Source organism: Pipra filicauda, unplaced genomic scaffold (genome assembly GCF_003945595.2).
Source record: "Pipra filicauda isolate LSUMZ 115617 unplaced genomic scaffold, ASM394559v2 scaffold21_size4447388_pilon, whole genome shotgun sequence".
Lineage (NCBI taxonomy): Eukaryota > Metazoa > Chordata > Aves > Passeriformes > Pipridae > Pipra > Pipra filicauda.
In genome coordinates, this window is record NW_024104332.1 from 2838559 (window position 1) to 2942771 (window position 104213).

The following is a 104213-nucleotide window of genomic DNA, read 5'->3' on the forward strand; positions in this document are numbered from 1 at the left end:
TGAGTCCGGCCATCAGGAACTACGGCCCTGCAATTCTCCCGAAGGGAGGAGCATCCGGAGAGGGGGAGCCAAGTGGAGGTGGCGCCCCTCGAGAATCGGATCCCGGAGCTGGTGCCCCATCTCCCGGGAGATGACGCATCTTCAGAGAGCATCGTCCAAGGGCATCTTCTCTCCTCGCCTTTCCTCCCCCTCTCCCAGCACTCACCCTGCCAAAAGCAAATGCAACCTGACAGGGCTCGGCTATACCGCTGAAATATTTATATGTTCCTGCCTGGAAGTGCGGCAGCAGGATCCCAGATGTCCGGAGACCGTAACGCGCGCGCACACACCCACCCACCCACACCCACACACCCCTCCCCGCCCCCGCCCAGGCTGGGAGGGGTCCAGGCAGCCGCACCCCAGCCTGCGATATTCCCACCCAGAGGCTTCCAGTCCCATTGAGCCCCCCAGCTGGTCCCAGGGAGGGTGGCCAGACCACGTGTCCGACAGCTCTCTGTCCCCACCCTGTACCTCTCCGGGGCAAGTGGGATCTGTGTCTCCATCCCTGATCGCCAGGATGGTGGCAGGGTAAGGTCTTATATGCAGGAGGATCTGGGCGCAAGAACACCTCAGGGTGGGGGTCCAGAGTGATGCTGTGCATCTGGGCAATGCCACTGTCACCGCCCTGGGGCAGTCACCCTAAGCAGTGTCACCTGGGACCCCCACACAGCCATTCCCCAGGGCAGGGGCTGGGTAGGGACAGAGCAGAGCAGGTTTAGGGGCAAGAGCAGGGGCTGTAGCAGGGGGAGGGCAGTGAAGGGGCTAGGGCAGGAGCAGGGGCTGGGGAGGAGCAGGTTTAGGGGCACAAACGGCTGGGGCAGGGGCTAGGACAGGGCGCTGGTGTTGGTGCTGGGGAAGGGGCTGGGGCTTGAGCAGGGTCTGTGACAAGGGCAGGGGCTGGAGCAGGGGCAGAGCCGGGCCAGAGAAGGGCAGGGACTGGGTGGGTAAGGGACGGGAGCAGGGGTTTGGATAGGGACAGGGGTGTGGGATGCGGCACGAGCAGGAGCTGGGACCTGGCAGGGGCAACAGCCGAGGTAGGAGAGTAGCTGGGGTAGAGCCAGGGAAGGAAAAGGCTGGGCTAGGGCAGAGTCAGAGAAGGGCTGCGGCCGGAGCTGGGGCGGGAAGGGAAGGAAGTAGAGACTGGGGCAGGGGCTGGCGAAGGGAAGGGTTGATGCAGGGAAGGGAATGTCTGGGGTGAGGGATGGAAAGGAAAGTCATGGGATAGGGCACGGGTTGGACCAGGAGCAGGCGAAGGGAAGGACTGGGGCAGGGACTAGGACTGGGAAGGGAAGGGACGGGGCAGGGGCAGGAAGTCGGGGGGCCGGGCAGAGCCGGAGGGGCTGGGCACGGCTGGGGGCCGGGCTGGGCGCACCCGCCGGGCTCCGGCTGCCGCCGCCCCTGCTGCTCCCCCAGCCCTGCCCCAGCCCTCCCTCCGTCTGTCCGCCCGTCCGTGGGTCCGTCCGGACACAGGTAGGGCTTCTCCTTCCCCGGGACGGAGCTGCCGGTGCCAGAGGGGCTGCCCCGACACCCCGGTACCTGGAGCGGGGGTGGAGGGTCCCCCACGCGGAGAAGCGGATGAGTGTGGTAGTGGGAGCAGCGGGACGAGGCGGCTCCCGGTGCGGCATCACTCTGGGAAGCGGGAGGGCGTGCACCCACCGACCCAGTCCCCCGTGTCCCCCCGTCCCCAGGTGTTCCCCCCGTGCGCTGCCACCGCCCCGGCTGGGCGGCTCTTGGAGGCTGCTTGGAGTTTTCGGTCCCTGGCTCCCAGCTTTGGGATGCTCCCTGGCTCTGCCGAAACAAACCCAAAGTGCTGTCTCCACCCGGGGACAAGTGGGGGTCTCCAAGGGGAGCATCTTTCCAAACACCCCCACTCGCCACTGCAGGGAGAAGTGTGCATGGGGATGGGAGACGACGGGGATGCTGCATGGCTTTTGGGAGGGAACATCTCGTGGGGTCCCATCAGTGTCAGTCTAGTGGGTGTTTCTGACCCCTGGCTACTGGTTTTTGGGTGTGAGCATCCACAGGGTCCCACTAGTGTCAGGCTGTGGTCATTTATGAGCCCAGGCTCCAGGCGTGCTGGTCACCGAGCACCACCAGTGCCGGGGGGAGGAAGGGGTCCCGGGCCTCCCAGCTTCCCCTGTGGCTGGGTAAATCATCTCCTGGGAGCCCAGTTCCCCAGCCAGGACTTTGTGTCCTTCCTCCAAAATTAGAATCATCATAGAATCATGGAATCACAAAATGGTTTGGGTTGGAAGGGACCTTAGAGACCATCTGATTCTAACCCCCCTGCTATGGGCATGGATGCCACCCACTAGATCACTGGGCTGGTTCATCAGTATGTACCTCAAGGGAGCACATGATGCCCTGCACTGGGGTTGCTGCCCCTCCCTACTGGACCCATCATCTCTCATCACCCCTATTCCACACGGAGCAGGCTCAAGGGGTCAGTTTATTCAGATCTTGATCCTGGGGCAGCATTTATTGCCCATCTCCTCCCAGCGAGCCCTCCCAGGGTCTGGGTGAGACCTTGCTGCCCCATCCTTGCAGCAGCCCAGCTCTGTGCAGCATCCTCCAGCATCGGCTGTGCTGCAGAGTGTCCCCACCCTGTGCGGATGCTGCATGGCCCCCTGGGAATGCTGCAGAGCCTTGTGCTGCAGGGCATCCCCCCAGCCTTGTGCCCAGAGAACCCAGGACAGGTGGGGCAGCTCGGGACCGTGATGCCCCAGGGGCTCCCATGGTACTCAGGGTGTGGGGTGAAGGTGGCACGGGGCAGGTGTCCCAGGATTTCCAGGCCTCTAGCTGCAGACGGTTCATGCTCTTCATCCTTGTGAGAGAGCATCTGTGCATCCTGAGGGATGCAGTAGCAAGGGAGTGAGTTGTCCTGGTAGGAGATACACCAGGCACTGCACCCAGGGTCTTGGGTGGGCTGGGAGGTGGACAGGGATCCCTGCGGATGGAGGGGATGGATGGCAGCCCCCAGTGCAGACTGTAAGGAAGCAGAGTGGGGATGGAGAACCCCGTGGGAGGTGAAGAAAGCACCTAAAATCTCTGTGACCTAATCCGTGCTTTCTAGGAGCATTTCCGCAGTGGCCCGTGGGAAGATGCGAGAGGGAAATCCCTGTCTGAGCTTGATTTAAACATTCAGGGCAGGTCCATGCAGGTGCCGAAACTGCTGCCAGGCTGCTGGGGTGGGTCAAATGATGCTTGGCTCCCCGTGGAGAGCCCTGGATCCATGGGGCTGTGGCAGGAGGCTCCAGCCCAGGTTAGTGGGTACCAGTGTAACTCCCAGCACCTTTCCCTTTTCCTTACAATGGCCCCAGGAGAGCCTGGGCTTGTTTGGGGCCCTGCACAGGGAGGTTGGGCTGCTGCAGCCAGCCCTGCATGCATGGTGTCCCTGGATGGACCTTCACTCCCAGCTCAGGGCAAGGAGCATCCTTCATCCTCCTACCCTGTCCCAGCTCAGTGATACTTGTGCCCATGGGCACAGCCATGGGTTGAGGCTCCCACCTTTCCACATTGTGGAAATAGGTCCATTTTCATCAGGCTGGCAGGAAAGGTGGGTGCTGTCACCTCCCTGTCTGACTGCAAGGGAGAAATGCTCCTTGTAACACAGAAATTCCCACCTGTCCTCCACAGGCACCTGTTTTCTGTCAAGGGGGGAATATGAGATTTTCCAGCAGGCTGGTTCCCCCTATTTTGGGGAAAGCCTATCAAGACTTGGCACACTGATCAATGGGGATCCCATCAGAACTATGGATAGTTGGCAGGTTCCTAAATGAAGCAAGGACTCAGGAGTGCAGGAATCAAGAGCTTTCCCCCCAAAGCAGAGAAACAAAGTGCTTTAAATTTTTCACCTTATTTTTTTTTTTAGTTGCTTTTTCCCTTTGGTGAACCCCAAACATTGTCCCGTTTGCTGGGCAGGCTTTGTGATGGGACATGTGGAAGAGAAATGCCATTCCCCAGGTGAGGGGCATGTGTTTCCAACCCCATTTAGTCCAGCAGTAGCACTGGGGTCTCATGGCATGCCCCTCTCCCCGACCTTGCCAGGGGAGTGTTGGCATCACATCCACCAACCTGATGGGTGCACACAGTGGGGAAACTCATCACTGACCAGAGGAGGAGAAAGGATCTGCAAGGGAGGGCAGCCAGCCAGCTTCTCCCAGGAAAGGGTTAATCCTGGAGCTCCAGCTCTGGTATCCTATTGCTGGCTGCTTTGGGTAAAAGCTTTTCTGGCTCTGTTTCAAGGGCATCGGCTGGAGGATGACTCATGAATCCCTGCCACCAAGGAGCAAACTCTCTTGTCCCCACTTTCCCAGCACAAGGTGATGATTTCCTGAAAATCCAAGTGCCTCAGCAGGCTCTGGTCAGCTGGGTGGGGAAAAGCTTCATCTAGGACCTGCATGTCCTTAGGGAATCCTTAGGGAACTGGGGTGATGACATCTCCAACATGGAGATGTGTGGGTGTCCCCGGGATAAGGACCTGCTGTTGGGACATCAGGACATGTTGTTTGGAGGCTGCTTTTGCCCCATAACAGCCTGACTCTCATCCCTTTATTCCCCAGGGAAAGAGCCACCTGCCCAGCTGCACCTCCACCTTCCCAGCACCGCCAGATGTGCCTCCACATTGTGCTGCGCAAGGAACCGACTCTGGGGGTAAGAAGGCAGGAATGGCCCCACCACGGGGCCACGGCTGTCCAGAGGACTCCTGTGTGATGGTGGCATGTTCCTCCCTGGCACAGGTCACACAGGCTGGTGGCAAGGCCATTCCAGACCGGCTCCGTGCTGCCAAGGGGTGGTGTGTGACCTCAGCAGGCACGGGGACACCACCACCATGGTGCAGGAACATCAATGTAGGCATGGGGACATCACCACTGTGTAAGGGGGGGCATGGGGACACTGCTGTGGGCATGGGGATACCACCATGACTGCGGGGACATCATCACTGTGGGCACGGGGATATCTCTGTGGGCATGGGAACATGGGGACATTGTCACTGTGGGCATTTCCATGGACATGGGGACATGAAGACACCATCACTGTGGGCATGGGGACACTGCTGTGGGCGTGGCTACGTCGCTACCATGGCCTGTGGGCCACAGGGATACTGCTGTGGGCATGAAGATACAGCCATGGCGTGGAGCTATTACCACCCTGGGCAGGGGTACATCACCACCATGGGTACAGGGGGCACAGGGCATGAGGATACCATCAATGTGGGCATGGGGAAACCACCACCATGGGCACAGGGGGCATGGGAACACTGCTATGGGCACAGGGACACAATCATGGGCATGGGGACATCGACGCCGTGGGCACAGGGGACATGGAGACACCACCATGGGCATGGGGACATAATCACTGTGGGCACCACCATGGGGTAGTCTCCTTTTATCCAGGTGATGTTGGGAAGCTGGATGATCTATGATGAGGTCCCTGCTACCTGTTGTGCTCCTAAAAGGATGAAAATGAGGACTTTTGGTGATGACAGTGGGTGAGGGCATCCAGGGAATGTCTCCTCCCTTTTGTGCGGGCAGAAAACTGAGGGCTTGGAAGAAGTTTTGAGGTTTCAGGGTAGAATTATTTCATGCTAGGCAGCCTAATCCATCTCTGGAGTGACCCTTCTCGGGGCAGGAGCTGGACCAGAGACCTTCAGAGATACTCACTCACTGTGCCTCCGTATTTCCTTAAAATAAGGAAATTATTCCCTATTTAAAGGCTTTTACTGGATTGATAACATGAAGGCAATGGTTTTGGGACCCCAGAATATCTGGGAAACAAAGCCCTTCCCTGTGATGGTGTGTCTCCGTGGGGCAGGCAAGCCTCTCCATGGGGGTTTCCTCTTTGACTCAGTTTCCCCACCTGGAAAATGTGTTTTTCTGGGGATCCCCAAAGAAAATTTTGGGATTTTCCCAAAATTCCCCCTCGAGGTCATGGGGATGGATGAGTGAGGGACTTGAAGTTACCTGTTTTTGACCGCACAGCTTGAGTGGCCGTGGTCCCCAGGGACACACCAATGGCTCACCCTCTCTCTCCCAGGAAATTCCCTTGCATGTGCCAGGGAGGTGTGGTTCCCCAGGGAAGGGGCAGAGTGATGCTGTGCCATGCTGATGGGTGTTACACCTCATCCAGGGTTTCACCAGGCTCTGCTGACCATCTGTGCTCCTCCATCCAAGAATCAGGGTGCAGTCCATACCCAGATGCCACACATCCCAGCCTGTACGTTCTCCATCCTTTCCCTGGGTTGCAGCATTCTCCTTCCAAGCATTTCTGAGAGCTATCGTGCCCGTCCTCATCCGCACTCCCACCTCAGAGTTTTCTGAGTAGAGCTGATGATATCCGGTGAGACATTTATCCCTTGAGAGCATGCAGGAGGAGTTTTCCAGCCCTTAAGCAAGGGAAGAAAAAAAGGATGAAAGGATAAAACAACACAACCCAGAAGAACAGGGGGTGGCACCAAATTTGCTGATCTCCTCGCTCTCCGTGGCCTCTGGTGCAGAAGGAAAATGAGGTGGAGAGAGTTGGCTGCTTATGGATGGCCCCAGGAGCAGGAGCAGGCCCAGGCTGTGTGTCCTTGGGCTGACCTCTGTTTTGGGGTCTTCTGGGCAGAAACACTCTTCTGAAGGATGCAGGGTCAGCGTGGCTGTGGGTGATGTCCCTGGTGGGATCTGTTGTGGGGCTCGGTGCTGACACAAGTGCTGTGATATCAGCACGTTACATCACTCCTAATCCTTTTAGAGGGAGCATGTTTGGTTCTCCAGGTCCCATCCTGAGGATCTGAACTAGCCCACTCCAATGGACCTAATCCTTCTCCAACAGTGAGGAAGGACCAGGGATTCCTCTGTGCATGGTCTGTCTCCTGCCCCTGGCTGCTCCTCCAGTTTCCTGTGCCCACCAAGGACCTGCCCACCAAGGACCTCTCAGTCTTGAAGAAGTTTCAGCCTTTTGTGTCTGGGGAGCACTTTGGAAGTTTTAAGAGCTCACCAGATGTGGTTTTCCTCAAGGATACACCAGTTGCTGTGTCTCCCTGCATAGGGCACCTAAGGCTTAGCTTGCTGGGACCTGTGTCCCCAAACCAGGCCTCCAGCAAGTACCCAAAGCCCCAGCGCTGCCTCCTCTGCTCTCAGGGATGCTGGGAGCCCTCTGGGACCCCTGCTGGGTTTGCCTTTGCCTGAGGAGGGAGGAAAAGGTGGAATGTCAAGCTTCCCCCACTCACCAACCGATTTGTCCTCTAGGAGATTAGTCCCTTCCCTGGCTTATGGGGGGATTTGCAGCTGCTCCATCTGCTCGAACCCAGTGGATCAGCGTGTGCCAGGGAGGAGCAGCCAGAGCCCAGCTGCTGTTTCCTCTCCCAGGCATCCCAGGGAAAGGGTTGCACCCTGTTTTGGGCATTTCTGGCTATATCTGTTGGAAAGGAGCAAAAATCCCTGGAGCAGGTGAAAGTCCTGCTTGGAATGGGGTTTAAACCCAAGAGTGTTGATGGAGCTGATGAAAACCATGCGGAGCAATGGCAGGTTTTTTAAGCTGCTTTTTAGGCTGGTGGAAAGCCTTGAGGATGCTTCAGGATCTCCCCTTTCATCCAGGAGAGTCCCAAAGAGATGATTTCCCTCTAAATCCATTTGGCCTTTGGGAAAGCAGGCAGGCGGGTGGGGAGGAGAGCGTCTCAGTGTGGATTTTCGCACACTGCTGGGGATCTGGGGGAAATGGAGGTGTTTGCTGGCTCACAGGTACTTTCAGAGCCAGGTTTTCCCAGGAGGGAAAACTGGGAGGCAATAGGGCCAATACAGGGCTCTCCCTTCTCCTGCTCCGTCGCTCCTGTCTTGTCACCAGGCACCAGTTGAAGGTGATGGGTAGCAAAGAGGCTGGAGGTGAGTTAGGAAAGAGCTGGTGACAAGTGGGCTTAGGGAGGCTGGATTTATAGGGACTGACTGAACTAGGTTTGTGGAAGTGGCGGGAGGGAGCTGCTGGGTGATGTTGGGGGCTGGGGCATTGCTCAGTGCCATCCGATTCCCAGGATGTAGGGACCCTGGGGACACAGCAGCCCATGCCCAGATCCCAGCCGAGAGCAACTCTGATATGCTGCTGGACCCAGGAATGTGCTCTCTACCATGCTGCTGCCTTTTCATCAGGCATGGGGCCACATGGGACCCTGTCAGACCCCTCCCACCTCCCAGAAAGCACCAGTTTCTCTTCTAACCTGGCAGAAAATCACATATAGGGGAGATTTGGGCAGCGTAGATGAAATGCTGAGATGCCAACACCGTCCCTATCCAGCTCACCCACCCCTGTGGAGCCCGGGGGTGACCGGTTTCAGCCCTCCATCTCCGTTTTCCTTCCCTTGCTGTTTCGCCCGGAATACCGATGGAGGCTGCCAGGTGTCAGCTCGGAAATCTTTTAACTTTACCTCGTCTCCCCAAATGGACAATGTCTCCGCTCATTAGGTACCCGCCCAGGGGGCAGATGTCAGCTCCACTCATGGCTTTTCTCAGCTCATCTCTGCCCAGGCTCTTGACGGCTTCGGAGCGCTCAGGTCCCATCACGTCACTCCGGCTCTGCCTGCGGGGCCGCCCCCTCTGCCTGCCCGGCGGCACCTCATCTCCGACACCCCGCCCCGGCCTCGTTGCCTCCCCCTCTTCAGCAGTGGGGTTTTCAAGGATTTTTAGTTAAAAGGCCAGAAAATCACAGGCACCAGTGACACATGTGTGTGTGTGTGTGTGCGTGTGCGTGTGCGCAGAGCTGGAATTGGTTTTCCTTGCCCAGGCAGTGCCTGGGAGGAGAAGCCAGCTCTGAATCAGGTCTGCCCTTTGAGGCTGATGCATCCCGACAGCTTGTTCACTGGGACATTAAAATCATTGCCCCTGTCTGCGTAAAACACCCGGGAAGGTGGATGATGGGAACACAGGTCAGGGGAGGATCGTTCTCTCCCCTGCACCACGAGCAGCGGTGCTGAAAACCCCAAACGGCAGAACAAAGCAGATCCTGGCGATGCGAGGGCTGCTGCATCCCAAATGGATGGAAGCAGGGTCCTCTCCAACATGAAGGGGGCTGGCAGCCTGGGGGGGACAATGCAGATGGAACCATCTCACTAATGTTCCCATCTATAGGGTGTGCTATAGCTCAGGCTTTGGTGATATGGTGGGAGAACATCCCCATCCCATCCTATTTTGTCCCAACCCCATCCCCATCCCGTCCCCATTCCATCCCATTCTGTCTCATTCCATCCTATTCCGTCCTATCCCCACGCCATCTCATCCCATCCCATCCTATCCTGTCCCAGCCCTGCCCCCATCCCATCCCTATTCCATCACATCTCATCCCATCCCAGCATTGCCATCCCATTCTCATTCCCATCTCACCTCATCCCATCCCTATCCCATCCCATCTCATCTCATCTCATCTCATCCCAGCCATTCCCATCCCCATCCCCATCCCATTCCAGCCATCCCTCACCACTGCACAGCATTTCTTCCCAAAGACCTGGAATTTTCCCTGGAGGGTCACAGCAAAGCCAGTGGACAGCTCCTAGCTCTCTGTGCTTTCTGTGGAGCTTGGACCTCACACAGGTGCCCAATGGTCCCAGATATCCCAAGGAAGGTTCCCAATGGGCATAGACAGCCAAGAACTCACCGGTGAGGGTAAGCTGAAGTCTTGAGTTTGAAGGAGAGGAAGGGTGGGTGTTGGAACAGGCTTTGGTATTTTTGGGAAGTGGGAGTGGTATGGAGAAGGGGATATGGGAAAACCTGCTGGTATTTGGGATGGTAGAATAGGGCATCCTACTGTGCCTGAGCAAAAGCAGGGATTTTTCACAGTCCCGTAGGATCAGGTGTGGGACCTGCTCCCACATGGAAGTACCTGTCAGCTCACCTTGGAGGCTGGGCATGAGCAGGAAGCACACACACTTCCTTCAACTTGGCATCCTGTTGATGCCATGTGGTCAAACCCTCTTTGTAGAAGGTTTGTCCGTGTCTCTGTGTTTCCTCCTTTCCCATCCAAGACTAAATTCCTTATATCCTCAGGTGCTTTTACCTGGGAGCAATAGGTGGGATTTGCTGGGATCTGGATGTTCTGCTGTTCAGAAATTACTCTTTCAGCATCCCAAGTGACTCTTGTGAACATTGCTGACCAAATTTCCTGATGGGACATAGTCCATGAAAGCTAGCAGGCAAACTGGCCGTGCAGGGATGGAGCCATGCTCTCCACCACCATGGATCAGGAGATGAAAAGCTTTTGGTGGGATAAGCTTGCTGGTGCCTCTCCCAGCACCAATGCGTGCTTCACTGAAGTGAACAACCAGGAAAAAAAATATAATTTACCCCTTTGCTTGTACTCTCAGGGCAGATACGAACTGCAGGGGCTTTGGCCATGCTGGAGAGAGGATTTGGGAGTTGGTGGTGAGGATGTTGGTCCGCCAGCAGCCCAGATGTTTCTTGTCCATGTCATGATGCCTTTTAAGACAATTCCTGAGTGTTTTGCGCTGGTCACTGATGAGCAAGGAGCCACTGTTGTGTGATGTGGGGACACAGGCAGTTGACACAGATCCATATCCACGTCTGCTGGGTGGCTGTGCCCAGCAGAAGCTTCTGGAAACAGCCCCACTGGAGATGTCAGAGGATGCTTGAAGCAGCCATGGCCAAGATGTGCTTTGCAGTGCTGAGGTTTCTGCTTGGAGGCTGCTTGTGGGTTACCTGAGGATCACTCTTACCCGTGCTGGAAGTGAGGTTGTCCCAGCATGGCACCAGTCCTCTGGGAGACACAGGTATAGGTGTACTTGCAGGTGACCTGCACCTTAATTACAGGGAACACCACGTGGGTTCAGGACTGTGGGTTCAAGACCATGGGCTCATGGCTGGGATCTCACCCTGCAGCCTGTGGTGGAAGAGAGGAAGGAGTGTAACATAAGAAGGAGCAGAGCTGCTGGGAGATGGACCAAGATTTGATTAAGAAAACTGCTGACAAATTCCTTAATGCTGCATTCCCTGGTTGCTTAAGCCTTGGCTTGGGATAAACTCAAACCTATGACCTGGAAGACAAATACAATCTCTTCCCTCGTGAATTTGTGGGCTGTGGGTTGTTGCTCTATGCCCACACTGGCAGTGGGGAGAAGGCTTGGGGTTTCCTTGCAACGCCTTGTCCTTCCAGCATCCTGGATCCTTGTCTGAGCCCCCTTGTGCATGGGTAATATTGATGAAGCTAGTACAATGGTCAGGATTCTTCCTTCTTTTTCTCAATCCTGAAATCAGTGACCAGCAATTTGTACTGATTGGAATAAAGCAATTACCGAGGTTTCCTCTGTTCCGGGCTGATTTGCCTTTGTGCTTCCCTGTTCCTCATGTTGCCCTCGGCCACGGCAGCAGTGCTGGCAGGATGCTCTTGTTCATTCTGGAGAGTGGGACTGGCTGGGCACCTCAGGCTGTTGAGATGTGCTGTCTTCCAGATCCTTCCCTGCCACCTCCACTGCTGACCCACAGCCCCACGGGATCCCTGGCCTGTCCCTGCGGCTCCTCCAACGGTGAGTCACACTTTGGGTTTTCCATCCCTTCCAATTTTTTTTTTTTTTTGGCCAGAGTCCATGGGGAAGGATGTTACAATTGTGACAGTTAGGGGGATTCAAAATTTATTTGGCTTGTGTAGGTTCAGTGGATAGGAGTGAACCCTGAGGAATCTCAAGGTCCATCTTGGGATGTGTCCTGATTGCAGGTGACACCAGCTGGGGATGCAACCGCTACCTTGGAGGACATGGAGAGACCTATAGGATGTTTTAGGGAAAAAACATGGAATTCTGAGGACAGCTGGTCGCTGAAAGAGGCTGCGTAGTCTCCATCCTTGGAGATTTTCAACCCCCAAAGGGATAAAGCCCTGGGCAACCTGCTCTGATCTTAGTGCTGACACTGCTATGAGCATCAGCAGGACTGAAGACTGACCTCAGGAGGTCCCATGGGCTCCCCTCCCACTGCCAGGCTCCTTCCCATAGCAGGGAAGTGCCCAGGTCACTGGGGACGAGCACAGAGGTTGCTGAGTCACCAGGAAGAGGAAGATTTTCCCTGTTAACACACAAGCTGCCTCGGCACATTAAGAGCAGCACCAAGTCCAAGCAAGGAGTGGGGTCTGCTGCTCACCCACCCTACTGCCCAGGGAATATTTTAGGCAATGGAGAGACTTTCCTGCCCTCTGGCACTCGATTTATTAGCGGCTCAGGCTGCTCCATTGATTGTATTGACGGGTAGTGCATGCCCCAGTTAACTTATTGGAAGCAGCAGCACAGATACAGCAATAAAAATAACCCGGCACCCCATGTCACTGAAACATGCTGGATGATTTCCATCACGGTTGGATTTCTGGGTGGACCACTGGGCTGTGTTCACCTGGGGGATCCCAGGCATCCCCTCCTCCACAGAGCAGCGCTTTGGATGATTTCACTTGATGGACTCTGAGGATCTGCCCAAACCTGTTTGGAATGTAGAGAAAAATATTAGGTGGGGCTTACCTACCTCAAACACAACCTGGAGGTGATGCTCCTGATCATTTTACCCCCACTCCTAAACCCAATCTATGTTTTACTTCTCTCTGAAATTCACATTAAGCAGCTGTTGGGTGTCCTTCCTCTGTGCTGTGCTAACCTCTGCCATGTCCTGGTCTGCAGGCCCAGGCCGTGGACTGCTGGGTTCCCCACCCCAGCACTCAGCATGCCCTTTTCTGGTGCAGCCAGACCCTCCCAGGAATCACTCTGGAGCTCAAGGCCATCCTGCAGGGTAAGGTAAGGTCAGTTCAGTCTCTTTCAAAATCAGAGCATCCCAAAATGGTTGAGATTGGAAGGGACCTTAAAGACCGTCTTGTTCTACTCCCCTGCCATGGGCAGGGACACCTTCCACAAGCCCCGTCCAACCCAGCCTTGAACACTTCCAGGGATGGGAGAGCCGCAGCCTCTCTGGGAAAATCCTGGAAAGGGTCTTTGCAGCTCCCTTAGGCTATAAAACAGGGAGGATGCTGGGCCTCTCTCGTTTGTCTCTGCAGGTCTCCCATCCTACTGTCTCTGCCCTTGCTGCCTGCTTTCCACCATGTTGGTCATTCCATTAAAACCAGCTAAAGAGCTAAGCTGGGAAGTGCATAGGCAGAGTGATTTTCATCAGCCACTCTGCTTTTGTGACTAAAATAGATCCGTGTTGGCCCGGGGCCATCATGTTGTCCCAGGCATTGACTGGCACGAATGGATGGCGGGGCAACATTTTCCATTAGCGAAGAGGAGGACATGCGTCTCCGGGGGAAAAGACAGCTCCATAAAGCAGAAATGTTGTAGCAGCAGAGAAATCCACCTCTCTTTTCTCCCTTTTTCCTTTTAAAAGTGTCACTTACTCCTGTTTTCTGCACGTAAAACCCCGGGAGAGACTGGCCAGAGCAACACCCTGCACCCGCGACAGGATGGTGTGTTTTAGAAAAGGGGATGGAGGTTTCTCAGAGGAGCTGCAGGTGACCCAGTAAGGTGCAGCAAGAGTAGAACTTGCCAGAAAAACTGTGAGGAGGTTTATCCATGGTCTGGTGATGTGGGGGATACTGGTTATGTCCAGTCATGAGGTCTCTGTCTGCAGTTCTGGCTTGCTATGAGCATCCTCTTACAAACGCATCCATCCGTAGAGGGATTTTTGGGCTGGAGGGTGGCCTGAAAGCCATGAGCTGAAGGAAGGATGCACTTGGGAGTGCATCCCTGGAGGTCCCTGTCTCTTCCCTGCTTGCTGGCATAGCAAGTCTTGGGGAAGGGATCCCCCACTACCAACCCCAGGAAAACCGGGACATGTCTTTTCCGGGGCAGCTCAGCGTCCAGTCTGGGACCAAGTCTCCAAACTGTCCAACAAATGCATTTTATTCTCTGGCTTTAGTGAAGACACTTTTTTGCAATAAGTAGTTGTTAAAGTTATTGTTCATTTGGGTGAACATCACAACATCCTGCAGCTCTCACCTCCCTCCAGGAAGTTCTCTGACTTAATTTTTCTACCTTCTCATGATCCCTGTCCAACATCCCATCTCTTCTCCCAAACCTGTGTCCGGGCCCCTCTCCCATATCCACAGGTGGGAGAGAAGCCTGGTACCTGGCTCTGTCCAAGCCCCCCTCAATGCTGTGTCTTGGACTTCTTGCCCCTTGGGATTTCATCCTCGGAACTCAAGACTGAGACTGCATGTGTGTGGTACCATGACTATTTTATAGAAAAACTCCAGGTGGGAGGGACACCTGGAAAAACACATGATGGGATTCTTGGAGTTGTCCTGTGCCAGGCCAGGAGCTGGACTCGATCCCTGTGGATCTCTTCCAATTCAAGTATATTCTATGAGTCTGTTTTTGGAGACCACTTTACACTGGGAAAACTGCTGCTGCTCCATCTCCCCTCCATGTGATGGAGTGAGAAGACACTGCTGATGCTGGAAGCTGGAGATGCTGTGGGGTGCTGGGGTGGGAATTGCCTATTCTGGCAAGGGAAAAGGGTGTGACACGAGGCTGCAGCGTGGTGATGGGGCTGTGCTCTCCAGTGGCAAACCATTTCCCAGTTTGACCCTTCTGCTTAATCTGAACTTGAAGGTGAACGAGCAGAGCTCACTCATCGATCCGGGACGTGGCTGATGAGTGCCATGCCCTGCGGAGAGCTCAGCCCCAGCGCCAGCTCCCGCTCTCACCCTGTTTTTCCTGCCTCCCCTTCACGCCTTTCCAAAGCCATCAGTCAGAGTGTGGCACCCCAGGCCACCGACCTTGCTGGAGGCCAGGAGGACAACATATAGGTCCCTGCAGAGAGCTGCCCCGCTGTCTGAAGGGCTTCTCCCAGCTGCCACCGCCACCTCTCTGCTGCCGGTAAGCCTGGCATCTGCCTGCCATCAGCTCGGGGGTGCGGGGAGGCACAGAACAAGGCAAATGTGTTGCTGCCCATAATGCCAGGAGTCATGTTTTTAGCAGGTAGTGATGTTATCTGCCAAGCTGTGCACTGACTCTCCTGGTTTAAGGGGTCTGACGTCTTAATGTGGGCAAAATATAACTTGAATCATCTCTGCGCTGCTCTTAATCTTTAGCTAAAATGCCACATAAACTGCCAAATTGTATTTTTTTGACCCATTAGGAAGCAAAACCTCATTTTAGGTTGGAAACTTAGAATTCGTCTTGCTTAATACGTGAAAAGCTTGGGTTTTGGGGAAGGGAAGATGATGCACCTTCTCTTCACATCTTCCGTGCTTTAGCCACAGATTTTTTTTCCCGCAGCTGAAAATAACAAACCATTTTAATCTAAGTATTGCTTGTTCTGATCTTTTAATCCAGCTTGCTTTCTATCAGCACAGCAGCCTGAAATGATTTATCCACCTGCCTCTCTATTATATAATTATTGGGAAGATTACTGGGGAGTCAGCTTTAGCTGGGCATCCATCGCTGGAGAAGGAGGACGGGGCTGGAAGGTGTGGGGGAGTTCATGGAATCACAGAATCATGTAATGTTTTGGGTTGCAAGGAGCCTTAAAGATCATCTGGTTCCAATCCCCTGCCGTGGGCAGGGACACCCTTCACTAGGCCGGGTTGCTAAGGTTTCTTCTCTCCCTTTGCACCTTGGCAATTGGAAAACATGGGAGAGGGAAGCAGCAAGCTGAATGCTTTGCGCTGGGTCTGTAGTTTGCATCTGAGTATGGAAAGTTTCTCCCTCAATCTATATTTGTTGGAATTAAATGCCCCATGGTCTGGCTGGTAGCTGGAGAAGCACGACCTTCCAAGACAGAGAGGATTTGGGCGAAACTCTGCACTTCTTCACACTTTTTGGGGCATTTTTTGGCTTTACTTGCGGTTTTGGGAACAGCATGGTGAGGCAGTCCATCCTTGGGAAGAACCTGGAATTAGGGGCTGTGCTCCTGATGCCTTCCCATCCCTGTGCAGAGCTGTGAAGGGGGAACATCTGCAAGGAAGAACCAACATCTGGGATGGTGGTAGCGCTAAGAAGGGATGGAGGTGGCCATGGCTGTTTCACCAAAGCCCAAGCCTTAGGTGTTACGCCTGGATAAGAAGGGCTTGAGCCCTTGTGATGGGGTGATGGGGTGTCACTCTGCAGAAGTGACATCACTGACATCCAAGGGCTGATGCCAGAGGTAGATTCCCTTGGAGCTTTCCATTGGCAGAGGAGATGAACAGGTGTATCACTGTCATGGCACGGTGGCACAGCCAGGGGTAGGCACAGCCAGGTGGAGACTCGGCTTGCCAGAAAAATGCAGCTTCTAAATGCTGTGAACCTATGGGCTTGAAATTTGATGGAAAAAACCCACAAGAATGTCTGGGGCTCAAAAGTTCCTTTTCCCTTCCCCAAACTGAATGTCTGGGCACCGATGGGCTGGTACCTGCCCTGATCACTGAGTAAAGGACAAGACATGCTTGGCCTGTGGACCAAAACTGTCATGTGGTGGCTCAGAACTGGGACAAGGAGAAACCTGAAGCACCAGTCAGAATCAGGGTCTGGGAGCTGTGGCTTGGTCTTCCTTGCTCTGCAAGGTCTCAGGGACCTTTATGGGGCAGAACATCCCCAGAATTGTGCTGTGTTTTGGGCTTGGGGAGTGTTTATGGGGGCACATATTGAAACGCAATTTGAGGCTGGCATGGCCATGGGGCAGTGGGAGCAGGAGATGCCCACCTGGCGTGTGTCACACTCCCTCCACTGCTTTTGGTCCTTCCTCTAGGGAGCCAGCTGAACTCTGGGATGTGCAGGCAGGGCTTCAGCCTGGTCCTTCCCACTGTGCTGCTGCCTCTGAGATGGAGGGTTTAGCAGAGCCCTCCTCTCCCTCCCAGAGGCTCCGTCTCTGGAGTGAGTGGGCAGGCACCCTATAAAGCATGCCCAAATTTCCCCCTGCACACAGGCAGTGCACTGGTGCTCATCTTGTGCCGAGCTCCTTCCTCCTTCATGTTGGAAGCGTTGGCTAGTTCACCCTCATCGCCTTGAGGCATCCAGATTTGCTCAGTGGCCTTTAAAAAAATAATAAAAATAAATAAATAAATCAAAGCCCATGAAATGACAAGAACATCAGCAATGGGTGCATCCCCCTTTCCTGCAAACCCAGGGATTTGGGAGAAAATAGGTCATGTGCTCTTCATTCCGAGCCACGTGGTGGATCTCCCAGGACCAATGAGGTTGGGAGCCCTTCTGCGCTGAACGGCGGAGTAAAAAAAAAAAAAAAAAAAAATCACTGGGATTTTTTTCCCCCTGTAGCATTTTTCATCCTTTCCAAACGTGAAAAGACTGGCCATCTGTCTGGACCCCCCTCCCGCCAAATCGGCACGAAAGCGGCTCTTTGGGGAAGGTAAGGAGATTTAAAAGATTGTCTTGGTGGAAGACCACCCGCTGCGGGCAACTTTTCCTACCAGTGGAAATGAGGGAAGAACCATGGAACGAGTTGGGTCTAGGGCTCTGGTGTGGGTCAGAAGAGCTTTGAATGCTTAAGAGCAGTTTTAAGTGAATCTCATGTAGAGGAAATTTAAGTCTGCGGTAGAGGGAGGTGGGATTATGGGAGACATTGGAGCATGAGCAACGGGGTTCCCTTAAGTTAGCGACTGCTCCCCAAGTCTGTCTTAGGAGATATTTGCAAAATATCATTGGAAAATTACTTTGCTGAATATTGTTTGCAAATTTTGACAAATATTGTTGTGAATTTGCTTTGCAAAATTTTCGTTCTCATAGTATGTGCTTTATTTTTAATTAAATTCCCTTTTACCTGTGTCTGGCAGCTAACGTCAAAGATTGTCTCCCTGTATAGGGAAGAGTTCATCTCTGCCCTAACCAGAATATCCAGCTATTCCTAAATTCTGTGATTTACAGCTCAGACTTTGGACAGTGGCATTTGTGTATGCACTTGGGTGGGAATGGCACAAATGGAATTGCCTTCAAGAAACAGATACTGACATAACAGAGATGGTAATCATGTCTTAGTCTGGCAACATAATAAAACCCCCCATTCTGATTCATTTGATTTTTACCTTCTGCTTTCATTTCCATTATTTTTAAAGTATCTTTATTTTTTAATTCCATTTCCAGTATTTTTAAAAATATTTTGATTTTTAATTCCATTCCGCTTCCATTAATTTTTAATTTTAAAAATAGTTTTATTTCTTAATCCCATCCTATTTCCATTCTTTTTTTTTCCTTTTGCTGGGGAAATTTGATTTGTAGAGAGGAATATCCTTCAGTGTGATGCTCGCTTTGTTTTCTGATACCCCTCAGATACCCATTTTCCTCAGGAAACCTAAATTCCTGATATCATCACATTTCTGTTGCATTTTCTTTGGTTACATCTTTACTTCATAAGTAGGAAAATTAAATATTAGTTGCAAAAGTCATAGAGGACTTAAAAGCTGTTGAAATCAATCCCGAAGTATCATCTCATTCTTATAAAGGGAAAATAGTCTTGGATATATTTTTCTCATAACCTGAGTTTTCTGGAATAATGTATTTTGAATGTGAACCGCCTTAGAAAAGCTGATTTTTTTTAGTTGGAAGTCACGTCCTGCTTAAAAATAAACGAGAAACAGTGGATCAAGGACGTTGTGTTTAAGTTTCCGTAAAATGATTGACCTTTGTTTTGACAGATGCAAGGACAGATGCTGGGCTACATTTTGATACAGAAACCCAACTCTGAATTAAAAAGAAAAGGCATTTTTTTCCTAATAGCTGGGGTTTTGCTCTTAATACAAAATTCCAAAATAATTCAGTAATATTTTCGAAGCTCTTAATCTCAGACTTCCCTCCTTCTTTTGTAGATTCATTTATATAAATATTATTGGTGTTCTCAGATACAACAGCAAATTTTTCTTCTTGGGAAATACCCATAAAAAATGTTCTTTTAATCTTACTGAATTAAGAGGACATTTATTTCTGAAGAAAAAATGGTCATTTGGAGTGGGGGAAAAAAGGCCAGGAGGAAAAATCCCTCTTTAAATGCTTTCAACATTATTTTGATTACTTCAAAATGTCATAAGGAAGCTGCAGGAATTTAGCGCGTAGGATGAGGAAAGAGGAATGTTGTCAGGATCGGTGGAGGACCAAGCCAGCACCTGTTTGGGGTGGCAGCGGAGGGGACCGGGGGGCAGGCACGGGGAGATGCCCACCCTCCACCTTGTGGGATTCTCCGCTGGGTACCAGCCAACGGTGCTGGTTCCCTCCCTGCCTTGGTGGTCCCAGAATTGCTTTTCTCAGAGGATGATTTTTTTTTTTTTCCCCAGGCACCCTCTTGGAAAATGGGTGTTTGCCATGGAGCAAACAGAGAGGGCACCTTGCCGGTGGTGTGGCTCCCTGTGGCATGGGGGACACATGCCCGGCACACTGGGATGAGCTTGATCCGACTGGCAGCAGAGCACTTGTAGCCATGGCTCCAGTCTGTGTCTGCCTTTGGAGAAGCAGAGGGTGGTTTCTAAACCCGCAGGGTGACACATCTGCCATTGAGCCACCCCCCCCCCCGCGGATCCTGCAGCATGAGGGTGGGTGACAGCCCATATGACATGAGTCTGCCAGTTCTCTACAGCTGCTTTTTGGCCAGCTGAGTTGGAAAGCAAATTTAAAGGCTTCCACAATTGGTGAGGGCTGCACTGAGCTTTTTTCCAGCTTCCTGCTGAATGCGTCCATCCTGGTGCTGCGATCACGCACACACACATGTATCTGGTTTAATTTCTTTATTTAATTTGGGGTTTGCTGAATGAGCTGGCAGTCGGCAGTGGGTGCACCCTGCTGGCACCAGACCCCCTCTACCCAACAGATGCAGTGTCAGAGCTGCCTGGATACCACCCATGGCAGAGGCAGGTCGTGGCATCGGTGGCATATCCCCTGTGGATTTTGGCAGAGACCCACAGCCTCACATTGCAGTGGCTGTGCCCTCACTGCCAGGGCCAGGTCTGGGGACAGGGACAGTTGTGACCCTTTCTGGAGTAGCCCCAATTCCCAGCGGAGCCAGTTCACCCGTTCCCTCGCCGGGGTTTGGCTCCGCATTGAGACCCGAGGTTACAGAGGACCTACCATAGGAAGAAGGAGAGAGGAGAAGGCGGCTTTCCTTGATTTTAATCGGGGTTGAGGTTTAGCTGAAGTGAAAACAGATCTGGAGTGACAGTTTTGGAGCCTGCTGTCAGAGTCTGAGCGCAGCACGGTAGCGATCTACCCCTGGATGCCAAGGGCCCCCGTCCTCCTCCTCACAAGCCGAACCTGGGGAAAGGCACCACTGCAGAGTGCGGGATGGGGACCGTGCAGTGCGGCTCCTCCGCTGGCACGGCCACCAGACAGCCTTGTCACACACCACCCCTGCATCCTCCTTCCTGGCGGTGCTTTTGGCTGGGGACAATGTCAGGCAGGACGTGGCCATCGGCATGGCATCACCCCCCACCTCCTCCAGCCCCGTGCCAATGGATGCTTGAAAAAGGAAGGATGGTGTTAGTCTGCACCCTCACTGATCCACTTGGGATGCCAGGTTGCTTCTCCAGGGCAGGGAGAGACAAGAGTCTCCCTTCCCACATCTCCCATCAGTCGCCCATTCCAAAAGGACATCTATGGCTGGGATGAAAGTCGTGGGTTTGGGCTTGTGGAGGAATGGCACAAGCAGAGCACTGGATCCAACTGGGATTTGTGGGACCGGGTTGGTTGTGGCTCCCCTGTCACCCTTGCTTGGTTACCATGCATTTTCAATGGAGGGAACCAGCAGAGTGATGCTGTACCCCATCTGTCCCTTATGTCCCTGGCATGGCAGTTGTGGGGAATGGGAAGACCTGTCTCCCCATTCCTGGATCAGCCTGGGTGCCCCAGGTGCTTTGAGAAGTTGGGTGGCACTCATGAGAGCAACCCCAGACCCCCATCTTTCTGTCCACCAGCTCCTGGACAGACCCCTCTGGGGCAGCCATGTGCTCCAAGTCTCATCCCCTGTTTCCAGGGATTAGAGAGATGGAGATGGGATGAGATGAAGCAGTAGATTGCTTCACTCTCAGGATGAAGGGATTTGTGGACTGCCCTCAGCTCAGTAGATTGAAAATGGAGGGAAGTAGATTGAAAATGGAGGGAAATTATTGGGATGATGCTGCCTGTGGGATTAAAACCAGGGCAGCCAGCAGGGTCTGGAGGAGGAGGGGAATGAGGCGGGTCGTGGATTAAGGGGGGCCACAGGATGCCTGCTGCTGTGCACTGTGGGGAGATGCTCCTGGTTGCATCCTCATCTGTTTCAGAGGATGTGCTGGAAAGTGGGTGCTTTCTGCTTTCCTGGGACCCTGGAGGGGCTCTACTCTCAGCTACCCCCCAAGTGACAAGGATGCTGGGAATGTGCCTGGAGCTTTTTGCAGTGCTGCGTCTCTCATTTTCAGACTGCTGGAGGACAAGTCACTTGTCCTTGGAGGTCCACACATCTCTCTGTGGTCTCTCCTTCTTTATGAGCATCCAGCGTGGATCTGTGGCTGTGAGCATCCTTTTTGGGGAGTCCTTTGGGTTCTCCTAAAAAAAGGGCATCTAAAAACTGACACTTAGGGGACGGATATTTGATTGTCTCACCCCTTGGGGCATGTTTCCAACTGTGCTGGCATCTTTTGGGCATGATATGGGTCCTTTGGAGCTGATGCACAACCCTGGCAGAGTATCCCTGGGAATCTATCAAGGCATCTCCTGCTGTGAGGTGGCATCTCCTGGCTCCCATTCCTTGGCCTTTGGCTCAGGGGGAAAAACCCTAAGTTTGGTGCATCCCTGAAGCATGACTGACCATAGGCTTGGCTCAGTGTCAAGGTTCTAAGTGCAGTTGTCCAACAGAAGTGAGCTTTATTTGCAAATACATGGATGTTTAGAAGATTAAAACAAGGATAACTGGCAGGATGGCATGGTTGTGGGCAAGCTCCTTTCCTGAATCTTCAGTGCAACTTAAGCCCCTCACTCAAGACCCTGTCTCCCGCCATTCCTCCATCCTGCAGAGCCTTGATTCCTCCAGCTCTTTCCTGTGGGCCCATGTTTGCTGGCCCCAAGCATCTGGGATTGCTCTCTGCTGGCTGGATCTCCTATGAAGACCCACTTTGCCATTCCTGGTTTCCTTCTGCAGATCCTACAAGTCAACCTGTCACTCCCATCCACTTTCAGGTGGATGGGGAGCATTTCCTGTGTCTGTGCACTTAACTGCACAGAGCTGTGTTCAATACTTTGCCTTGCAGAGCTCCATCTGATTTTTTTTCACCTTGCTAAGCTCATTTTGGCTTCTTGCTCTGCTCTCCAAAAGCTTCCCCCATATGGGTTGTCACCTGGCAGTTTAACAGGAGTGTCCCTGGTCAATGTTTTAGGAGGGTTTAGAGCATTTCCCAGCCATTTTCAAATGGTTTCATGCACCACAGCTCCCTTCACATCACACAGGTTCTCCATTCTCCACTGGCTTGGTCCAGCCACCCTCTGCGGCTTCCCATTGTCATGGGATGCAGTTCAGGGATGCAGTCATGGAGTGTGGCACTGAAGCAGTCATCATCCTAGTCTCTGCAGTACAAGGCGATGATGTTTCAGGTTTGGGAATTTTTCCTATTGCTCAGATGCTGCAGCAGAATACGCCCCACTCTGCAGAGCTGAGCCCCGTGGCAGATCCAGGCTGAGATGCAATGCAGTGCTGATGGCTCTGCCTTCCTGAGTTGACTAGGGCACCTGGGGTGGGCAAAGACCAACCCAGTGCTTGGTCCTTGCTTGACCATCAGCAGCTCCGATGGATGCCCTAGCTCCCAACCTCTCCAAAATAATGACTTGGGCAAGAAGGAACAGCCAGTACTTTGGGAAAAAACTGTAATGGATTGTTTTTATCCATCCATTAATCTGCTGGCAGACCAGAGGAGAAAGAGTGATGCTCCTTATCCCTGGAAATGTTATTTTCTTGGCACTCATGGTCTTGCTAAAGGCTCACAGGCATCTGAGGATGCTCTTGGTCGCTGAGTCGTGATGGACCCAGCTGCAAAGAGCGTTGGCTCTCATCACCTCGTAGGGGGAAATTTCTGATGCACTTAGGCAGTTTGACGTTCCCTGAAAATACTATTTTCATTGGCAAATTGTTCCAAAAGTAACTAACAGGATGATTTGGAAGTGGCTGAATTAAAGTATGTTGTTCCCACCCCCTCCCCGCTCACCCCAGCCTTCCAAAATCAGCTTAAATTAAACAAATTAAATGACAACCTGTTATTCTTCCAAGCAGGGTTGGAATAACCTTGTTGAGGTGATGGTTTAACAGGTTCAAGGCGCTGGTTTTGCTCAGGGTGCCACAATCAATAAGCCCTGAAACTAGCCCAAACAAGGTTTTCTGGCTTTCACAAGGGCATCTAATAGCCTGCTGCCACTACATCACATTTTCCTCACTGGTCTGTGTCCAACCTCTGCTTGCAACACCGCAGCAGCTCATGTGAGGGAATGGGAATTCTGCATCCTATTGATCTCTGCAGATACATCTCCCGTGTACCTAAATTTCCTCTAAACCTGGTAATTAACATAAACCTCAAAGTTTTATCTCCCGCAGATGTATCAGGGCACAGAGGTAGGTGCTGCAATCCTACTGTCCTGTCCCCATCATCCTGGGGAGGTGGGTAGGGAAAAGCTGCAGCTTCATCCACTGACCTTCACACAAATATGGTGATAATGGCACTGCCAGCATGACAAAACAAGTCATTCTCCTCTGACTGGCCTTGCCTTGGTGGAGACTAAAGCCTGAGACCAGCTTGTGGGGTGCACCAGATAAAGCAGAAAACCAGGAAAGCAGCTGGGAATATCCTAGAGGAAGGGCAGGGAGCACAGCTTTGAGGGCATTTGGCTGGGGTGTGGCTGAGCCCACTTCAGTGTGACAGTGCTGGATCTCTGCATCACTAGTGGAGACATTCAGAACAAGAGGAAATGGCCTCAAGTTGTACCAGATGAGGTTTAGATTTGATATTAGGAAAAATTTCCCCATGGGAAGGGTGGCCAAGTGCTGGCACAGACTGCCCAGGGCAGTGGTGGAATCACCATCCATGGAAGTATTCAGAAAATGTGTAGATGTGGCACTTGGGGACATGGTTTTGCAGTGGAGTTGACACTGGGGGAACGGTTGGACTTGATGACCTTAGAGGTCTTTTCCAACCTAAAGGATTCTGTGATTCTGTGATCTCAGCTGGAGGAGAGCAGGGAAATGGGAGCAGGACTGAGAAAGAAACCTCCAGAGATGCCTGCTCTGAGGGTGAGAGCAGGGTCATTTGTCTCCCTTGATTCTTGAAAAGATCATAGGCAGGTGAGAGGCAGGAATATCCTGCTGGATGATGTACCAAGAGAACATGGGGCGTCTTTTTATCTTTTTTGGTTAGAGATATCTAAAATATTTCCACTGAAGCTGGAGAGTAAAGAGAAGAAAAGGTCAACCAAAGTGACCACAGTTGTAGAAAATGGCAGCAGCTGGAATTGTGGCTTTATTCCAAAATGGCATTTGGTGTCACTCATGTAGATGATTCTGCTGCCCTCTCACAGCTTTGTCTTCCGACAGCTGATGTGTTTCCATTTGGTTTAAGGGAATGCTTGAACTGGGTCTTCTGCCTGTTTTTTTCTCCTTCCACCCCCATCCTGACCTGGCCAGACTGCATCATCGTCATAATCCCGAGCTGGCTGCCTCTCTGTGCTTCCCAGCCACTAAAACACAGCGCTGAAAACCACCGGATTAGGTCTTAACGGCAGGATCAAGTCAGCAGGAGATGAGTGGGGAGAAAGCTCCTGCTTACGCAGGTGGACAGGCGGCACTCCTAGAGAAAACAAGCTGGAAAGCCTAAAATGTCAGAAAAACATCTTCTTTCCTGGCCTCTCTTGCTTTTCTCTCCGTTTAATACAGCTTTCATTTTCCAAGGGTCACAAAACTCTGGTCTGAGTTTTGTGAAGACAATATTGAGGGGTCAGAGGTGTCTAAACATTTCCTCCCTTTCAGAGGAAAATGTCTTGAGTGGTGGACGTTCTGTCCAAGATGTTAATTCCCAACACTAAATTCTGTGACCCCTACCAGAAATCTGGGCTGTGCCGTATCGCGGAGTGCTGGAGCATGCTGGGGGTCTGTGGTTGTCTGTTCCACCTGTGCTGGTGATGCTCCTGGAACACAAAGAGCCTGGGAAGTGTGTTGGATATTTTCCAGGGTGGCTTTGCCATTGAGCAGTGGGATGCTCCAGAGGAGGGTCTCAGGTGGCAGGTGGCACAGCATCCCTGTACTGACCAGTCCTGTGGCCACCCTGCTCTTTAGGTCATCCAGGGCTCTCGGTCAACAGGGCTCCGAGGTGTTGGAGTTTATCAGCCTACATTGACCAAGAGAAGCTGTGGCTGCTCCATCCCTGGAAGTGTTCAAGGCCAGGTTGGACGGGGCTTGGAGCAACCTGGGATAATGGAAGTTGTCCCTGCCCATGACAGGGGGTGGAATGAGGTGACCTTTAAGGTTCCTTCCAGACCAAACCATTCTGTGGTTCTATGATACACCTGTGAAGAAAGTGTGATTTTTCTGGAGGCTGTGTGATGGTGAGGGGGGGTGATGGAGACTTTCTTCTCTGAGTTTGCTTGGCAGAGCCTGTGAACTTTCCATCCAAACCTTCCAGGGAGGGGGTGGGTTATGCTGGTGGGACATCTTTGGACCGAGTTGTCCTCTTGAACATCCTCTCCTCATCTTGAACAAAACATTGCACTCCCCCCAAATGAATACCTGTATGAAGCAAAGATTCTCTCACACATGGCTCATGCACCCAGGGAGCCCTAGCAGTGCATGGGAGGAGGAAGAGGAGGAGGTTGAGGACTGGCTTCAGCAGGCGTGGAGCCAACAATGTCTCCCAGCCCCTGCTGGAGCTCAGCTGAGCCCCATGCTGAGGGGGATAGCATTCCTGATATGATATCAGGGGTATGATTCCAGCATCCATTTTTCCAGCTCCTGTGTGGAAACCAGGCTGGAGAACAAAGTCCAACCCAGAGCTCCATTTCCCTCCTCCTATTCTGCTTCATGTGCCATCTCCTGTGTAAGAGATGATCGTGTTATTAAATTAATTTAATACACAGAATTCAGATTTCCCCTAGTCAGAAGCTTTTGCTCAAATTTTAGGAAAGTGTCAGTATTTGTGAGGTATCAGCAAGCATAAATACAAGAGTGCCAGCTTAGGCAATTGCTCCAGCCTCTAAAAAATGGGAAAGGAGAAAAACTGGAGTGTGTATGTTTGCATGTGGGGAAAAGGAGTCTACCTTCTGTTCTGGGTTTCCATTTTCCTTCCTCTTCCTTGGTCACTGGTGCCTGAGCTGCTTTTTCAGACATAGGGAATTCCTGATAGATAAAGGAAATTTCCGAGAATTTAATATATTTAACCTCAAAACCAAGGAAGAGCCCAGACTGGCTCTGAGAACTGATGATATCTTCTCCAAGCACTCTCACAAAGGCAGGTGCAATTAAAAGGCTTATTTATTGTGGGATGGGATCACCCTTTGGATGGGCATTGTCCAGCTGTTTTGGGGCAGATCTCCCCTTGCTGAGGTGCAAAGACTGTTGGCTGCTCTCCGTGCAGGGAAGGAGGGTGCTCCAGTCCTCCGCCTGCGGTTGCCCAGGTGTGATGCTTGGCAGAGCCTGGCTTAGTTCAGTGTGCAGCTTCCCTTTTGGGGCCAAACTTGATGTTTCTGTCTCCTGATTCCACATCTATGACCTCTGTGGGGCTGCACCTGCTTCTTACTGGGTTGGAGTTGGGCCCTGGATCTGCTCTATCCATTGGGCTGGATGTAATGGTGTCCTTAGGGCTTTCAAGTGGGTGGACAAAGGAGCCATTTCGAAGCTGCTGTGAACAAGGCGGAATACGATGGTGAAGAGGAAGAGTCTGAGATGGGTCTCTCTCCAGGCAGGGAACGCTCTGAAATGCTCAAAATGGGGTTTTGGGGGGTAATTTTTCCCAGCCCTTTGTCTGTGAAGAATGAGGTCTGTGGAGGGAGGCAGGCTCCCAGAGTAAATGCTTCAGCTTTGTTGTTCCCATCATTTCCTTTGAGCTCGTGAATCCCCCTATGAAACACTTACCTTTCACTAGTATGATTAAGAAAAGGCCAATGTAGCTTTCCTGCTCACTGGAGCATGAAGCGTGTTTAATTTAATAATGCTGATAAATCTTAAAGCCAGGAGCATTTGGGTAACGCATGACCCACTTTTTCAATCAATTGGAAGCATTTACATAACGGCCTGATGCAGGGTTCCTCCTGCGAGGGATGTGGAGCCAGGGATGGCAGACACACTCCCTATGGAAGGACAAGGGGGAAAGGCTTTTAACTGAAAGAGGGGAAGATTAGATGAGATTTTAGGAAGGGATTCTTCCCTGTGAGGGTGGGGAGGCCCTGGCACAGGTTGCCCAGAGAAGCTGTGGCTGCCCCATCCCTGGAAGTGTCCAAGGCCAGCTTGGACGGGGCTTGGAGCAACCTGGGATAGTGGAAGGTGTCCCTGCCCATGGCAGGGGGCTGGAATGAGGTGATCTTTAAGGTTCCTTCCAACCTAAACCATTCCATCATTCTATGATTCTATGTCAAGCCAAAAGGTACTGATAAGGGTGGGAAGGAGAATATTTCTGCAGCAGAAGGTGATGCCATTGGAGACCAGAGTGATGGGAATGGGCTGAGAAACTATAACACATGGGCAGGGGCACCTTCCACTAGCGCAGGTTGCTCCAAGCTTTGTCCAACCTGGCCTTGAACACTTCCAGGGATGAGGAATGCACAACTTCCCTGGGAAATCTGTTCAGTGATCCTGTTCCAGTGTTCAACTCATTTCATTTCTTATCCTTCTTGTGAGGATTTCACCTCTTTTTTCATTTGTAACATCCAGCAGCCTCAAGACCTGTGTTTACACATAGGTCACAAGCAACCTAATTCCCAGTGAGCTGGTGTCCTTTAGCTTTAGGGAATGCCATCTCCCTGCAAACCACATGGTTTTATCCATTTTAGGTTTCATAATAACCTCTAGAAAGAGGTTTTACATCAAACCAGTCTCCCAGCCATGGTTTGTGCATTGCTGTTGTTTATTCATCCCGACTTGCATTAAAGCAATACTTGAGAACTGGTTTATCTCCCATTTTTTTGATCATGTAAGTCCCTGTCTGAGCAAAGGGGAATGCCAGATGCTTGTAAGAAGGATGAAAAATCTCCCATCTGATACAGATTGAGAGATTAAATACCACAAGGGAGAATTGCTCCGTATCTCTCAGTGTTGCAAGTAGAAGGATGCTGGCACCTCCCTCTGGGATGGGACTGCTCTCCCCATGCACTGGGCTGCAGGGACATTTCATATGCCACGCCCTTGTGCAGAGATACTCCTAAAGAGCCATCAGGAATGAAAGATGAAGGATTTGTTACCATTCGGTGATTTTTTTTTTTCCCCTTTGCCTTCAAAACATAGGTGGCCCCCCTAGAGGGCAGAGGAGGAAAGAGGGAGACAATAGAAAAAGAAAGGAACATGGTTTCATTAGATACATGTAATATGAATGGCTGGAAGTGGTGTGGTCCACACAATGCTCAGCTGGGGAGCTCACAGGTCAGGGTGTGTGGCAATCGGGATGCCAGTTCCATTCCTCCCCGTTCTGTGCTCCTGGAGTGAGATGGATAGTTCCTGGCTACTTAAAAACTGGCTTTTGGTTTTCTGAGCACCCATTCATGCTGGAAATGGTGAATTTTGGTTTGCTAGGTAGGTGCTGTGTGTCTTTTAAAGTCCCAGTTCAGCCACTGGTGTTTGGCCAGGCTGCTCATCCAATGCCCTGGTCCTTCATCCGCAGTTGCTTTTTGGCCGTGCCACCTGGGACACCGGAGTCTTTGCTCCCATGCTCTGCTGCTTCTGCAGTGTCCATCCCAAGCTGAGGAACCTGCCTGTTTTAAGAGCAAACTTTTCCCCTCTCTGTGCCCAGGTGATACGGCCGTGGTGCTGTCTCTGTGCCAGGGCTGCCCTCCCAGCTATTGCACGTCTCCCATCCCCTGGTAGGAAATGGAGTCCAAGGTCTCCGAAGGTGGCCTGAATGTCACCCTCACCATCCGACTGCTGATGCACGGCAAGGTAAGGGGCTCCCAGAGACGGGGTTTCCTCACAGATCCCTCTCCCACCTCCGCCTGTGCCCAAGTCCAGCCCCGCAGAGCATCCCAGCCCTGGGAATAGCTGTCCTCCTGCTGATGGAGAGGGTGGCATGGTGCTCCTGGTCCCTCTCATACCTGCCCCCCACCCCGTTCTTCTGCTGGGGATGGTGTCCACCAGGTCTTTACTTCATTATGAGGGTGGGCCAGACTGTCATCACATTTTCTAATGTCAATTCCTTTGTTTCTGATGCTTTTTTTGTGTAGGAAGTCGGAAGCATCATTGGGAAGGTAAGGATGTCTTTTAATGCAGCATTAATGCTGTTGCCTGTACCTGTGATGTGGTAGATGCCAGTCACCTCTTCCCTGTGATGTCCTGAAAAGTCTGGGGTGCATGAGCTGGTTGCTGCATTTCTGAGCCAGAATTTAGGAGACACCCACACAGGGATCAAAGACCATTCCCCTAAAAACCCCACCAACCACCAGACTTCCCCAGTGCTGTTCCCAGCTGTTTCCCAGGGGTGATGACTGGGAGTTTGCAGTCATGTTGCTCAGATGTTTTAATCAAACAGCTTTATTAACAGATAATACAAATGTCACATAGACCCATTTAAAATATAATTTAAATGGAGGCCACAGGACTCCATTTACCTTGTGCAGAAAAGCTTCACGAGGTGCTCTGCTCTCTGGTGCTTGTCATGGTGGTTTGGAAAGTCCTGGCTATATAGGATTAGGGTTTTTTTTGGGATGGTTTTAAAAGGAAGGTTTATGGTGGCAAAGATTTGCAGCATAAACATATTTTCCCTATATGCTTGTGCCTTATTTTTCCATCAGCCTGCCCAACTCTGGGAATATTCACAGTTGTGAATCTGTGTATATATATATATATCTTATATATATCTTTGATGACTTACACACTAATCTCTTCAGCTGTCCATCATGTGGGGATGCAGGGCCAGGCATCACTGAGCTGCCCATGCTTTTGGCTACGTGTTGCCGTGTTTTAGGGAGATGCATGTTTGGAAGGGTTGTTTTGAAGGTGGAAAGTCTTGGATTTTCAGTAATCGCCTGTTTTTCACTCCTATTCCAGAAAGGAGAGACTGTGAAGAAGATGCGTGAGGAGGTGAGTGACCTGCTCTGTGACTGATGTGTAGGAGGAAGGGAGAGCAGAGTGGCCAGAGCTGTACATTGCCCTGTGCAATTCGTGCAGTAACTCCCAGGGTCAGAACAAGCAAGCCAGCTGTCCCTAGAGCTCTTTGGACCAGCTTCCTCCCTCCACACTCAAATAAACTTCTATCACAATTAAAAGGGAATTTTCCAGAGCCAAGAATTTGCTCTTAATGAAATATTGAAATTAAGTCACTCGTAAGATGCTTTGAGTTTGTCCAAAGTCTTTGTGTCTGCAGCTCCTAGGAGGAGTGAGGGCAGTGAGCAGCACTCTTCTTTTCACAAGCAATGACTCCATGAGCTGGTCTTGCTTCAGTCCCATGGGTTTCCATTACAGTAAAAAACTGGAAACTCTTTCTGAGGGCTGGAATAAGACAGTGCTGGAATCATTGCAGATGAGGGGTGGGAGATTGGAAGGTTAGATGGGATAGGCTGGGACACGTGACAACCAGGACAATCAGGCTGAGAGAGGACCCGACCCGAGTGCTTGGCTGTGGCTATTCCAGGACTGCTCTTCTCTCTCCAGAGTGGGGCAAGGATCAACATCTCGGAGGGAAACTGTCCTGAGCGGATTGTGACCATCACTGGCCCCACCGATGCCATATTCAAGGCTTTTGCCATGATCGCCTACAAATTCGAGGAGGTGAGAAATGTGAGCCATCCCACAGCTGGGGACAGCAGTGCAGATGGGCCTGGGGACCTCCAGCCCATATGTGCCTGTTTGGACTTGCTTAACTGGGACCTGGCCTCAGCACAGAACCTTCCAGACATCTCTGACTAGGCAAGAACTGAGCACAAGTCTGATGAGGAGCAGCTGAGGGAGCTGGGGAGGGCTCATCCTGCAGAAAAGGAGGCTCAGGGGGACCTTCTTGCTCTCTACAACTTCCTGACAGGAGGGTGTAACCAGGGAGGGGTTGGTCTCTTTTCCCATGTAACAAGTGATGGGACCAGAGGAAATGGCCTCAAGTTGCACCAGGCAAGGTTTAGATTGGATATTTGGGAAATTCTTCACTGGAAGGGTGGTCAGGCATTGGAACAGGCTGCCCAGGGCAGTGGTGGAGTCACCATCCCTGAAAGTGTTCAAAAGGTGTGTGGATGTGGCACCTGGGGGCACGGATGACTGGTGGACTTGGCAGTGCTGGGTTAACGGTTGGACTCGATGATCTTAGAGGGTTTTTCCAACCTTAATGATTCCATGATTCTGTGATTCAGTGAACTGTCCTGGAGGTCCCACAGTTAATTAACTGCACGGAGGTGTAGTGATGCAGCTGCAGACAGAGACCAGCCACGTCTGGGGGACATGACCCCTCCTCTCTAGCCCAGGGCACTTGGGTTGGCATCTGGTCGGGTACCAAGGGCTCATGTGCTGCACTCTTCCTTCCCAAGGACATAACCAACTCCATGAGCAACAGCACCGCTACCAGCAAACCTCCAGTGACACTGAGACTGGTCGTGCCAGCGAGTCAGTGTGGCTCGCTGATTGGCAAGGGAGGCTCTAAGATCAAGGAGATCAGAGAGGTAAGTCAGACTTGAACGAAGCCACTTCGTTATTGCATGTCACCGCAGCTCCTCGGAGCTGATCCGTGACCAAGGGGGAGCTGCCTTGGAAAAGGGGATCCTTATGCTGCATCATGCATCACATTGCTTCCCGGGGTAGTCTTGCTGATGTAGGAGCAGGATCCCATGGGATGCCATGTGCGGGGCAGTGCGGCTCTCGGGAGGCGCGTGGCATCAGAGCTGGAGCTGGCTGCAAGGGAAGGTGTTCAACTGTGGGATTTGTCCTTTCTCTCTTTCTGTCTCCAGTCAACAGGTGCTCAGGTTCAAGTGGCGGGGGACATGCTGCCCAACTCCACGGAGCGGGCAGTGACAATCTCGGGGACACCTGACGCAATTATCCAGTGTGTCAAACAGATCTGTGTGGTGATGCTGGAGGTACAGTCTGTAACAAAGGGGGTAAAGTACATAAGGAAAAAAATCCCAGCTGGCACCACAACAGCACTGGGAGCTGTGGAGCGTGTCTCTCGTCCCCTTCACCACGCGTTGTTGGACCACTCTCATTTCCTGGTACCTCTGTTGGAAACCCACCCAGCGTTTTTTTCCCACCATTGTCTGTTGTTTCTAGAGTCTCACACTGGAAGCCTGCCTGGTCGGGTGCCCCAAAGGAGATGGTTTGTGCTGGAGCAGAGGGTGGCTTGAGGAGAGAGGGGTGCCAGGTGGGCTGGGACAGCCTAACCTGGTGTCCCAGCAGCATCCAGGGTGCCATGGGAAGGAGATGGGGGCAGCAGCCCCTCCTCCAAGCACCTGGTCTCTCCTCTGCACAGGGGTCACAGTGCCCCACAAGGACAATAGTCATGAGGAGGAGGAGGAGGAGGAGTAGGCCAGTGCATCCCTTGTGCTGGGGGAGCTGGGAACACAAAGCTGAGCTCCAGTGAGGCACAGTGGGAATGTAGTGAGGAAGGCTGGTGGAGAGCAGGGACTGTAGTGCACATGGATGTATGTCCAAGGTGCCATTTTCAGGGATAAATGCTGACAAGCAGAGCTTGGAGATCTCTGCCATGGAAGGACGCTGCTATACCATTGGCTTATTGCTGGAGATTACCACAGCCACAGGTCCCATATCCACACCTGCCATCTCAGATTGGAGAAGCTCCAGGAGGAAAGCCCTCGGGACACAGGATGTTGACACCCTCTGCTCCTGGTGCCTCCCAGAGACAGACAAAGCAGGGACCAATGTCAGGCCCCTCTGCCTGGCTGCACAGCCCTTTTGTGGTAGAGAGGAGCACATCTCCCAATGGAAAAGCTTCAGATGGGGATGGCAAGGCTTGGTGGAGGCAAAGCAAATCCAAATTAAAGCACCTTCAGCTTGGCAGCAGCACAGTTCAGGAGGAATAGCCAGGAGCCACATTTCCCATCATGGCTGGCTGTGATGCTCAGGCAGCTACACTGCTGCTAGAGGAAGTTTAAGCACATGATGACTCTGGGTCATGGACTGCAGCAGAGATGAGCCTGAGGTGATGCTTGCAGGTGTGTTATAAAGTGTTTCCTGGATGCTCTTCTCACAAAGCAAGAGGTGCTGCTCCTCTGTATGGCTCAGCAATTAGAAGGGGAAAAACCCACGGAGTTTTCTTGCAGTCTGAAATCTGGGAATTCCCTGACTTTAACAGTTCAGAGATGCTCCTTATCACTTTTCAGTCTTATATAGATAATCCTGACTTATCCTCTCCAAGATTTGTAACGCAATAGAAGAACAAAGAGGCTTGGGATGATAGAGATGTGCTTTGATCATGCAGCTTTCCCACAGGCAGGTGCTTAGCAGGAGGATTTAGATATGCTGTTTGCCTTCAAGTAGATGTCTAGAAGAATGTACAGAAAAAAAGCAAAATTTTCCATGAGATCATGTAATTTATGTTGCTTTTCCTTATATAGCAGTCAGTGGGTCATTTAATTTTGGGTAGAAGCAGGGGAGCTGAAATCTCTCCTGATTCCTAAAAACCTCCCTGTTTTCTGCGGCCTGTTAGTTATGTTCAAGTGAAAACCAACACAGAGAACTTGGGTGAGCAGCTCCCGTGCACCGCACCATGGGATGACTCACTACAGCTCTACTCCGACCTACGCAGGGACCGGACAGGCCACAGCAGCCAGGAACAAGATCAGAGAGTCATGGAATCATGGAATGGTTTGGGTTGGAAGGGACCTTAAAGACCTCCTAGTTCCAACCCCTTGCCATGGCAGTGACACTTCTCATGTGACCACAATGACAGTGCCTCGCAGCATCCACTGCACAGCCATCTGCGTCCCAGCTGGGATGGCCGTGGACCAAACCAACTCCTGAAGGTGACCCTGACCTGCTGGTGAGGAAGATGAGGGCGGTCAAAGAGGTTGAGCAGTGTGCTGGGTCGCTCAGATGGGCTGTACCTCTCCATTCTGCTGCTTGAGGGCCTCCTCAGGGTTTTGAGAGGAGGGTTCCAGGAGTCTGGACCAGGTGACGGGGTTTGCGCAGAGCAGAGCAAAGGTGAGGGAGGCAGCAGAGGTCCAGGAAGCGATTTAGGAGCCCGTGCCGTGGCAGGGGATCTCCCGTACCCCAGGTTGTCCTCATTGTCCATGAAATGCTGCTTTTCCTTGTGTCCTCCTGTCCAGAAACGCGGTGTTACTGGTGCGGGTGTTGCTGCCGGTGGCCCCGGGGGCCGCGCTCCATTAGGTGCTTTCTAACGCTCTTTTTGCCGCCGTTTCAGGAAAGCTGTTCTAATGTTCTCTCTCCCTCTCCTTATCCCTTTTCCTAGTCCCCACCAAAAGGTGCCACCATTCCCTACCGCCCAAAGCCCGCCTCCACCCCTGTCATTTTTGCAGGTGGTCAGGTAAGAGCCGACCCGCTTGCAGCCTCCACTGCCAACCTCAGCCTTTTACTGCAGCACCAGCCGCTGCCCGTTAGTGCACTCAGGTTTCTTGCCTTCTGACTTGCATGGTGTCATCCCATCCGTTGTGTGCCACGGCAGCTGGACTGAAAGCTCTTGGTAGAGCCGATGGCTTACCTCCTCTAATGGACGCTGGAGGCTGAGGAGAAGGAAGGGGCCAGCCCAGAGAGATAGGTGTTAGCTCTGCTGGGTGCTCACACACAATGAAAAGCCTGGAATTTGCTTCACTAGACCCAAATTCCGTATTTGTCAGTGGTTAAGAAGGAGAAAATTAGAAAAGCATCATTGAACAAGAGGCCGTGACTGTTTTCTGGCATCTCCAGCCCAATTAAAAATATCTTTGTGTAGCTGTAATGGATCCAAGATAGGAAGGGTTTATCCCAGCTCCTGCAGGGCTGTGCTGAACCTCTGCTCCAGGCAGCCTCTGTGGAAGAGTCATGTCCCCATTCCTCAGGATGCTCAGCCAGTTTGGGGTCCTGCTTCCCCCCTACAGGAGAGCTTGCATTGCATTGCCCTCGGTGACACTGCAGCCTTGCAGACGCGACGTGCTATTTGTAGCCACCCTTGGGGACATTTTGCCTTTGCAGGATAACTGTGGCACGGATGTGCCATGGGAGCTGGAGGTTATTCTGCAAACGAAAATCAGCAGAAACAAGAGCAGTTTTGAGCAGACAGCTGTTTCTAAACAGGGAACTTGCACCATTGCTTTTTCCACCTCATCTCGTCATCTCACATGGTGACTGAGGACCTGCCTGTAGATGCCACCATGCTGTGGTGCCTCAGATCTAGCAGGAGATGTACCTTCCCAAGAGCTCCAGCAGCCAGGTAGAGCCAGCACCATGAAACCACAGCTGATGCCACCCAGAGCAGCTCCAAATGAGTTACTTCATTTCTCCCCAACCATAATAAATAGAAGGACAAACTAAGGATGGGAGCAAAGCCCAAAGCACAGGCTATTTTAGGCTGAATTAGTAATTGCCAGGATCAGGAGTGTTTCACTCAGTCTGAGCAGCCATCCTGGAAAAGAGCTTTGAGTCCAGCTGCTTGGTGAACTATCTTCTCAAAAGGGAGAGTAAGATGGAGGTAGCATTTCTCCTGCTGGTGAATGGTTGGTGTCTTGGACAGAAGTGATGTCACAGGAAGAAGCAACCATCTCTGAAATGAGAGCTCTTCCCAAGGCTGGGAGCCCTTTGGCTCTGCCCAAGGGGTGGCACGGGGTGGGTGGGCAGAGGACAGCCAGTGACAGTGGTGACAGGTGCTTGGGGTGGGATAAGCCTTCAGGAGCTCAGCAGGCTGAGGGATGCAGCAGCTGATGGCAGCTGCCAAAGGGACCAGCCCCATCATCCATGGGCAACATCAGAGTTGAGTTGCATCTGTCCGAGACATCTTCCTGCCCTTAATTACCTTTTTTCACTCAGTTTTTCTATTCAAAAAACAATGACCAAATTGCACCACCAGGACAGGCAACTCTTCGGTGAAGCCTCTGCCATATCCCTATCATGCCAAGATGTCAGTGGGCACTGGGACAGCCATTTCTGTTTTCCTCCTTCATGATTTTGGGGGTTTTCCTCACACAAGGCACTTTGCTGTTTGCAAAGAATGTGGCAAATTTGCAGGAGGTTCCAAGGGTTTTTTTTTTTTTTCTTTTTTTCTTGGCAGTCTTTACTCTCCCTTTTCAAAGTGTTGTCCATTTCTTTTGTCATTTCTTTCAGAACCATCTGAATAATGTGTCAACCAGTGAGATATGTTTTGCTAGCTGGTTAAGTCCTAAATATTGGGCTCTCTAGTATCTAGCTCTTCACCCAGATCTGTGCTTATCTTTGGGTTATTTCCGAAAAAAAGTGGAGAAAGGATTGCTACAAAGGATGGGAAAAACACACAAAGCCACTTGCCTGGCAGATATCTGCATGGATTTATCAATTATGGCTGGTGAAAGGCATCGCAGTGCAGGCGGCCTAGCCCTGAGCCCTCACCTCAATGCCTTTCCAATATCCCAGCAGAGCACTGGAACATACTGGGTGGATATTAGGCATCCACTGGGAGTTGTGCACCTGAAAATACGGAGAGGCTCACGTCACTGGCTTGCTTTCTAGGATCACACTAAGGTGTGAAGGGCAGCGGTGATGTCACTGTGCACCTGCCACGCAGTTAATTCTGGTTATCATTGAATCACAGAATGGTTTGGGTTGGAAGGGACATTAAAGATCGTCCAGTTCCAACCCCACTGCCACTAATCCTTATTTTTTGTACGGCAAAGACCAGTCACAACCTGAGATTCCTGCTCCATGCAATACTGGCACCTTTAAAGAGCTGCTTATTTCCTTTTGAAAAAGCCAAAGTGAGCCCAAGCCCTTGAAGTCAGGTAGCTCAGAATTGTGCCGGGTGGCATCAGGGGTGTACATCTCCCTCCTGACCCAAGGATTTGCTGCCCTGGGGAATCTTATGTGGCAGAGGGGGTCCTGGCAGAGGGATGGAGTTCTCTCACCATGTCCTACCAGCCCTAGTAACATCTTTTTTTTTCCTTTGCAGGCCTATACAATTCAGGGACAATACGCTATTCCACACCCGGATGTGAGTTTTACCCTAATTTTTCTTATACCCTTTTCTGTCACCTGCATGCTACTGTTAATTCACATAATATTAATATTAGCCAATAATATTAATAACGTATTTTCAAAGTAACTGGCCGTTTGTAGTATCTGTAATACCTCAAGTAGCCTTTTAACCTCTTAGCACTAAACTTTATTACTTCCGAGGACTTGGCCTGATGCTAAATTGTTTCCGTTGTTCAGTGCTATCCCTTCATTTTGAGAAAAAACATACTCTATGCATTTTGTGCCTCAAAATGATCAAAACAAGCAAAAAAAAAAAAAGAGGAAAAAATAATAATTTCCCCTCTATTTCCCCCTTGTCGTTAAAATGTTGGTAAGCCAAGGGTGTATTTAGTTGCTGAGTGCCTTGGTGGAGTGGGGAGAAGCCAGAGCTCCAGGAGGTTCATGCTTGAGGCCAGGGCAGGGGGACATGCCTTTCAGGGAGGGGAAGGGTGGGGGGGGCCTCCCAGAAATTGGGAGCCTCTGCATCTCCCAGAGAGACGGAGAGGGTGCTGCATCTCACCTTGCTGAGGGCTCTGTGCCTCCCCAAAGGAGCAGGACCCCAGACTGATGTGGTCACCCTGGGTTTGATGGCTGTCTCAGTGGGTTTCGGCAGCTGTCACCCAGGGCAGGGACATTGTGGGGACAGTCCCCCCTCTATCTCAGGCTCCTTGGTGCAGGGGCAGGCACCAGTCTGACTTGGGGTTTCCTGATACTCAGATCCCTTGGGCTCCCAGTCCTGTGGCAGGTCAGGGGGACGCAACACGTTTGTGGGGGGACACGTAGGGATCATCAGCTGGACTGTCTGCGCCTGAAATCACCAACAGAATTAGAAAATGAGTCTGTTTAAAGGATTTCTATATGGAAAGCAGTGAAGCACTGTGATGCCAGCAGCTCCTTGCCAGCATCAGGCAGCTGCTTGGCTTCTGGGGTGGTCACAGCTCTTGGAAAATGCTGGGACTTTCTAAATGTGCTTTCGAGGGGATAAAATACCTGTCGAGTTCCATTGCAGGGGTCCTTCTTGCTGTGAGTCAGGGGTCTGCAGTGGGGCTGAGGATGTGGTGATGGGTGGAAAGCCTTCTCCAGCCATCCCAGCCATGGGAAGGGTATGATGTAGCTTGGTGTTCCTCTTTCCAATGGGTGCATTGGGTATTAAATCACAGAATTGCTTTTTCCATACCTGAGAAGGTGGCAAGGCTGGTTGATATCACGAATGCCCTCTCCACATGGGAACCTTTAGGAGCTGTAGGCTGGGTTTTCGCCTTAGGAGAAGTGATTTCACTGGAATTAGTGGAATCCAGGCTTTGGCTTTCCATGTGACACCAGTATGTGTGTACTCTGAATAGCCTGCTGTGATGGTTGATAAGAAATATTCTTAATTATGTACTGTTTGCTTTTGCTCCAGAAGCAAGAAATAACCTGCGTATTTAGGGTAGGTCATTATAGTGTTTATCCCAGTTTTTCTTTGCAAGTAGTGCTGACAACTTAGTCTTTTCCTTCTTACTATATTCCTCTGATTGTCAGGATTAAAATACATTTAATATATTTGCTGGCTGAGCTCTGCCCCACTCCCGGCAGATTTACTGAGACCTGGGAAGAATTGTTGGTACAGGGGCCATGCACTCCCTCCTTACTCTTATAGTGCTCTCATAGTGATTGGCCATTTTAAACAATGCTCAGTGCAGAATCCAGTCTTGAATGGGATTTTAGGGCATTTTAAACACATTCTAGGTGTCTGTGTTTAGTGGGTGCCCCTGGCAAAGCAGGAAGAATTTTGAATGCCACATGCATGTTCCTGCCTTGATTTTCTCCCCTGGAAAAAAAACCTCAGGACAGAGGCAGCTTAGGCTCATGAAGAGCTTCAACATTGCCTGAGTACTTGTAGGCAGTTTGGGATGTGAAGTGTAGCTGCCTGCCTTCCCAAAAGTTGTGGGATCCTAGAGTCACAGAAGGGTTTGGGTTGGAAGGGCCCTTAAAACTCATCTCATTCCAACCCCCTGCCATGGGCAGGGACACCTTTCACTAGACCAGATTGCTGCAGGTCCTGTCCAATGTGGCCTTGAAGACTTCCAGTGATGAGGCAGCCACAGCTTCCCTGGGCAACCTGTGCCAGGGCCTCACTGCCCTCACAGGGAAGAATTCCTTCTGAAATAATATCCTGTCTAACCCTGCCCTCTGTCAGTGGGAAGCCATTCTGCCTTGTCCTGTCACTCCAGGCCCTTGTCCCAAGTCCCTCTCCAGCTCTCTTGGAGCCCCTTTAGGCACTGGAAGAGGCTCTAAGTTCTCCCTGAAGCCTTTTCTTCTCCAGGCTGAACACCCCCAGCTCTCCCAGCCTGTCTCCAGAGCAGAGAGGCTCCAGCCCTCAGAGCAAATCCGTGGCCTCCTGTGGACTCACTCCAACAGATCCATGTCCTTGCTGTGCTGGGGACCCCAGAGCTGGATCCAGCACCCCAGGTACAGTCTCACCAGAATAGAGGAGAAGAATCCCCTCCCTTGACCATGGAAGATGAGCTGGAAGAGATGGACATAGCAGCTTTCACTGTGACACCTGGGCGCAGCCATGTTCTCCTCTCACAGGCTTATTTATTGTTCTGATTATGGAAGCTGGCTAAATACCACTATCCAAACTATGTCTGAAAAGTCTACTAGATCAGTACTAGAAAGGATTTTGATGTTTCCCCCATTGGGCAAAGCAGGACCCCTGCACCAGGGCATGGTTGAAGCCCAAAGGGCAAAGAGGTTTCATTCAGAGTCCCGCCAGTGTCCAGGGACCAGGTGTCATGAGGAATTCCAGAATCAGGGTGCACCTCTAGGAAACAGGATAGTTCTGAAGTTAAAAAGCAGTGGATGCTGATGTCCCCGCTCACTGCAGGAGCAGTGGTGCACTCAGTCCTATCTGGAGACAGCTGTGTTTTGGCAGGAACCCACCATATCACACTTTTGGCTAAAATAAGCCAAGTAAAGCCAAAAGAAGCACGGGGAGGAATGTGCAAGCACCTCTTTTCGTGGAGTGGTGAGACCTCTCACTTGAGCTGGTGGAGGCTGGAATTCTTCATGCCTCTGCAGAGAGAACAGAGATCCCCTGGGTACCTCTCTGAGCATTTGCAGGTGTTTCACCCCTTCCCACTGCCTCCCTCCAGCCTCCCCCCAGTGTGTGCAGTCTCTCGAGTCAGCTCTTCCCAGCATTTCCCCCTCACTGCTGCCAGCCAGACCTCCCCACCCTCTGTCCCCAGCCATGCTGCAGGAGCAAGGAGGAGTTGGAGCCTTGTTGACCCCCGAAACCTTGAAATTATAACTCCTGCCTCTCCATTGCCAGTGATAATGGGCACAACAAGTGGTTTGAGTTGGGGGGATGATGTGGTACTGGCAACCCCCCAGCACCTGTGAAAAGTGGGAGGTGATAAAGAGCCTCCCTCCTGCTCCCTGCCAGACTTCAGCCCAGTTTGGTTTGGTTTTTTTTTTTTCTTTTATTCTTTTTTTGGTTGGTTTTTTGGGTTTTTTTTTGTTGTGGTTTTTTTTTTTTTTTTTTTTTTGATTTGGAGCAGTGAAACCGAGCACAAAATGTATTCCAAACAAACACCTCTCTATGCAACCACTTCCCGACCGGGCACCAAAACCTATCCAGCACAACAAGGGATACAAGGATCTGAAATACCTACTGGTTGTGGCTGAAGCCCATAATTCCCCGTGTTCCTAATGAGCTGACATTTAGAAACGCAGTTTATCCATCTCCCAGAGGCACTTACCATCGGAGGCACAGCACAAGAACATGTGCTGTGGGGACAAGCGGTGACAGTGCGGCTCTGGTGACACAAAGAGGGTCTCTGGGTGCTGGTTGTGATGCCCACCAGCTGGCCCTGTGCCAAGGCGGAGGAGCTGAAACTAAGAATGGGCTTCTTTCTGGTATCGTACTTCAGACCCTGACCAAGCACTTCTGCCAAAGATTTGGACTTTATTGCACTATACCCAGGCCAAGTCCTTCTGCTAATGTTTTTGCCATGTCTCACCATGGCTTCCTGCTTTGGTTTTTGGTTGGTTTTTTTTCATTAATTTTTGTTTGTTTTCCTTTTTTTTCCCCCCCTTCCGTTATAATTTTGTTCTTGCTTTTCGGTGTGACTTCTTGTACTCTATGACAATAACCTTCTTAGCTCTAATGTCCCTCCTACCCCTCAGCAGTTGACCAAGCTCCACCAGTTGGCTATGCAGCAAACCCCCTTTACTCCCCTTGGACAGACCACCCCCGCTTTCCCTGGTACGTACCCACACGCCCTTTCAAGATATCCTTCTCTTACCTGTAGAGTTTCTCTCTCTTTCTAAACTCATGCTATTTAATGGAAATGAGCAGGGCAAGTAAAATGTTGCAATGTCCACGGGGAAAGGCTAACTAGAGATGGATATTTTGGGGGTCCTCAAGGGCGAGCTCTCAGCCCTTTGCCATGCATGCCTGGACTCACTCCCAGCTTTGCTGGCTTTCCCAGCAGAAGTGATGACCACCATTAGGGTCCTTCCCTTCATGGAGGAGGAGGCGGCAGCATCCCCTGCCACACGCTGATCCAGACCCCGGTGGGACATCCCTGCTTTCCCGGGGGGAGTGGCTCGGTGCCGGCCGGGGATGCTGCCTCGGTGTGTGTGGGGAGCGGTGCTGAGCCAGGCAGGATGGCACTCCCACAACGGGAAGGAGTTGTGGCTGCATTGACAGGAGCACAGCCAGCCCTGAGCCTTGTCCTCAAGGCTGGCATGTTCACAGTGACCTGGGAAGCAGATAGAGCACAGGGGATGGAGATACTTAAAGTACCGGTTGGAAATGCCTTTTCTGACAATATGTTCATCATATTTTGAGCTTCCTAGATGAAGTGACATTGCTTATCTCCTTGAAGGCAAAAGCATTAAACCTGTTTCTTCTTTGCTCTTCAGGAGAAAAGCTGCCCTTACATTCCTCCGAAGAAGCTCAAAATCTGATGGGCCAGTCATCAGGTAAAACACAAAGCTAGAGGGAAATAAGCAAGCTTTGATTGAAATATATATATTCCATTATAGGACCATGCCATTGTTGTGCTCTGAGAGGAATCATGGTATTTGTGGAGAAGACAGCAGGTTTTCTTGGTGGGCAGGGAGAGGCCAGGCAGCACTGTTCTTCTTTGTACAGCATGTCAAAAGAAAAGTGCCTGGACTTTATTGCCTGGTTTTGTGATATTTGTGTATAACTGCCATAGAATCACAGAACATCCTGAGTTGGAGGGACCCACAAGGATCATCAAGTCCAACTCCTGGCCCTGTGCAGGACAGCCCCAAGAATCCCACTATGTGCCTGAAAGTGTTGTCTAAACACTTCTTGAGCTCTGTCAGGTTTGGAGCCATGACCACTGCCCTGGGGAGCCTGTTCCAGTGCCTGACCACTCTCTGGGGGAAGAACCTTTTCCCAATATCCAGCCTAAACCTCCTCTGACACAGCTCCAGCCGTTCCCTCAGGTCCTGTCGCTGGTCATCAGAGAGCAGAGGTCGGTGCTGCCCCTCCACTACCCCTCATCCACAGTGAGTTCTCCCTCAATGCCATCTGCGTAACAGGAGGATATCAGAGTCATCACCCTTATTCCTTCATTTAATTTTGCCTAAACTTTGCTCAGAAACAGCAGAAAAATGCCGGTGGGAACAGCAATGACATGCAGCTTTAGCCATCTCCAAGCCATTCAGGGTGAGTTGCAATTTTAGTGGGACAGGACCCTGAGGAGCCAGAGCATGGCTGCAGCCTTGGAGAAATTTTGACGGCAGATGTCCCACATTCATCCGTATGTGCGGAATGGATTTGTCTTTTCTTACCTGCCATTGCTTAGAGGAGTTATCCTGAGACCTGGAGGTTCACAGGCAGTATGAACCAGACCTCCCTGGGCATGCCTGGGCCACACAGCCATCCCATGCATGCCTCAGAAGTCTGGGGATGTCACCTAACTATGAAAGCAAATGTAGCCCAAGTAGATAGACCCCACAAGACTGTAGAAGTAGAGATTTCATGATGCTGACCTGCGCAGCCATGTTTTCTGCATGTCCTCTTTGCCCTTTGCAGTCACCCAAGGCACTAATCCTGCCCTGACACCTTCATTACAGCCTCAGGGACTGCTTGTGCATATCAGAGAGGGAGAATCTGGAGTGCTAAAATAAACCAGTCTCCAGATAATGGGGAAGCCATTCCTTGATGGCTCTGTGATGCAGGGATGGTGCAGTACCATGGCACCTTGTGTCCCAAGGGCTTTCAGCAGCACCCATGGCATCTGAGCACGGGACAGGAGATGCCACCTGCGAGTCTGAGGAGCTTAGCTCGTATTCCCAAAGAACCCTGGATGCCTCAGTGCTGCTCTGAGCCCATCCCCAGTGCTCTGCTCCCTTCAGAAGACATTTTCTGCCATACCCAGGCTGCTACTGAGCTGAGCCTTGTAATGCATGACTGAGAGGCTGGGACACCCTCCTCTGAGGGGCATGTCTGTGTTAGGTGCAGTCCACCTTGCCTGAACTGTGAGGAAGCTCAGTGTGCAAGACAGTCCAGGGCTGGTGAAATGTGTGCTGTAAAGTCAGCGTTGAGCATTGCCTGTGGTGTAAGAGCTGGGCAGGATCTGTTTTGTGCAGGGTTTGGCATTAGTACCCCTGGCAGGGGTGAAGGACAGCAGAGGGCTGCCTAGCCGAGGATTTGCATCCCCAGTTCTAACATCTCCTCTCCTCTCCGTGCTCCCAAGTGAAAAATGTGGTGAGGAGACCTCCTGCAAGGGAGGTGCGTCTGGGAAGCTGCATTCAGGAGAGCGCAGGACTCAGACTCGTAGAATCATGGAATTGTTTGGGTTGGAAGGAACCTTAAAGCCCATCTCATTCCAACCTCCTGCCAACCCCCACTAGCCCAGGTTGCTCCAAGCCCAGTCCAGCCTGGCCTTGAACACTTCCAGGGATGGGGCAGCCACAGCTTCTGTAGACAACCTGTGCCAGGGCCTCCCAACCCTCACTTCCTAACAGCCTAACATCATGCATGAGCACATCCAAGTTACCTGGAGCTCCTCTTCCTCAGTGCTGCAGCCCTCGATGGAAATATGTGAGGAATTTGGAGCTGCTGCTGTCTTCTTTTGCAGCAGCCCTGCATTTCCAGTCTCCTTATTCTCTTTATTCTGCACCTACTTACTCCCCTTTCCACAGATACAGACCTGACAGTCTCCTGTGCTCTAAAAATCCTTTATCAGTGGTCTATATCATAAGGATAAGGGGTTTTTTTTCCAGTTACTATGAATTCCCATCAGCCACCAGACAGCTGCTTTCTTGCAGATTTGGCATAGGACATCCCTACTTCGGCACTGAGGTGATTTAATATGGAAAATCATGGGAGAGGCAGGCTTTGACCTGGCCTAGGAGCGCTATGGCATGGTGTCCTCTTACCTCTGGAGCTGCACACACAGGGTATCCTGCTGGCTCCAGCCATTTCCACCATGGAGGAGAGAACTCTCCCTGATCCAGGAGAGGCTGGGAGGAAGCACGCCTCTGCCTTTGCTCTTCGGCGCGTAATTTTGTAGGGAAGCAGGATCTGAATCTCCATACTGTTTATCTTGCTTTCCCTTGGGAATAAGAGGGACAGCTGGTCCTGAGTCCAGCTAGGTTGCATGTCTTAGCAGTCTGTCTTAAATTTAGGGTGAGTCTGTGGGGCTTTAACTTGCAAAGGACTTGTGCCAGTGCTGCCGGATTCCCTGGGGAAACCGGTTTTGGGACACCAAGCTGCTGTCATACCAAAGCAGCTCAGTGCTGCTGCATCCAGAGAGGGCTGGAGGGTGCATGGACAGCATTCCTGCTGGGCTGGTGAGTGTCCTAGCCAGCATGCTCTCTGCTGCTGTGTGGAAAGGTGTTTTTCCCACCTCTCTTTGGTGATGCTGGAACCTTGCACCCTCCTCTGAAGCCATTCCCAGTGGGAGGATGAAGGGTGGGAAGCGAGGCACTCATGGGGCAGCTCAAGGGATGCAGGGAAGGTGACACCCAGCTCCAGCAGAGTCAGGTAGCAACCATCTTCCCCCTCCTTGTCCCAGAGTGTGTGATCCCCTTCCTCTCCCACCCCGGAGCAGGACGCAGCCTTTGCAGTGTTGACTGTTGTGGGAAAGCAGTGGAGCTCCATCGTGCTGCCTCTGCAAGCTATAATAACCATGTCTCCTTGCATATGCCCAGGTTTGGATGCCAGTCCCCCGGCCAGTACTCATGAACTCACCATTCCCAATGATGTAAGTAGATCCAAGTGCTTCCTTGGCATGTCTGTGTGTGCGTGTGTGTAGACACGTATATGTATATGTGTGTGTATATATATAAGTATAAGCTGCAGCCATATGGCTTTGTTAAATATATTTAGAGGTGCCCCTTCACCATGTTCCCTTATCCATGTGCAGTCCGTTGGGGATCAACCTGCAGCATAAAGTGCCCACTTGACTTTACCCCATCGGTAGCTTCCCTAGGTACAATCCTTAATGCTCTATTTCCCTTTCCAAGTGAACTCAGTGCTCATGAAACATGCCCAGTTGACAGCACTGGGAAAGGGAGAGAGCTCCCATGCCAGCCCTGATTAAACTCTTAATTGCTTAATCAGGCACTGGCACGTCTGACATGATGTTTCAGCTCAAGGGTAGTTAGTGGGCTGGGGGGGTGGTGAAGAGGAGGTAAGTAAATAACGTTTCTCATGCCACAAAGTGCCACACAAGTGTGTGAAGGACGGTGTGTCTCATCTTAGTGCTGGTGACAGGCAGCTTTGGAGTCTTAACAGATGGAGGCGTTGTGGGTGTTGGACTGGGATATTTGGTGGGACAAGGCTGGAGTCATGCTGGGCAGGGTGCTTGGGGATGCTCCAGTGGAAGGAGGTGGGATGGAGAGCACAACACAGCCAGCCCCTGGATTCATGTGTCTCACTTGCTTCTGGACTGGCCCACCGGTTTCTATGGATTAAGAACCAATCTGCGCTCAAATCAGGAGAAGGGCAAGCAGGGGGATGACAGCCAGCCTCTGTCCCCATCTCCATCACCAGCAAGCACCTTCACCCCGTCCTCATCAGGAACCTCTGGATGGGGTCTGGCAGCTGTTGCTACCTCTTCCTGCTGTTCACCAACACCCAGCAGCACGAGGGGAAGGCAGCAAGCCCGGCTGCAGCTGCCTGGCACCTCTGCCAGGACCTCCTTCCGCCCAAGAGACGTGGCAGTGCAACAACTTCTGAGCATCTGCCAGCTGAAACCCTCAGAGAGGCTTCACCCCAGGGCCAACCACCATGGAGCAAATCTCCAGAGGAGTCTGTGGGAGATTAATCACCAGTCTGCATCTGTCCGTCCAGCAAGGACCCCTCTCCAGGAGACTGCAGGGAGCTCTGCAAGCACTCCAGAGGTTCCAACAGCCGTGTCCGTGGAGCCTGGAGGACCGTACCAATCTTCACAAATATCAAGAGACCCCTTGCAAAAGGGGAGGAAGGGATGCCAGGGGACCTCCCAGAACCCAGGAGCACTCAGAGCATTCACTCGCCAGAGATTCGGCTCTCAGCAGACCTGAGCAGCATTAAATGTCATCACCTGCATCTTGAAAAATTCCTTCCTACCTCTTCCTCCTGTTGTTTTGAAGGCTTTTAAACACTGCCACCTTCTCAGGAAGCAGAGGACAGGTGTGATTTTCTTTAAGGGTCTCCTGGTGTGTTTTAGTGGTATAGCTTGGAGTTGTGCTGCAGTGAACATTTGGAGGAGTAGTCGTCTCCACTTCTGCCATGGCAGAAATCCAGCAGCTGCCAAGATGAACATCCCACTTATAAAATGCCCAGGCGCAACCTTAGAAAAGAGCTCAGATGTCCAAAAGGGGATGCAGAAACACCTCATGCCTGTGTTGGCCAATATGGATATCTTGCTCTGTGTCAAGGGAACCACCATGTGGTGCACAAATCAGTGAAAACAAAGACCATTGAGGAAATTCAAGCCATTGAGGTCCATTGAGGAAATTCAAGGGATGGATATTTGCAGATATTCAAACCTCCATCTGGCTCTGATTTTTTCACAAGAGCGTGAAAGATGTGTTTTTAAGTAGGAGTCACCTCTTCTGCGGGTGCCACAGCCACATGGTGCTCTCCTGAGCATGCCAGTGAACCATTGGATTGCACTGAAAGAGCTAGAGGGGGCAACAGAGGCACCGAGGGCATCCCAGTGGGGTAGAAGGAATGTGGGAGGGGGCTCCTGAGGTTGGGCTGTCCCCAGCGAAGGCAGAGGGCTTGTTTCCTTCTAGTAACATGTCCAAACCACATTTGGGTTTGCTGTAACTGGCAAAAGGATAAGTAACTTGCAAAACACTGACGATTTATTAGACCACAAAAATTATTATTACTGAAATGAGCCCTCCTTGAAGCCCTCTGAGATGCTGGGCATGATGTGTGGATACTGGAGGTTTTGCCCCCACAAGGAGCAGAGCAGGGCAGGCTGCTGGATGAGTCCTGGGAGGACTATGCTCGTGTGAAGGTGGGATTCACCCCCGGGCTGTCCCTCTCCTGTTTTCATGAGCACTAAGGTCACACGCGTCCCAGGGCCGTGCAGTTGTGCACGCATCCCGCTGGAGACGGTCAGAGCTGCCGCTTCTCAGACGTTCCCTCCGTGCTTTTTTTCCTAGCTAATAGGCTGCATAATCGGACGCCAAGGGACCAAAATCAATGAAATTCGGCAGATGTCGGGAGCGCAGATTAAAATCGCCAACGCCACGGAAGGGTCATCGGAGCGCCAAATTACCATCACAGGAACCCCTGCAAACATCAGCCTTGCGCAGTACCTCATCAACGCCAGGTGAGACCCCCCGCAGACCTCCGCCACCTCCTGCCACGGCCAATCCCATCCTGCTGGCCTGGTGGGAGCAGCCCTCACTCCTGGCACCATGGGCCAGGAGGGGCTTCGCAAGGCCGGCTGGGACAGTTGGTGTCTTGCTGAGAGCTCTGAGTGGAGACCAGACGTCACCACCGGGACATCTCCCTCCAGCCGGCGCTTTGGCTGGGGACTGGGAGCTGCTTCACCGCTGGCGGGTTGTGCCAGTCACCTGCCCGCCTGCCACCCTCGCTCCTGGATTTTGCTCACGGGTAGGGCAAAATCACCGCCGTCTTTCTCTGTGGATGAGGCAGGAGACGGGGACAGGGATGGAGCTGAGACGGTGGCAGGGAGGCATCACTTGGGACCTGCTGGCTGGGATCCCAGCGTCGCTTGCTGCCTCTTCCACGTGCTTCCAGACCTCCATCCAGTGAAAGTAATCAGTCCAATAAGCACAAGACATGGGAACGGCCTGATTGCTTCCTTTTCATCATGAAAAGCTTGGCGCAGCAGGACTTCACAGTGGCCAAGGGTTCCCAAAACTGCCACAGGCTAGGGGGAGATGCAGCCCATGCTGAGGGGGACCAGGGGTCCGGCAAGGGACTGAGAGGGGAGCATGCAGGGGAGGTGTAGCTGGAGAGACAAGTTGGGGACTAGCTCCATGCTGGCAGTGAACTGTCTCCACTCAGACCTGTTTGCCTGTGTGTATGGACTCATGGATAGAGAGTTTAAAGGGATACAGGACCTTTTACTGGCTTTGCACCCACCTGGCACAGCCACACAAGCAAGCCTGTCCACCTCTGTGTGTCCTCCGCTACGGGCAGGATTGATGCTGTGCCAACACATCGGATGTGTGCAGCTGCAGGAGGCTGCTGGCAGGGTCCCGAGGACGGGGGGCTGTTGGCAGCGACTCTGACATTTGTTGGGGTGTGGGCTGGGAGTACCGGTGAGGTCTGTATGTGCTTTCTCCTCCTTGCACCCAACCCACCTCAGCCCCGACCCGCAATAGACCCCCATCATCCCATCCCGCCCTGCTGTCCCGCTGCCCATGCCCATGGCACCTCTCCACCTCCTTAGGTGAGGGATGCGGCCAGCCCCTCACAGGCATGGCTGAGCGGCTTTCCAATCCCAGCTCCTTGCCAATCCCCCCTCCACCTCCTGAGACAAGTGAAAGAAAAGAAAACCAAGCGGCTCTTCGTTGCTGGGAAGGGCTGGCTGAGCTGCCACCTCTGCAGAGATGACCTGACGGGGGGCAGGATGGGGCTCAGCCTCTCCCACAGTTTCCAAAACCAGAGCAAAATGAAGCAGCAGGGGGAGATGGCACAGCCGCCTGTCCCCCGTGGGAGAGACGCTTCTAGAAGAGAAGCCGTGCACTGAGTTGTCTCCTGCCTCTGGTGGGTGACATCTCTGCTACAACACGGTGATGGTAACGGGCACTACCTGGCAGCTGTGAGGAGAGGCAGCCAGCCATTATGCTGACTCTATGCTCCAGCCCCCCGTGCCCTCCACGGAGGACCCCAAGCCACCCAGAGATGCTCTGCCCACCCCGTCTAAGCAGGGCGTAGGCAAGAGGAGGAGCACTGCCCCACAGGGTCTTCGTTTTCTTTTCTGCTCCGGTGATTAAGCGCTTGTTTTTTGTCTCCCCCCCACCCCTCTCTCTGCCCCTGTCTATTCTAGGCTGACGTCTGAGGTCACTGGAATGGGCGCACTCTAATTTCCACCCACCATCCTCCACTCCGCACCACCTGACCCTCTCCAGCCACCGGCACTCCACCCAGCCTGTACTGCCTGTACATTTACCGTCTTCCCTTTGCCTCCACAGATACTCTTTTCTTTACTAATGAATATATATATATATATATAAACACACATGCGCATATGCACGCACTGGAATGGTTCTTTACAAGCTCCTTGCTGTGCTCCCAAGGCTGCTCCCAAACTCTTTGGTTATGGTCCTTGTTTTCAGCGTACAGTGTTAATACTTCATCTGCTTTTTGGGGATAAGGGAGGGGGGAGAGGGGTGTTTTTTTTCTCACTGGTGAGACTTCCGGAGATGACAGGGTCTCTAGTGTCAGTCTAGCGTAGCTACTTACACGTTTGAGTTGACATTGGCGGTACTTTCTGTAGCCTATGGACATATGTGATGCCAACCAGAGTTGTGCGTGCTTCAGATGAGTTACTTTTCTCACCCTTCTTCCTTTGGTGCTCCCTCTTGCTTGTCCTGGCTCACCTTTGCCACCTCACATCCCTGCCCTCAGGGTACGGGTGTAGTTTTCACCCTGTGTTATTTGGGAAGCGGAACGCACGCGGGAACCACAGGTTCACTCCCAGGCTTCTCTCTTTGAACATGGCATGGTCCAGACAAGCCCTTTTTCATATTAAATTAAGAGAATCACACATACACACACACACACATACACAAATGCTCCTTTTTTTTTAACTAACGAGCAACTGGAAGTGGGAAGAACTCAGCTCTGTGGGATTCACACCCCCAGGGGCCTTTGAAAGCACTCTTTTGGCAATCCCCATGGGCAAAACCTTTGGACGATAGCTCAGGAAGCTCTGTGAGCTGGCTGTGTTTGTCGTTGTTTGTGTTCAATAAATGTCTGTGCAGCTCTGGTACCAATGGGCTCCGACTGTTCTTCTCCTGGGTCGCCCCACCAACTCCAGCCCCATCCTTCCCTCTGCATCCTCCCACACCTTTTTAGCTGCTTGGAGGGAAGGTGGGGGTTGTATACAATAGTTCTTCATTACTATTATTATTATTATTATTACCGTCACCATCGTAATTTTTTATTTTATTTTGTTTAGAGAAGGTCCCCAGGAGTGATGCACTTCCTGAGTGATTCCATGCTTTCTGTCTTTTTCCAAAGGGAGAGTATTTGGCTTGCATAATCTTTTGGTTTTCCTTAAGATTAATTTAAAAGTTATGGTACAACAACCAACATCTCTCACTGCCTCCTTGTCTGGACAGATCTGCCATGTCTGTGTCCCGCACCCTTCCCCAAGACCCTCTATGCCCAGTCCTGCCTTCTGCTTCCAGGCTTTTATTCTCTCTCCTACCTCTCAAATAGGAAAACAAATATGTTTTCTGCCTGTTAATTCCTGACTGTCCCTTTTTTCAGACTGCAAATGAGGGGATCATGATACACCATGTCCCCAGACAGCTGAAGCAGCCGCACTGTACATTTTTGCACTGTACCACATGGGAAATATATTGTTTTTCCAGGTGAGCCCCAAGACTTCATGGCCTTTCCCTCTCTTCCACCCTCAGTGCTGGCAGGAACCGCTGGCAGCTTCCCACCTTTCTCCTGCTGGGATGCTGGATCACTTCTCCTGTCTTCAGCGCTGACTGCTCAGCACTCACACAGGGCTACGTCCGGGACTCCGGGTGATGCCACCTCATCAGTGGAGCCAAAGATGGGCAGGGGGTTATGGGCTCCATCAGGGAGCTAGCAGGGATGAGAGCACAGCCCTGGAAGGTGAAGGTGGCTGCCAGTCCCTGCTGCTGAGCATCAGCCATTTGTTCAGCCCAGGTGTCCTAAAACCCGTGCATGCTCAGCTCTCCGGAGCATTCCAAGCCTCTGTGGTTACAGGTACTCCCAGATCCTCCATAAGATGCTTTGCTGCCCATCCCCAACCCCTTGCTCTGCTCTTCTTGACACTTTGGGTTCATCTGTGCCTTTTGGGTGGTCCAGCAGCAGACATGCTGGACCCATCTGATTCCCCATCTGATTCCCCATCTGAAGAAGTGCAGATGCTTTGGGCAGTGCTGCTGTGGGCTCAGGTGGAGCCAGTAGCCTCTGCTGACATCATCTCCCCCTTGTATTTGTGCTGATGCTGAAGATGGAGGGAGTCAGGCACCAAATGGTTCCTCCCCCAAGTTGCTGACTGGCCAGCACAAGCACAGAACCACCTGCCAAGGTGGTGAGTCGGTTGTGGGCAACTGGCACTCCTCATCTTCTCCTTTTCGTCACTCTCCTTTAGACCAAGTATTTTTCCCATTGAAGGAATGAGATATCCACGTGTGAGACCCAGCATGAAAATAACCACCCAGCAGTGTGCCAGAGCCACCCCGGTGGCCTGGCGGGTGAGCCATGGCAAAAGCTGCACATCCCCACTGCCACTACCCTGCATGGCAGCCACTGGCATGGGGTGATGCCTCCTCGGAGGGGGATGGTGCGTGGAGAGAGCCAGCCCAACCTGCCATTGTCAGCTCCTCCATGGGGCTGCAGGACAAGCCAGAGCACAAGGAGACCTTCCAGGTGATGGAGGAACAGCAGCAGCAGCAGCACCATGTTGACCAAGGCCGAGAAATCCATCACAAGCCAACACGGTTGTGGGGTTTGTGCATCTGGGAGCACAACCGCATCCTGATGACAACGAAGGTGGAAATGGCTTTGCCCGGGAATTGGCGGTTTCTGCAGATCACATCTGCCCTGAATTCCTTTGCTCTGTGTGCGCTGTGCTCCCTGTGCTATTCCCCACCTCTACTGAGACAGCGCTGCCCAAAATAGCAAATGCCAGATTGGGTCTGCCAGATGCAGCCGAGCTCAGAGGCTACTGGAGAGGGGGAGCAGTCAGCAGCAATTCCTTTACACCCATTCCCACGCCAGCAAACCCACGGATAACATCCACCTCCAGGTGCCATCCCCATTCCAGCCCACTGCCATGCATCCATCACCCAGCAAGACTGTGGAAAAGCCACCACAGGAATCGATGGGGAAGGAGAGGAGGTTGGATATAAGCATTGCTCTGGCATCAGGCCAGTATCCAAAAAGCCGTGTCAAGGCTTGTGCTGCAGCAAGGACCTGTGCTCAGGGAAGTGCTCCAGGGAATGGTAGATATGGCCACGGGGGACAAAGGGCGGACCAAGCAGTAGCAGTCACCTCAGGAGAACTGCACAGTCATAGAATCATGGAATATCCTGAGTTGGAAAGGATCCACAAGGATCATCCTGGCCCTGCACAGGACAATCCAAAGCATCCCTCCTGCTGGCATGCCCTTTGACTTCGCAATTTCTCTTTAATCAGCTTATCCATCATCATCTGGGCTTGAGCATGGTTTGGAGAAAGAGGTGTTGGAACCATTGCAACATCTCCTGAGATCATGTTGATGATAAGGAGGATAACAACGAAATCACAAGGAATGTATCAAGTTTGGCTTTGATTTCTTCAGGATGGCTCAAAAGGAGATTTGCTGCTTTCTTTGGAAGGAGCCTCAATGTTTTGCTTTGATTTGCGATAGGTCTTGGGTTTCCATTTTGGATGAACTTAAAAATGCTCCAGTGATGCATACACAGCCATGCCACTGGGAAAAATTTCTAATATTGTACTGAATATTCCATACAAGGTGAACATCCCAGTTAATCAACTTTAATACATTGTTTTTCTCTCCCAAAACAATGCATTTTATCCGGCCAGAATAATTCAACATTTCTGGAAGCAACCAGCTCAGTCAAACTCTTTGGGAATGAGTTATTTTGTGGGAAATTGTGACTTTGACTGGAAAGTATTGATCCAATGCCCCCAGAGTGTGGGGGTCTCCATCAGAGAGGGGCCAGCTGAGGTCTGTGCTCAGCCCTTTGCCCTCAGCTGAAGGTCTCCACTGCCCCCACATATCCTTATTGTGCTCCCAAAATTGTTTGGAGTATTGTTGCATGCTATTTTTCCCCCCTAGACTGTATTTGCAAATGTAGTACATAATAAGGTTGAAAAAAATAGACTGTTTCCCCTAAGGGAAAGTGACTTTCACCAGGGAGACTCTTTAAATTTCAAACTCTCTTTGAGCTGCTTTTCAGGGGTTTGTTATGTATCCATGCTAGTCACTTTTAATTATGCTAATTCCAAGCTTATGGTCCATTAGCAAGGGTAATTTCCCCTCTCCGGTGCCGGCAGAGGTAGGGTTTCTGGGGGATCACTGTGTGCTGTGGTAGGGATGAATGCTTAGTCTCATTTTCTCCTTGGCCACAGGGATGGAAGGCATCTCTCCTAGCCCTGCCTGGCTGCAGCCCCCAGCCCCTGGGAAGTATCCCTGTCCCCAGCTCTGGAGCCCCCCGGCTGATCGCTAGGTGTCCCCATTGACCAGCTTTTGCACGCCTCCTGCTCCAGCCGGGATGTGGGAAGCACTGGGATGTCCACTGCTTCCAGCTGCTGATCCATCTGCGTGCAGAAGACATCCCACGCTGCTGGAAAGGGAGTGGGGTTTTGTGTGTGTCCTCCCCCCACACCGGTGACGAGCAGTGACATCCACCGAGCGTGTGGCTGGCACCGCGTGCCACTGCGGGAAGGGTCCCATCAGTGCTGGGACTTTCCTTGAGCCGCCTCAGCCCATATGGGCAAGGACACATGATAGGCATCTCCTTGGCCATGGGTGTCCCCACACTCTCGGGATATACCGGCTGTGCCAAGGGACAAGGTCGGTGGCACAAGCCACCACTTTACGGTGGCCCAAGGCCATTCAGTCTGGCAGAGGGACAAGGTTTTGCTGGAGAGGTCCCGAGGGTTTCCACCCCTTGTGGTCTCCGGGGAGGCCAGCACTCGCAGGCAGGATGCTCTGTGTCTTGGCTGGCAGCAGGAGCGGCTGCAGCTGGTGGAATGACTTGCAGAAAGGTCAAGGTCTCAGTGCAATTCCCCTGCTCCCATGTTGGATATCACAGGGAGCTGGGACTATGCTGAGGGGGATATTTTTGCTTTCCCTTCAAAAAGAATGCAGCTGCAGATCTTAATCTGCTGTGCTGGGCAGTGAGCCTTAGGCCCCTGTCCAAAGGGTAACGTGGCAGTGACTTTTAGGAAGTACTGAATGTACCAGATGTGCAACTCCTTCCACTCCAGATGTGCAATCCCCCTCCCACTCTGCCTCAGCGCAGTTGTCCTGCAAAGAGGAAGATGAGACTCCAGATCACTCAGAAAGCATCCCACACACTAAATCCAGCCAAGTGCAAAGCCAGACTGGCTCTGTATTCCCACACTTGTGTTTAGGCAGTTTAACCGCAGGGAAGTCTCTTCCCAGAAATGATGCTCATGCCTGCTCCACACGTGGGGAATAAAACCAGCTGGAGGATGGAGAACATGATGGAGCAGCAGGAAGAGGCTTCACGTCTGAGCACCTCACTGAACCACAGCCTGTGGCTGATTCAAAACACGCGTGCTATTTCTAGAAGGAACTGCTTTGATCCCAAAAGAGAAGTCTGTGATGTGCATGAGGACTTGAATATTTGAAGCACGCTTGGAGCACTGTGTCCTGGTTCCCTGCAGGCACTGTCACTATTTATTCCTAGAGAAAACCTGTGTCTAAGAGCATTTGCATCTGGATCTAAAAGGGGATGAGTGACACTTGGCTCTGGAGCTTCTCCAGGTTTTGATGCATCAGATGAGATTTGGTGGTGTAGGATGCTCCATGGAAGCAGGGGCACAGTGGAGGAGTGAGATGTGCTGTGGAAGTGTGGGCATGGTGGTGATGGGCCACCACAGCCAGCCGGCAGCATGGGGAGAGCAGGATGGAGGGATGGAGCAGCGTCACTCTGGAATTCAGGGTTGCATGCATAGCTTGGGATCAAACCACAACGGATATCCAACAGGATTTCCCGGTTCAAAGGGGAGCAAGACATGATGTGCTCACCCAAAAGCACTCAATTAGTGGTGTGGGGTGTTTTTTTTGGTGGGAAGACATGGATGTAGCAATGATGTAGCCTGAGGCCTCTGCTGCAGCTGGTGATATGGTTTTCCCAAGGGATGCTGCTGCATTCTGCTAAGCACGCAGCCATGCTCCTGAATGTCTTACAGGAGAGATGCAGAGGTACTGTCCATAAAAATCCAGTTAGGGATGCATACCCAACACCCAGGGAAACCACAATCTCCATGTTTAAAACAAATTTTCAGTTGCATAGCTAAAATTTATTTTCTTGCCATGAGTAGATCTCCCATCTGCGTATTTTGGGCTGAAACATGGTGATTTCCAGAGGCACAGGATGGTGCAGTGCAGCACGAGGCAGATGTGCAGGGGTGTGTGCCCTTTCCCAGTGTTCCTCCCTCAGCTGCCCATCATCCTTGGATGCCCTGTGATGCCCTTGCTCATCACCCTAAATCTTGCTGATGGAGGCCAGCAGCACCAGCTCTCTTGATCACCATCCCCACAGTCATGGGTTTGTAGGGCACAGAGAAGCAGGCAGGGACTATCCTCAGCCAAGGAACAGCCTCAGGATGTTTAGATGGCTCCTCTGAAATTCCCAAAAAGTCACTCTCAGCACCCAGTGACAGCCCACAAGGCAAACATACAGCACACCAGGCAACCACCTAGGCTCATGTGGCAGCCCAGCTCATGTTAGATGTGTTTGGGTGCAAGCGCCCATGGGAAAAAAGAGAGGTTTGTTGTAGTGTAGCAGAGCTCAGTGTGGGCACAGCTCCTCCAGCTTGGCTTTTGGGGTGTGGGTGATTTCAGCATCATGCTGGAGAGTTGCTCCATGTTCATACAGACTAAGGGGCCGGGAGGCACCGGTGTTGGAGCCTTGGCTGAGCCCTGACCATCTCCCTTACTTGCCCTCCAGCTCTGCAGACCCTGATCCCCACGGGAGGAACACCTTCACTGGCTGACCGGAGCGCCGCAGCTGACGTGGTGCCAGTGGCTGATGCTTGAGCCCCCTCTGAAGACGCTGCCAGCTTCCCGTGAGCTTCTCCAACTCCTCCGTGGCACCCTTCAGGCCAGCTACCTGAACCCCCCTGCCTATGGCTGCCTAGACCCTGCTGGGGCAGCGGTGGGACTGGGGGGCTCGAGCAGCAGGTCTCAGGGGGACAGCAGCTTGCAGCCAGTGTGCAGCAGTACCCACTTCTGCGAGCCAGCGCTTCCCATCGCCCCTCTCTGCGCTTCGTTATCACCCTTCGCGCCCCTGCCGCTTTGCAATGTATCTCGTGGCTTATTTGTGTCATTGCAATAAAGCTTTTGTTGTTTGAAGTGCCCTCCATGGTGAGTGGGGCGAGGCTGGGGAGCCGTGGTTTGGGCAGTGGGGCATCCATGGAGAGGGTGGTGGGATGCTAGGCGGTGCCCCAGTAGCACAAAAGCCTCGGTCCCCCCAGAATGGTTAACGGGGAAACTCGTCCCACACAGACCATGAAGCAAACCATGGTTTGGAAAATGGGCCTCAGAGCCCTGGCTCCACTCAGCATCAGGAAATGATCCCACATGGGAGCGAAGCTGCCAGGAGGGGAGGGGGAGCAGAACGGGAGGGAACACTGCAAAGAGAATCCAGAGCTTTCCCAAAAGGCGGTGACGACCAGGATTCATTATCCATCAGGAGATGTGTTTATAGCCAGTGTGAGTCACTGCCGGGCCCCCGGATGGGAGCAGCTCATGTCAGGGGCCGCCACCATTTGGGATGGGTCTGGGCTGCCCATCCAGCCCCACGCAATGGCAGCTCTCAAACCGGCCCCACCAGGCCGCCATGCACCAGCCCTGGCCCTTGGAGCAGACCCAGTGCTATTTTTGGACACATTGGGGTATGGTTTTTTTCTCTGGGATGCTTCATTTCTCACTCGAGAAGCCAAAGCACTGCCCCAGCTCTGCATGTTGCCCTGATGCAGCGAGGGCCTCCATCTCCAGTTGGTCCAGACCTGGGTTTAACACACATCCAGGCACTCAGGAGAGGCCAGCGGTGCCCCCCTGGACCTCTGTCCCATGGGGAAACGAAGGCAAAAATGCCCATGTTGACATTTTTCTCTGTTTGGAGCTATCTTTTCCAAATGTACATCATCCCTGCTCCTATGAAAGGGCTGTGGGCAGGTAGGCAGCCCCCTGGATTTTACCCCTATTTTCACCCTTCCGCAACCTACTCCCCAGGGAACACCATCCCCAAATTTCTATGGAAGCTGGAAGTCATCCTCCCCTTGTTTGTGCTATCCCTGACACCCTCTTTGCTAGGGTGCCCAGCCCAGGTCCCTGACAAGCCACAAAACCACCCACTTCTGGCTAAAAAACAGATTTTCTGGGTTTCTCCTGCCCAGAAACTGGTAGCATGCTTTTGCTTGGAGAAAAGCCCATGTTCCTGTTCCTGTCCCATTCCCAGAGCAGCGGCACCATTGGAAACCCTCCCAAAGCAGGGTGTCGCTAAGACGGATGCTCTGGGAAACGTGGCTTAGGGCTCTTTTCCCACCTCCCTGCAAGCTGCCCACAAAGCACCTTGCCTGGCCACACACCCCTTTGCTGAGCTGGAAGGCTTTCCCAGAGACAGTGGCAGTCCCAGGGAAAGGACTCAGTGAAGTTGTGGGTGCAAACACTCCCAAATGTTGTTGCCTCCCCACCTACCACCACACAGGGCTGGAATCCCTGCCCAGGCTGGAGAGGTGGGATGCAGAGGGATGTTAATTACCTGCCTGCACTAATTTATCCTCTGCTCATCAGCTGCAAGACAAAGCATCTGTGCCATTTAACGGTGCAGATGCCTTACACCCCTGTCTGTCGCCACCAGCCCTTTGCTGGAGGGCTTTCTGCTGAGAGGGTGAGTGTTTGGAGATGAGAAACAGCCTATTTGCTTTTGGCCGTCCCTCTAAAAAATAATAAAGTAGCAAAAGGGAGATGCTTGTCTTTAAGGCCTTCTGAGATTCCCCTGGCTGCAGTCTGTGCTGGGAGCTGCTGCATGGAGCAGGGGAAATAGGCTTGAGGACAGCAAGCACAGGATCACAGAATGGTTTGGGTTTGGAGGGACATTAAAGCTAACCTCATTCCACAACCCTGCCATGGGCAGGGACACCTCCTACTAGAGCAGGTTGCTCCAAGCCCCATCGAAGCTGTCCTTGAACACTTCAAGGGATGCTGCAGTCAGAGCTTCTCTGGGCAGTATTTGCTAGTGCCTCACCACTCTCCCAGGGAAGAATTTCTTCCTAGTATCCAATCTAAACCTACTCTCTTTCAGCTTAAAGCCATTCCCCCTTCTCCACGGCTGAATGCTTCACATTTGGTCCTCACTGTCTGTGAAAGATCTGAGGAGGATGCTTGGCACTGCTTGGAGTGGGCTGGGAAGGCATCCTTGCCAGGAAGGGTGGCTGGCTTGTTTTAGCCTTCTAGGAACAGGCTGCAGGCTGGATCTGACTCTGGTGTGGAGAGCCCAGCTGCATGCCTTGCTACATCCCAGGACTGCTCTGAAAGGGCACAGCCACTCCTAGAGCCGCAATGGCTGCTGGAGTGGTAAACATAATGAGTATAAATATGCATACAGAAAAAAATGTGAGCAGAAACAGCCTGGGAAGGGGCTACTGGGTACCTCTGGGGGTTTGCCAGACACATGCAAGCTCCTGGGAGGGGGTGAATCATGCCCACGAAAAAGCGTGGAAAGGGATTGAGCTGGCTCTGTGCTGCACTGTGCCATGAAGCCAGTTGAGGTGCTTTATCCAGAGGGCAGCCCATAAGGAAGATGCTTCTTTGTGCTTCCTAAGGCTGTGGGGTTTCATGCCTGCTTCCACATGGATGCAGAGACAAGGGCTGTAACCCATGGCAGAGGAAAAGCAGGTTTTTGACCTGCATAGCTCATCTCTTTGCAATTTGGTAACGCAGGCTGGGTTCTGGGAGCGTGGGGCTGCGTGGGACCAGCCAGCAGCACTTCCAGTCCCCCCAGCTGGAGGCAGGCTTTGTCTGGCAGCCGCTCGGCAGTTCCTCGAGTGCCTGATGCCTCCCTTCCCCGAGGAAAATATGCCCAGCCTGGCAAGCACGCTCTGCTCCCTGGGAATCGCCCAAGTAACAACTTTTATTGCAGAGAAACGGAAATTTTTCCCTGCTCAACTGACAGAGAGCTGAGCGCGTGTTTTTCCACCCATTTTTCCTGGATATGCTCCATGAGAGCGGGGTCCTCTGTCCCCTGTCTCAACAGCAGTGTCCCCAGGGCTGGGGGTGGCACATCCCGGGGTGCTGCCTTTTCTCTAAGAGCAGAAGGACACTGTAGGTGCTGCTGATCTTGCCAGTTTTATCCCTGAACCATGATGTTCCCAACTCCCAAAAACCCACTCTTTGGGCTCTTTCTATTTTCTGAGTGTAAAATGTGGGGGGGGGGGGGGGGGGGGGGGAAGCCCTAGAAGTGAAAGCAGTGCTGCCTGCTTTCAAGCCTCTATTGTGGAACAGGGGATGAGGGTGAGACTCTTTCGCCAGGACAGTGTGGGGAGGCCCTTCCTGGTATCCTGACTGTGTGACATCCTGGTATCCCATGGTCCCCCTGTGAGTCGAGGATCCCTGCAAGCCCTGGGGTGGCCCAGAAAAAGGATCCCGAAAGCATTATCTCCTCTCCTCCAGCTCCCATGCTGCATCCGCAGCCTCCCCTCTCATTTGACCCTCTCATCTTTCCTAAGAAGCTGAGCCAAGCTTTCCCACAGACCCAGACAGCTATTAGGGAAATATTATTACCAGATGGTTTGTTTTTTTCCATAAGAACAGAGGCCAACGTTGGTGAGGTAATGGGGAAAAAATTAACCCACCACACACCAGCCTGGGCGTGGGGATGTGGATTTGCGGGTGGAGCTGTGCCATGTCCTGGCTGTGCCAGCATGGAAGTGGTCTGCAGGGTGGGGTGGCATGCCTGCTGGATGGATGGCAGCTGGAAACCACCCGTTGGAGTGGCGGTGACCCCCTGAGGTGGCTTGGGAAGGGAAGAGTGTATCCCCAGATGGTGCTGGGAGGGAGGGAAGGGTCCCCCCAGGCCAACTCGGACTGGTGAGAGCAAAGCCCAGCTGGCAAACAGCAGAGCAGGGGAGTTTGTGCCGGGTCAGCAGTTTGGAGAAGCACCATGTCCTAGCTGTGCTGCATCTTGTGGGGTCAAAGGAAAGGGGTCACTTAGAGTAGGGATGTCAGAGGGTTTGGAAGATGGGCTGTCTCTTCCACTGGGTGTTTTTTGGAGGTGGGTGGTTGAGTGCAAGACCCTCCCCTAGTGCTGCCAAGGCACACCCTGTGCCCATGGTGAGCTGCTCGCATGGCAGCACCAGCTTGTGCTGGGAGAGGTGATGTTTTCCTGGTCAGAGGGGTTTCTCTGCTGCCTCCTCCTGCAGAGAACTGCTGTGGGAAGCTAAATTATCATATGCAGAAGCACCACAAGCCACATTCTTTCCAGTGGGGTTTGTGGTTCGCACAGTGCTGGCCTCACACCGCGGCTGCCCCTGTGGTGGAGGTCTGAGCATGGAGGTGGGGAGGACAGTGGGCTGGAGGGTGAGCCATGGGGGAGCTGGGCTGTACACCTTGGGGGTCCTAAAGCCAGTCTGGGGAGGAGCAGCCCTTGGTAACCAGACACATGGAAACCTCTCCCAGAGAACATCCATTGTTCCAAACGTTTCCATCGCTGGGCACTCACGTCCCCAGGAGTGGGGGGAAGGTGACAAAGATGACGCAGGCAGTTGTCAGGAGACCAGTGTGCTTCATGTGGTTACAATTATGGAAATTTCGGTGCTCCTTAATTGTGGCATTTCCCAGCACCACGTGAGAGGACAAAGTAGTCCCAGCTGCAGAAGATGGAGCTGGAAACCTGGCATTTGATCCTGCCTTCCAAAGCACCCTTTGGTTATGAGCACGCTGCCAGGTTCAATGCTGACTTTTACCATGGGAATTCATTTTAGTTCCTTTCCATATTTTCTGTGGAAGCACAGTTTTCCATTTCCAAGTAGACTTGACTAAAGGGAAGGAAAGGTTTCATGAAAGAGTTAATATCAGAAAAACAGAGCAAACTCATTCTTTTCTCAGTCTCTGGGAGGAGAAAAGCAAAAGTTCTGTCCCAAGTGTACGTTCTTTTTTCTGCACCCAGTTTTGTCTGGAATTGGACTAAAAGTTTATTGCAGTGCTGTGGGCTGGGACTTGGGAAGGAGAACAGCCATTCCCTGGGGAACATTGGCACCATGAAGGGAGCTCCCCTTGACCATCTGCATGGCACTTGGGAGGGAGGCTGATAGATGGAGGAGGTCCCCTGCTCCTGGGAGGGGCAGAGCCATAGGACTCAGTTTCCCTGGCCTCCTCTGAAGAGGAAGGGAGAGGGAATGTCCTTCACAGGCATGTGTCCTTGGATTTCAAGACACGATGGCATGCTGCTAGTCCCAGTGATTTGGGAAATTTTTTTTTACTGCAAAATTAGCCCACACTTTTCCAAGAAAATGGCTATTCAATGTCCTGGGGATGGTGCTGGCTGTTGGCCATGGTTTAGCACTGCAGACCTGGAAAAGGCAAGGATTTAAAACGCTTTTGGAGCTGGATACGGCTCCAATCCCGCTGTCCATTCAGAGCACCGAAATTTCCCTAGTTGTAAGCACATGAAGCACGCTCCTGGGACATTATGCCTGATAACAGCCCCTGGGGTTTGGTGTGTGGGCTCTGGGCAGAGACTGGGGTCCCCAGTGAGGTGGGAGGAGCTCCCCAGGGCACACAGGATCTGAGAGGCTGCAGCTGTGGGGAGCCATGTACGGTCGGCAGGCGCCTTACATAGGCCATACCATTATCATTAAGTCTTTGCCGACGCAGCCAACTGGCCTCCAGCTTGCTCCAGCTCTGCGGAGCTGTTCCTTAGCGGGATGTACTTTTCTCTTCCTGTAGGGAGAGGGAGATCGGCTCTTCTGCTAGTTGGGATAATTCCCTGTGAGGGAAGGGGAAAGAGGAAGAGAGAAAGCTTAAGAGGAAATGCCTCTGGTGTGCAGGTTCACAGGATGACTCTGCTAAGCTGATGCACGAATACAGGTCCCTTCCAAGCTCCCCCCTTTCTGGGAGCTGCTGGCTGGTTTTCAAAACCCCGAGTGAGCTCCCTCATGGGAGCCTGAGGAGCTGTGCTGGAGAGCCAGATTAGCATCTGATCCCCCATTAAGCGTCATGTAGCTGGACTTGTCCTTGGGCATGCTTGTTCTCTTGGATAGTATCTTCAGTAGGTTTGAGAGGTCTTGAAAATTTGCCTTGTAGTGTGCTCACCTCTTGGTGCCAACCTGTGCGGTTCAGCAAAGCCCACACACCTCAGTGCCTGGGTGGTTTATTACACCAGCCAGGTTCACGCTCATACTAAAGCTTTTTAGCTGGGGGAGGAATGCTTTCCTCAGCACAACCAACCCCTTGCTGTTCTGTGGCCAGGATGTCTCTTTCCACCCTCAACAATGCTGCCCAGCCAGCTCCGGGGAGCTGCCCTGTTTTTCTGGCTGCTCCTCAGCCAGAGCACGTGGCACCCTGAGACTCTCCAAAGTCCTAGAGAAGCTATGGGGACAGGTTGCAGGGGTGATCAGGAGTCATCCTGAGACCACCATTTTCTTCTCTTTGCTTTAATATCAGCTTCCACAGATGCACCTAAATTTGTGTTGGAGTGAAAAACGGCGCCTGTTTTTTGGGTTCACAAGGTTTCAGTTCAGCACAGTCTGCAGGTTATTTTCCACCGATTTTGGATGTTGTTTATCCAAAGAGTCATTATTTGATGCATCTGCCTCAATAGTGTGGACAAGATCCTCCTCTATTGTAACTTGCAACCCGTGGAGCTACTGGGTTCTTTTGCATTGTCTCAACTTGAGACACATCCGATGGCCAAGCCTGCGATATTTCCTCCTGCTCATCCACACAAAGGTGCTGTCAGAGTAGTTGTGCGTGACAGTTAGGATGACAGAGGTGGCAGCCAGCCCTGCATGGCAGGTCTCCTGCTGCCTTCGTGCTACCAGCTTGGGTGCAAGCCATTTGTACTGACTGGGTTTGTGCTGTCAACTCTTTGCCCTTTAGAACAATCCGGCAGCACCCATCAACTTTTTATTTAATGACAGCTTTTGGTCTCCCTCCTGTGCTTCTGGGAGCAGGTTACAGCTGCAGCTGCGAAAAGCTTGAAAGCAGGGTCAACCCTCAGGTATTTCACCTCTACCCTCCCCTAGCAATTAATGCTCCCACTGTGATGAGGGGTTTGGCACGACCTGGTACTTGTCTCCGGTTCTGGCCATGAAGAGCAAATGGTCAATACCACCTTGGGACTCCTTGCTGTGGGGGTCCACACTACTACAGGTCCTCAGGCTCTCCTGCCATCCTACAGAATGGGAAAATGCTCATTTATGGGTCTCCCTAAGGACTTGTGCTCCTACTTCTACCTCCTAGGCTTGACAGCTTTGAGCCTGTCCCTGCCCCCTGCCCTGAGTATGGGCCTGGGGAGAAGGGTTGTTCCCAACCCAGGGTGTGCCTGTGGGTTTCTTCTCAGCTTGCCTCTCATGTTCCTGACTGGGTTGAGCAGAAAACCCTGAAACTCAGGGAAGAAAGTGCTTCTCCAAAAATGTGGTACCTCCACAGTGCCCCAAATCCCTGTGTGGCCTCGGGACAGCTCCAGCTCTGCCATGTGGCGGGGACTCCCTGGGACAACACAGACCAGCTCTCATGCAGTTTGGGATGCGTTGGGAATGCATGTCCCCCTGTCCCAGCTTTCTTGGCCCAGGAGCTGAGAGGAAGCTGCTGGCAGGTGCCCCAAGCTCCCCTGCCCCAGCGAGCAGGCTGAACCCAGGCAGGATGCTGACTCTGGGCACTGGCTGCACCAGGGCTCCCTGTGTGAGGCTTGTAGAGGTCCTAGGCACTGGTGGCCAGGCTGCTATCGCAGGTACAGCGACATCCATAAAAAGGGTAAGGAGAAATGCTTCATTAGGTTCTGACTCACAGCTGACAGCCCCTGATCCCTCCCTCCGTCCTCGGGCTGGAGAAGTCTCCTCCTCACCCTTACCCTCCTGCCTGCTCTTCCTCCCACGGAAACCAAGGGGAAAGCGGTAAAAAAAAATATCTTCAGCGACTCCCGCCTCCGGGCTGTGGGCTCTCTCGGCTGCTGGGTTCTCCTTCCCTGCTTTTTTCTTGGATGCAGCTCGATGGTAATCTGAACGAAGCAACATGAGGCTGCGAGACTTTCTACTCACTTTGCTGCTCCTGGCCGGCTTCCTGGGGGGGGGGTCATACGCTCAGCAGCGTGTGAGCCCGATCTCCACACGAGTCTCAAGTGCAGAAGGTAAGCCTGGGATGCTTTCCAGGGTGGTTTTTCTTCATGGGACCAGCAGAGAAGCCTGACTGCTGTTCCCCTCCCGGGTGGATACCTCCACTGCTGAACACACTGCAGATCTGTGGGGACGTTTTGGCTTGCTGAGGAAAGCAGCGTAGGATTAGAGAGGATCTGCACGATGTACCCACTTTTCATGGTTTTTGGCTCTCTTTCCTTGGCTCTGTCTGGTCAGGATTTACCAGTAGCACTGGGATGCAGGAGAGGGGGATAACAGCTGATACCAGTTCAGCTTTCTGAACTGTTTAGGGTTTGACCCTGGCTGTTAAGGAATGGTTTTGTTATTGCTCTTTCCTAAAATTATATTTTTGACAGGATGTGTCAGAAAATTGGTGGTTTCTCATAGCATGAATTGCTAAAATGTCTTGGTTTAATTTTTTTAAGTGGTTCTTGTAACTGCATGTTGTTTTTTATAATAAGTAGTATAGGACTTGCAAAGATATCCCTTGAATGGAAATGTGGAAGACAGTATAGGAAAGTGTTAAATGCCACCAACCGATGTTTTCTGAAAATGTAATCTTGCTTACCCTTGATGCCAAGGGAGTTAGGATGTCAAAGCTTTCCCCTAAGTCCTGATTCTGGGAGGCTGCTTGGAGGAAAACTTTGTGGGCAGCACGGGAAGCCTGGGATGGGGAGGCGATGCAGCAGGACTGCTGGCCAATTCCTGCCTCTCCACTTCTTTCCAGACTGCCCTGTGGACCTGTTCTTTGTCCTGGACACCTCGGAGAGCGTCGCCCTGAGGGTGAAGCCCTTTGGGGACCTGGTTACCCAAGTGAAAGATTTCACCAACCGGTTCATTGATAAGCTGACCAATAGGTACATCTCCCAGGGGTTTATCTGGGCTGCTTTAGGAATGGAGCTGACTGGGATGCTGAGAACACCCTGCATGTCTTTCCACAGAGGGAGAGGAGGAAAGCAGGAATGCTGGGGAGGGAGATGGGAGCCTCTCCTCCCTCTCCCAATCCTCAGCTGCCCTCTTTTTGCTCTCTGTGCTGAGGGCAGCAGTGTGGCTTGAGCAGGGCTGCCTGCACCCACCCTCAGGAAAGAAAGAAATTCCTGGAGTGGCAGACATGGCATCCCAACCCCACCACCTCTGGCTGGCTATGTGGTTATTCTGCAGTGCCAAAGTAATGCTGATGCCTGTGCTCAGGCCCAGAACAACCCGGGTGCTTGGGTGGCAGCAGAGCACCTCTGGTGTTTAAACCCAGCAGTCAAGAGCACCCCACAGAGCAAATCCTCCTTTGCAACTGGTGTACCCCACAACACCCAGCTTTGGGTGCCCATTATCCACCCCATTGCCCAGCCCTTTATCTGCCGCCTCCTCACCTACCTCTGCAGCCACCAACCCTTGTCTGACCATGGCTTTCCCAAGGGGAGGTCATGCAGAGATGCCCAAGAGCAACAAAGCTCTCAGATCCCAGAGGGGATGATGCTGGGCTTACCTGCTGGCAGGAGATCCAGGGATGCACAGGAGCACCACAAGTCCTGGGGGCACATGGGTCTTCCTGAGCTCCTCGGGACAGCAGGAGATGTGTGCTGGTGCCCAGAGGGGCACCATGGGGGTGTTCCAGTGCTGCACCAGCTGGAGGGGCAGTGCCCCATCTCAGGATGGGTAGGAAAGGATTATCAGGTCATCAGCTCATCTGCCCATTTCCCAGGCAGGAGAGCTACATCACAAGGCTTTGAGTGACCAGGAGCCCTGTGCTTGGGAACAACCTGCCAGGCCTCCCTCAATGCAGCATCACTCTCCCCTAAGCAAGGCTCTGGTCTCAGTCCAGAGGCAACTGGCAGCAGTGGGATGGAGGGAACAGCAATGGACAAGGTTCAGGTGGCACTGGGAAAGGTGTCCTGCTGGGCAGAGAGAAGATGAGCTTGAGGAAGTAGGGGAGATGTGCAGCACCACCCCTTTGGGATTGGTCCCCACATCCTGAAAAAAAAAATCACATCCCTTTAGGATTGATTTCTGGGGCAGTGACCAAAGCACAGGTGGTGCCTCTGTCCCAGGGAGTCACAGGTGTTGGATGTGCTAGTGCACAGGGCAGGGCTTCAACACATACACTCATCCTTCTCTGAATCACATCATCCTTCAGAGGGAGGCATCCCTCTCTGGTTTGAACGCATCTAGCAGTGGAAAACCTCTGTGTGGGGTGTTTCAGTGGTTACCTGCCTTGCACTCACACACCTGGCTGTCTGGCTCAGCATCTCCTGCTCAGCTGCAACCACTGCAGCCTGGCAGCTCTTCCAGAAGCCTCTCTGCCAAGCTGTTTGATCCTTGCAGATGCCCACCAGGTGCCTCGCTGGACAAGCTCCCCTGGTCCCTTGCTGTGCTTTGCATGGCAAGCATGTCCCTGCCTTGCAGGAAAGCAGGGAGTCCTGGCAAATCCCTGTTTCGCAGAGCGCTTTCATGTTCCATGGTGGTGCAAGTGAAGTAGAGGTGTCGGTGGATCTGGACGAAAGTGCTGGAACACGTGTCCTGGTGTGTCCGCACAGGTACTACCGCTGCGACCGCAACCTGGTGTGGAACGCGGGGGCTCTGCACTACAGCGATGAGGTCGTGCTCATCAAGAGCCTCACCCCGATGCCCAGCGGCCAGAGCGAGCTGAAGAACCGCGTCTCGGCTGTGAACTACATCGGGAAGGGCACCTACACCGACTGCGCCATAAAGCGGGGTATCGAGGAGCTGCTCATCAGGTGAGGCAGTGGGGCAGAGAGGGGCGTGCTGCTGGCATGGCTGTGGAGAGTGCAAGCTGGGAGCTTCTGGGTTAGGACATGCCTGTGCATTGTGTAGAGCTGTCCTCAGGTTGGGAAAAGAGGTCACCTGGGCATGGAATGGGCAGAGGGATGGCAGTGTTCTGGCTTTGCCCTGACCCCAGGATGGGGCGCTGCCTGGGGTGAGTGCCCTGAGGTGCCCAAACCACTCCTCCCCAGCGAAATCCTTGCAATGTTAAATCCCACGTTTAAACCCTTTCAGTGGTTCCCATCACAAGGAGAATAAATACCTGATTGTGGTGACTGATGGACATCCCTTGGAAGGTTACAAGGAGCCCTGTGGAGGCCTGGATGATGCTGCCAATGAAGCCAAACATTTGGGGATCAAAGTGTTCTCTGTTGCCATCTCTCCCAATCACCTGGTAGGGACCACATGGCAGGGATGCTCCCTGCAGGGGTCCCAAGCGGGACCATGAGACCCCTAGTGGGGCAAAGGAGGCTCTGAGGGCACTCCGAAGGGAGAGTGAGGGTTCCCAGGATGATCTCTGGGGACTGACCCTGCACAGGTGCCCACGGGTCTCATTCTTCCCTCCCCACCCCGACCTTAGGACCAGCGGCTCAACATCATCGCCACAGACCACGCCTACCGCCGCAACTTCACCGCCACCAGCCTGAAGCCAACGCGGGAGCTTGATGTGGAGGAAACCATCAACACCATCATCAACATGATTGTGAGCACTGCCCACCTCCTCCCCACACCCATCCCCTGCCCAGGCTCACCTGTCTCTCTCAAACACCCTCTCTTTGCTTTCCTGTCTTGCAGAAACTTAACACAGAGCAATCGGTGAGTGTCCCCCTGCGCCTGAGCCTGTCCCCCGTGGGTCACCCACGGCCAAGGGGAGCTCAGTGGCACAACCCTGCCTGAGGCAACTCCTGCCAGCCAGGGGAACCCCCTCGAACAGGCTGCAGTCTGACCCTGCTGCTTCCCACTGCTCTAATGCTGTTTTCTCCTTCCCTCTGGGCAGTGCTGCTCCTTTGAGTGCCAGGTGAGTCAGACTTCTGAGACCCCTGTTCCCTTCCCTCGCATCCCTGTGGTCCCAGGCTGTGCCTCTGTGGCTGGTCTAACCCATACCTCTCTCCTGCAGCCTCCTCAAGGGCCCCCTGGACCACCTGGTGACCCAGGCCATGAGGTGAGGGACTGGTTGTGGCTGTGCTGTGGGACCTGGGCAGTGGGATGGGTTTACTGGGGATGCTCAGAGACTTAGAATCAGTATCAAAGAGTCATTAAGATTGGAAAAGACCTCTAAGATCACCTTTGGAGCATGGATCCTCAGCATCCCACCACTGCCCCGCAGAGAAGTGGATGAGGACCTACACTGTCTTCCCATGTGGCCAGCATCATCTGGTCCCCATATCCTTGGAGCATTGCTGCTTCCATCCTCCCTGCTCTCCTTTCAACAGGTCGTTGTTCTATTCCTGGGGGTGATGAGCTAACTGTATTTCTGTCCTGTATTGCAGGGAGAAAGAGGCAAGCCAGGTCTTCCTGGCCAGAAAGGAGAAGCTGGAAGCCCAGTAAGTGAAGGACCAGCCCTGGTGACTCTGCACAGGGGCTATTTTTTGGTTGCTTGTGGCCAGACCTCTCAGGCACATCCTCACCAGCATCACCCTGTTTCCATGGGGTAGTCATGGTGTGCAGTGGGGTGACTCCTCCTCTTGCTACAAGGCTTCCTTGTTCCTCACCCAAAATAGCCGTCCCTCCTGGAGGACACGTCTCTGACTCATGTATACCAGCCCAGGGCTGGACTCTGGGCTCCCTCCTGCATCCTCTGACACAACAAGCACAGCAGTGTTACAGGGAAACCTTTGGTAAATAATAGCCTAAAAGCATGAGGGTACTATTTCCCTTCTCCTCCCTTTTTTTTTTTTCTTTACCGGGCACACTTTATTTTTAGGAGGCACATTTCTCCCGCACACGTGAGTGTGCAGTTATCCACCTTGTGCATCCCCAGCTTGGAAACCCCATGCCGTGCATTTTTCCTTCCCAAGGGTTTTTTACCCTCCCTTTCATCCCAAATGATGTGTCCCCAGGTGCTCAGTTTTCCTCACCCCTAGGAAGGGCTGGAGATGGTGGAGGTGAAGGCAGGTCCCCTTGGCCCTCCACAATGATCCCATGCTCCCAGACCAGGAAAACAAGGAGCAAGAGTTATGGGAGAGCCTCCTGTGGGACAATGGTGGCTGGGCATGAGCCCCACATCAAGAGTCTGGGGGGACACTATCCCATGGTGGTGTAACACTAGGTTTGTGTCCCCTAGGGCAAACCAGGGGACATGGGACCTGTTGGCTACCAAGGAATGAAGGTATGTGGGGCTGCAGGGTCACAGCCATGGTTCCTCTGAGGGCCACGGGCTTTGAGCTGCAAGTATTCTCATTCTCCCATTTGCCTCTCTCCTTTCCTCTCTAGGGTGACAAAGGAAGCCGAGGAGAAAAGGTGAGGACAGCAGGGATGTTTGGGGGAGATCACTGTGTCGCCCAGCTTGGTTATCCTGGGCTACCTCTGCAGCTGGATCGTGTTGGGGTCTGGTATGTGCCCATGATTCCATGCCTCCTGCAAGCACTGCCTGAGCCAGGAGCAGGGATCCAGTGGGATCTAGTGGTATGCAGAGGCATGGTGAATGCCTGCATCCTGGGACTGAGCTGGTGTGGGGACTGCAGCATGGTGGGGGGATGAATCTGCTCGGCATGGGGGTCTGACATCTCTCTTCTTCCCTTTGCAGGGCTCAAGAGGAGCCAAAGGAGCCAAGGTCAGCCTCTGCTTTTGCACCATTTATTCTCTCTGTTTGATGCCTGGAAGGAGAAGCATCTTTGGGAATCTCTTCATGATCCTTATTTTCTGTTTCAGGGTGAGAAAGGCAGGCGTGGAATCGATGGCATCGATGGCATGAAGGTAGATCTCTGCTCCGGGGCACTTTGCTAGGCCTGAGGACCCTGGCTTTTGTCCCTTCAAAACCATTGTGGGATCCAAGAATGAAGCTGGTGGGGCAGCAGAGCTCCCTTCCTGCAGAGCCATCCAGCTGCCAGCCAAAGACAGGGCTGGGATGTCCTTTCCAGGGGTCTGGAATGATGAATGGGGTCTTCCCATGGGTGCCACTCATTGGAGACCCCTGCTGTGTCTGCCTGACAGGGTGAAGCTGGATACCCTGGATTACCTGGATGCAAAGGCTCACCTGGATTCGACGTACGTACCCTTTGGGTACCCCTTGCATGCAAATGAGCAGGTCTTCCATGATGGTGTGTGGAAATGGGGAGCCCCCCAAGACAGGGAGCTGTGGGAGGGAGTTTCTTGGACACATGGAATGCTGGGATACCACACATGACACCCTGGGGATGTCCCCAGGGCAGTCTACCTTGTCCTTGCCTGGAAACTGTCCCCCATTGCACGGGGCTGCCTGGGATGCTGCTCTGGAAAACATTATTCTGACATTGTATTTCTACAGTTTTGCTGCTTTTTCCATGCTCCCAGGATGACACATTCATGGTGGCACCAGTGTCACTATGGTCCAGCCACAGAAGGCCAACAGCCACCTTTTCTGCCCTTTTCCTCTGAGCTTCAAAAGTGTTTCAGCAATGTGGGCTCAGTGTTGCTTGTGTGGCTCCATGGTGTCACGTCCCTCCTGTCCATCCCAGTAGGGAGTTGTGTGCTGGGCTGCTGGGATGCTCAGTCCATGCCCAGTTTCCTACAGATAGTGTTACCCGCTTGGGTTTCAGTGATGCTGCCTTTAACTTCAACAGGGAGCTCAAGGCCCACCTGGACCGAAAGGAGATCCTGGTGCTTATGGACCCAAGGGAGGAAAGGTGAGTTGCACTGCCCAGCCTCATGCAGGAAGGGTGCTGACACCCCTCTTCTGCAAGACGGAGAGGTGGCAATTCGTTGCACTACTTGGGGCAAGCCTATCACAGAATCAGAGTTGTTTGGGTGGGAAGGGAACTTAAAGCCCACCTCGTTCTACCCCCTGCCATGGGCAGGGACACCTTCCACTAGACCAGGTTGCTCCATGCCCCATCCAACCTGGCCTCTACTCTAGAGGATGCCCTCCTTAACCCCCAGTGTGCCCAAGGTTAGTGGGTGCCCACAAGCCTGGAATGAGCATCCCTGAGATATTGGGGGGCTGCTGTGAAAAAGTTGGCTTTCACTAGGAGTGGAGTAGGGTGGGATCTGCTGAGGATGGGGAGAGACCACAGCCCTGAAAGAGGCTTGGGGTGCACCGGGGCTCCTGATAATCCCTGTGCTCTGGGAGCCAAGATCCACCACCGGGTGCTGAATGCAATCTTGATGGTACCTTGTGTCCTTATGAAGGGGGAGCCTGGGAATGACGGAAAACCTGGCCGACAGGGGATTCCCGGCAGCCCTGGAGAGAAGGTGGGTGAAGAAGTACCTGTGTGTGAACATCCCCTGCCCTCTGTGGGAGGGAGAGTTCCCCTGCTTCAGCCTGGGCTTTGAAGCAGAGCTTGCCCAAAGCTCTGCAAACACGAAGGGTTTTGATCCAAAACTTAACTTCTCATTTGCACCTCTGTGCCTTGCTCATGCAGGGCGCTAGAGGGAACCAAGGTGAGCCTGGACCAGTAGGAGAGACTGGTGATGAGGTGAGTCCTCTGCCTGTGATGCCCCTGTGCATGATTGCTGGCCATCCCCACTGCCTGACCACCCCTCTTGTTTCTCCACAGGGTGCTCCAGGTGCAGATGGTCCTCCAGGAGAACGGGTAAGCGAGGGCACCTCTGCCAGGCACCCCACCAGGGCATGGGCAGGGGCTGGTACCCTCTAGAAGAGGAGGAGGGGGGCTGGGGCTGAGCCCACTCAGAGGTGGGCAATGAGGGAGGGCTTTGCTCCTGCTGGGAGCAGATCCTGATTCTGTGATCCCACCGTCTCTTTGCAGGGCAGCAATGGAGAAAGAGGAGCACCAGGCTCGCCGGGTGACCGCGGGCTGAGAGGAGAGCCGGTAACTGCACCCACAGGGCAACTTTCAGAATCTGCTTGCAAACGGGGGGATGCTTGGAAGCCAGGCGCTGGAAATAGGTGCCCAGGGGCTAACTCCACCAGCCTGTGGGCCAACAGGCAAGCTCAGTGCCTTTTCTACCAGTTCGGGAGGGACCTGTCTTTGTCCCCCAGCAATTGCCCCTTTACACTAACAGCTAATCACCAAATAGCCAAAATCCAGGGAAGAGTTTGCCCAGCAAGCCAAGAGCAGGTGAACAGTGGCCAGTTCCTTCCTCACAGCTGGAAAACCAGCTGATGGAGAGAAAAGAGACAAGGTGTCCTCCTCCAGGTGCTCAGGGGCTGGGAAGGAGGGCACAGGTACCATCAACAGCAGGGCAGAGTGAGTGGGTGCTGATGGAACGGGAGCGGGGGAAACGCTCTTCCCTCCCATTTTGGGTGGGAGTCACTGGGAAAGTATTTTTCCTGCCTGCCAGGGGTGAGTCAGCGAGGCTGAGTGTGGGAGAGACAGGCAAGAGCCATCAGCGGGCCAGGATAAACATGTGGCAAGCGACAGACATGCCACACGCCACAGGGAGGGACGAGGGGTGCTGCTGTGCAGAGTCGGGGTGGTGGGACCCAGGGCGCCCCGCAGCAGCATCCGGTATTCCCACTGCTGGGCAATCACCATTGCACCACTCATTCCCTGTCCCTGCAGTGAGGGCAGTGAGGACCCACCACCAGCTTTGAGGTGGGGCAGAGTTTGCCTTGGGGAGGGAGCAGCTCTGGCAGGGGGCTTCTGGCAGCCTCCTCCTTCCTGTTTATTGCTTGGGGAGCATCAGTGCTGCCACACGGGGTGTGCGGGGCAGATGTGCGCGGGACATGAAGGCACGCCAGTGTCCCAGAGTTAAATTGTTCAGCAGATGATGGGCTGCTTCCTTCCAAGTTTTAGTCCAAGCACGAGGCTGTGTAACCTCGCCAGAAACTTCTTGGGGCCTTTTGGAAGTTGTGTTTTGTATTTGCTGTTTGCCTTATCCATCTGGCAGCTTCTAGGTTGCAAACAACAGCTTTAGGTCACCAAGCTTTCAACTGCTTCCCTCAAAGTTCACTCTCCTCTGCCTCCCCGACTTGCTCACTCCTGGCCATGGGTCTGGATGAGGAAGGTGCCACAGAGTCAGCCTGGGTCTGACAGACACACTGACCTTTTGGGATGCAGCTCTGCTGGGCCAGTGGAAGGCTGTTGAGTGAAAGTGAAACTGAGCCCAGTACTGTGGTATTTCCTTCTGTTGGAACGGGTGAGGTGCAAAAACACTGAAAGTCAGGTTTTCTGGGCTCTCCTGGGCTGTCAGTTTTCTGCAAGTAGCCCTAGCCTGGCTCAGGGTGCTAAGTGTTAGCAAAGGAGAGGGGAGAACATTGGTAATGAGAGGTGAGGGTGTCCCTCTTTGTCTGCTGGCTCGTTCCCTTAGGAATCACCTTGGCTCCCCAGGTATGGCAGGATGGAGGAAGAGGGGGTGGAGGAAGGATGCTGCTATCCTGGAGGCTCCTCTCCATGCAGATTGCCTAGGGCAGGAGCTGCTCTAGAGGAGCAGCCGTGGTTGCAGAGTGTGGCTGGTTTGAGTCCAGGGCCAGGTCTGTGTATCTGCAGAAGGCTTGGAAGGTGAATCTCTCCAAACATTTACTTTTCTGGCACAAAATGGGCTGAAACATGTCACCTAGAGGAAAGCTTCAGAAGGTCTTCCTCTTAGGGCTATCTTCTTGGGTTCAAGGTGGCTGCACTAGCCTGTCTTTATCTCCACACCTCTCTGATATTTTCCTACTCAGCTCCTGAATCTGTCTCAAAACCCTCTCTGTTTGGATGGCTGTAATTCCATCCAGCTATTGGTGCTGCTCCCCATTGCACACAGGTCCCTTTGTACCCTACATCTGTCCCTCTTTTTGTTTCTTATGCCCTCTCTCTGTGTTTTCAGGGAGAACCTGGACCACCTGGTGACCAAGGGCGAGAAGGACCCCTCGGACCACCTGGTGACCAGGTAAGAGCTTGTACTAACCTTCTGGCTCCCAGATGGAAGTGGTTTGGACAGTGGGGAGTGGGGTAGGGTGTTTAACTAATGCCACAGCATCTTGGGTTGACTTCTCAGCATCTTCCAGACCAGGAAGCAAAGCTGTTGAAGAGGGGCAGGAATTTCTACAAGAACCCAGGATATGAACAGGGCTGAAAAAATGGAGACTTGGTTGCTGGGCTGTGGGCAGAGCAACCTCCACAGCATTTCCCAATTCCATGGAAACAGATGTCAACACATATGACAGAATTGGAAACTGGCAAGTGCAAGTGCAAGCTGCAGCACAAAATATTCAGACCTGGGGCCAGAAGCTGCTCACCTCAGTCAGGGGAGTCAATGACACATCTTGTGTTGGTGAGGATATCCTGACGTGGCCCCAGCGGTGTCTCTGACACCCTTGGCATCTGCAGAGACAACCAAAGCCAGCATTCCTCAAGCCTGCTTGCTGCAAGATGTGGCCCTCCTGCTCTGGGGACTGCTTGTCCTCAAGGAACAGATCTCAGACTTCATGGGCTTTCTGGAGAGCAGAGTTGGCTACATCCAGCCTGAGGAAGGCTTCTGTCCCCTGCACAGTTAAAGGCTTTTGCTTCCCAAAGGTGTACCTGGGTGATAACTTTGGGTCTGGAGGTATTGCTGGGTCAATCCTCCATGTCAATAGCACAGGTTGTAATGGCTCACAGGGTCTTTGCACCTGAGCAAGCATGCTTTGACATCACCCTTGGAGGGGCTCTGTGCGACAACTCCCCTTCTACCCATACCATCAGAGTTCTGATGGATCCAAAGACACAGAGATATATTGAGATAACATTCCCACACTGGTGGAGCAGGACTTCTACTGGATGTGAAGCATGGAGACCAGTGTGCGGACAAAAATGAGACAGCTTTTGAACTCCTTTATGGTCAGCCAAGTGTTGAAGAGCCCTTGGAGGAGATCCAGAGTACAGGACAGGCATGAAGGGGTGGCTGTTGCATTCACATTATCCCCAGCATGGGTGACCTGCACAGCAGACCTGCTCCATGCCACAGCCTGGGGAGACGCTGTACTTGTGCCAGGGTTGTGCTTGCCTGGAGTTGGGCTTCCCTTGAGCCTATGTCATGCTAGTGAGGAGCACCAAATCCACACAGGAGGATTGTCCAGCTCCTACTGTCCAGATATTGTTCAAATGTCCTATTGTCCAGATCCTGTAGCGGAGCTGAGCTCCTGCCACAACCAAAGAGCACCTGGCAGCATCCAGCTTGCTGGGCATTGCTGAGGTGTCATTTTGAGGGGTGGCCCTGCTGGAAAGGCAGCTCTTTGGATGTGTGTGTATTGGATCTGCGCTGCAGATAACGCTGGCAAAGGAGGCTAAAGCTGGAGCTGCTCTCCGTGTGGTAGAAGGCTCATTCCAGGTTCAAGGCAGGAGAAAGACCATGCAGAAGACAGAAAGTTGGTGCAAGCATGGTGGGGAGCCAGGCAGGGATAGATCCTTCTTCCAGATAGCCTTCACTGTTGGGGAGAAAGAGGAGAAAGAACCATCTCCCTGCTGTCTCTGAGCCTGTGGGACACCAGTTTTCCCTCTCCACCACTGAACTTGAGTCAAACCCCTGTCAGAGAGAGAGAAGCATTACAAAAGCAGCTCAAATGCCTTCCCACACCAGCGGCCGCCTCAGTGCCTCCACCACTCCAGGGAGATTTGAAAAGTAGTTGCAAAGTGAGGATGATTTTTCCATAAGCTGAGGAAGAATGCTTTTTTTTTTTTCTCCAAATTAAAAATAAATGCATAATTGGGCTTGGGTAAGAGTAGGACTTTGGCAAACACGAATATTTTTCAAGCCGTGTTATCTGCAAGCTCTGGATCTTGGAGTGTGTTTCTCTTGGCAAGGGGAAAGGGCTCCCGCTAACCTGTGACTCCCTTTCATCCTGTTTCTATCCAAGGGAAGCTAAAGGCCAGCATACTCTTTCCCTGATCCTCATGGACAGGTTTGGTGGCCCTTCTCTCTTCCTGGCCATGGTGCCCATCCCTCCTGTGGTTCTTGTCGCACCCAGAAAAGTAGTGGACAAAGATTTCCTCACCCAAAATCCTGCGTCATCATGAACTCCTCCAGGGCCATGAGAGATTTGTGCTGTGTGCTGCTAGAGTGAGGACATGTATGGCCAGTGCGAGCCAAGGGTGCAGCGACTCCAGCCTTGGCTGGTGTGAGGGATCACAAGTTCCTGTTCCTCCTTCCAAGATTTCTCTCTTCTGGGCTTTTGGGCAGAAATAAGGTCACATGCCTTAGAGCAGTTCAGTACTCTGCTCTGTGCAATATTAAGTCTTCTGCACCTTTCCTTGGAAGAAGGGCGTGTACAGCGTATGTGGATGTTTGGCACCAGCTCTCTACCTACCTCTGTGCTCTCCATTGCCTGGGGGGCTAGCTGTGAACCCAACTCCATGTGAAATGCTGCCTCACTTGAACATTTGGACCAATGGGCAAGAGCATCCCTACCCAGTAAATGTCCACCATCATTACCAACCTCCCAGAAAGCAAACCCCATAGAGGGCTGTCAGCACTGAGCAGAAGGTGGAGGAACTCCCTTGGACATCTGTGGAGCTCTTGGAGAAAAGAACCCTCCTCCTGCCTCCTCTTGTCTCTTGCTGTCTCTGACCAGCCCTGCAGCTGATGGAGCAAGTGCCCACTGCCCAGATGGGATGTGGTATAGTGACAGCTTTGGTCCCTTCCAGCACCAGCTGCCAGAGCTCTGCAGCCTCCTGAGGATGGAAACTCCCTGGAGCCAGAAAAGGGCCTCTGCCAACTTGACTGTGCCCCAGACATGTCTGAGCCTCCAGACATGGGGAGGCTTGTGTCGCCTTCAGGATGATGTGCTTGCACCAAGGACCGACCTCTGCCCCAGGGGCACCTCTGTCACAGCCACTGTGCAACCCAGCTGTACTTTGATGCTGGAAAGCACCAGCCCTTCCTCCCCAGTCTTCTTCCCACCAGGTCATCTGTTACTGGGGCAACCTGTGGAGGAGAGGGATAGCTTTGGGAGCCTCAGCCACCACTGAAAGCATATGATGTTCAACCCAGGCCTGCAGTGTCACACCTTGACCCAGAAAGCTTCTTGGTTCGGTTCGTGCTCAGCAGAGATCTGCTTTCGACAGGGTTTTGCAGAGAAAATGGCATAAGGAAGCATGGGGAGGCAGAAGGGCACAGGGAGAGCCAGGCACAGCTCCTGAAGCATCTCCTCCCTAGCATTAACCCCTGTCAGTGGGTCCTTCCTTGGGCTGGCTGAGTTGGAGGTGACTCACTGGTGGGTGCAAGGCACAAGGCGGGCACACATTATGAAATGAAGGGACCAGTTGCTTCAGTGCAGGAGTAGCACCAAGAGAAAAGCCCTGCTGAGTGAACTCTTCGTGTTTCCCTAGGGTGAACCTGGACCCCCAGGACCCAAAGGCTACAGGGGAGATGACGGCCCCCGTGGCAACGAGGTCAGTGCTTCTTCATCACCACATCTTCCGGGGGGGAGAGGATGAAGGGACCACCAGGAGATGCTGTCCCTGAGGGCTTTCCCCGTATCCCTTGGATATTGGAAACCTACTGTAGGTACAAACTGCAGTGTTCCTGGCAGACACATTGAGGCATTTCCCACGGGTCCTTAAGGCCATGACTGGCTTTCCCCCCACTTCCCATAGGTCATTTCTTGGAGAGGGTATGGCCACACCATAAGCCATGTGGCTTCCCATCACAGATGCTGGGAAAGATGCCCTCTGGGGGCAGCCACCTCAGTCTCCCAGCAGGTTTGATCCCCAGGGCAGGGAGCAAACTGAATCCCAAGCCCAGATGATGGCTTTTGTAGAAATCATAGAACAGTTTGGGTTGGAAGGCACCTTAAAGTTCATCTCATTCCAGAGATGGGCAGGGACACCTTCCACTAGCCCAAGTTGCTCCAAGCCCCGTCCAACCTGGCCTTGAACAATTCCAGTGATGGGGCAGCCACAGCTTCTCTGAGGAACCTGTGCCAGGGCCTCACCACTCTCTGAATAAAGAGCTTCTTCATAACATCTAATCTAAATCTTCACATTGTTCTTGTATAATCTATGTGGGCTCATGTTGGTAGCTGGTTACCTCAGCTGGTTACCTCATCATCTTCCCAGCTGAGATTATATGCAATGTATGACTGCTTCTTGTGCTCCCTCCAGGGCCCAAAGGGATCACCTGGAGCACCTGGGCTGCCTGGAGAACCTGGTCTGATGGGAGAAAGGGTGAGTGGTACTGCTGTGGAGATACCCTGTTTGAGGAGAGCAGGATCCTGCTGCCATGCTATCTGAGGGGTCTGCTTTTCTTTATCTCCCCTATGTCTCTCTTCCTTTCCAGGGAGAGGATGGCCCTCCTGGGAATGGCACAATTGGATTCATAGGTGCCCCAGTAAGTTTTTTGTGTTGCCTTGAAACTGTAAAACCATTATTTGTCCTTGTCCAACCTAACGTGCTTCCTTTTTTTCATCCCCAGGGGCAACCAGGAGACAGAGGTGACCCTGGCATTAATGTAAGTGTACTCCTTCCTCATACACCCAGAATTTATCCTTGGTTAGGCACTTGGAGCCTCTCCATCAGCTGCATGGTAGAATGGGCTTCCTGAAGCAGCTTGCTCCTCCAAGGCCCTCTTTTCCTTTTGCCCACCTCTCCCTACAGTGGATGCTTCTGGTGGAAGTGTCCTGCCTTAGTAGTGACACCCAGGGGCAGCAGCCTGGGCTGGATGCTCTGATGCAGTCCTAGAGCCAGAATTTGGGGTTGGGAGTGCCAGCCAGGGGGAGCTGGACAATGCTCTGGTGGGGACATGACTTAGTGATGGACTTGGCAGTGCTGGTTTAACCATTGGACTCGATCTTAGTGTCCACGCTAAATGATTCCATCATTCTGTAGCAGGGAAAACTGCCTAAGAAGCTCTCTCTCCTTCAAGAGCACTGAAATTTGGTGCTAGGGACACCTTACACTGCTCTCCACCCCCTCCCAAGCCAGCTCTCACAAGGTCACCACATGCCAGCACCAACTTCACCACGCTAACCACAGCCATCCATGCAGGAGTCTTCTCTGTATTGTTTTTCAGGGAACAAAAGGCTATGTTGGACTTAAAGGTGATGAAGGAGAAGCTGGAGATCCTGGCAACGATGTGAGTATTCTGTGTAATGGTGAATCCTCTTTCCCTGTGAGCACAGTGCAGGAGCTTTGGGCTGGATCTCTTACACTGATGGGTCAGAGCCCATCAGACTTTGTAAATCTTCACACTTTGCTGCTGAGCAGTGTCTGAGGGATGGCAAGGGGAGCTCTCTCCAGGTGTTCATTTTGCGTCCTAGAGGTGACAAACCTCCAGATTTGTTAGGCTGAGGTCGGCATCACCTCTGCAAGACTTTGTAAGCTTCCAGGTAGCACTGATGGTTGCACCTGTGCTGCACCACTGTCCCATGGAGGGAGATTTTCCCAGTGTCCATCCTGACCCTTCCAAGTCCTGGTTTGGTTGGGTACAACAACCTCAGATAACGTTTCTGTGGTGAAACAGGGCCCATCAGGCACTGGAGGTGAAGGTGCTGCCCCCTGACACATGCAGATTTGTGGGGTTTGTTTTTGCTTTCATTCCAGAACCCAAACCCTGGCCCCAGGGGCATCAAAGGAGCGAAGGGCTACAGGGGACCCGAAGGTCTCCCGGTAAGTAAGGACCCTGGCAGGATTTGCACTGAGAGCATCGATCCATCCATCCATCCATCCATCCCCTGGGTGCTCTGGGGGCAACACCGAGCCATGACACACACACACTGTGTGTGTGCTTGCTGCCTTCCCACCTCAGTGTGCCTGGCACACGTGGAAGTGGGTCTCCTCCCCCACTTCCGTGCAGCACCAGGGCATCATGCAAACAAGCTGATGTACATGATCCAAGCCCAGTGCAAGGACCAGCAACTGGGAAGCCAAAAGGCTTTTCCCAGCTCTGCATTGCTTATCAAGGTATCAGCAGACTATGCCGCTGATAGGACATGACTGCTCTTGTAACTCCTCTCTCCTATGCTTCTGTTTGACAGGGACCACCAGGACCTGTGGGGCCTCTGGGACCAGATGTGAGTGGGACAGGACTGGGGTGCTGCTTGCTGGCCTGGTCTGTGCTCCCCCTGGCTCCTGGGAGGGGGGACACTGCTGTGGGAGCCTCCTGCTCCTGGGCTCAGTGGTGGCTGTCCCCCATTACTGTCCCAGCAAGTCTCACTGGCCAGGTTTTCTTCATGCCGGTCCATCACTAGCCAGGCCCCACTTGCACAGCACTCATTTCCAGATCAAGACTTTTTTTTGGGCACACAGAGCAGCAGCAGGGGTGGTGGGTAGAAAGGAAACTACCTTTGTTATTAATCAAACATTTCTTTTCCTCTGTTTTCAGGAATGTGAAATCTTGGACATCATCATGAAGATGTGCTGTGAGTATCCCTGTACCTCTCCTCTCACCCTGCTTGGTGCCTTGCTAAGTGGGAAATATCAGTGGCAGCTGATATTTCACTGGCCCCTGCAGCAAGATAGACCATCCCCAGGCAGGGGAGTGCCTTCCATGGGCACCACTCCCCTTCCATGAGGCACGATTAAGTCCCCTTGACCCAGGGATCTCCAGCTCCACCTCTGGAGTAGCTCACACAGCTGTGTCTCACTTGTACATGCTGTAGACTGGCTCTGTACAAGGAAAATATGAGCAAAGTTGTGTAAAATCCTTGAGTGGCCCATTTTACCTTGTTTTTTTGTTTGTTTGTTTGTTTTTAATATATCAGGGTCTAATTTTCCCCCCTGGGAAAGGGAGGTCTCTTTTGGGGTGTCCTGCCATAGGGAGAAGCAGCACACGTGCTGCAGAGGGTTTCTGGCCAATGGCCAGTAATGAAATGCTGGAAGGACACAGGGTGCTTGGGGAACCGAGTTTGAGCTCTGTGCTCTGGTGACTTACTCAATCCCTTCAGGATTAGCTTTTATTTTTATTTAAATAACACACGAGCATGTGCAGAAACAGCTCTGCTGCGTGCGGTGCACCAGGGCAGGGCCTCCCAGCCTGAAGCAGGTAGGATATCTGGGTGTTTCAAATGGGAGGGAAACCTCCAGGAGCTTGGATTGGGCCGGGCCAGTTGGCTCTCGGTTTGCAGAAGCACAAACCTGCAGTCTGGATTAAGGTGTGAAAAACCCCTTTGTCAAGCATTTTAACGTTCTCTTTTTCTCTCCCTTCTCCTCTAGCTTGCTGTGGTGAGTGTTACTTGGCAAAGTCCCTCTGCAAACATTTGCTAGTCCTTCTCCTTGCTTGCACCCCTCCCTTTCCCTGCTCCTTGCCCTCTGCTGTGGAAGGGAGGACCCCACAAGGGAGGACCAGGCATGAGCCAGGCAGGGGAGGGCAGTAAGCAGTCCCTGAGGGTGCCACATGGATTCAGAGGCTGATGTGGCTGAGTTGTACAACTGGAAAACTGTTGTCAAGGTGCCCTGTGCCAGCAGGGTGGATTTTCTCCACCCTTTTTGCAGTTGGGATGTCTGCTCAGAGCGTACTGTGGATCCAGCTCTGCCCTCTTCCTTCCAAATCCTGTGTTGGTCAGCAGAGGAACACGCTGGGTTTTTTTCCCTGCTGCTGTCCCAATAAGTTGAGTTTACAGTCCAAAAGCTTGAAGGAAAAGCTAAGGGCACATGATGTCCTGCAGCTATGGGAAATAGGGGAGCAAGCTGAGTCAGCCTCCTCCAGCCCACCAGTGTCACCTCTGTCCTCCTGGGCTGGGTGAATGGAAGAAGTGAGAAGGCTTATGAGGAAATGGGTTGTGGAATAATTACCGGGTGGTTTAAGGGTACTCACAGCCTGGAAATGCCATATGTATTATAAGGGAGCAAATGCAAATAGAAAAATTCATAAACTGCCTCCCAAGTCTGCTATGCAGCTATTTTGCTGCATTATTTTACCCCGGGCTTTGCGAGTGGGTAGGGCATGGGCAGGCTAATACCTTTGGGGGTGCCTCCCTTCAAAACATGTCCCTCCACTCCTGTGCCTTGCTGCAGAGTGCACCTGTGGTCCCGTCGACCTCCTCTTTGTGTTGGACAGCTCGGAGAGCATTGGCCTGCAGAACTTCCAGATTGCCAAGGACTTCATCATCAAAGTCATCGACCGCCTGAGCAAGGACGAGCGGGTCAAGGTGAGATTTGCGCCAAGTGCTGCAATACGCTTGTGTGCACCCACATTTTTATGCTGCAAGCAGGCAAATGGGGAGATGCCTCCACTCCAGAAAGCCTCCATGAGGCTTGGCTTCAAGCTGGGGGTGGGTCTTGATTACTCACAAATTCATAAAGTGATGGAGATTGGACAACCGTTTGTTGTCCCAAAATATAGACATCTCACTCTTCCTGGGCAAAGGGACTCTGCCTGCTGTGACTGGGAACAATTTGTCTATGTCCCAGAGCAGATGGCTCATCAAGCATTCAATCAGCTTGATTAGTCTCTGATCAATCAGTGTCTCAGTCTCTTCCCTGTCCCAATGAGCATTCCAGGTATCTGGAGTAGATGTGTGTTGGAAGTCTCTGATGTCTAGCCCCCTAGGCACCCTTGTTTGTCCAACTCCTAACTGCACATAGGACAACCCCAAGAATCTTACCATGTGCCTGAGAGTCCAATGGCTTATGTTGAGACCACTGAGCCAAGAGACCTAAATCTGGGTCTTGTTTCACTGACTGTCTCACCAAATTGGTCCCCATGTGCATCCACTCCTATTGGAGTTCTGTCTTCCTGGAATAAAGCAGAGGAGAGAAGCATCAGAGCCTGGCATGAAGGCATTTAGGACAATTAGCAGGATTCTGAGCCTCAGGGATCCCCTGAGGTATCAGACCCTTACTGGCTTCTGTTTTGTCCAACAGTTTGAACCCGGGGAGTCCCGTGTGGGCGTTGTGCAGTACAGCCATGACAACACACAGGAGCTGGTGGCCATGGGGGATGCCAACATAGACAACATCGGGGCGCTCAAACAGTGAGTCTGTGGGGTCTTGGCGCATCACACAGGGATCTGATCCAGGGACACCTACTCACCTCCCATCCCCCACCTGCAGGCCAGCAGCTCCTGCAACTGCAATGGTACTAAATCTTCTTTAGTGGAAGGTAGTGGTTGATGGCATCGTAGGAGCTCCTGAGGCCAAGGAGCTTGCCAGTTTTCCACCCGAATCTCCATGCAGGGTGTTACCTTGGTGGCAAGCTTGTCAGAGATATTGTGTTCTGTCCCCTCCAGTACCCACGGCTTGCAGGCTTACTTGTGTCTGTCCTTACAGGGCAGTCAAGAACCTGAACTGGATAGCTGGGGGGACCTACACTGGAGAAGCCCTGCAGTTCACCAAAGACAACCTGCTGCGGAGATTCACCTCTGACAAGCGCGTCGCCATCGTCATCACAGACGGACGCTCCGACACACTGCGGGACCCCACCCCACTCAACTCCCTGTGCGATGTCACCCCGGTAAGGGCACAGGGGACCTGCCACACAGCAGCTGTGCATCATAGCAAAGGCTCTCCAGGCATCTCCCTGCCTTGGCTACCCCAGGATAGGGTGGGGGGCACAGCTGTCGCTATAAGCACTCTCACAAAGTGACAGGCATTTGCAGTTGCAAATGCATCAGATGATGAGTGCATCCAGTGATGGACTCTAACTTCCCTGCAGGTGGTTTCCCTTGGGATAGGTGACATTTTCCGGAACCCTCCAAATCCAGATCACCTGAATGACATTGCTTGTTTAAGCAGACCAACCAGGCCAGGACTGTCCATTCAAAGGGACAATTATGCTGAGCTCCTGGATGACACCTTCCTGCAGAACATCACCTCATACGTCTGCCAAGGTGGGTGAAAGGTGGTGGCTGGAGGCAATGAGGAAGGCAGTGAGGCTTACGTCAGCCAAGGGGTGAGGGATGCAGGATGCCCTCCCTTGCGTTCCCTCCGTCATGCTCTTGAGCAGGTGTTGAGGGAAGAAAACAGAGATCAAATTTAGTTAAAGAAGGGACAGGGATATCTCGTGTCTCAGAACACTTTGCAGTCAGGTCCACGTCCTCACCTGCTGCAGGACTTCTCTGTCCACAGCATTTTTTAAGCACATTTATAGCCTTTGCTCAGGGTCTTGCACAAGTGACCAAGGTGAGTGTCTGTCCCTCCTGTGGCTGGTTCGAACAAGTGGTTTTCATGGATGAGTTGGTGACACTAATCTCTCTAATTTTCTTAACAGAGAAGAAATGTCCTGACTACACCTGCCCAAGTGAGTATTGACTCCTCATGCCACACTGAAAGGTTGTGGGTGCTGTGGTGGGGGAAGTAGGAGTTTATGGGGATGCATGGCTTGGACACCTCTTGCAATGAGAAGGCTCCTGGTGTGGAAGTGAGCAAAATCTGTCAGACACTCTCAGGGTCTCTCACGCGCATGCCAGCCCAAAGCACCTGGGGGAAAGCCTAGATGATTGCTTCTCTGACACCTGAAACCTAGAGAGGAGGCTGCGACAGATTGTAACCCTCCCAGGCTTTAGTGGATACAGGTAATGAGGTCAGTTGGGAGAATGAGGAAAAATCATGGCAGGGATATTGGAGAAAGCTTCTTGAAAAGTGAGTACAGGGAGGATTTTAATGGAGTACACCTCCAAATCAGAAGCATTTACAGTCCTCAGACTTTCCATGGAAAGAAGTGAGGCGAAGGAGATGAAGTGGTTCCCCAGACATGCAAGGAGAGCCACTGCATTTAAACAAGAGTCACTAGATTATCTAAGCCAAACAAACACCTGGGAATGCAGCCTGTCCTAAACCAAATAAAAGAAGGAATGAAAGGGTAAAAGGACAAGTGTAGGACAGCACTGGAGTAGGGGAAACAAAGCTAGCAAGGGTAGGGATTTCCCGAGTCTGACAAGGCAGGAAGCCTATGAGACAGCCAGTGACCTCATCGGCTTTCCGTGGAAGAGGTCGGAGGAGAAGCGCAGCGTAACAAGCCCTGGACATTTCCCCTTGCAGTCACCTTCACCAGTCCAGCGGACATCACACTGCTGGTGGACAGCTCCACCAGCGTGGGAAGCAAGAACTTTGAGACCACCAAGAAGTTCGTGAAGCGGCTGGCGGAGCGGTTCCTGGAGGCTGGCAAGCCCGCCGATGACTCCGTGCGCGTCTCAGTGGTGCAGTACAGCAGCAGCAACCAGCAGAGAGTGGAAGCTCAGTTCCAACACAACTACACGGTCATTGCCAAAGCCATTGACAACATGGAGTTCATGAATGACGCCACAGACGTCAATGCTGCTCTGCAGTACATCACGCTGATGTACCAGCGGTCCGCCCGCGCCGGGGCCAAGAAGAGGGTGCTGGTGTTTTCTGACGGACACTCCCAAGGGATCACCGCGAGTGCCATTGAGAGAGCTGTGCAGGAAGCCCAGCGGGCTGGCATTGAGATCTATGTGCTGGCAGTGGGCAGCCAAGCCAACGAGCCCAACATCCGTGTCCTGGTCACGGGGAAGAGCGCAGATTACGACGTGGTCTATGGGGAGCGCCACCTCTTCCGTGTGCCCGACTATACCTCTCTGCTGCGTGGCGTCTTCTACCAAACTGTCTCCAGGAAGATAGCTGTTGACTGAGCATATGGGTGGGTTTCTGCCAAGGCCATAGCGTCTTCTGTCTTGCCCAAAAAAGGAAAACCAAAAAAAACCAAACCAAAACAATACAAAAAAAATTTAACAGTGTTTTTGACCAATGTGAAGAATTTGCATCTATGCAGATAACCACAATGCCACAGCCTGGCTCTACATAGTCCCCTTCCTTCTCCCCCTGCTTCATCACCTGTGTCTCTTCTCTGTTAGCCTCAAACTTCCCTCACTGCCTATGACTGCCCTCCCTCCCCAGAAGTACACCTAGCAATAAACCATCAGAAAACAAATACCTCATCCCACTGTGTCAAGAAAGAACCAAGATGAGGAATTTGTACCACTAAGAACCAGCCTGGTCTCTTGAGGCTTATTATGCTCTTTTCATATACTTTTTTTTTAATTGTTTTAATTTCCTTCTCTGTTTCATACATCAGTTGAGCCATTGCCCATCTCACAATGATCCTAACCTAATGCTCTGCTTCAAGTGAATTATTCACACTTAGCAAGCTTTGAGAGGGGATCGTTGTCACAGCTGGCAAGTTTGGTTCGTATCTCCCACGGCTGGGGTGGAGGGAGGGCTGGACTGCATTACCCAAGCTGTGTGGAAGCATCTCTGGCCTCCAGTGCCATGGGACGGGACACTGACTTCCCAGGGCTGGAGTAGAGGTGGGTGGTGGAGCATTCCTTGGCACTGACACTCCTATTAAGGGCAGGGAGCCTGGGCACCGACCAAAGGAAAGATGGACAGCAGCCATTGGGGAGGGGGAAACCCCAAAAGAAGCTACATAACTGCACAGAACTGATCTCATGGTTCTACAGTGAAACCAGGAACCTCATGAATAACCTGATGACTTCTGTAATGATTCAAGTTCCATTCTGGAAAATCTCTCTGAGCCCAGTTAGTGGGATTTTTTTTTAATTTTTTTTTTTCCCCCAAAAGATCCAAGCTGACTGACTCCCAGCGAGCATTCAGAGAGTACTGTTTCTATAGGACCACCTAGGAGTTAGGCACCTGGACCTTAGGGAAACCCACTAACTGTACTATATATTGAATTAAGGCCTCATCCTCAGCCCAGCAAAGTTAAGGGAAAGGCTGCCATCATCTCCCAGGGTCTTTGACTCACACCCTACAGATATACTGACAAAGGTGCTATCACTTATGTGGGTGATGTGGGCCCTTGGTGTTTACACAGTTGTTTCTAGGACCGCACTTAACATGTGGTTTGGCTGGGTGAGATTTTGTTTCAGTGCTTCCATTGGTGCTCTTGCTATGAATTCATGCACTTCCAAGAAATCAACAGTGATTGCCAGGTATCAGCACCCCAAACTCTTCACTTTGTATCCAAACCCCCATTGTACAAGTTAGTTTTATTTTATACCTGTGTTTTACTAAAATTGTCCACTTGGGAAATTTGTCAAATAAATTGTTTTCCACAGTCTCATTGGAAGTTTGTCTCTGACTTGAATTTCAAGGGCTCCAAATGTTCAAAAAAATCACTTGGTAAAATAGAGGTTGCTGGGATCTGGCAGGACTCCAGCAAAATTTCTCACATAAAATTGAGGGGTAGAAGCAAAGAGATCGATTGGTTTTGCATCATGTCTGGCTGTTATTGAATACCACGGGTTTGAAATATACTGTGAATCCTCTTCCCCTATTAAATAGTGCATAAAAATTTATGAGAAGAGCACTGAGCTCTCAGAGAATGGGAAATGCTTGCCCAGCTTCTGTTTGCCTTCTGATTGCAAAAAACCCCAAACCCTACACAGCTGCATTTGCTTTTTTCTTATGTGCAGCATCTCTCCTTAATACCTCATTTCCCCGGGCAGGTTGCTGCTAGATGCAGGTTGCTAAGGATGCTGCTCTGGAAACAGGGCTAGTGCTGGACGTATCTTTAGGAATAGTTGTGCTTTCGGAAGAATTTGTAATGGGAAAGCTAGAAGATCATTTTCTCTTAGGAAGCCTGCAAAGTGCCTTCTCAAGAACGTTGGATTATTTTTTTTTTGCCCCTTCTGCAGTCCAGAGGGGGTTGCAGAGAGGGCTGTGTTATCTCTCCCTCTGGAGACAGATAACCCTAACAGACATGAACAGAGGCCTTGGGAAGGCAGCGGAGAAACAGAGAGGATACTAAAGGCCCCAGAGAGGGCAGGAACGTGCCTTTTTCTCCCTGGGGCCTAGTGCTTAAATAGCACTGTCAGGTATGTGTTTCTCGTGTTCTAAACAAACTTTTGAATTCTTTCCACTTCCTTGGCCTTTCTGGGGATACCTGCATATCTTACTTCACAGTATCGGACATCTCATCCAGCTTTGCCAAGCTCAGCGCTCCCCAAATGTTGGTTTCACATCCTAAGACAGCTCTGAAAGGTCTTTGGGGAAGCTCCCAGACCACACCTGTACGTGCCAGGGGCTTGCCGGAGCCTTTCACTGGGGATTCACACGAAGTCACTTGTTGCCCAGACAGTGGGGACATTCAACAGGAAAATGGTGTCCTGTTTCTGTAACAGGGAGGCACTGCCTTGCTCCTGCCTTGTCTCATGTCCTTCTCTTAGTCATGCTGTCTCCTGGATGTCTCAGCTGAGATGCTTGTTGGGCTCCCTGCAGCGTCGGGGACACCTCACTCACAGCTGGAAAGTCTGAGGAGCATCCCTAGGGAGGCTCTGCATGTGGCTGGTGCCTGTATCAGATATCCCACTCTCCTCTCCATGGAAAGGTAGGAAAAAATGCCTTCACATCTGCCCTAAGAAAGGCACTTATTGTTACAGCTCAGGAAATGCCTATTAATGGCTTGCCACAGTCCTTGGCATGAGTCAAAGACTGTGATAGGGACAAGCCCCTGGGCTACACACTCATGGCAAGGGCTGCTCAGCCAGCAGGATGTACTGCTGCCAGCAAGAAGGGGTGGGAAAAGGGGGCTTCTACCTGTTCCCAGCTGGGCCACATCCAACACAGGGATGTAAAAGGCACCTGGGGAAAGATCTCTCTGTCTGTGGGCTGATTTACAGCTCTTTGCTAGAAAAGGTAGGTGGCAGGAGGGATCTTTCCTGCTTCCGTTCATTTTCCCCCTCCACCCCCTAACCGTGCCCTAGCATTTTACCCCTGCAGAAAGGAAAAGAAAATCCCAAATCAGCAAAAAGTGTCTCTTTCCAAGCCTCAGTTCTGGAGTGTTTGTCAGTTTTCCCCATGAGAAAAAACCCCAAATGTTCACTTCAAATTCCAGTTTGCCCAGAAGAAACAATTTTAACCAGAGCCGGGTGGCAAGCTGGCTTTCCCAGAAGACAGGGACCTGCAGAAATCTTTCAGCAGTGCCCAGCACCTTGTGTTTAGGACTGTTGCCTTGTCTCTCCCCACTCCTGTGCACTCTTCAGGCATGACTGCAGGAACCCTTGTCGGGTATTTGGGCCCAGGTTGGCCCCAGTAATTTTGTCTTCCATTTCTGATTATATTCACCCCCCTCTTTTCAGTCTCAATTTTTGTGCTTCCATTACAGGGAAGGTCAAAAATGCCTCTGCCTGCGGGCCTGCTTTGTTAAACTTCAGATGTTCTCCAGATGTTCAGCGGGGGGGTTTATGTAACAACAACACAATTTGGGCCACATTTCTCTGTTTTCCTCTGACTAAATGCTCCTCTGACTAAATGCTCCTCATTTGAGGCAACGCTGATTCACAGCCCTTCACTGGAAGGTGATGACTGGGGAAGGAGATCACTGAGGCCACTTTACCAGTGTGGTAGGACTCCTAAAATGCATACCCAGATCATCTGGAATGATTTTAAACTATGTATTTAAGAGCCTTTCTTGTGCCTACGATTATCCCAAGAGCAGAGGTCCATTGCCTTGCCTCTCATAGCTGTGACAGCCAAATAACTGAGTGTTCAAATAGCTCTTGCTCTCCTGTGGTTTGGAGTTTGCTTTAGCTCTTATTCCCAAGTGTGTTTCAGTTTACACTTTGCATTATTTTGTCTAATTGCATGGATTTTCCCCTTAAAAGAAGTAATATTGTATAAGGAGAAAGAATTGTGGTGTACATAAGCTTATGGACAAGCAGGAAAGACTGTAACCTATTAAGAAATACAGAAATATGGGGTTGACACACAGAATTAATTCTGAGCAAACTCGAAACAATGAAGGAAGACCATTCTCCCCCTGCCCCCAGCACACACTGTCATCATCATCCTCCTTCTCCAGGGAAAGGATTTAGGAAGCTGATGGCCTCCCATAATGGTTCATGGGACGAGGGAGCATCACCAAAGCATAGCACAGCTCTGGGAGACTTGCATTTAAGAGTTTTAGTTTTTGCTAATTCCCATCAATAATTTGATCATTTAGATTCTAGGAACCTGTATAACAATGAAATTAAATAAGTTGTTATGGTCTGACCAGGATGAGAAGACTTTAATTAGACAAACAATTTTTTCTATCTACCCTTAACATGGCTTCTTGGTTGTCCATAGCTAAGCCCATGGGCAAACAGTGCTCTCCTCACTATGTATTGGGAGTTCAGGCTGGGTCCACAGGGTCTGTTTTCCGTGGTTTTCCACAGAAAGCATATATTGCATCAGCCCAGCCTCTGGGACCTGTAGCAGCAGAGAGATCTGGAGGACATATGGCAGGAGGGTGGTTGCAGCCAGCTGGGCCAGCAGTTGCCTCACAAGAAGGTGACGTACCTCTGAACACAGTAATGGGTACTGTTTAATTTCTATTTCTTTACCTTTCCTGTTTCTTTCAGTTTCTTATGTGGGATGTGGTCATCCCTGTCACATGTGGTGACTACAGAGGTGCTCACAGGAGCACCCTGAGGCAATGACACGGTCCTTCCAGTGAGGACTGGGAATGCACAGAGTGACTTATTGCCTTGAAATACTGCTGCAACCCTTCCTCCTGCCCTTGGCCTCACCAGAGTAGCACTCCCAGTCCCATCCATCACTGCAGACACCAGCAGGAAACACTTCCCAGCTTTGTCATCCCTGTGTAAATTTTGGAGTACAACATCCAAGCTGCTGAACCAAAAAGAAACGCAGCTGGGGCGTCTCTTCTCGATGGTAATATATTAAAAAGGGAAAAGAGAAAGAAATAGCAGAAGCTGGAGGCAAAGCAGACGTTTCCTACCCCTTACCTCATGCATTTGGAGAAAATTTTTTTTCTTTTTTTCTTCGCTTCTGGTTATGGCACCTTATAAAATCATAGAATCATAGAATGGTTTAGGTTGGAAGGGACCTTAAAGATCATTTTGTTCCACCCCCTGCCATGGGCAGGGATACCTTCCACTTAGACCGGGTTGCTCCAAGCCTCATCCAACCTGGGCTTGAACGCTTCCAGGAATGGGGCATCAACAACTCTTCTTCTTCTTTGTTCTGGGTGCCTCCAAAGGTCTTGAGAGAGAAACTCTTTCTTGAGAAGAATTTTCTAGTGGAGAAAAAACATGCAAGAAGCTTTGGGGGCCATCTATTGTTGCAACGTCATCTGATTCGACTGCACAAAGCCGTAGCAGTCCTGGTACAACCACAGACTTCAGCCCCTGCCTAAAAATTTTTATTTTTTTTTCACAATCTGTTGGCCACATAAAAAATGCTGCCTCATCAAACTCAGGTTTCTTTAGTCACTGAAGCACTAAGAATAAGGAATGACGATGTCATTGAGCCCATTTTCTACCTTAAAGGTATGTTTTACCCCACACGAGAGATCACGTTCCTTCTTCCCTTACAGAGTCACTTATCAGCTGAGATGTCTTACTCGTGTTTTCTTTTTTCTTCCATGACCTGAACACCCAGTTCTTGTTCACAGGGTCAGAAGTCTGGAGGAGCACTCCAAGGTAATGGCAAAAAGTCCAGAGGCCTGTTCCCAGCCATGGCACCTATGGAGAAGGTCCTCATAGCAGACAGGCTCACCACAGCAGCAATCTGGAAAAACTCCAAACTCGTAAGGGGTCTGAGGGCAGTGGAGGTCCCCTTAGTCCTTGGTTCTGGGTGTGTTTGGGGATGGTTTTGTATGTCATCAGACAACCTGTATGGCCAACCTTTCTTTTCTCTTAGTTACACAATTATTATTTAATTTTGAGACCTCTACCCACCATGAAGGTATTGTAGGGACATGGCAAAGCCATTCTGTGGGACAGATTAATAACCCAAACTAGACTTCTGGCAAGAGAACCTGGAGACTTTTGCTTTGAACAGTTGTCCTCAAGACCAGGAAAGGATTAAGGCACAAATTGTCTGTACACAGGCAGCTTTGAAACAACCTTTGACGAAGGCAACCCCTGCTTTACATGTGGATCAGTAGGACACAGTTGTAGTTATCCTCCAGCTTATACCAGCCAGCAGCAAATAATTTTTGAAGCTGAAATTTGAAATCTGACCTGTTATGCTGGAAAATATGAGCTTCAGAGAGCTCCCAGCCACAGAGGTGAGGTCAGGGGATACTTGACAAGAGGAAATAAATAGCATCCTTCCGCAGAATCAAGCTGAGGCAGAGAGACAGCCTGCCAAGCCTCATGGTACCCACATCCCTCAGATGTGCACTGTGATGTGCCCTTCCTGGAAGAGATTGGAGCAACCTGATCTGTGGAAGTTCTTGATCTCAGGAACTGCATGAGCTTTAAGGTCTCTTCCAACTCAAACCATTCTGCGATTCCATGAAAAGCCAGTCCTTTCTCGGGATGATCTCAGGATCAGCCCTGCACCTGCTTCATTTTTTCCTTTTGATGAGGATGCTCCCTCTTGGCTGCCAGACTGAAAATCACTAGAAGTAGCTGGCTTCATTGTTAGTCCCTCCTTGCCTTATGCATGGGGGTGTAGTGGCTCTTTGATGTTCTTCCAGCTTTCCAGAAACAAGCTTTTCTTGTGTTAGGACTGGGGGGATTAACGCCTGCAGGCGTAATAAACCTCGGATGCTGGTGTACACCAGAAAGGGAATTCTGCCCCTCATTCTGCATTTCATGTCAGAAATGCATCTCTTGCAGTCAGACTGAACCAAATCACACAGCAGGTGCCCAGCCCAGCTGCATGACCCCATACTGCCCTGAAGGCATGTCAAGGCCAGCCCTTGCAGCCGAGGTCCTTGGAGGGCAGCCAGCAGTTTCAAGACCTGTCCTACAATATATATTTGCAATCTATAAAAGATCCCTTCACCTCTGATGCTACTGCCCTGGTCCTGACCTGAGGCAGCTGCTGGGGAGAGGAAGTGGAAGGACAGGCTGCAGGCAGTGTGGGTCTTAGCACCCCATCTTGAAAGCAGGCTTTGCCACATGGCACAAACCTGGTGTAATGAGACCTTAAAGACCCTTAAATATGATTCTAAGGTTGCCCCTGAAGTTTTCCTCTGTCTCTCTTCTCTTCTGTCCCAACAATCAAATCCCATTCCCCTCAACTAGCATTTCTTGTGGCTTAAGAGAAAGCAAGCAGGGCAGGAACAAGCGGGAATAACCTAGATCCCACAGTGTTTCACTGCTTCAAAGGCACAGGGAAAAGGCATATCTGCCATACTCTGGATGGTGTTTCATTCCTGGCTCAGCTCTAGAAAGCAGTTTAAACCTTCATAAACATGGATATTAACTCAAAGCACTTGCCTATAGCTTCTGAAATCCCTGCAAATCCCTCTCTTGCCCTAAAAGAATCCAAACCCTCAGGAGCCACAAAGTGTTTGCTCATTCATCTGAGTTGTGCTTATTTATGCATAAATGGGAAATTCAGCACGGATTATTTCTCTGGATTTCTGGTGATAAAATTACCCCTTCATATAAAATTATGTTTTGGTTAATGTGAGAGCTAAACACAGTTACATACAGTATTTGCCACGGGACTTGAAGTATTTGAGATTTTTCAAAGGCAGCTTGTAAAATCAGAATGCTGCTTTTCTAGGGCAAGCCTATCCTAGATAAATCCCAGGCCATGAGCAGCAGACTGCAGTTTTTTCTGGCTCCAAGAGCCCAGTGGGGAAGCACTGGGCACGTACCAAACAAGACACAGCCGAGGGCGGCTGGATGAATCCCATCTGGAGCTCCACAGCTCCTTTGAAAAGTGTGTCAAAAGGGGTCTGGCTTGCAGGGGAAATGAGAACATGTGGCAGATTACTGTGCCTGAAACTGGCTGTCCCAACAGCAGCCTGAGATGTGACTCGAGGCACCACAGCATCCTGCTGGAAGTGCCATTTACTGCTAGGCAGGAACAGACTGGCCTTGCACAAATTTCCTTCTGCAGCATCCCTGGTCTCACCATGACTGGAGAATGTGCAAAGAAGGGCCACCATCAGGAGGATGGTGGAGGGTCTGGAGGGGAAACCATATGAGGAGTAGCTGAGGGCACTTGGGTCATTTAGCCTGGAGAAGAGGAGACTGAGGGGAGACTCATGGAGGGGCAGGACTGATCTCTTCTCTGTGTGACCCATGACAAGACCTGAGGGAACAGCTGGAGCTGGGTCAGGGGAGGTTTAGGTTGGATATTAGGAGAAGGCTCTTCCCCCAGAGGGTGGCTGGGCACTGAACAGTCTCCCCAGGGAAGTGGTCACAACCTCAAGGTTGAAAGAGCTCAAGAAGCATTTGGACAACACTCTCAGGCACAGGGTGGGATTGTTGGGGTGTCCTGTGCAGGGTCAGGAGTTGGACTCAATGATCCTTGTGGGTGTCTTCCAACTCTGGATATTCTGTGATTCTATGACTCTGTGATTCTATGACTCTATGATTCTATCAAACCCAAACTGATTGGCTCTACACCTCATCACCACAAGGGGATTTGGGATTTCCTGAAAATTCAGAGTTCCTTGGTTTCACAGTCTACGTTTTTTGCAGGGCCTGGGAAGCCCCTTATTGATGTAGCAAGACATGGCCAAAAACCACTCTGATGGTAGATGCTCCATGACTGAATGGTGAGTCAATGATGGCATTCCTTATGCAGAATTCAGGCATTGCCACATCCCAGGAGCTGTCTCATATACTTTAAACACGGCGGTTGACAAAGATGTTTGAGTAATATTTCTTTTTTTAATGTCTGGCAGGTTATTAGGTAAAGATAAGAGCTGGAAAAATATTTTGGGAGCTATTTAGTTGGTGACGTATTGCAAAGCAAAGAAATTAAGAGTTTGTCTGAGCCCAAAACTGAAGGAAATGTGGGAAATGAACCTCTATCCCTTCATTCCTGTGTGAAAGAAATTCTGCGAAAACCCTCTTTATAGCAGGGACAAGAGGTGAACATGTCTGAAGTAAAGTTATCCACAACTGTATCAGACAGGTCAGAAGGTGACAAAGTGGTCCATACAAGTCACGTTTCTCTCCAGTTATAAAGGAGGTCATCGTGGCTGTTTCAGTGGCTCCTTGTGATCCAAGGAGCACACACCACCCTTCAGCTCCTGTAGAACATTATGTATTAGGAAGAAATATTCAGAAGAACTTCTTTCCTGTGAGGGTGGGGAGGCCCTGGCACAGGTTGCCCAGAGAAGCTGTGGCTGCCCCATCCCTGGAAGTATCCAAGGCCAGCTTGGATGGGGCTTGGAGCAACCTGGGCTAGTGGAAGGTGTCCCTGCCCATGGCAGGGGGTGGAACAAGATGATCTTTAAGGTCCCTTCCAACCCAAACCATTCTGAGATGCCACAATTCTATGATTTTTATGCAATTTTTTCATGAACTTGCATAGTTGAATCAAACCTGTGACCACTTTGCCCCTGTTTTTTTTTCAGTCCCATGATTTTGATAGCCAAATTAGAAGCACGTGTTCACTGTGCAGTTGCAAAACTGAGACTGGAATGCTCAGTTGACCCACAAACACTGGGCTTTTTTGTTGCACTTAAATTAATGACTGCTTGTTCAACACTGGACAGGACACACGTGCTGCATTAGTAAAAACAAATTTATTACTATGCACACTTTTCCCAGGAAATTTGCATCAAAATGGCCCCAAAAGACCCTTGAATTCTATTAAAACATTTGAAATGTAGTCTTAAATGTTAATCATTCAATGAATAGGAGCCTAATAGGTTTTACTGTACCTTAAGAGAAATTTAGTAATCAAGTGATTTTAATAGGATAAGAGGTAACAGGCATAAACTGAAACACGTGAAATTCCACCTGAACACAAGGAAGCACTTTTTTTTCCAGTGAGGGTGGTCAGACCCTGGAACTGGTTGCCCAGAGATGTTGTGTGACCTCCAGCTGTGGAGATACTCAAAACCAGACAGGGCAACTGTCCTGTGCAGCCTGTTCTGGTTGGCCCTGCTCAAGCCAGGGGTTTGGACTGGATGGTGCCTGCCAACCTCAACCATTCAGCAGTGATTCTGCTGGTCCCCATGTCAACAGAGGCAACAGAAAGCCCTCTCTTCAGCGCCCTGGGTTAGTCAGGGTTTCAGAGGAGAGCAGTCTGCAATCCCAAGGCACTCACTACACGAGGCAGAGGAAAATTAAAGAGAGATCTTCTTGCCTCTTGAGCACATCGCCTTGGCTCAGAAAGGATTTGGAAAGTGTGGGGTAAGGTTTATAAACTCAGAAATGGTTCCTGACTTCTTATTTCAAGGTAATCCTGCTGGATTTGGGACCACCCCTGCTTCAGAGCGCCCAGAGCCAGGCTTCAGGAGCTAGGCACCCCCTTGCCTGCTATCTCCAGTGCCTTTGTGTTTGTCTTTGTGTTTCTGATCACCAGGCTCTACCTGGGGATAGTGGAGCAGTTGCAGGGGGTGGGGGAGGGCATCTGCATGGCTTTTGTATGTGTGAAAGAGCAGCAGTTACAGAAAGGGCAGAATCTTGTGCCGATTCTGCTGCTTAGTCATCCTGCAGTAACTGTGACTTGGCAGCTGGTCTTACCCTGTTCCTTACAAACGTTTCCATTTATGGCTGGGATTTTTTATTTCCCTTTGCCTCCAATCACCACACAGCTGGAAAGCCTCCAAAAGGGAGAAGCCATGAGTTTACATCAGGAGAAACCAGCTGTGTATATTCATACCTTACATTTCAAGTCAATCTTATAGAACACACCACCCAGCATGCTCCAGGGATGCATTATGGATCATTCTGGCCAGAAGCGGGTGCTGTGCCTGTCCAGTGGCAGGAGCACATATGTCATTGTAGTTGTCAATATTTTCCTTGCCCAGGGCCCAGATATGCTGTGAAGGAGAAAGCTGCAACCATATGACCTGGTTGTCCTTGCGAGCAGCTGGGTGCTGTGCCTGGTCCTGCCAGGGACACCGGAGAAGGGATGGCAACGAGAGCAGATGCTGGAGACCCTCAGGGCTGTGTCCACCCTCTCTCCAGAGCTGTAGCTCCTGAATGCTCCTTTCTGTCCCCTGGGAAGAGAAGATCTGGTCACAGAGACCCAGCATGTGCGATCCAGGTTCCCTCCATGTGTTACAGATGTGCAGGTTTACGATGTGCTCTGCTCCGGCAAGCTGATGGAAAAAAGCATTCCTGGCTTATGAAGAGCTTTAGGGCAGATAAAGCAGAGTCATGACCCAAGCTGGAAAAGGGATGTGCCTGCTGCGAGCTTATTGCTGTGGCTAGAGCTGGAGCCTCTGGGGGAACAGCACTAGGATGCTGCCCCCCCCCCCCATCCTGCTCTCACAACTTGTCTTGTGCCCCTTTCCCATGTCCTGCTCACATGGAGAACACAGCACAGTCGGCTGAGAACAACCACGCAGGACACTAGATTGATAAAATAACTGATATTTCATCTCAGGCCAGATTCCAGTAAGGCAATGAAAACCCTGCGCTTTTTGCTCCTGCTCCATGTATTTTTGTGGTAGTTTGGTGTGTGGCTCAGTGAAACCTGGACTGACCAGCCAGAGGTGGCTGCAGATGGACTCCCCTCCCATCCCCTCTCTTTTTAGAGAAAGAGTGCAAAGATGGGAGTACTGACCTGGCAGCCTCCTTTTCATCAGGTCACAGATAACCTCACCGTGTCTGAATTGTTTCCTTTCGACCCTTTGGCTGGGTTCTGGATATTCTGTAGAAATGTGGGATTTCTGGAGAAACCTTCTGAAAACAGAGCATTGGTTTTTCCAGCCAAAAGGGCCTCATCTCTGCCAGAGCTGATTCCTTCACAATTAAAGCATTTAACTCCTATGAACAGGGAGTCTCCGTGGGAAGAACAAACATGGTGTTATTACCAGGACCTGCTGAGAAAGTTCTACCTACAGCTCTTATTATGACAAGGGCTCAAGAAAAAAAGATGGGAACCATTTAAAACCATTACAGCACAGCATAGCATCCCTCACCCCATGTCTCAGGATGCAGAGATGTGAGCTATCTACTTCCCTAGAGCTTGAGTGCTACCCAGTCCTTTCTACACCCACGCAGGGAGAAGAAAAGGAGAAGAAGCTCTGAGAGGTGCGAGACCCCACAGCTCTCTCCCCAGCTGAGAAGCTAGACTGGGATAGGTTCTGCTCCAGGAGAAACTTCTGTCACCTGTCCTGATGGTCTGAATATGGGACCTGGATCTGGGACCCTGTCCTGATGGCCTGGATCTGGGACCTGGATCTGGGACCCTGTCCTGATGGCCTGGATCTGGGACCTTCATCGCCCAGGGATGGAAAGTCCAACTGACAACTTAGGGTGTCCAAGGAGCTGCTGATGGGGCACTAATGGAAGCTCCTGGTTGGAAGGCAGCACTGAAGCTGCCCCTAGAGCTACTTCAGAAGCAGATGGAGAGAGGGGAGTGGCTTCTCATCACCAGAGGGGGACCCCAACACTTGGTATAGGAAAATGGGGATATGCTCCTGTGGTGGCTACAATGGAGCTGGAAGACTGGAGCTGATGGGATGCAGCTGATGGCTCAGGCGAGCAGGTTGCTGGGGCACCTGCTGTCCTGTGCAGGGCAGAAAACCTTGGGGACAAGTGGAGGGATATATGGAGCAGTGGGTCAATCTTGCTGTTTTGAGGGACAGCCCCATGGAGTGACAGGGCACGGAGTGCCATTCAAGTAGTGGATGTGTTCTGGGATGTCTGTTCTGCACAGGGAAGGGATGGAGGTTATTACAGTGCAAACCCTGTACAGGGCCTCCACAGGGGCACGGGGTGCAGATTGTCACCTATGTGTGTTTGAACTTGTGACACCTTCTTAAATTTGGTGTTTTATAGGATGAGGAGGTTATCATGTCCCACCCAAATCGTCTGTGAGGAAAGGTAGCACCTACAGAACATAACTGTTAAGGTTGTGATGATGTTAAAAGACTTTATAATGAACGTATTCAAACCTGTATCCAAATGACAGCTTTTAAATACACATTCTCCTGAAATAGGGACTTTGGGCTGCATGAAAGCAACTCCTATCTCTGGCAACAGACTCTTAAGTCAGCATGATGCTGTTGAAACTGGGGCTGGGGTTGCTAATGGGTGTCAGCAGCTCAGAGGCAGCAAACTCAGGCTGTGATCTTTACTGGCATTTCTGGTTCAGGTCCGATCTGGTGTGCTCCAGCCAGCAGGCAGGCAGCCCAAGTGGATTTTCTTGGTGGCTGCAGCACATATACTCAAGGCTGCTGGGGGACAAATATAGACCTGGTACCTCCCATGCTCCCACACCTCTTCCCAAAGGTTTAAAGAGCAAAACCTCAGACCAGAGGCAAACTTGCTGTTTGCTCCCAGGGACAAATCAGGACAGAGGCTTTGCCAAAACCAGCTGCTGACTCCTGCTGCCAGTCCTCAGTCCTCCCCAAGAAGATGTCTCTCCCCTGCGGTCTCTCAATGGGATCCATGTGTTCTTGATGAGAGACCTGGAGAACTTAATCATCCCTGGTCTGGGGTTTTCTATCTAGCACTCCTACAGCCTTCAATTATCTGGATTCCCCAAAAGGGATGTGGGAGGCTGATTTTCCCACAAGTCTTCCAGTGGCTCCTGCAAGTCCTTCCTTCCCCAATCCCCGTTCCAGCATCACAGAATATGCCAAGTTGGAATGGACCCACAAGGATCATCCAGTCCAACTCCTGGCCCTGCACAGGACCATCCCCAAGAGTCACACCACACGCCTGAGATTATCATCCAAGCGCTTCTTGAGCTCTGTCAACCTTGGTGCTGTGCCCACTGTCCTGGGGAGCATGTTCAGTGCCCAACCACTCTCTGGGTGAAGAACCTTCTTCTAATATCCAACCTAAACCTTTCCTGGCACAATTTCAGGCCATTCCCTTGGGTCCTGTCACTGGTAACCACAGAGCAGAGCTCAGTGCCTGCCCCTCCTCTTCCCCTCATGAGGAATTTGCAACTGCAATGTCTCCCCTCAGCCTCCTCTTCCTTCATCCTTTCTCACTGAGCTTGTCCTTGTGTCTCTGCAAGGGTGGGCTCTGCTAGATCATCTCTCAATCACAGACTCACCTTTTATTTCTTTGTGTCTGACAGAGATGTGCTGAGCAGACAGGATGGAATTCTACTTTGTGAGGCGTGCAAAGGTGAGCGGGCTGCTTTCAGGGGTGCTCACATTTGCTTGAGCTCATGCACGCTTCAGCTATTAAGCCTTGAAGCTTCTCCTGTGAGCAGGTGAGCCTGCCACAATCACTACCACAGTTTCAGGAGAGGCACAAATTATTTATTTCATGATTTCATGGCAGGGCATGTTTTTAATGCAGCTTTTCTAGTTATGCTGCTGTGTGAAGAGGCACTTGGGTACCAAACCTTTTGAGACCCTTTAGACTGCCAGAGTGATGCAGGGGAAATCTCAATGTAAAATGAAACCCTGGTATCTGTGCCTAAGAAAATAATTACTAAAGAAATAAATAATGCCTGATTTCTTACTCATTTCTGTGTCTCTCTTAGTATTTTACCTTTGTAGATGGAGGCTGTCAGAGCCTGAATGGAAGAGGAACACAAAGGAAGGTGAAGAAGTGTGGGTAAAAGAACTGTGGGTAAAAAGAGGAGCTGGAGGTAAAAGAAGAACTATGGGTAGCAGAAGGACTGTATGTAAAAGAATCATATGTAAAAGAACTGTACGTAAAAGACAGTGAGTACATGCTTTATTTTCCCCTCCCCACTCTTCATTTTGTTTATCACACACTGAAGCTGGAAAATCTCAAGCCTCTTTGGACTGGAGATAAGCATTCCAGTTCCACTGGCAGCCTTAAGGAAAATGAGTATAAACACAAGATGTTATTTATTGTGTGTATGTGATCAAAATGCTTTCCTTTGGTGTTGGAGGTTGGGCTCACGTTAATGCTTAAATGAAGAGCACAGACATTCAGTTACCCTGGTAAAAGGGGATGTTGCATCTCTGGCAAAAATATTTTAACTTCCTCGTGACCCTGATATCTCGTCTTGATTTAAGGTGCCATCAAAAAGGAATCCAAGGAAGGATGGAATATAGCTCTCCTAACTTGCCCTGCAGAGTATTTGCTTTGTCTCAGGGGAATACCAGTTTAATAAAACTTTTTTTTTAATAGGGTTGGGGTTTTTTTGTTTTACTTTTTAGTAAGACCTTTGAAACTAACTCAGATAAGAATCTTTTTCTAACCACTTATTACATATTTAATTATATTGCATTTCTTACATGCCCAAAACTGCTGTTCAAACTTTTATGACAATTGGTGCAAATACCATTTTCCTTCTCAGTTCACCTTACGAGAGAGGGGAATTTTATTGCCGTGTTGTACTTGGCCAGGAGGACAATTCATTATGGAATTATACATTTCTTCAGTATCAATGCAGCCACAAATGGGATGAGGACCTTGCTTTGTGTTGAAGCAAGAATTCCAGCATGTGTGTAAGGGAAGGGGAGGTGTTAAGTGTCGTGCCAAAAGCACAGGCAACACTCTGCTCTACGTGACCCGGGAGCTGAGCCGAAGAGCTGCACAGGGTTCCCTGGATTCACATCAAATACGTGAGAAGCAGCAGCCATGGAGCAGTGGAAGAGCTCAGCAACCCGAGGAACAGCAGCTGGCTGGCTGCCCACTGTCCTCCCCAAACAGGGGTGCCTGGAGAGCTCCCTGCAGCCTCCACCCCAGCGGAGGGAAGCAAGTTCTGGAAGGGCTCAGCACATAAAATCAGTCCAAGGAGGGCTGGAAGGAGCATTGGGATTTTGCTTCCTGACTTGATGATTGAGGTGGACGCAGACGTCAGAGGCCTCTGTCACTCTGTGTGCCTGTGGCATACACTGTTATCAAGACTTGAATCAGCTGCAAAATTTGGGGTTCTCAAGTTATTTTGCAAATCACTGCTTTGCAAAACTGTGCAAAAATTTTGCAAATTATTATTAGTTTGACCTGTGAAAAATTTGGCCCCGTGTTCAGGTCATGAAAGGGGCGGCAATGGAATCCCTTGCTCCAGGACTGCACTGGTCTTCCAGAGAGTTTGGGGTGATGTTGTTCGCCAGCAGCCAAACACAGCTCCCTACCACTGCAGAAACTCAGCTCTGAGCCCTCCCACTCCTGAGGGGTCGTGAGGATTAGAGGTTTTCAAAACCTCAGTTTAATGCTTTGTCTTGATGAGCATCTTTAGTTACCAGGTGCAGCCTTGAAGTCACAGATTTTCATTTAGGACCTGAATCACAGGTCCCTAAAGCCAGTAAAACCCCTCTGTCTGGTTTCAGTGTTGGTGTTTTTTACATGTTTCCTTTCTAATTCCTTTTCACAGGTCCCACTGAAATGGAATTACACATAATCTGCCCTAAGGATTCAGCTCAATACAAGGGTTGATGTTGGAAACATTCCTGTAAGACCCAAAGGCAGAATAGCATGGTTACAGAGGCAAAGCTGGGATTAAAGACACAATTAACATTTCACATAAATCAGCTCAGTTACTGAACCCTGAGGTGTCCTTGCCAGGCCACCAGACTCCTGAGGGAAGTCACTGGAACCAGGGCCAGCCTCCTTCCAGCCCAGCAACCCACACTGCTATACCTCCACATTCAGAGAAAAAGCCTTTTTTTTCCTATCTGCTCCCTTTCAGCCCCCTCTTTTCCCAGGATAAGGCACTAATTAATTCCTTACCTTTCTATTTATACCCATTAGTCATTGCAAAAGTGTCCCCCAGTAGATTTACAGTTAAACATAATGCGTATGTCTCGAGGGAATATTATTCATGCAGTTAACTGAAACCTAACAGAAAAAGTCTCTATTTTATTTGTAACCTTAGCCAGAGTAGTCATTTCAGGAGGGGGTGGCAAGGGTGTGCAGTACGTCCAGGTTCCAGCAAATGTTTAGATAGGAAGGAAAATGAAATTTCTTTCTTAGGTCTGTACATGGTGTTAAGGACCGTGGGTGGGGTGGGATGTGACTAAGTTCAAAAATGTACTTTTTTTTTTTTTTGAACCATCACTAGTATAAAGTTAGGGAGGGGAATGAGGTTTCCTCTATAAACTATGTGGGTTTTTTTCTCTTAATTTCATGGAAACACCACTGCAAATTTTTCCTTCTTGTTTCTCTGGTGACAAGAAAATAAAACAAATGCAGCTGTGTCGTTGTGCTCTCGCTCTATTGCACTGCAAAGCCCCAAAGACACAAACTGTCTGTTTTAACTCTTTTCCCTATCCAGGGCTGTGAAACTAAAGGTGTTTTGAAATCTCCACAAAGATACTCCAGATCACAGAGGCATCAGACACCACTCTGAGGTCCTGCCCTGCCAGGGATCTGGAATGCAGTTGCTTTGCTATGCAAAGGCTCTTCTCAATGAGTCAACAAGTTTTGGGACTCAACTGTCTTGACTGGCTGCCTGGAAAAAAATGTGCTGCAAGAGGTGAAAGCATCAAAAAGCATGGATTGGGAAACTGGTAAAAGGGGAAGTATTCTGGGAGAAAGGGTTCCAGCCCATGCTTTCCTCACTCTTTCTGCTCTCTTTCACCCATTTATCATAGAATCACAGAATATCCTGAGCTGGAAGGGACCCACAAGTCCAACTCCTGGCCCTGCACAGGACACCCCAACAATCCCACCACATCCC

The 104213-nt window shown here is 51.5% G+C and overlaps 2 protein-coding genes across 15 annotated transcripts; both read left to right on the forward strand.

The window, feature by feature from the left end:
• Positions 1-12707: 12707 nt before the first annotated feature.
• PCBP3 (poly(rC) binding protein 3) lies at positions 12708-57013 on the forward strand. Of its 14 annotated transcripts, none has more exons than XM_039381376.1 (16): positions 12710-12790; positions 14735-14869; positions 17249-17339; positions 28915-29060; positions 29342-29365; positions 30165-30197; positions 30768-30884; positions 31628-31759; positions 32045-32173; positions 34522-34665; positions 37183-37224; positions 41418-41496; positions 42159-42218; positions 45429-45481; positions 47880-48049; positions 56610-57013. In XM_039381376.1, exons 4-16 carry the CDS (start codon positions 28992-28994, stop codon positions 56653-56655), a joined length of 1098 nt encoding a protein of 365 aa, XP_039237310.1. In that variant the 5' UTR covers positions 12710-12790; positions 14735-14869; positions 17249-17339; positions 28915-28991; the 3' UTR covers positions 56656-57013. The 14 variants fall into 14 exon arrangements, with proteins under 14 accessions (XP_039237311.1, XP_039237310.1, XP_039237314.1 ...); XM_039381380.1 differs by having other exon boundaries at positions 34522-34596; XM_039381381.1 differs by having other exon boundaries at positions 34522-34596; positions 41421-41496.
• A 7764-nt stretch (positions 57014-64777) lies between these two features.
• On the forward strand, positions 64778-86860 carry COL6A1 (collagen type VI alpha 1 chain). The gene is made up of 35 exons (XM_027751995.2): positions 64778-65009; positions 65744-65873; positions 67548-67748; positions 68029-68188; positions 68375-68497; positions 68590-68610; positions 68792-68812; positions 68912-68956; positions 69285-69338; positions 70079-70123; positions 70228-70254; positions 70541-70567; positions 70666-70710; positions 70948-71001; positions 71556-71618; positions 72121-72183; positions 72354-72407; positions 72489-72524; positions 72699-72761; positions 74704-74766; positions 78183-78245; positions 78957-79019; positions 79132-79182; positions 79267-79302; positions 79864-79926; positions 80394-80459; positions 80828-80863; positions 81175-81211; positions 82005-82013; positions 82806-82939; positions 83655-83764; positions 84060-84243; positions 84445-84619; positions 85000-85029; positions 85770-86860. The coding sequence occupies exons 1-35, from the start codon at positions 64895-64897 to the stop codon at positions 86378-86380; spliced, it is 3078 nt and encodes a 1025-aa protein (XP_027607796.2). The 5' UTR covers positions 64778-64894; the 3' UTR covers positions 86381-86860.
• The last annotated feature ends 17353 nt before the right edge of the window (positions 86861-104213 follow it).

Excerpts from the sequence above, each read along its gene's own strand:
- PCBP3 (XM_039381377.1), top strand. The coding sequence starts at position 28,992 with ATGGAGTCCAAGGTCTCCGAAGGTGGCCTGAATGTCACCCTCACCATC. Across the intron at positions 29,061-29,341 it reads GACTGCTGATGCACGGCAAG|GAAGTCGGAAGCATCATTGG; the intron begins GTAAGGGGCTCC and ends TTTTTTGTGTAG. Across the intron at positions 30,885-31,627 it reads TCGCCTACAAATTCGAGGAG|GACATAACCAACTCCATGAG; the intron begins GTGAGAAATGTG and ends TTCCTTCCCAAG.
- COL6A1 (XM_027751995.2), top strand. The coding sequence starts at position 64,895 with ATGAGGCTGCGAGACTTTCTACTCACTTTGCTGCTCCTGGCCGGCTTC. Across the intron at positions 79,303-79,863 it reads GAGGTGACCCTGGCATTAAT|GGAACAAAAGGCTATGTTGG; the intron begins GTAAGTGTACTC and ends ATTGTTTTTCAG. Across the intron at positions 84,244-84,444 it reads CCCTGTGCGATGTCACCCCG|GTGGTTTCCCTTGGGATAGG; the intron begins GTAAGGGCACAG and ends ACTTCCCTGCAG.